Source organism: Nomascus leucogenys, chromosome 1a (genome assembly GCF_006542625.1).
Source record: "Nomascus leucogenys isolate Asia chromosome 1a, Asia_NLE_v1, whole genome shotgun sequence".
NCBI classification, from domain to species: Eukaryota; Metazoa; Chordata; class Mammalia; order Primates; family Hylobatidae; genus Nomascus; species Nomascus leucogenys.
The window spans coordinates 25479090-25586989 of NC_044381.1; the positions used below are offsets into that span (position 1 = coordinate 25479090).

Sequence of the window (107900 nt, forward strand, 5' to 3'; positions counted from 1 at the left end):
ATGCAGCTTGGGTTTTAATACCTGAATGTGGCGCCTTTTGGGATCTCGCCTCGCGAGAAATTGACATTAACGAATGAGTGAAAGGAGCTTTTTTTTTTTCCCCTCCGGGAACATGTAGACCCTACAAACTTGTTACCAAGGCCTTGCGGACACCAAGGAGGCGGAGGCGTTCTCCCCATTCCCCTTTGGGAGTTGTAGTTTCCTGTAAGTGCTTGCTGGGTCTGTAAACCAGCAGGGAACTACAACTCCCACAATCTCGCGCGCCTCCCGCCCTGCCTCCCGCCCGCGATTCTCTCCCGACTCCCATTACCGCCCCTCGGGGGCGGCTGTGGCGGAGGAATGATGGCCGACGGCGGCGGCCCTAAGGAGGCGCCCAGTCTGCGGGGCTCTCCTGGGCCGGCGCCGCGGGTCCCGCGCGCGGTCGGGCCGAGTGGTGGTGGCGGGGAGACCCCGCGGACCGCGGCGCTGGCGCTGCGCTTCGACAAGCCCATCAAGCAGGCCTTTTACAACACCGGGGCCGTACTGTTCGTGTGCCTGTGCTGCGGCGCCGCGGTGCTGGTCTACTTCATCCTGGAGGCCTTCCTGCGGCCGCTGCTCTGGGCCGTGCTGTGCGGCACTTTTCTGCACCCCTTCAAGAGCTCGCTGACGCGCCTGGGCCGCCACTGGCTGCAGCGCCTGCACCGTGCGCACACGCCCATCGTCCTGGCCGCGCTGCTGCTGCCGCTCTGCTTCGTCGACTACGGCGTCGAGGCCCTGGGCGAGCAGGCGCTGCGCCGCCGCCGCCTGCTCCTGCTGCTCGGTACCGGCGGCCCGCTCCTGTACGGCCTCTACTGCCTCGGCAGCTACCTGGGCGTGCAGGTGCTGCTGGTGCACGCTGCCACGCTCATCTGCCGCGGGCTGGACTACTTCAGCAGCCTGTGGGTGAGTGAGCGGCAGTCCGCCCCCGTCCCCCGCCTGTGGCCCCGGCGCACTGGGGTGCAATCGTGCAGCTGTTCCTCCGGGTGCAGGGGCGACGAGGGGCCACACCTGTGCTGCAGTGACCGTCCGTCTCCGCTTTCCTTCTCAGACCTCAGGAATTTGGCACACATTCTTCCAAAAAGGGGGCGGGCGTGATTTGAAACAGCCTCCCTGCTTTCCGCCTTGTTTCAATCCTAATAGGCCCTCTTAGGGGGACAGTGCCCTGGATTGAGAATCGCTATAACGCTTTGCAGAGAAAGGCCTCAGAGCATGGCATTGGGGCTTGGTTTTATTCCTGGTTGGAGAGGGCGGGGATGCTTCGGCCACCCTCAGTTCTGCGCATCTGAATGTCAGAGCTGTAAGGGACCTTAGAGATTCTAGGCCAACTTGCCATCCTGCAGATAGGAAAGGTGACCTCTTACCAGGCTAGGGCTACTTAGGGACAAAGAGGGGTCTGGGTGTCTTAGATTTCTCACAAGTCCTAAAACAAAGCTTGCTTCACTGGCTGGTGCTGCCTCTCAGTTCAGGCGATTTCTGTATAATTTGTGCAAGGCACTGGGTGCTGAGCCGCCTGTGCCTCTTCCTCTCCACGCTTTACTTTTTGGTAACTATTTTTGTTGTGCAGGGACTGGTGTACCACAGCACACCTCCTCCTGCCTGGAGTAAAGCAGCTGACCGCGTGAAGGAGAGAGACGTAGATTTGTGATGCTTGGATTACCCTGAGCTTACTCTTAGAAAACCAGGGAGCTTTAGAATTGGAAGGGATTTCAAAGATAATCTAGTGACACAATTCCTAACTCAGACTATATTGTGGACTAGTTAATTATCCCCATATTTAACTGGGGACCGTTAAAAACAAGTGGAGATTTAGTGCGTAAAAATGCCAATTGATTCATAAACAGTACCATTTACAGATAAATTTGATTCACTTTTTTTGTCCGTGAAATAAAGTTCAGTGTACCTTGACATCATTAAGTTGCAAAATATTAATTCCTCTTATCTGTCCAGCAGTGTTTTGGCTTGCCTGAGGTTATTGGCAGAGTGATGAATGACCCAAAACATCCTTCTTCTCTTGTTCCCTCAATACCACCTCTTGGTTCATGTTTAAAGTTGATCGCGCATATGTTAGGTACTGGGCTTTGTGAGAGATTTAAAAAAGGAATAAGATAGAGGTCCCGTCTTCAAGGTACATATAATCCTATATGAACATATTCTCATGGAGATGACAGACATACAGATAAATGTTCATGACTCATCAGTTATGGGCCACAGGCCCAGAGAATGTGATTGGTCCAAAGTCACACAGCTCATGAGCAAATCTGTGGTTCACTTTTATGGAGGCCCAGTTCAGCGCTCTTTATCCTTTATCTTGCAGTTTCACAATTCAGCTAAGTGGATCGAATGCTTCTTATCTAGAAGGCAGAACACTGTGTTCTAAGAAAAATATGTTTGGTTATTTTCCTCAAGAAATTCAGTTTTGTCAAAGACACATTTATAGATTCTGCTAACATTTTTGACTGTTGATACTGCTCAAGGAGCATATCCATCAAACTATAGGAAATTAGAAAAGAAAGGCCTGCCATATGTAAATAGTATATTTTCATACTAGAGTAAGAAGTTGAATACCTGAGTAATTTGGCATGATTATGAGGCATTTCTACCAGTCTCTCTCAGATACTCAGTGGAAAGAGTTGAGCACTTGTAAAGAAACATCCACAGCTTGGCATATACCTTTGAGTATCTTTTTACTGAAGATAAACCCTCATCTTTGTATTTCATTTGTGTGGGTTGCGGATGAGTGGAAGAGAAGTAGGGGCCAACATTGATTAGACCTGGGAGTGGGAGAAAGAAGGTCAAACCAATTAATGATTTTTTAAAAGCTTGAAATTGGCCGGGCGCGGTGGCTCATGCCTGTAATCCCAGCACTTGGGGAGGTCGAGGCGGGTGGATCACCTGAGGTTAGGAGTTCAAGACCAGCCTGGCCAACATGGTGAAACCCCGTCTCTACCAAAAATACAGAAAAAAATTAGCTGGGTGTGGTGGTGGGCACCTGTAATCCCAACTATTTGAGAGGCTGAGGCGGAAGAATCACTTGAACCGGGGAGGCAGAGGTTGGAGTGAGCCGAGATTGCACCACTGCACTCCATTCTGGGTGACAAGAGCAAAACTCCATCTCAAAACAAACAAACAAGCAAACAAAAAAACCCCTTGAAATTCAGCTGTTTGGCTCAAGTGTTGGGAGCAAGGAAAAAGAGAGGGGGTTAAAAAAAAACTCAACATAAAAGAGTATGAGTTAAGTATTTGTGAGTAGGGAGTGGTAGAAGGGCTAAATTTGAAAGAGAACCTTCAGGTCAATCTGAGTTTAAGAGAAACAAGGCATGGAGTTGGATTCTGCTCAAGCAGCACTTAAGGGTGGATGGTTGGATTGGGGTGAGGTGTACCTGGGAAGACAAGGAGTCTTTGCTCTCATCCAAAAGTGCTGATTAAGGCCAGGTGGCGTTGCCCACACCTGTAGTCCCAGCACTTTGGGAGGCCCACACAGGTGAATCACTTGAGTCCAGGAGTTCGAGGTCAGCCTGGCCAGCATGGTAAAATCGTCTCTACTAAAAATACAAAAAATTAGCCAGGCATGGTGGCGCACACCTGTGGTCCCGACTACTCGGGAGGCTGAGGCAATCTCTTGAACCCAGGAGCTGGAGGTTGCGGTGAGATGAGATTGTGCCCATACACTCCAGCCTGGGTGACAGAGCAAGACCCTGTCTCAAAAAAAAAAAAAAAAAAGTGCTGATTAAAGGCCATGCACAGTGGCTTAATGCCCTTAACCCTAGCACTTTGGGAGGCTGAGGGAGGATTGTCTGAGCCCAGGAGTTTGAGACCCGCCTGAGCAACATAATGAGATCTCCCCTGCCCCCAATCTTTTAAAATAAGAAAGAAAGTGCAGATTAAGGACTGACATTAAGTGAAAGTAGGTTATGTGACTGGGCAGGAGGCCCACTCTGGAACTTTTCCATCCCACAATTCACAGCGGTTTGGCTTTATGAGCCCAAGCAGGGCTGCCTGGTATGGAACATGGTCTTTATGCTTTCTAGGCTACTTTAATCATGAGCCTGCTGCAGAGAGAAAAGTTACCTTTAAGTGAATCCCTGTTTTGATGACTTGACAGTTCATCCATTTGAGATCCAACTTTTGAGCATCTGCCACGTCCCAGGCACTAGATTAGGTTCTTTTACATGGGTGTTATGTCATTCTCACAATGTCCTATGAGGTAGGAGGGAGGGATTTCATATGTGAGAAAACTAATTCAGAGATTGATCTGTTCATGCTGTCAGTAAATGGCGTTCAATAGACCTAGCAGCAGTTGAAGTCCTGCTGTTATCAAAACTCTTTGTAGTAACCTTCAATAAGGATTTTTAAAAAGTTTTCCCTAATACATTGTGTTTAATTATTTTTAATGGATTCTAGGCCAGGTGCGGTGCCTCACACCTGTAATCCCAGCACTTTGGGAAGCTGAGGCAGGCAGATCACCTGAGGTCAGGAGTGCGAGACCAGCCTGGCCAACATGGTGACACCCCGTCTCTACTAAAAATACAAAAATTAGCCGGGTGTGGCGGCCGATGCCATAATCCCAGCTACTCTGGAGGCTGAGGCAGAATTGCTTGAAGCCGGGAGGCAGAGGTTATAATGAGCCTAGATCGCGCCATTGCACTCCAGCCTGGGCGACAGAGCGAGACTCTGTCTCAAAAAAAAAAAAAAAAAGATTCCAGTTACTAGGAAAAAATCAGAATATCAGCATTCTAGTCATCTAGAAACCTTATTCATCTCTCTTCTTTCTTCTCTTTTATTTTCATATCTATGCAGTTTTCCAGGTCCCATCAATTTTCCTTTTTAGTGTCTTTGGGACTTGTGTTTTTCTTTTTTCTTTTTTCTTTTTTTCTTCTTATATTTTGGGATGGAGTTTTGCTCTTTGCCCAGGCTGGAGTGCAATGGTGTGATCTCGGCTCACTGCAAGCTCTACCTCCCCGGTTCAAGCAATTCTCCTGCTTCAGCTTCCCGAGTAGCTGGGATTACAGGCACCCACCACCAGGTCCGGCTAATTTTTGTGTTATTTTTAATAGAGGCGGGGTTTCACCATGTTGGCCAGGCTGGTATCGAACTCCTGACCTCAGGTGATCCACCCTCCTTGGCCTCCTAAAGTGCTGGGATTACAGGCATGAGCCACTGCGTGTGGCCTGGACCTATGTTTTTCTTCGTCACTAGTTTTTCTTTCCAGTTCAGTTCCTCTTCACGTCACTTGTAGATTTCTTCAGTCTCCTAAAACTCCATGCTTCTTACAAGTGAAAAACTAATCATTTATGGGATGAGTAACTCTTTTTCAGCAGTTTCAAGTATGTTTGGAGATTGCACTGACTTAGTAAGTGACTTCAGAACACTTAAAAAAAAAATCAACTGTTGTACCAGGTTCACATGTTACTCAGTTCTTGGCATCTTCCCATGGTGGAGTTGTGCAAGGTAAATTTGAAAAAGCTGATGGCGTGCCCTGCTCCACCATTTCTCTCTGTTGGGGGGCATTCTGATCTTCCTCATTCTGTTAATTTAGACTTGGTGGAAAATTTGAAGACCATTTAGTTTTTGCAGTAGTAATAGATTTGTTTTTTCTGTGGTCTCTGATCCCATTGTTTCCATCTTTTTAAAGAAGCATGAGGTGGAGAGAGTAGTGGCTGAAAGATAAAAACACCTTAAGTTCTAAACTTGGCTCTCCTGGTAACTAACTTTGTGACCTTGGGCAGACCAGGGCCCTCCTCTGGGACATTCAGTCCCAATTGTGTAAAGTGAGGGGTTGGCTTGAACAATTTCTAAGATTTCACGATGTTCTATTTTACAGATCACAAGAGGCTCTCCAGCAGTGGACGTTAGTCAGCCATTCACTACTGACACCGTTCCACTTTTAAACGCATTTCTAGGTTTGTTTCTGCTTGCCTGGCAGCAAGAAACGAGAGGAAAGTTTCTAGTGCTTAGTTTTCTCAGTTAAAGACCTTGAATATAAAAATTGTTGACTCTAAGTTGCCATATGACAAAGAGAACGGTTTTCACATTAGAATTAAGTGGATAATTTAAGGACCCGAGGCAGTTGCTGCTTGAGGCTATGATTAGGGCTGTGGCTCCATAACTTGGGAGGTTTGTAGTTGTGGTGTTTTTGTTTTGTTTTGTTTTTGGGACGGACTTACGCTCTTGTTGCCCAGGCTGGAGTGCAATGGCGCATTTTCGGCTCACTGCAACCTCTGCCTCCTGGGTTCAAGTGATTCTCCTGCCTCAGCCTCCCGAGTAGCTGGGATTACGGGCGCCTGCCACCATGCCCGGCTAATTTTTTGTGTTTTTAGTAGAGACAAAGTTCCACCATGTTGGCCAGACTGGTCTCAAACTCCTAACCTCAGGTGATTCCCCTGCCTTGGCCTCCCAAAGTGCTGGGATTACAGGTGTGAGCCACTGCACCCTTCCTGTAGTTTTATTCTGTCTAAAAAAAGCTTAGGAAACTGTTCTGCAGAAATGTGTAACAGAAGCAACCAAGTTGTTTTTCCAGTTAATGCCCAGATGACAATAAATGAAACAAAGATGGTTGAAAAGGCAGTCTCTACTTAATGTTTTCTACATTTAATATGTTTTTTAACCAGAAAAGTATATGTGGATAATCGTGTGAAATGAAAGGAAAATGTGATTGCCTATTAGTTCCCTTTACTTGAAGTGCTAAGTAAATGTTGCCAAATTTTATGCAGTCTTATGTAGTGTCTAGCACATTGGTGCTATAAAAACGACTATGGAATGTATATTTTGAAAAGGACACATTGTTTTGGAGAACATAAATTTGGAAAAATATGCCCTCTTATCTGTAACTGTGGCTCATTGATTTAATGCCTGGAATAAAATTCACACTTGAATAGGTTTGCTCAGAGGCTAAACATATATAAAGTTGACTTGTTAACCTCGTGTTTCTGTGTTAGTGAAGATTTAAGAATTAAAAAACTCTTAAGAGGTCCTAGACTAGAAATTGTGTGTGAAACATGAATGTACAAATCCTTATTTTTGTTATTTTAAAGGATATTTAGTGATTTAAAATGTTGACTCAAGTAAAATATGCTTGTTACATTTGGAAAAACATAAGCAGAATAGAAGTTTGTATGGTAAAAGTGAATTATCCCTTTCCTTCCCTCGCCCTGCCCCCCGGCCCCGCCGAGATGGAGTCTTGCTCTGTCACTCAGGCTGGAGTGCAGTGGCTCCATCTCGGCTCACTGCAACCTCCGCCTCCCGGGTTCAAGCAATTCTCTTGCCTCAGCCTTCCAAGTAGCTAGGATTACAGGTGCCCGCCACCACGCCTGGCTAATTTTTGTATTTTTAGTAGAGACGGGGTTTCACCATGTTGGCTAGGCTAGTCTTGAACTCCTGACCTCATGATCTGCCCATTGTGGTCTCCCAAAGTGCTAGGATTACAGGCATGAGCCACCGCGCCCAGCCAAATTATCCCTTTTCTCTACCACTATTCCCACTGTTCAGATGTTACTATTGTTAACTGCTTGATGTAAAGGCTCCTAAATTCATTTCTATGCCCATGTGAACATATAAAGTAGAAGGTTTTTGTTTTTTGTTTTTTAAAACAAAGATGAGATACCATACATATAGATCTGAACCTTGTTCTTTCATTTATCATTGTACTGTGGCGATCTTTCCTTGTTAGCACTTAGAGATATACGTCTTTCTTTTTTTTTTTCCGCGATGGAGTTTTGCTCTTGCTGCCCAGGCTGGAGTGCAGTGGTGCAATCTCGGCTCACTATAACCTCCACCTCCCGGGTTCAAGCGATTCTCCTGCCTCAGCCTCCCAAGTAGCCGGGATTACAGGCACATGTCACCACACCTGATTAATTTTTGTATTTTTAGTAGAGACGGGGTTTCACCACATTGGCCAGGCTGGTCTCGAACTCCTGACTTCATGTGATCTGCCCGCCTCAGCCTCCCAAAGTGTAAGGATTACAGGCGTGAGCCACTGCGCCTGGCCACTTCTTTTTAATACTGCTACAGTATAAATCTTTTTTCTCGCCCTCCCCCCATGCCTTTTAGAAAATGTTTTTAACAGATTTTCTTAGCTCTGAATTTGTATTAGAATACTTTGATAAACATTTTTAACCATTGGTAATTGTATAATCATAATGGGCTTAATGTAAACTCTAAAGTGTTTTTATAAATGGCCATACCTCTTGAACTAATATTACTTCTGCGAATCTTTTCTGAGGAAACACTTCAACAAAATACTGGAAAAAAATCCAGAAGTCAAAAGAATTTCCTAAAAGTTAAAAATACTTCTTTTTCTCTTTATAAAGATACTACATAACCTTAGTAGAAAATTGAGTACCTGTAATAAAACATAAAGAAGCAGATTACTCCTTGAAATCCAACCATCTAGAGATAATATTTTAAAACATTTTTTGTTGAGTATATTTTCACCATTATAAATTTACACACGAATAAATTGACACTGTAGCACTGTATATTGATGTTCATCATACTGTTGAAAGTCTGACTACTGAATTTTTGGAGATAACATTATTTAAACAGTTCACTATAAAATGATATTTAAGTTGTTCTCAATTTTTTATATTGTAAATGGCAACAGTGAATATTTTTATATGTGCCTGCACAGTGTGCTTCTGTAAAACACTCCTAAAAGTAGAATTGGGGAGTATGTTTTAAACTGGTTATTTTAAACTGGAATGAGGTAATCTGTGAGTTTCAGGTTGATAGATGAAAATACATGCTTCTTGTTAGACAATAAATTTCTCTTAAAAAATCTGAAGTATGCAGTCTCTTATTTTTTCTCTTCCTGCAAATGATACTAATTCCTTATGCATACAGATAAGAAACAAAAACTTCTTAGAGGTACTGTATAAATTGTGACCTCCAGTTCAGCTTCTTACTAAGGGTAGTACTTACTTTGTCATCTCTGGTCAACATTTGCTCAAACACTTTTAGTAATGATTATTCCATTTGTAGATAGTTATAGTTTGTTGGAAAAACCTATCCTTTTACTGAGCTGTGTTATTTCCTAATTCCCACCTATTTCTGCTCTCAGAACCACAGAAAATCAAGTCTTATGCCTCTCCCAGATGACATTTTAAAAATTATTTGACAATAGCTACAAAATCTTGATATTTCCTTCTCTTTTCTGAGAAAAACTTTTTTTTTCTTTTTCCCGTAGCTACATTTATATATTGTGTTGTGATTTCTATTTCCTTTCCCAGGCTGAATTTTGTTGTGTGGTTTGGTAGCGCAAAATTAATTGAAACAATCACTTTCCCTGATACGAGTATTGTACTTCTAGAAATAAGTGCTTCTACTAGTCATACGCTGACTCATACTGAACTGAAAAGTGGTTCAGATGTTCTCTTTCCATTCCATAGTTGTACAGTTGAGTTTTGAATCTCAAAGCACAACTTTGCATTTCTTTTCATATAATTTAATCTTGTTTGGATTAGCTCATTGTTCTGGCTTCAGGATATCTTTGTGAATCATGATAGATTATCTCAATATTTATTGACAACTCAGTTTTGTATAACTGATTTGTGTAAAATCGGTCTTTTCAGTTATTGTGCCTCTAGTCTTTCATCTAAGTGACTGACGTTTAATAGGGTGGGGCTAACTGACGAACCTCTGAAGACTATCCATTTACTGTGGATTTTTTTTTTTAATTTCAACAAGTTGTAGTTGTCAAAATTGACTTTTTTTTTTTTTTTTTTTTTTGGAGATGGAGTCTCGCTCTGTCGCCCAGGCTGGAGTGCAGTGGCGGGATCTCGGCTCACTGCAAGCTCCGCCTCCCGGGTTCACGCCATTCTCCTGCCTCAGCCTCTCCGAGTAGCTGGGACTACAGGCGCCCGCCACCACGCCCGGCTAATTTTTTGTATTTTTAGTAGGGTTTCACCGTGGTCTCGATATTCTGACCTCGTGATCCGCCCGCCTCGGCCTCCCAAAGTGCTGGGATTACAAGCGTGAGCCACCGCACCCGGCCGAAAATTGACTTTTTATTTTCCCTTGTGAAAATCCGAGCAGTTTTTGCTTATCTTTAGTATTCTAGCACCACACTTCTTTCTCCTTATGGTTAGAAAAGTACACTCTGGAGCCACATTCCTGGGTTCTAATCCTGCCTCTGTCATTTATTAGCTGTTTGGCCTTGGGCAAGTCACTTCTATGAAATCTGAGTTTCTTTCATGTGTAAAATGAGGATCATAATAGTACTTATTTTGTGGGGTTATGAGGATCAAATGAGTTAGTATACATAAAGCATTAGAATAGGGCCTGGCACATAGGAGTGTTAAATGTTATATAAGTGTACTATTATTGTACTCAGATTTTTTTCTGTGCTTTGCAATCAGATCTCAAATTCTTTGAATTCCCAGGGTTAATTGGTCTGGTCCAGCAATTCTGGACTTTTTGAAGCAGCTGTAGTCTCACTTCCCATGTCCTCATATTTTTGAGCTTCAAAGCTCTGTAATATTTCATCTGATAGAGTTACTTGAAGAAAGATTTTAATGTCCTTTTTATTATAAAAGAATTAGTGCTTATTAAAGGCAGTTTGGAAAATACAGAAAAAAGTGAAAGGAAAAACAAAATTTTGCCACCCAAATACAGCCACTAACTTCTTAGTACATTTTCGTTTCCTCCCACCATATAGTAGATGTAATCACATCACAAGTATTTTTTGTATTTTACTTCTAACTTAATATGATATTGGGAGTTTTTAAACTATATAGTCTTTGTTTTTAAGAAGTGATTTTAGTGGTTGCATAACATTTTATTGAGTGAATTGTAATCATTTCCCAGTTGTTGACCTTTTAGGTAATCACTTTTTCCACTGTTCTGAATCACACTCTGATGAGCTTCTTTATATTTAAAGCTTTTTAAGAATTTATCATTAGGATAAAGTCTGAAAGTTGAATTCTGAGATTAGAAGCCATAAACATTTTTAAGATGCGAAGGTTATTTTTATTGATAGATTTGACCAAAATAACATAAGAGATAGTTTTTTTCTGTCTTTTTAGTAGTCCCATCAGTTCTTTATTCTTCATCTCTGAATTATATAGCTTGAAGTTTCTTTTTGTCTTAATTTGCTTTTTTTTTTTTTTTGGCAAGGTTCATGTCAAACTTGACTTTTAGCTTCTTGGTCTTATGTTAATTAAGGTCTTTGTGCTCAGATTTGTTCTGGATGATGTATTCCCTCTGTGTTTTATAAATATTCTATTAAAATATGAGTTTCTGTGTAGGCTATGCTGGTTTCTTTTGATGCTTCTTAAGCTCTAGGGTCATTTAACTTTAGTGTAGGAAGAACTGAGGAGGGTATCCTGGCTAATTCTTCTGTTCTGAAGTCCTGCTGTTTGTTCCTCTAATAATATTTTTTTCAGGCACACTTCTTCAGCTGGTGCATCATAACTCTGGATTAGGTTCTAATCATCTGTTGCCTAGATTATTTCAGCAGGGTCACACTTCAGCTGGCTGCTTTCTAACTTTTACAGAGTTATTTTCCCAGTAACAAGCATATTTTATAAGCTGAAATAGAATCTTTTAACCTGATTCTTTTTGGAAAGCTTTCCTTTTCTTGTTTTTTTTTTTTTTTTTTTTTTTTTTTTTTCTTTCAGTTTCTTTTCTAAACATTGATCAACAGAGAAAACTGTAGGAATTCCATAAGATTAGACTCTTAATTTAAATCCATGGTTTATGCTTTGAATATTTTATCTCAAGCATTTTTGTGTATAAGATGGGTTTTGAACTATGTATCTTTTGTTAAACAACTATTTAATATCACTACATGAGATTTCAAATGCCTAGTATTTCAAAACTTGGGTTCTCTAAACGAGGAGAATCTAGGCACGTTTCTTTGGCACCATCAACCTTCATCTTTTCTGTGCTATGTCCAGAGCATTCCTGCTCTATAGACACTTAACAGATTTTGTATAATTGTGTGTTCATTTTCATACGTATAGATTTTACAGCTGTGTCTTTCATTTATTTAAGATCTGGACGTTGGTGGTTGGCTACGTGCTGACTGTTTCATTCAAGTGGAATGCAAGCACTGAACGCTACTTGAGAGCAGTTTCAATTCCTGTGTGGATTATATTGCTTTTTCATTTAGGTGGGTTCCTTCTTTTTTTTTTAAAGTCTAGCCTAAGGTCAGCAGAGGCTGACTGTGTGAATGAAAGTGAGTTTTTTGTAGTGTTATATGTTGCATTTAACATTCTTTAATCTTTAGAAAATGTTATGCTTTAATCTTTCATTAAATTTTAATGAAAATGATGTGCTTTAAAATGTCTTTAATTATGTTCATTTTCCAAAAGGTCCTTTTAAAAGTCAATACATCTTAAAAAGTAGAGCACCCTTGGATTCTCATATCATTTCTGAGTGTCATACTTAGGGGAAGATGTAGATAAACAGTCAACGATAAGAGGTGCTCAGAATCATGTGTGAGAAACAGTTAAAGGAGCTAGAGATGTTTACTCTGGATAAGAGGAGGGAACTGGGGCTCTAGGGTGGAAAGGAGATAGAGGTAAGGAGGATATAAGACATGAAAGCCTATTTCTAATATTTGAAGGACTGCCCTGTGAAAGAGTGCTTTAAACAGATCTCTGTAACCATGAGGGAGAGATGTCAGAGTCGTGAGTAGCTTCAGAGAGACAAATCTCTTTTCCACATAAGGATGATTCATGTCAGAGCTGCTCAGAGTAATGGGTTCCCTGTTATGTTAGCTGGGTGGCTGCTCAGATGTTGATTTTTCAGTGTGGTACTTATGATTGAGACTTTCATCTCCCAAGTTTGAGCCTGTGGAAACACTAAGTTCTAATTTAACAACACAATTCAGTAACCCAGAGCAGTAGATAGCCTTAAAGTAGTTTCCAGAGCTACTACTTACTGTTAAAAATAAAATAAAAAACAGCAATGTCCCTGTCTTTGTTTGATGTCGAACAAAGCATTATTCTCTAGCTTTGTTGAGTCGGAATGATAGAGGAATTTATCTGCAAGAACCCGTATGTCAGACATGACTCATGTTGAACTCGGGGAAGGCAGAGGAGGGAGGCAGGCAGGCAGGGATGTTTATGAGGTTTTAGGTGGACTCAGGGAAATGGTTATGGGTAGGAACCTGTTTCTTGGTGACTTGTAAACTTTTTTTTTTTTATTTTTGAGACAGCATCTCACTCCATTGCCCAGGCCGGAGTGCAGTGGTGTGATCTTGGCTCACTGCAGCCTCCACCTCCTGGGTTCAAGCAATTCTCCTGCCTCAGCCCCCCAAGTAGCTGGGATTACAGGCATGTACCACCACACCTGGCTAATTTTTTTTTTTGTATTTTTAGTAGAGATGGGATTTCACCATGCTGGCCAGGCTGGTCTCGAACTCCCAACCTCAAATTAGCCACCTGCCTCAGCCCCCCAAAGTGCCGGGATTACAGATGTGAGCCACTGTGCCCAGCCAACTTGTAAACATTTTTGCATTATACACTGAGGAGGAGACATTGACGGTTTTGCTGTGCTCTTTTGGGCCATTCTCTTTCTTGAGAAAGTTCACAACCAGTGGTATTTTCAAGAAACCAAGTCAGACTTTATGACTTTGAGATCTATGCCTAATTCTGGTCATTCTGGGGTGAAGTAAATGGTTTGAGTTCGGGATGGTTTTAGACCTTTGATATGCATTACAATAGACTCTCTTTAATAGAACCCCATTAAAGGTAGGCCGGCATATACCCTATCCATTTGACTAGGGGCCTCTGGGAGCAGGGATGAACTTAATTTTGAGAAATCTTGAAGTTTATCTAATGGACTTCAATTTTTTTTTTTTTTGCCTGATAAGTAATTCTGTAACTAACATATATACCAGATTGTTCTGTCAAACTGCAAAACTGAGTTTTGTAAAAACAAGTACTAGGTTTTTATTTCACTAAAAATGTTAATTCTTAATAATTTGCAGCATCCCTGGCTGGCTCATGGAGAATTCCAGTATTCTTGGTTATTGTTTTCCTGATGTCTGTGGGTACCCTCTATGAAAAACAGAATGGAAAAGAGTCTTCTGGTAAGAAATAGGGCATTCTATTAATACTACTCTTTGAAGTATTTTGGAGAGTAGCTTTTTAAAAAATGCTATGATGAAACAGCTTTGAATCTATTTAAAAACCTATGGTGGTTTCTGAGTGGAAAATAAATTGTTTAAAATATTTTAGGTTGTTAGACCATGATTTGTTTTGGTATTATTTTATTGAGTCATGTATAACTTAACCATAAGCCATTGTATTTTAATTTTATTAAAATATTTTATTTTATAAAAATAAAATATTTCTATTTTATTTAATAAAATAAAATATTTATTTTATTTTTTATTATATTATTTTATTTTATAAAATAAAATATTTCTATTTTATTTAATAAAATAAAATATTTATTTTATTTTATTAAATAAAATATTTCTATTTTATTTAATAAAATAAAATATTTCTATTTTATTTTATTAAATAAAATATTTCTATTTTATTTTATTAAATAAAATATTTCTATTTTATTTTATTAAAATAAAATATTTCTATTTTATTTTACAAAAATAAAATATTTCTATTTTATTTAATAAAATAAAATATTTTTATAAAATAAAATAAAAGTGAGTGACCTTGTCACTAAAAAATAAAATAAAAATATTTTATTTTATAAAAATAAAACAAAAATATTTTATTTTATAAAAATAAAATATTTTATTTTTATAAAATAAAATATTTTATTTTTATAAAATAAAATATTTTATTTTTATAAAATAAAATATTTTATAAAAATAAAATATTTTATTTTATTTTATAAAAATAAAATATTTTTATTTTATTTTTATAAAATAAAATATTTTTGTTTTATTTTATAAAATAAAATATTTTTGTTTTATTTTATAAAATAAAATATTTTTATTTTATTTTTTAGTGACAAGGTCTTGCTCTGTTGCCCAGGCTGGAGTGCAGTGGCACAATCATAGCTCACTGTAACCTTGAACTCCTGGGCTCAGGGGTTTTCCAACCTTACTCTCCCGAGTAGTAGGGCTACAGGCGCAGTAATCATGTAAAAATGGCCTACAGGCCATGCGCAGTGGCTCACGTCTGTAATCCCAGCACTTCGGGAGGCCGAGGTGAGCGGATCACGAGGTCAGGAGTTCGAGACCAGCCTGGCCAGTGTGGTGAAACCCCGTCTCTACTAAAAATACAAAAATTAGCTGGGCATGGTTGGCGTGTGCCTGTAGTCCCAGCTACTCGGGAGGCTGAGGCAGAAGAATTCCTTGAACCCAGGAGGTGGAGGTTGCAGTGAGCCGAGATTGCGCCACTGCACTCCAGCCTGGCAACAGAGTGAGACTCCGTCTCAAAAAAAAACAAAGAAAAAAAAACAAAAAAACAGGCATACAGTATATCACAATGTTGTGCAACCATGACCTCTATCTAGTTCCAAGACATTTTCATTACCTCAGAAAGAAACCCTGTACATATATCAGTACTTCATTCCTTTTTATGGCTGAATAATATTCCATGGTAAGAGCACACCACATTTTGTTTATCTACTCATCAGTTGATGGATATTTGGGTTATTTCTACCATTTGTCTATTGTGAATAGTGCCGCTATGAACTTGTGTGCAAGTATTTATTTGAATACACATTTTCAGTTATTTGTTTACCTATGAATAGAATTACTGGGTCATATGGTAATTCTATGTTTAATTTTTTAAGGAACTGCCAAACTGTTTTCCACAGCAGATGTACCATTCAGATTTCTACCAGCAGTGTATGAGGATTCTAATTTCTTTGCATCCTTGCCAACACCTATTATTTTCCACTTTTTGATAATGGCCAGTCTAGTGGGTGTGAAGTGGTATCTCATTATGGTTTTCATTTGCATTTCCCTAATGACTAATGATGTTGAGCATCTTTTCATTTGCTTTTTGGCCATTTGTTTCTCTTTGGAGAAATGTCTATTCAAATTCTTTCCCCTTTAAAAAAAATTAAATTGTTTGCCTTTTTGTTGTTGCGTTTTAGGAATTCTTTACATATTCTAGATACTAGACCCTTATCAAATATATGATTTGTAAATATTCCATTGGTGGGTTGTATTTTTACTCTCTTGATAGTCTCTTTTGATGCAAAGAAATTTTTTTGATGAAGTCCAGTTTATCCACTTTTTCTTTTATTGCCTGTGTTTTTGATGTCATCTGACAAACAATTGCCAAATCCAAGGTTGTGAATACTTACCCTTAAGTTTCCTTTTAAGAATTTTATACTTTTATCTGTTATATTTAGGTCATTGATCTGTTTTGAAATAATTTTTGTACATGATGTGAGGTAAGAGTCCAACCTCATTCTTTTGCCTGTGTATATTCAGTCCTCCCAGCACTGTTGAAGATGGCCTTGGCACCCTTGTCAGAAATCAGTTGACCATATGTATATGGGTTTATTTCTGCCCTTTCTGTTGTGTTTCACTGATCTATATGTCTCTCCTTATGTCAGTTAACACATTCTTTTGATTACTGTAGTTTTGAAATTGAGAAGTGTGAGTTCTCCAACTCTGTTCTTCCTTTTCAAAATTGTTTTGACTATTTTGGGGTCCCTTGCATTTCCATATTTATGATCAGCTTTTCTGTTTTTACAAAAAAGCCAATTGGGATTTTGATAGGGATTGCATTCAATCTAGAGATCACTTGGGCGCGGGGAGCATTGCCGTCTTTACAATATAAAAAGACAAAACCACAAAAACCTTACAGTTTATCAATTTATGAGCGTGGGATGCATTTCCATTTATTTCGTTACTCTTTAATTTTTTAGTGTTTTTTTATTTTAAATTTTAATTTTTGTGGCTACATAGTAGGTGTATGGGGTACATGGGTTGTTTTGACACAGGCATGTAATGTGTAATAATCACATCAAGTAAAATGGGGTATCCATCCCCTCAAGTATTTATCCTTTGTTATAAACAATCCAATTGTACTCTTAGTTTATTTTAAAATATACAATTAATTTATTTTAAAATATACAATTTATTTTAAAATATACAATTAAATTATTGACTATAGTCACCCTGTTATGCTATCAAATACTTGCGTAGGTCTTACTCTTTTTAATTTTTTTTTTCTTTTTTTGAGATGGAGTCTCGTTCTGTTGGCCAGGCTGGAGTGCAGTGGCACGATCTCAGCTCACTGCAGCCTCCACTTCCTGGGTTCAAGTGATTCTCCTGCCCCAGCCTCCCAAGTAGCTGGGATTACAGGCACCCGCCATCATGCCTGGCTAATGTTTGTATTGTTGTAGAGATGGGGTTTCACCATGTTGGCCAGGCTGGTCTCAAACTCCTGATCTCTGGTGGTCCGCCTGCCTTGGCCTCCCAAAGTGCTGGGATTACAGGCAATGAGCCACCATACCCTGTCTATTCTTTTTAACTTTTTGGTACCTATTAATAACCACTTCCAGCTTCCCTCTACTCTCCCACTATCCTTCCCAGTCTCTGGTAACCATCCTTCTGCTCTCTATCTCTGAGTTCAATCGTTTTGATTTTTAGATCCCACAAATAAGTGAGAACATGAGGTGTTTGTCTTTCTGTGCCTAGTTTATTTCACTTAGCTTATATGGCCTGCAGTTCCATCCATGCTGTTGCAAATGACAGGATCTCATTCTTTTTTTTTTTTTTGGCTGAGTAGTACTCCATTGTGTATAAGTACCACATGTTCTTTATCCATTTATCTGATGGACACTTAGGTTTCTTCCAAATTTTGGCTATTGTGAACAGTGCTGCAGCAAACATGGGAGTCAGCAGTGTTTTGCAGTTTTCTTTGTATATGTCTTAGACGTTTAATTTATTCCTTATTCTTTTTGATACTATCATGTGGAATTGTTTTCTTAATTTTCCTTTTGGATGGTTTACTGCTGCTGGGTAGAAATACAACAGATTTTTTGCTTGTTGATCTTGTATCCTGCAGCTTTGCTGAACTTATTAGCTTCAGTAGTTTCTTTGGTATATTCTTTAGGATTTTGCGTATATAAGGTCAGTAATCTGCAATAGGGATGGTTTGACTTCTTCCTTTCTAATTTGCATACCTGTAATTTATTTTTCTTGCCTGATTGCTCTGGTTGGAATTTCTAGTACAAAGTTGAATAGACCATGTGCTTTCAAAGATTATTTTGAGGTACCCTGGCTTTGAGTGACCTATATCTGCAAATAGTTTGTTAAAGGTAGAGGTCTCTAATGAATTGTAAGTGGGGAGGTTGTCAGAATATAGTAGTGGTCCTCAAATCATCAGACCAGACTTCTGGTTACCCAGCCATGTGGAAGCAGCTGTGACTGGAGAGGTAAATCTGAACACAAAGCTTCTACAGTTGACCAATACTTTGCTCCTTGCTTCTTTCTGATGGCTGTAATAAACTCCAAGAGCAGATTACTAGCTGCAGTATGTTTTAAAAAGAATTAATTTCTCAGATAATACATGTGTTTCAGTAAAGTTAGGAAATACAGAGAAACAAAAGGAAGAAACTAAAAATCACTCAAAATCTCACTGTCTGCAGATAATGCCAAAATGTTAACTAATAGTTGTTTTGCCTTTAGACTTTTAAAAACACAAAAAAACTAGATCACAGTGAACATTCTCTTTTGTAACCCACATTTTAAACTTAATTATGTCATGAGTAACTTTCTATGTCAATGAATACACTTATACAGCATTATTTTTAACATCTTCATTTTATTCTAATCATGAGGCTGTTTGTGGCACTCTGGTGTATTTGTACAGGTACCTTGTAAAAGTTTTTAAAAATTAATTTGCTTTTTATTATTTTATTTGATAAATGAGTAATATCTAACAATTGTAAGCCATATTTTTATTTGTAAATATATATTTAGAATTTTAAAATTCCTGAAACAAAGTAACCATAACTATGTATCTCTCTGACAGTGGAAAATAGGGAAGATTTTATTTTATTTTATTTTATTTCATATTTTGGTGTCTAAATTTTCATTGTTCAGCCTGTCTTCCTGGTTATAATCTGTTAGACTCTGTGGTTATATATCTGACTAGTGGAAGTAAATTTCCTGTTTTGGCAACTGCTATAGAAAGCTTGGCAGTTTTGACTTGTTTCTCTGGTTAGTTTTATCTCCTTTGTTTTTGTTCACCTAATAGCAAGTGACTCAGAGAGCTCTGCTTACCCTTTACCCCTGACGCCAGAATGGTTTCCCCTTTTGACTGCTTTTGTCCAGGGCCAAGTAAGTAATTGTTATAAGAATATAAGTAATGCAAGTCTAAACCAAAGGTTGCAGTTGGATTTTCTCTACGGTGTAAATTCTAGTCATCTCATGACAGCAGCCTAGAAAACTGTAAGGATAAGACTTCTAAGACCAATTTTTGAGCAAGGGGAAAAAGACCATGGTCAATTATGAATACCAGCCATAAACTTAGAATAGTGATGTGCTGATATGGAAGCCAGATTGCTGTTATTTGTATTACAGGCTATGACAAGGAAGGAAATCACAGACACACAGAATAAATGTTGAGTACAGATTTGGAAATCTTGGTTTTATTTATTTTGTTTTACTCTCATTTCAACCTGTGTCAAGATAGGTGATTATTGATCTAGAATCCCTTTCTGGACTTCTAGTCTAAATAATCCTCATCATAAAATAAATCTTTTAAATGTTTCTTTTTCCTTAATTTCTGAGTATTTTTTTCTTCTTGCCCCTAAGAACATCGTTTCTTTTTAAGAATCAGAACTCAAGCCATCTGGTGTGTAATGGACAGCCCTTCTCTTGTACTTAGAGTCAGTTTCCTGCCGTAGATGTCACTGTAATATAGGTAGGTACGGGAATGCTTTAGTGTATACTGCCACAACAGTGTGTGCATCGGCTCTTTCATCGTCATTTCCAGTGTCCCGTTGTATCACTTGCTCTTGTTTTCCAGTCACTTGTGTGGGTATCTTTCTCTGTGTCTTCTGAGCTTTGAAGGTTTTGTGCTGTGGTTCACTAGACTCACAGAATTAGTCCTGGATTTCATCAGAATTCAAAGCCTGAGTTTGGTTCCTAGACCCAGAGTACTGTTTTATTTATTTATTATTATTTTATTTTGTTTTTAGAGACTAAGACTCACTCTGTTGCCTAGGCTGGAGTGCAGTGGTGGTGTGACCATAGCTCACTGCAGCTTGAACTCCTGGGCTCAAGCAGTGCTCCCACCTCAGCCTCAGAAAACTCTTCTTGTGGATCATTGCTGAGTTAGTGTCAGTGGTTTCTTCTGAACCCAAGGGTCTTACTCAGTGGTTTTCTCTTAGACCTGAGAAGTTCTAACATAGTATTTCCCAAAAGCTTAAGATAATGAGGGAAAAATACTTAAGTGCCTGTCATCAGCCAAGAACTTTTAAGTGCTTTTAAATGTGCTATCTTTTTAAATCCACAAGCAAACAAAACAGAACCCAAACAAATAAATCTTTTTAAGATAGATGGTGTCTTCATTTACAGATGAAGATACTTCCAGAGATTAACTGACTAGCCTGCAATCACACAGGTGACTAGTGGAGCTAAGATTTACACTTAGGTCCTTGGCCAGGCATAATGGCTCATGCTATAATTCCAGCATTTTATGAGGCCAAGGCGGGAGGATTGCTTGAGCCCAGGAGTTCAAGACTAGCCTGGCCTGGGAAAGATAGACCCTGTCTCTACAGAAAATAAATAAATAAATAAAAATAAAATAAAAATTAGCTGGGTGTGGTAGTGTGCATCTATAGTCCCAGCTACTGGGAGGGCTGAAGCTGGAGGATTGTTTGAGCCCAGGAGGTCAAGGCTGCAGTGGGTAGTAATCATGCCACTGTACTCCAGCCTGGGCTACAGAGGTGAGACCCTGTCTTAAAAGTAATAATAATGATAATAAATAAATAAACATAGGTTCTTGACCCTAAGCCCAGTGTTCTTTCCGCTCCCCAGGCTCTTTGAGTAAGTGTCAGTCATCCTGAAAAAGTATTGACTACTCATCCTTCTTGCATCAGTTGTAGTTGTCATCTCCTTCAGTTTTCCATATTGGTCCTGTTGACTTAACACAACTACATGACCTAGCTTCCTTGCCTCCTAGATCCCAGAAACCTTACTTAGTAGAAACTTTATGTCTTAGTCTGTTTTGTCCCGCTGTGACAGAGTAACACAGACTTGGTAAATTACAATGAACAGAAATTTATTGGCTCACAGTTCTGGAGGCTGAGAAGGCCAATGCCAAGGTGCTGGCATCTGGTGAGGATCTTCTTGCTGTATCATCACTTGGTACAAGGGCGAGCAAGAGAGGCCTGGGCTGAACTCACCCTTTTATAATGACATTAATCCCACCCATGAGGGCCGAGCCCTGATGGCCTAATCACCTCTTAAAGGTCCCACCTGTTAATACTGTGATAATGGCAATTAAATTTAACATAAGTTTTGGAGCACAAACACTCAAACCATGGCACCTGGAATCCACGTTCAGTATGTTCCCTTGGCCTCTGAGGAAAGAGGGACACTAGCATTGTTATCTCCTATAAGTAAGGCTGTGTTAGACTCTTTAAAAATGCTCTTAGTTTTTTTTAAGCAGTCTAGTGAGATTGGTGTTATACTTATTTTACAAATGAAGAAACTTAGGCTCAGAGAGCCATTTTCTCTGAGTATAAGAAATTTCTTCAAAAGTTAATGAAACAATCATCAGATATATCTATAATAGCCTGGATACCCAGCCTGAGAAGTACCAGCAAGTACAGCTGAGTGCTGTTCCTCCTGGCATTGGTAATTGTTTTTAAATGACTAGAAATGTCTTCGCAGAGACGAATCCTGATAGTTGCCTTACTTGTTTTGGGATAGCATGAGATATGAATGAACAAGTTTGGTTCAGTCAAGCCCAAATTGGAAAAAGGGAGCAAACCAAATGTTTTACTGCTTCCCTCCCACTCCCCAGTTCTGATACTGCAAGTTAAACAGGCCTAGATAAAAGTCTACTGGTCCATCTCCAGGCCCTTGTGACGTGATACTAGAAGCCATTGAGAGGGAGTTGTATTTTCCACATTAGTAATGGAAACAGAAGCCTTCTTCAAAGGGAACTTTGCAGGCTGGGGAGGTTTTATTTGGTATGCAGTGCCTGCTTCCAATAAGCATGTTTGCATGTATTTTTGGTAACTGCTGCTATCCTTGTGAAAAAGAATGGAGTGGATCAAGAAGTATCTCCTTATTTAGACAGGATTTAAAGTATACCCACCCATGCTTATTAAAAAAGTTAGTCTGCTCATCGTTGAGTTGTTGTATTAACAGACACTATCTGACATGTGGTCTCTTGTGTGCCGGACTCTGAGTTTCTGCCCCCTGGTGCTAGGCTGCTAATGTTAGTAGCATGCTTGTTTGGATTTGTGTGGATCCCTGTTATTTGGCTTCTGCTTAATGCTGGCCCTGTCTCTGGGTAGACTGATACCTGAAACCTTGGATGTTCTTTCCTTTTTTTTCTTTAGTCCTTGAGTCCCAAGATTATGTTCCCTTGTTTATGTGCCTATTTTTAGCTGTGGCTTTTAAATCTAATACCATTCTAATACCACAACTTGGCCAAGATTCTCAGTCCTGGCATTGTTCTGTTCAGTTTATCATCTCCTGCCTGGACTGTTGTTTTTTGGTTTTTTTTTGGACTCTGATTCCAGGCCAATTCCTTGTGGTTTTTGAAGTGCTGAAGGGTATTACTAAGGCAGAAGTCATTAAAATACAGATCTGTTGGATAAAAGCAGTTTTCCAGATCTTATATTCATAATTTCAAATACTTTATTTTCTCTGTGTGCTACTCCTTTCATGCTTTTGTGAAGTTTGAGGTGCTCGAAAAATGTGCTGAGTCATTTGTGTATTAACTAGAAAAATATTGCAGTTTCCATTGATGTAGCTAAGCTGTATTGCATATTTACTGCATATTTTAGTGCCATTAGCAAGTTGGAGAGTTATTCCCTAAGCCACAGTTTTGAAGATTTAATTGATTCGGTTTAGCTTTTTCTTGAATCTTTCAGTGCCTCCTCTATAGATACAAAGTATTTTGCTTAGCTCTGTGGGGAGATCTAAAAATGTCTACTAAGGGAAGATAGATGGCTATACTATAAAGTAGAAAGGGGAGGATAGGTACAAAGAAATACTACAGAAGTGTTAGTGGCTTCTGCTTCTAGTTTATACTGTCAAAGCCAATAGATTGATATTGATGATGATGATAGCTAACATTTATTGAGTACTTCCTACATACCCAGCATTGTTCTAAACTTTATTTATTTCTCGAGACGGAGTCTCGCTTTGTCACCCAGGTTAGTGCAGCGGTGCCATCTTGGCTCACTGAAGCCTCCGCCTCCCGGGTTCAAGTGATTCTCCTGCCTCAGCCCCCCAAGTAGCTGAGATTACAGGCACGCGCCACCACACCTGGCTAATTTTCTTGTATTTTTAATAGAGACGGGGTTTCACCATGTTGGCCAGGCAACTCCTGGCCTCAGGTGGTCTACCTGCCTTAGCCTCCCAAAGTGCTGGGATTACAGGTGTGAGCCACTGCACCCAACCAGCATTTTAATATATTATTTCACTTCATTCTCACATGAGATACGAATTTATGTAAGCCTTATTTTTACACATGAGGAGACTGGGACATCTTGACGTTAACTAACTTGCCTATAGCCATCTAAGTAGTAAGAATAGACCTGGGATTTGAACCTGGGGAGTCTTCTTTCCTCACCTGTGCTTCCAGCCACTGAATTGTGCTGCTTCCTCATAGTAAATGTGAGACCTTCTATGCCGTGGTCCTAGCCTCCCTCTGCCTATGCCACTCTGCTCTTCTCATTCACACTATCTTCCGGCCTTATTGAACTTCCTAGAGTTCTTTGAAGAGGACACCTCTGCTTTTTCTTGCCTTTGTGTCTTCATATTTGCTTTTTTGTCTTCCTGAAACACTTTTCTACCCCTGCCCTCTTAAGACACCAGTCTCTCAGGAGCTTCCTCTCCAAGATAGAACTGTTCTGTCTTCTTTATCTAGCTCACTTTTGTTAAAATGGATTTAAAGGATGGCATCTTTTAATATTCTTGTCAGATAGCTCCTTTGGAAACCCTTCCCAGACCTCCTCGTATGGATTTGATTTCCACACTGCTCCCTAACAGTTTACACTTACTTCACCTTAGCTCTTAAGTATCAGACTGAATTTGAGACCAGGGTCTTAGTCTCTTATATCAGCATATAGCTTAGTCGCCTATTTGGTGAATGAATGCTTAGTGGGCATTTAGAAATGTAAGATAAAATGCAGCTGAACTGAAAGTCCATTATTTGAAGAGCTATCCAATGATCTTGTTATTTTGCAAAAACCATCAAGGGACTTACTTTTCTTACAGTGTCTCAAGATGAGTAACCACTTAATTAAATTACTTTTGAAGAGGCCAGTTTAGTAATTCAAGACCCTTGACTAGTCTGTAATCTTATGTAAGAGAGAATTCTTAATTTTTAAAAGTTTTAACCTGAAGGTCTTTGTTTTTGTTTTTCCTTTTTCTACTGTACTGTCCCAGGCCATTAGGTGTTCCCAAACTTTGCTTTTGAGTGGGGTCTAAGAGATCCCTCCTGGGTGTACTGCTGCAAAGCTAAGTCTTGCCCCATCTCTGGTGTAGGTCAGTTTGTTTGTGGAACTTTTTTTGTTTTTGAGACAAAGTCTCACTCTGTCACCCAGGCAGAGTGCAGTGGTGTGATCTTGGCTCATTGGCGTGATCTCAGCTCAATGATGCGATCTCGGCTCACTGCAACCTCTGCCTCCCGGGTTCAAGCGATTCTCCTGCCTCACCCTCTTCAGTAGCTGGGATTTCAGGCGTGCGCCAGCATCCCCAGCTAATTTTTGTATTTTTAGTAGAGATGGGGTTTCGGCATGTTGGCCATGCTGGTCTCGAACTCCTGACCTCCGTCTGCCTTGGTCTCCCAGAGTGCTGGGATTACAGGCATGAGCCACTGCACCCAGCCTGTTTGTGGAACTTCTTTCTGAAAGTCTAAAAATAACTCTAATATGCCAAGAATCTTCATCCAGCTCTGCTACATTTTCTCTACCTAACCATAGTCTGGAAACCAGGATACCTTCATCTCTTTGATTCCCTTCATTGCTTCCTCACCAAGTGTGGTCCGCTTTGACTCTTCTACGTCTCTTTAACACAGCTGCTTTTCCCTGTTTCCCCCGTTGTGGCTGTAGACCACGCTGGCATCATGTCTTGCCTGTAGTACTGCAATAACTTACCTCCCTGTACCCATTATAGGTCCCCTCTAGTCTCTTTTTCTCCAGACAAGCAAGAATCGTCTTATATCTCAAATGGATTATTTATTTACAGGGTGGTGAGAGGGGTGAGAGGCAGTTGAGTGTGGTTATAAAAGATCAACATGAGAGATCCTTATAGTGATGATGCTGTTCTGTATCTTCTGTCAGGGGAAACTGGACAAATGGTGGTACACTGGGATTATTTCGCAACTGCATATGAGTATACTTTTATCTCAATAAAATTTCAGTGAGAAAAAGACTACTATCCTGTTTGAAACTCTTCAGTGCTTTCTTCTTTCTCTTAGAATAAAGACTAAAGTCCTTCATGTGGTGTTCTGTGATCTGCATCATCTGGCTTACCGCTCCAGCCTTGTTTATTTGATACCAGTTTCTTACTAGCTGTCTGTGTTCCAGACACACTGACCTTCTTTCACTGTCGTTAATATGCTGGGTTCTTCTCACAGCTTTCCTTCTGCCCAAGATGTTGTTAGGATGTCACAAGATACCCGGGATTTTTTTTATAGCAACCATAATTTGTACACACACGTTTATCTGTGTGGTTATTTAATTCATACCTTTTACTAGACTGCCTGGGGGCAGGGTCTGTGTCTTTATCCCCAGCACACAGTACATGTAAGAAATGAAAGACACTGTTTTTCTCTGTCAGCTCTTGCTGTCTTATTGGCATTTCAGGAAGGACCTTGGATACACAAGCCAGGAGAGTAAGGTCCTAATCCAGAAATCTAACTTACGCTTTCCTCTCAGACCGTGAATTTGAATTTCCCTCATATTGAGAGATATGATACCATATCTAAAAATGAACTCTTTCAGGTCACAGGGGCATTTATTAGAGGAGGGACAGGGTATGACTGAGCAAGGTGAGTACTCTTATCCTGATGTCTGAATCTACCAAAGATCCACCTCAGGCTCTGGCTTGCTGCTTTCTGGGAGAGGGCTAGCCTTAGATATTTGGGTATGTGGAGTTAACTTGGAGCTGAAATTCATCGGCTTTCTGAAGGATCATGTTTCTTTTCACCGGGGTGGCAGTACCATACCGAGTCTTGGCCTACCAAAAGTAATGTCTCAGTTGTATGAGTGTGGGTGTATGATTTGGTGGCTAGGAATTGCTAGTGTTCTTAGTTGTGAACAATAGAATCTACCCCAGGTAGTTTAAATAAATAGTAGGAGGTATTGGTTAGCATTTACAATTTTTGCACATGGAATTTCTGGAAAGACCAGACAATTAATCTTGGAATCTGACACAGGTGGAAGCAGTGCAATCAGGAGAAATGCTCAGTGACACTGAAGGACTGTTTGGGCAGAGGGCCATGGCTGCTGCTGCTCGCCGTGAAGTTAGAGATCAGACATCAGAACTTCTGCTAAGTTGCTGCGGAAAAACCATATGCCTTCTTGACCGACTGTGTTTGATACAAGAGCTCTGGCTTCCAAATTACAGTGTGCCACTTCAGGCTCTCAAGTCTTGCACAGGTGTACCTGCTTGGTAGAAACTGTGTCACATGTGAGACCTCAGCTGCAGGGGAATCCAAGAAATATAATTTTTTAGCTCTCCAGTCTAATGTGCAAGAAAGTGTGCTAGAACATAATGCTGTGTGAGCTATTCTTTGTCTGCTGTAGAAGGTTAAAGGTTGATAGACCTCCTTTGCCAGCGAATGTTTTACTTGAATTTAGTGCAAATGATTGAGCTTGGTACTACCTATTAGGAATTTAACATGGAAATATATAACATGAAACAACGTCATGATGTTCCTTTAGATTTTCAAGTGGTGGATTTTGCCTGTACTGAGTTATGCAATTTATAAATCTATATGGTTTTGCATAATACCCATATATTCGCATACTCATTTGTGGAATGTTGTTGTTATGACCACCAAATGTGGATTATCTCGTACCAAGGTGAGACCTAGTCATACAACATAGCCTAAGACCGTCAGATTAGGGAGCTCACAGACTTGACGTGGTAGTGTTTTTCAATAGAAGTATGCATTAAAATTAACTTGTTAACAAATATAAGTGTAGGACTCCAAATTTACATGTGTAGCGTCTGCCATCTCTACCAGCATGAAGTTCCCAAAGGTGGAAGGTGTACAGAGAGTCAAGGGATTTGCTTTTTTAGCACACTTTCATGTCCATTCTTAATGGTTCTTCCTTGGTGAAGAACCACTTATTCAGTGGGTCAGTAGTAACCATTTTATTTTGTTGTTGTTGAAAACTTTGGACTGTGTTTAAATTTGCAGCCATTATTTCCTACTTTAAAGAGTTTTGAAAATGGATGCTTCTTTTACAGGGGCAGAGTTACCAGGGCAGGTTATCTCCATGGCAGCTTCTACTCTGGCAAACTTGGCCATCTCTATCACAGGGTATGAATCAAGCAGTGAAGACCAGCCCTCCACTCAGCCTGCAGGTGACTGATGTTCTGGTGACATTCAAGGTTATTCTGGAAAATGAAATGTACATAGAAAGTAAAATTCAGGACACTAGCATCACAAAATGCTACTTACTCCTGCTGATCCTTCATTTATTCTCTTTGGTTCCTATTTTTATGCCCTTTTCCCTCTCATCTTTGTTCTCATACGTCACTTTTTAAATACATTTAATTATTTACCTTCTTGAGTTTCTTACCTTGGTTCTTTGTTCTTTTTTTTTTTAAAAAAGGCTTTTCTTATTTTTCTTCTGTTCTTCATTGTTTTTGTTTTTCTTATTTTCCTTTTCTCAGTCTCCATTTACCTTTCCCACATTTCCCTCCACTTTACGCATATCTTATCTTGATTTCTTATTTTCCATTTCTTTCTTCTACAACTGTCAGTTCTCCTCCATGATTTTATTCTGCCGTCTCTTCTGTTGTTTTTTCTTTCTTTTGTTCCCTTTTCCCAACTGTTGTTTTGGGGAAGACTTTTATTTTCCATCTTGCAGTCATCCATTTCTCTGTCATTCTTTCTCTGAAAGTTTGCATGCTTCATGTGTTAATATATTGACCCCTAAAACAGACCCCTCTGGTTGTTTTGGACTCATTGTCCTGTGTGGCCTGGCTTTGGGAATTGCAGGCTCCTGAGGAATCCAGCTGGTAGATACACCAGCTGTAGAGTCATGCTGTACTCTTGAAGAGTTCCGGAATGTAAAAGGCTACCTTAGTCTGTGCTGAGAGGTCCATTAGTGCCAGAGATATTTGGAGTTAGGGAATATTTAGAATGAATTCTCCTTGAAGAACTGACTTTAGAAATGTCAGCTAAGATAAAGGAATTTGGTGTAGTAGAACACTTATTTTTCTTGCACATGGAATTATGTTTCCAAAGTGGAGAGGAAATGATGTTTTGGTTTTGGACTCATTCTTCCAAATATCTGTCACACCCACCAACATGAAATTTCCAAATTAGAAAGATAACTCAGAGCAAAGTCAAACAAAAGCATCTGTTAACTAGCTTGGGCTTTAGCCCTGCACTTTCAAGGGTAGAATGTTGGTCCTAGTGAGGTGAGCTGACTTACCAGGGTGCAAGTGATCTCAGTAGTAAAAATTTACTCATAGCTGAACATTTAACATTAAAAACACTAAGGAAATTATGATACAGCACTTAGTGGGCTACTGTGTGGTTGCTTATGAAAATTATGAAACAACAGGGAAGTCATTCATTCACTTATTTAGTGAGCACCTCCTATGTATGAGATACTATTGTATGTGCCAGGAATTCAGTGGAGGGAGAACAAAGCAGACAAGGTCTTAGCTCTGGTGGAGGTGACTTTCAACTGAAGAGAAAGAATGAGAAAGGATAAGTGGAACATGCTACAACTATGTAAAAGACCAGGGGGAAAATGTGAGGTTGGGATTATGGGAGTTCTTATTTCTTTTCCCTTTTTTCTAGACTTTCTGACGTATGATACTTTTGTAATTAACAATCCACATGTTCAACATGACATACTTTTGTAATTAACATTTTTTTCTAATGGAAGGCAAAATGCAAGTTTTAGGATCTTAATAATTTTCATTATTATAGTATATATAGAGTAATACTACTTTGTTATATAATTTCTGATGTGTATGGTGTATCTTATTAAAACTAGGAAATAGAAATAATAGCACCCTATAGTAAAATGTAACATGGTGGTTGCATTGTTAGAAAACAGTGTCTTATGTGAAATAATCCAGTATGGTTTCCTTTATTTGAAAATCCTCACCCGAGAAATCTGTCATTGTTTTTGTATCTCATTCATGTTTTATATCTTCTGTTTGAAAGCCCTGGGTTCTTGTAAGATTGGTTGGTTCCATTTTACGTGAAATAACACTGAAAAGTCTTCTTGTGTCAGAAATGTATATAAATACACCTAATCTAAAGTTCTATTAAAAGAAGAGGGATTTTTAAGTATAGAAATTCTAGTATATGTTAGCATTTGTTTCTTTAAATAGTTTGAATAAGTTTTATGGGATAATTATAATTCTCAGCTACTTTATCATGTATTTTGTTTTAATGACTCCCAATTCTATCACCAACTAACTTACTCTTACTAGATTCAAGCTCTGTTGGCATTATAATTCTCCACGTTTTTCAGTGCATATGCAAACATAGGTCCAAATATTTTTGTCTTTTTTAACCCGATGTAATGATACCATATCAGCACATTTTGAAGGCCTGAAACAGGCTAGCCTAATGAGTGGCTCTGTATTCCCGTTTCCTCATGTGGACTAATACGGTGTGTGGTGTTTTTCTTTCCCTTTTCAGAAGCAGTGGACAGGGGAGAATCCGCTCCAACGTTGTCCACCTCCCCTTCACCCTCCTCCCCTTCACCCACTTCCCCTTCACCTACTCTGGGCAGACGAAGGCCTGAAATAGGAACGTTTCTTAGAAAGAAGAAAACTAGTGACATCTACTTCGTGTCTCTGGTTTGGGCCATTGTCGTCGTGCAGATCTGGTTGAACCTGTGGATTGTGCAGTTGCTGCCGGTGCCGATTGCAGGTAGTTATCTGGTTAAGTACGATCTCCTCTTGTCTTTGAAGATTTTTTTCTTCTTTTTTTACTTTTGGATTTTAATATTTGAGATATATTTACTGTCTTGCAAAGTAAAACAATCTTATGTTTGCATTTAAATAGTAAACAAACACCATTTTGTTAATTTATACTTTGATACATCTTTAATATTTCACTTTTTTTTTTTTTTTTTGAGACGGAGTCTTGCCCAGGCTGGAAGTGCAGTGGCACCATCTCTGCTCACTGCAAGCTCCGCCTCCCAGGTTCACGCCATTCTCCTGCCTCAGCCTCCCGAGTAGCTGGGACTATAGGTGCCCACCACCACGCCCGGCTAATTTTTTTTTTATTTTTAGTAGAGACAGGGTTTCACCATGTTAGCCAGGATAGTCTTGATCTCCTGACCTCGTGATCTGCCCATCTTGGCCTCCCAAAGTGCTGGGATTATAGGCGTGAGCCACTGTGCCCGGCCAATATTTCACTTTTAAGCTTAAAAAATGTGTTTAGCTTCTTACAATTTCATGTAGTATTTGAGATTAATAGCTCCATGTAGAGATTTGACTGTTTAGCCATCCATGATTCTGTGGAGGAGAATGATAACAATCATCTGTGTTTTGGAATTTGAAGATCGAATTTTTTTTTTGTTTGTTTTTTTTTTTTTTTTTTTTTTGAGATGGAGTCTCGCTCTGTCACCCAGGCTGGATTGCAGTGGCGCAATCTCGGCTCACTGCAGCCTTCGCCCCCTGGGTTCAAGCGATTCTCCCACCTCAGCCTCCTGAGTTGCTGGGACTACAGGCATGCACCACCACCCCTGGCTAATTTTTTGTATTTTTACCAGAGACAGAGTTTCACCATGTTGGCCAGGCTGGTCTCGAATCCTTACCTTAAGTCATCTGCTCACCTCTGCCTCCCAAAGTGCTGGCATTACAGGAGTGAGCCACCGTGCCTAGCTGAGATTGAATGATTTTTGAGAGCTACTCTTAGGGAAGCACATTTTACCTTGCCTTTTTAATTCAAAGGAAATGTAGGCTTTGAGAAATACATGTATGCAAAGTCTTGTGATTTGTTTGGCAGAAAAATTAAATTACATGTATATCTATATTATATGTATTACATCAAAATGGAATCATAGTTTTCCATAATCCATTAAATCAGGTCTTTGTATCTTAATGCTGTGGTAATTTAAGGCCCACTTCTATTGTTTTCATTCTCTCTAAAACTGTCTTTCTTCTAAGACTAGAAAGAGTAAGGAAGAGTTTTCTCTGACAGGTGCGTTGTAGAAACATCATTTACCTAATATTTTCCTGATTATTTGGGCTCTCTTCTTATGGCAGCCATATTTTGTGCCAAATTTATTAAGTCCTTAGTGGCTGCTGTGGATTTTGCCATCTGGGTACCTCCTACATTTGATTACTCCTCATTTCCTATGTCAAGGTTTTTCACTATTGATTAAAACGTAATCTGATTTTTGGAAGCTGCTCTCCACCGTAGTCTAAAAGTCTAAACTTATTAGCCCATTTACCTTCTAGATCATTAGTTTTCATCACTTATTTTTATTTTTCCTCACTAAATTGGATAGTTAATTAAATAGGCATTATTTTTTAACATTTATTATGACCAGAGCACGGTATAGTAGTGCCTGTCCTCAGGGAGCATGCAATATAAATGGTTGAAATTTGTATCTGTTTTTTTTTTTTTTTTTTTTTTTTTTGGAGACAGGGTCTCACTTTGTCACCCAGTCACCACAGCCTCGATCTCTCAGGCTCAAGTGATCCTCCTGCCTCAGCCCCCCAGATAGCTGAGACTACAGGTGCGTCCACTGGCTACTGTTTTGCATTTTTTGTAGTTTGCCATGTTGCCCAGGCTGGTCTCAAACTCCTGGACTCAAGCAATCCTCACACCTTGGCTTCCCAAAGTGCTGGGACTACAGGTGTGAGCCACCGTGCCCGGCCTATATGTGGTTCTTGTGTCCTCAAACAACTTCTGTTAGGCAGTTGGAACAAGATACAGCTTTAATTAAGCAAGTCACAGAGCAGATACCATGGCCATGCTTCCTGTTAAACTGAGTGGAACAGTTTAAATTGCTCTTCTAGATTGTTCCGCACTTTTTTTTTTTTTGAGACAGAGTCTCACTCTGTTGCCCAGGCTGGAGTGCAGTGGTGGGATCTCGGCTCATTGCAAGCTCCACCTCCTGGGCTCACACCTTCTCCTGCCTCAGCCTCCTGAGTAGCTGGGACTACAGGCGCCTGCCACAACGCCGAGCTAATTTTTTGTATTTTTAGTAGAGACGGGGTGGGGTTTCACCGTGTTAGCCAGGATGGTCTCTATCTCCTGACCTCGTGATCCGCCCACCTCGGCCTCCCAAAGTGCTGGGATTACAGGCGTGAGCCACTGTGCCCGGCCCTGTTCCATACCTTTTTGTTTTTTTCCAGATGATTTTATTATGCTGGCAAACTGTGTGTCAAATGCTGTTGCAACTCTCTTTTCCTTAAAGTTTGTTAGCAGGAATTTCATTTCTCTTAGTCATAGCTTAACCTTCTAGTCATCATAGAAATTTGACATGATCTTGGGAGAGCAGGCTGTGAATAAGGTGGCCCCTAAAAGCTTTTCTACAGCTTGTAACTACCCTGGACTTACTGAAACTATAGGAGTTCTTCTAGGGCTTTTGTAGGGATTTAAAAATGGTAATAAAGGAATTGTTGAACTTGTGTGTAACACTGAGCTCATGGTTCAAAACAGCAAATTGTGAACCTTTAGGTTGTAAGGCCAGAGCTAAGAACACTGAGCTCATGGTTCAAAACAGCAAATTGTGAACCTTTAGGTTGTAAGGCCAGAGCTAAGAACACAAATCTCTAGAGTTAGGGAAATTATATACTGATTGAGATACAGGGTCCAAACTTGAAGGCAAGCCTCACAGTTGAGTAACACTTCTTTCTGGCCCTACCACCTTCTTAATTGGCTTCTAACAGGAAGCTTAACCTCTGCTTGAAGAGCCACTTCACTGCCCAACTCCAGGAGGAGACAGTGTGGTTTGAGAGTGGTCCCCACTGAAGTTGCAGTGCACAGCCTTGGGCCATTTGTAGCAGCCCTGCTAGTACTCAGCTTGCTTCTCTACTGAACCCTGGCATCTGTTCAGATGTTGAGAGCAGCATCAAATGGGGAAATAGGAACAACATTACTCTGCAGTGTTACAAAATCATGATGCGTATGGAATACCTTATACTTTTCTGGTCACTAAATAACGAGCAACTAAGGAAAATGAGAACATTTGACAAGAACAGCTATAAAAGCGAAGGAGATGAGGAAATGTCAGGGGTTTGTATTATTTACCCAGGAAGGGGGAATATGCAAGGGGCCAGAATTGTAGTCACTGAAATCTTCACGATGAGAGTATCTTTTGTTTTTATGGGCTGTAAAATAATCCCTGACTCTACAAGGATTCAGACTTCACGAAGAGGGTGATATATAGGCAGGTGGGGATGGTTTGAAAAGTTACTTGGTCCAATTCCATCTGTGTGGAGTACTTTGAGTCCCAACCTGCTTTTTAACATTGATCTTCTTTTTAATACTAGCTTTGCTGTTTTAGAAAGGTCATGTGAAATTAAGGTACCTTTTCATGTTACAACTTGTTAATCTATATTTTGTTTATATGTATTTTTTGTCTTTTTTTAGTGTGGATACTCAAAAAGCTTGTCATTCACTTTGGAGTTGTGGACTTCCTGGAGAAACGCTACCATGTGTGGTGGGGTGTTATAGAAAGCTTCCTGAAGGAGCGGCAGGGAGCTCTCGCGCCTTGGCCCATTGTCGGGCTTGGAAAATTCTTGTTAAAAGTTGATAGCAAGGTATTGTGTTTTAAGGACTTGGGCTGTCTTAATGGAGTTAATATATTTCATGGTTTGAACTTTTCCATTCCATGGTGTTTATATTGTAACTGTTGATAACATGTTTAATATCTAATTCTGTGATGAAAGTTTAATGTTTAAAATTATGGTTTACACAAGGATAAGATGGGTTTACTTTAAACAAGGCTTGTGTAAGTATTTTTTCCTCATAAAAACGGGAGAAATGGATTTTCTGATTCTATTCCCTCATTATATTAGGACCAAATTGAAATCCAGAGAGGTTAAGCGACTTGCCTAAAATTATGTAGCTAGGTAGTGGCTCAGTTTAGTGAATATTTTTGGAGTAATTACCACATGTCAGATACTGTATTAAGTCCTATGGAAAATCAGATGAATCATGGAAAACCAGATACAGAAGCCTTGTTTATTGGGGAAAGACAGCAGTTGATAAAAATTCAGAGATGGTGGTTAGATTTAGAGCCTTAGTGGTTAAAGAGCATGGACTATGAATCCATAAAGTTTCCTAACCTTTCTGTGCCTTGGTTTCCATACCAGTAAAATAGGTACAATACAATAGCACCTACCTTGTAGAATGGTGGTAAGGGTTAAATGAGGTAATATATGTAAAATCCCTAGATCATTGCCTGGTACACAGTAAGCTCTATGTAAGTATTAGGAATTTGTGTAGGAAAAGTGTGTATGGGATACAGTGGCAGCACTGAGCAAGAAACGACTCACTGTTCATAGGGTCATGAGAAAGGGAAGGTTAGCAGAGGAAGTGATACTGGAGCAAGTTTTGAAGCACAGGCGGGAGTTTCTTAGGTAGACATGGCCAGAAGGGCAAGCAGATGGAGCAGTGCAAAGGCATGGAGACACTAAGCCTACGAGCATGCAGGTTATTTTATGTATTTTTAATTGTTGGATTCCCAACAAAGATGTGGTTATGATCATTTTAATCATTATATATCTTAAAGGAATACTACATTCTCTTGGTTTCAAAACTTTGATGTGTTACACTTTTTCCGTCCCTAGTTTTTCCTTTGTCTGGGACGGTTTCCTTCTCATGCTTTCCTTTTCTTTTCATACTATGGTTGCATTCTCTAATGATACTCCACTGTTCTTATCTTCTCTTTCTCACCTTACCCCCTATCCTCAAGCTCTGGCACTGGCTAAATAAGAAGGTAAATGAACACCCAGATGTTGGTTTTTACTATTTAATTCTGTAATGCCCCCGCATCGCCTTTTTCACTCTGTGTTTCTGTCCATGTGTCAGACTAAGTTTTTGTTTTCAAAGTTTTAATTATAAGCTATGGAAGGTCGTGAAGCACGAATACTGTCACAGTATAATTTGGTAAAAACTCAGCAAAGGCTGTCTAGGATATGGATGGTATCTCCTTGCTCAAGTGTTTGTAAGAAGTTCTGTCTCATAGTCCTTTTGTCCCCTGTACATGATTTTCATTCCTTTTCAGTTCTGTAAATGTGGCTCAGCCTGATATTCTAGTCTCCTTTGATATGTGAAAACACATAAGGCAATAGTTATTGTAAGGGCAAGAGAGAACTCTCTGTTTGATACTTTTTCTATAAAAGAGGAATTTTTTAAAAAGACAAATCTGTGAAATATTTGTATGGTTTCCTTGGCAGATAATTTTATATATTGTCTTTTTTTAAATAGTATTTCAAAATTTATTTTTAACTTAAAACAGATTGTAGTCATGACCTGTGACATCAAATTTTGTGTTTTCTCCAAGGTATCAGGTCATGTCTATGGTAAATGCTTCACACGATTGGCATGGCATTATAATAGGCACACTTTTAATAACTTCAATAAAGGCTAATCTAGATATATTAGGAATGTTGTACCTCGACATATAGTCCACATATTGTAATGTTTAAATTAATTTTAATGAATTAAATAGCCAGGCCTTGTGGCAGACACTTGTAGTCCTAACTATCCAGGAGGCTGAGGCAGAAAGATTGTTTGAGCTCAGGAATTCAAGGTTGTAGTGAACAATAATTGCACCATTGCACTCCAGCCTGGGTGACAGCAAGACCCTGTTTCTTAAAAAAAAAATAATTTCAATGAATCTCTAGGACAGATAGCAAGAGATGACATCATTTATATATGTTGTGTTTAAACATAATAAAACTATATATATATGTCTTTTGTGGAAATATTACATCAGGCCTTAAGATGTAGTACTTATTGAAAATAGATCAAAATGAGACTTTTTAATGGGTGAAGATTTCATTTTTTTCTGTTGAAATAGAGGAGAGGGGAGACTTGACAATGCCTAAAGTTTTAAAAACTTGAATTGAAAAGAAGCATTGTGTAAAATAAACACTCCCACACTCTCACATGTTTGTATATATCTCCATTCCCTGTAAAACTAGTATGGGTGAGTTCAATCCTTGGCAAATGATGTGCAAATATAAGTCACGTTTTGAAATTTTGACCAAAGAAGGTGGTTTCTAAAAAATTTTTATTTGTTTTAATTGTTTTTTAGAGACAGGGTCTTGCTCTGTTGCTGAGCCTGGAGCGCAGTGGCACAATGAAAGCTCACTGCAACTGTGAACTCGGGCTCAAGCGATCAAAGTAGGTGGTTTTGTACTTTTCTTCAATTTGTGTTATATTGAAATGAAATTGCCCTCAAGAGTTGGGGGAAAGGAGAACTAAATTCACTGGATTAAATTTGATTTAACCTTCAGTGGACTAAATGAGCTAGATTACCTAATTTATGAGCCTAATTCATAACTGAATCATTGAGTTAATTTTAAAAGATCTCTAAGATCAAGTACCTTTTTTCTTTCCTTTGATGATTCCATATAACATAGTAAAGCATTGGTGTAAAGACAGAGTAACTGCTTGAGATTTTGAGTGGGTACATTCCAAGAAAGGACATACATTAGTTGAGAACTATTTTATTACATTACATCTCAAAGTCAGAAAATTGCAGCACTGGGTAATGTTGGTATGTAGAAATTTCAAGTGGAGTGAATTAGGAAACCGATTCAAGAGAAGAGAGGGTGAGAGAGCACACATGGGTTAATTGAAATGTAACCCATTTCTCAAGAGTTATTTGTTTTATTTCTTTTCCTGTTTTTTTTTTTTTTTAAAGTTGAGACAGGATCTCGCTCTGTCACCCAGGCTGGAGTGCAGTGATGTGATCTTGACTCACTACAACCTCCACCTCCCAGGCTCAAGCAATCCTCCCATCTCAGCCTCCTTAGTAGCTGGGACCACAGGTGTGCACCACCATGCCTGGTGTTTTTTTTTGTTGTTTTTTTTTTTGTATTTTTAGTAGAGTTGGGGTTTTGCTATGTTGCCCAGGCTGGTCTTGAACTCCTTAGCTCAAGTGATCAGCCTGCCTCAGCCTCCTAAAGTGTTAGGATTATAGGCGTGAGCCACTGCACCTGGCCTTGTTTTATTTCTTAGTATTGATTATTTGCACTAAAACTCAAGTGGAATTTTGTTTAAAAACAAAGCAAAATGAAAAATCTATAGGCCCAGAATAATGAAAGAGAAGAAAAACTCAGTAGTGGAATACTTTATAAATAAGGCCAGTTAGTATAGAAGTTTTAGAGTATCTTTTGGTAACTATAAATTTACTGACATCTCTAAATTTAAAAAATGCATGCCCTTCATTCACATTTGAAACATTCAGAATGTCATTTTAAAATTACTTCTCTTCTCTTTTTGAAAAATAAACTTTAAAAATTAAAGTAACTTCTCAGTCTTTCAGCATGGAAAGATTGGGGACATTTAGAGACTTAGTAATTTCCATGCAAGGGCAGGTGGATTGGTTTCCTTTGCCCAAAGCAGAACGTGGGTCAGGATCAGCCTTGTGAGATAGCACCTCTGGCCTTTGGTCCCCTTCTCTGTTGCTTCCTCTCTTTATGTTTCTTTTCCTATCTCTCCGAGTTGCTGTTTCTTTGTAAGTCTTTTTCTATTCAGTCTTTCAGGGAGTTGGTTCATCTTTTCCTCCATCTAAGTTTTTTATCCTCTTTGCTTTTTTTCCTCTTTTGGTCCTTAGTTTTATGTATCAACTCCCCCCACCCCCATTTTTTTTCGCTTGACCTTCTCTGTTCCTTTTATTCTTGAATAAGTCTTAGTCTCTGTTTCTCTTTCCCACTCTTTCCTCTCTCTTACTGTCTACCTTCTTGTCCTGTTCTCAGCTAACTTAACTGGCCACATGTGACGAAAACAACAACTTCTTAACTTCTTTTTTGAGCATCTTAAATAATTTTGTTTATTTTAAATTTCAGTGAAACATCCAACCCTCACTGTCATCCCTTGGATATACGTTTTTATTTAGGTGACTCTGAATTTTTTTCAACCTTTATCGCTTGTGATAGAAAATTTTACCCTAACTTAAAACTAAAAAATTGGATATTGTAATGTCAATGTACCTAATATGTTTTTGAATATTCTATGTTTTATATGTTAAAAATACTCAAACATATTTCTAAGTAGAATATCATTTACATTTAAAAATACATTTCAGGATATGACTTTTCTGAAAAAAAAATAGAGGCTCTACATTATTTTCAGAAATTGTAATTTGTGGATACAAATATAGTCTTAATTCCGAAATTATTTTATTTATGCTTGTTTATTCAAACACATAGTAACTGAATGCTTACCACATGCTAAGCACTTAGATTTTGGAGATACAAAGAGGAGTGATGCAAACCTAGCTCTTTCTTCAGGAAGCTGCCTTGATAACTAGTTTTCAATTGGTTTCTGATTGTGAAAGTTTTCAGTTTCATTGATTTTAGAATTTAACTTCAGAATATGACATCTGACCTTCCATATCTTAGAAACCTGTTATTCCTTTTTTTTAGTCTCTGCATTGTCTTTGATGCTTTGGTAGCATGCACTGAAAATTAACTCTTATGCTTGAAGCTGTAATTGTCAAGATTAAAGATTAACTTTTTATCTTTGAGTTCACTTTAGCATTGATCTCTTAGTGACTGTCCTTGATGAAAAACAGATAAGGGGGGCACAAGCTTATGAACGTCAAGTGAAAGTAAATGCTGCAGAAGTCATGTTGTTTTTTTAACCAGCATTCTTTGCTTTTGGATGTTTAATTCACTGGACAGCATAAATCAGATCTACATTAAGAATAACTTATTTAGCAATGCTGTTGCTCACCTTGGGGTTGAGCAGTGCATTGTGGTGTTTCAGCAGTTATTAATCTAGTTAAATGTAGTTTTGAAATGTTAGATGGTAGCTTTGCATGAAAGGAATTCTAGCAATCACATATATATTCTGAAAACACAAGTTGTTTAAAATGTAGGATTATTTGTGGTTGTGAAAGATGAGGGAAGTTATAGCAAGACAATGTCAGATAGCATTTAGGGAAAGCACAGTTTTAATTACTGGTTAAGAAACAGCTACTACATTGATTATATCAATTATAGTCATGTCATAAAGCTTATGTTTTCAGAAGAATAGAAACTTCAGGCCGGGCGCGGTGGCTCACGCTTGTAATCCCAGCACTTTGGGAGGCCGAGGCGGGCGGATCACGAGGTCAGGAGATCGAGACCATGGTGAAACCCTGTCTCTACTAAAAATACAAAAAATTAGCCGGGCGTGGTGGCGGGCGCCTGTAGTCCCAGCTACTCGGAGAGGCTGAGGCAGGAGAATGGCGTGAACCCGGGAGGTGGAGCTTGCAGTGAGCCGAGAATGCGCCACTGCACTCCAGCCTGGGCGACAGAGCGAGACTCCGTCTCGAAAAAAAAAAAAAAAAAGAAACTTCAAGTAGAATATCAGATTTTAAAAAGCATTTTATTATGTATTATGAAATATTTCAAACATAAAAAGATGTAAAGACTATCTACCAACGACTTCCCCCTTAATAAAACAAATTAACCAGAAGCCTGTTTTGTGCCCCTCCTTGATTGTGCATTCACCTCCCAACCCCTCGCTCCTTGGGCAACTGTTATCTTTGTTATCTATCATTGCCTTAACATTAGATTTTTTTTATTACTGCTTTTGTAATTCTAATGATATCAAATGGAAAAAATATTTTGAATACAACTTCGTTTTTAATTTGCTCCAGTTTTATCTGTATTTTTTAGTCCATGCCTGTATTATAAGAGACATACTTTTGCTAAAGTCATGTGTATTTGTTAAACTGATGATATGGCTTCATAAGATTTTAGGTCAGCTAATGGATTGTCAATATTTTGTTTAGAGTATTTACCAGGTTATAAATTACAATTTGAAACATAGATGTCCTACAGTTTGAGAATTTGAACATAGATATAGGTTATGTTGAAATCGACTGCCTTTTTCTTAGCTATGACAGTAGTAAACTATATAACAACAGCAGTAATGAGTACTGTGACGTTTTTAAAGTTGCTTAAAGCTTTTATTGCTTTAATTATTATGCCATAATTTGCTTTGCCATGCTGAAGATCCTGTTTTGTCTTTATGACAATTGAGTATATGTATTTTTAAAGTTCTACTTTAAAGATAAGTAATTCTCTTTTTCATTTTTGTGCAGATGATCATCTGGCTGGAGAAGATGTTAGATAAAATAATTAGCATTTTCATCATATTTTTGTTAGTGATAGGAACTCTTCTTTTAGCCCTACTCCTGACTGCAAAGGTAGAGTACAGTGATTATTATTCTCATTAATAAACCCTTAATTGTTAGAATTGTAGGCTGGATAAAAAGCTAGCAGAAGCAGCATGGAAAATGTTAACTTAAAAGTACGTACAATAGCTAAAGGATTTATGATTTGTATATTACTAATTTTGCCATGAATTTGCCAGGTATATTTTCTTTTCAGACCTCTTCTACATGCATTTTTATTTTATCAAAACCCTTGGGAGTAAATACAAATGAAAAAAATGAGATAATGAAGAACAAGTGGCGCTTTTTTTTTTTTTTAATAGGAGAATTAGGATCTGGTCTCATGAATTCTAATCTAGTTAGTATTCTTCACTAGATCAGAATTTGCTGGTTAGCACCTTCCATCCTTGTCTCATTGATCCTTCTGCTGATATCTACCATAGCACCTTTATTTCTCGCTTTCCAGGTCCTTCCAGCTTACACTTCCTTTCCCCATTTTCATCTCATCAAAGAAAATTATTCTCTAAAGCACACCTAAAATGTTATCTTTATAGTGATATCTCTTACTATTTTTTTTAGGCTTATCAAGTCTGACAAGATTTCCCCCCTCACTTTTATAGTACATTTTAATCTTTGTTTTATCTGAACCGTATTGAACTCCACAACCCAGATTTTGGTATGTTGTTTTCAAGGAGTTGGTGAAGCTTATGTGAAATCATGGATACAAAATTTTTTTTATTCCTTTAGTCCCATAGAGACATGTTGGTAACTATAATTGATAATCTGATTAACCAATTTGCTAAAGAACTGCATTATTTCTTAAGTGGCATCTCTGCTTGGAAGTCCTGTTCTTAGTCTCAGCTTCAGTACACCCTCAAGCTATCTTACTTGCTTCTAAAAACCTCCTCTTGTAGTACTTCTGTTCCAGTCTTTGTATAGTTCCTATCTGTTCTTTGGATATTAATTATGTATAGTCACGTATATATACTGTGCAGACTTATTTAGAGGCTTTGTTTTTGTCATATTTTGCTTAAACCTGCTACTGTGCAATCTTACATTCCAGTTCTTTCATTAGAGAAAGCTTTCATTAGTATGGTCTTTTTTTTTCCTTTCTCCTCTCTTCTACACTTTATTCTACTTTTCCTTCTTTGTCCCTTTGCATAGCATCTTTTGCCTGGCCACCTCAGTTTTATCTTTTAAGTCCTTTTTCTTTGTTCATCCCCTGCTTCAGTGAGCTTTTGCTTCTCTGAACTTTGATAACAAGTATTACTGAACCATTTATTTCTGGGTGTAGAATTCATCCAAACTGAGCTTTTGAGGGAACCTTATTCGTTATCTAATTCATTCTCCCAGCTAATAAAGGTGTCATTCTCTGAAACATCCACGACAGTATCTACTTGAATGTTTAATAGACATCTCAACTGTAACGTCAGAGACTGAATTCCAGACCTTCCTCTGCTTGTCTGTTCTTCTCATAGTCTTCAGTGACAACTCCATTCTTCTGCTTGCTCAAATGGAAAGTCTCAGGATCATCTTTGACTACTGTCTTTGTTTTGTATCCACATCCAGTTTGCCAGAAAATCCTTTTTGGCTCCACCTTACTAATATGTCCTGGGATAATAGCAGGGTGAGGAAGTCAGGTAATTCCTTTCCACAGAAATCAAGAATAAAACAGCATGAAATTATTAAACACACCATTTAAAAGCATTAGAAAATGACCAGGTAGGCAACTAGGAGATCTTTCGTTGATGAAAAGCTGCTACTGTAGCTGGTAAAAACAGGTACTTTTTCTTTGCAGGTAAAAACAGGTGGCATTCTTGCACGGGCAGTAAAACCTGCAACTTTTCTTGAAGGAAGTATTCTTCAGTGCACAGATGTGTTTAGGTTTAATGTAGCTTCATTTGTCTATTTTTGCATTTCTTGCCTGTGCTTTTGGTGTCAAGTCCAATTGGAGATGAGCAGAGCCTCAGACACCTGTGGGACAATATCAGACACTCTAGCAGACATGTAATAGGCGTCCCAGAAGATGAGAAGAGGAAGAGAAAAAGGTAGAAAAAATTATTTGAAGAAATACTGCTAAAAACTTTCCTGTGTTTGGTGAAAAACATTAACAGATCCAAGAAGTTCAACAAACCTTCAGTAGAATAAGCATACACAAACACAAAACCATGCCTAGTTACGTCATAGTCAAACTGCCGAAAGACAAAGATAAAAAGAAAATCTGAAAGGAAGCAAGAGAAAAATTACACATCACAAACAGGGAAACAATACAGTTAGTGACTTAATTCTCTTAATAAACAGCAAAGACTAAAAGACATTGGAGTGACATATTTAAAGTCATAGGGAGAAATCTCGGTCAAACAATACTTTTATAGTCCCTGAAACTGTTCTTTCAAAGTAAAGGCAAAATGAAAACATTTCTAGATAAACAGATACTGAATTTGTTGATAGCAGACCTACACTTATATGGAATGCTAACAGAATTCCTTCAGGGTGAAGATAAATGACTCCAGAAATAATCTGGATCCAAAGAAAGGAATGAAAGCACTTGGAAAATATGTGGGTTATATTTTCCCGTCTTCTTGTAATTTATTTAAACAAATATGACTAAAGAAAAATAGAAACACTGTTGTGGCCTTTATAACATATATAGATGAGCTATGTATGTATAAAACCATAGCACAAAGAAGAGGGCTGGCAAGTGGAATTGTACTGCTATGAAGTTCTTAAAATATTTTCCTGGATTTAAGTCAATATTAACTTGAAGTAGATTATGATAAATTAAAAGATGAGATAAGATTTAGATACGTTAAACGCAGGTAATAAATAGCCTAAGGATTAGAGGAACTAAAATGGTATACTAAAATTTGCTGAACACAAAAGGCAGTCCAGGAAGAACAGAGGACCAATAGAGACGGGACAAATAGAAAGCAAGTAGCAAAACAGCAGACCTAACCCTGGTCATGACAATACTTAGGTTACATGAGAAGCAACTAAACAGTCAAAAAGCAGACATTGTCAGACTGAATATAAAAAGCAAGTTCCAACTTGCTTTTGGTATCTGTTAGACACACACTTTAAATTCAAAATCACAGGAAGGTTGATAGTAAAAATATTAAAAAACATACACTGTGCAAACTGTCCACAGAAAATATGTGCAGTTGATTATATATTATCAGACAAAATAGATTGTCAAAAAGAAATATTGCTAGAGGCAAATTAAGGACTTTTCATATGGATAAGAGTTAATATCACCATAAGATAACAGTTATAAATGTATATGCTCCCAACAGCGGAGCTCTAAAATACATGAAATCAAACATTCAGAATTAAAAGGAGAAATAAATCTATGATTATAGTTCAGGATTCAATACTCCTTGCAATAATTGAGGGAATAAGTAGTTAGAAAATAATAAGGATATTTAGAAGCCTTTTAAAACCCTGTCAGTTGGCTGGGTGTGGTGGCTTATGCCTGTAATCTCAGGACTTCGGGAAGATGAGGTGGGTGGATCCCTTGACTCCAGGAGTTTTAAGACCAACCTAGGCAACATGACAAAACCCCATCTCTACAAAGAATAGAAAAAATTAGCTGGGCATGGTGGCTTAAGCCTGTTGTCCCAGCTACTTGAGAGGCTGAGGTGGGAGGATTGCTTGATCCTGGGAGGTTGAGGCTGCAGTGAGCTGTGATCGTGCCACTGCATGTCAGCCTGGGTGACAGAGCAAGACTTTGTCTCAAAAGAAAACAAAAACGAAACACGCCAAAAAATGCGGTCAGTCAACTTGACCTAATTAACAATTAGAAATTATGTTCTTTTCAAGAAAACATGGAATACTCACCAGAATAAACAATATGTTCAATAAATTTAGAAGTATTAGGCAAGGCACAGTGGCACATACCTGTAATCTCAGCTACCTGGGAGGCTGAGGCAGGAGGATTGCTTGAGCCCAAGAGTTTGAGACCAGCCTGGGCAGCATAAGGAGACCCTGGCTCTACAAAAACAATTTAAAAAATTCGCTGGGCATCGTGGTGCATTCCTGTAGTCCCAGCTACTTAGGAAGCTGAGGTGGGAAGATTGCTTGAGCCTTGGAGGTGGAGACTGTAGTGAGCCGTGATTGTTCCCCTGCACTCCAGGCTGGGTGACAGAGTGAGATCACTGTCTCAAACAAAAAAAGCATTTCCTGACACAGAAATTAAAAATCAGTAACAGAAATTTAGGAAATGTCCAAATATTTAGAAATTAAGCAACATACTTCTCTTTTTTGTGTGTGTCGGGGGGTTGTATATAACATTAGTTGAAGCCTTTAATAATTTTAAAATAAGAACTTTAACTTTTTTTTATTATACTTTAAGTTTTAGGGTACATGTGCACAATGTGCAGGTTTGTTACATATGTATACATGTGCCATGTTGGTGTGCTGCACCCATTAACTCGTCATTTACATTAGGTATATCTCCTAATGCTATCCCTCCCCCCTCCCCCCACCCCACAACAGGTCCTGGTGTGTGATGTTCCCCTTCCTGTGTCCATGTGTTCTCATTGTTCAGTTCCCACCTATGAGTGAGAACGTGATGTTTTTTTGTCCTTGCGATAGTTTGCTGAGAATGATGGTTTCCAGCTTCATCCATGTCCCTACAAAGGACATGAACTCATCATTTTTTATGGCTGCATAGTATTCCATGATGTATATGTGCCACATTTTCTTAATCCAGTCTATCATTGTTGGACATTTGGGTTGGTTCCAAGTCTTTTAAGCAACATACTTCTAAACCTGTGAATCGAATAAATTTCAAAGGAAATTAGAAGATTTTAAAATGGAAGAAAATGAAGCCACTGCATATCAAAATTCGTGGGATGCAGCTGAAGCAGTGTCTTGTTGGAAGTTGATGTCATTAAATGCCTTTATTTGAAAAAGGAAAATCAGTGACCTAAGTTTCCACCTTCAGAAGCTAGCAAATAATAGCAAATTAAATCCAAAGTAAATGAAAGGAAGGAAATAATAAGGATCAGGTGCAAATCAAGGAAATTTGAAAAGGAGAAACAATAGTAAAAATATTAATAAACTCAAAAGCTGGTTCTTTGAAAAATATCAATAAAATTGACAAATTTTTAGCCAGACTGGTGAAGAAAAAAGGAAAGAAGATACAAATTACCAATATCAAGTACAAAAGAGGAAACATCTCTGCATATCTCACGGATCTTAAAAGGATAAGGGAATATTGTGAACAACTTTATGCCATCAAGTTTGATAACATTAAATGGAGAAATTCCTTCTAGAGAAGGAATGGAACAGATTCAAGAAGAAACGGAAAAATTGTAGCCCACTATGAGGACAAGAAATTGAATTAGTGTTTGAAAATCCTCCTACCAAGAAGCACTCAGGCCCAGATGATCTCACTGATGAGTTTTATCAAACATGTAGTGAACAAATACTGCCTGTTCTACACAGTGTTGTTCAGTTAGCAAAGAAGTAACACTTGTCAGCTCATTTTATGAGGCTAGTATTGCCCAGATACCAAAGTGAAAGGCATTCACAGAAGGGAAACTGCAGACCAGTATCCCTTATAAATAGACACAAAAATCCTTAACAAAACATTAACAGATTAAATCCTGCAATATGTAAAAAGGAAAATATGTCTATGTGAGGTTTATTTTGGGAATGTAAAACCCGTTTAACCTCCAACAGTTGGTTAATGTAAGATAGGTCTCAAATCCAGTCACTTCTTTTTCAGTACCGCTACTGCCCTGCTCAAAGCCATCCCCGTTCTCTCTTGAATTGTTCCTTAGCCTCATTTAGTCTATTTTCAACACAGCATCCAAACTTACTTTAAACATCTAAGTAAGATTATGTCCCTTAGCTTACAGCCCTCTCTTTTTCCTTATCCCACAAAATGCTAGCCTAAGTCCTCACAAGAACGTGTCAGGCCTTACTCATTCTGGCTGTTTTTCAGGCATTGCGCCTGAGTTGATTATCTCCTCATTGTGTCTGAAATCAGTTTGTTTTCCCTGTCTTGGTGCAGTTTGTATTTTGTGTTCTTCCTACTTTCCTGGGGCCCGATAGAATTGGAAGTGGTATCACTTGATGGCTTAGGTGGCTATGTATCTTTGTTAGGATATCTAGACTCTGTTCTGTTCTGGGTTGGTGACTTGCCCTAGTGATTTTGCTACTTGGTTAATCTCATACCCATGCCCATGGAAAAATACCATCAGTCTTTGTACTGTCTCACTCAATTCCTTGCATACTGTGGAACTTTCCCTGCAGAAAGGGACAGAGATGAGGGGTGGGTGTGGGTGGGGGACTTTGATCTCTTTCCTCTGATTTATCCTTTTCTCCGTCATTACACTTTATTTCCCTCTGTCATTAGAAAAGGGTAACGATGTGGCTTCTTTTCTCCCTGTTACCGGTGAATCATAATATATTTGTCATCTGTGTGGCTCCTGGGTGATAGGGTCAGTTTAGGAGTGAGCTGTTACGCCTCTCTGTTGTGCTCCAGAATGTTTTGTTTCTTTACCTGATGGTTGAGTTCCAAATTGTATCAGATTGTGTTTCTTTCCTTGTTTGGATGTCCTGGGTGAAAAAAATTTTTTTCAACTGGTTAATTCCCATTTTATCCCCCTCATTTTGTTGGTTATTGGGCAAGGTAAATTCAGAGGTGCAGCTTCTGTTGGCTTTTTTTACTCAGAAACCTTACTTAGTTGCGTCTGGGTGCAGTGGCTCACACCTGTAAGCCTAGCACTTTGGGAGGCCAAGGTGGGTAGATCCCTTGAGGTCAGGAGTTCAAGACCAGCCTGGCCAACATGGCAAAACCTTGTTTCTACTAAAAATACAAAATTAGACAGGCGTGGTTGTGAGTGCCTGTAATCCCAGCTACTCAGGAGACTGAGGCACGAGAATCACTTAAACCTGGGTGGGGTGAAGGTTATATCGAGCTGAGATTGCGCCACTGCACTCCAGCAAGCCTGGGTGACAGAGCGAGAATCTGGCTGAAAAAAAAAAAAGAAAAAAAAAACCTTAGTTCCTTATTTGCCTGTTTGTCTCACATTGCATGATAAACCTGTTAGCTCACAAAGTGCTGGTATTGCTTACATAGATATACAAACACATTTATACGATATATTCATGCAAATGAAATGTATGTACATATATGTGTCAAGTATTTGAACATATCTATTTATGTATTTTTTTCTTAAGTAATGTGTTGAACAGGGAGCTAGCATGTACTTTTTATTTCCCGTAGTGTGTATCATTAGATATAATGTATAGTAACTCTGTGGTGCATGTTTCTAAATTAATTAAAGCAAAGGTGTATATTTATTTGGCTCTCAAAGCATTGTTCCAATAATAGAGTAGAAAAATAAATGTTAAATTGGGTTTATTTTTTACTGAGATTCTTCTCTTTCTTTATCTGTAATACAGGTACATCAAGAGAGTGTACATATGATTGAAGTCACAAGTAATTTGATTAATGAAACTCTAGCAAATCACCCTGAGTGGGCAAAGTAAGAATATCGTTTTGAAAAAGAAGAGAGATGAATGACCTAGTTTCAGCATCTGTTTGCATGAAATGACCTTCATTGATGCAGCTGCATTAGAAGATAAAAGATAGGGTTTGCCAGAGCTTTGATAAATAGTGTCATTTTTGCAGAAGAATGGCATGTAATGCAGAGGGTGGGAGGAAAGTGCTCAGGATTTTAGGTACAATTCATGGTGAATGATACTTTATGTTTTATAATTGAGGTTTACAGCATGTTTATAATTTATAAAGCACTTCGTCTGTCTTAATGTCATTTGTTCCTCACAGTGACCGTGTGAGATAGATTGAAGAAATTATCCGCATTTTACACATGAGGAAACAAGATCAAAGGTTAAGGAACTTGAGAGAATAATCCCCCAGTGGCAGAGTAATTTATAACCACTGCTTCTGATCAACTGAAGGAAAGTTTCCACTATAACATGGAAACTGTAACTCCTCAACTTTCTATATAATTTTTAAATTTATGTTATTTATTTATTTATTTTTAAGAAATGAGGTCTCACCATGTTATCCAGGCTGATCTTGAACTCCTGGGCTCAAGCAGTTCTCCTGCTTTAGCCTCTGGAGTAGCTGAGACTACAGGTGTACACCACCATGCCCAGTTTTATAATTATTGACATATTCCCATATTGTATTATTTTTGAGGAAAGATAGGTGAACTATGGCCCAGGGCCAAATTCAGCCACCTCCTGTTGTGTTGGGGACCAGCCTCAACACCACCCACAGGGTACTTGAAGTCCGGTGGCGACAAAGGAATGAGAAGAGACAGGTTAAGGGTTCATAAAGGTGGGAGTTGGGGCCAGTTGCATAATGGAGGCTGCAAAAGGCACCAAGCTCTGGTCTCCACACTATTTATTGAGTATAATCACTTAGATCTAAAAAGCAGATGTTCAGGGCGAAAACAGTGAAAGGGAGGCAGTACGTCATAGGCGTAATCTATAGCAATAGCGGTTTAAATGAATCTCCTTTGTGCTCAAACAGCATATTTTTAACTTATTGGAGAGTAGCTAGTGGGAGCGGGCTTAACTAGGAGCCTGCACGTCTGTCCACATTCCAATGTTTCAAAGGAGTGTCTGTCTCCTTGAACACAGTGTTTACAGATAAGGAGCAGGTCTCGCTCTGAGTATGGGAACGTGATGGCAATTCGGAGGCTTTCCTACTCAGAGGCCTCTTGTGGCTTTCCACAACTTATTGTCCTATATTTTTGTGTCCAGTTTATACAGGCACCCCACAAGCCCTTTTCCCAACACTTTGGTAAATGAAGTTTTAGTGGAACATACCTATGTCTACTCATTTACATATTTTCTCTAGCTGTTTTGGGGTTTCAAGGACAAACAGAATTGTGTAGCTGTGGCAGAGATTATATGTTCTGCAGAGCCTAAAATACTTACTCTCTAGTCCTTTACAGAAAAATTTGCCAACTTCTGTTTTATAGGATCTCTGTGTATGTGTTTAATTTGGCTTCTGGAAGAAGGGTTTTCAATTTTTGTGGGGGATGTTCAGCAGAGCTCTTATCCACCTAACAACTTGATGACACGTTTTATGACCTGCCTTTTATTAACCTCAAGACAGTCATAAGTCAGGAAATATTCTCCCAGTTTTAGGCTTGTAAGTTGAGATTTAACTTGGCTTTTTTCCTTTGCCTCTACTTTGTTCTTTTATATAAAACCTGCCTAGGACATTACTTGAACTTGATTTAGAATAATATTTGATTTTTTTTTTTTTTTTTTTTTTTTTGAGACAGGATCTTGCTCTGTCACCCAGGCTGGATTAAAGTGGCACAATCATGTCTCACTGCAGGCTTGATCTCCTAGGCTCAATCATTCCTCCCACTTTAGTCTCCTGAGTAGCTGGGGCTACAGGCATGAGCCACTATACTCGGCTAATTTTTATATTTTTTGTAGGAGTTTCACCACGTTGCCTAGGCTGGTCTTGAACACCTGGGCTCAAGTGATCTTCCCTCCTCAGCCTCCCAAAATGCTGGGATTACAGGCACGAGCCACTGTGCCTGCCCTATTTGAATCTTCGTAAAATAAGTATATTTCTTTTGAAATATAAATTGTGGTATATTCATGCAGTGGAATATTATGCAGCATTAAAAAAATGGACTAATGGTACATGTACCAACACGGATGACTCAAATATGTTGGCCAGGTGCAGTGGGTGGCTCGCGCCTGTAATCCCAGCACTTTGGGAGGCCGAGGCGGGCGGATTACCTGAGGTCAGGAGTTTGAAACCAGCCTGGCCAACGTGGTGAAACCCCATGTCTACTAAAAATACAAAAACGAATTGTGTGTGTGGCACACACGTATAATCCCAGCTACTTGGGAGGCTGAGGCACGTGAATCGCTTGAACTCGGGAGACAGAGGTTGCAGTGAGCCAAGATTGCACCACTGCACTCCGGCCTGGGTCAAAAAAGCAACAACAAAAAAGTATGCTGAGTGAAAAAATTCAGACAAAAAGCCCAAATGGTACGATTTCATTTATTTAAAGTTCTAGGAAATGCAGACTAATCTGTAGTGACAGTAAGATTAATGGTTGCCTGTGGATTGGGGTGGAGCTCTAGGGAGGACATACATAGAGGTGCAAGGAAATTTTTGGGAGTGATAGATATGTTTATTATTTTGATTAAGGATATAAGAGAAGTGGAATCATCAGATTTCATTCTAGAACAGGCTTTTCGGCTGCTTTGTGGAGAAAAGATTGAAGCTTTACAGGATGTAAACCTTTGAGACAAAAGCTTCTAGAGTAAACTGGATGAGAAGTTACAAAGCCCTGAACTGTAGACAGTTTCAGTGGAGGTAAACAGGAGGGACAGATTTATAAGGTCTTAAGGGGTTAGTTGGTGATTAATTGGATATAGGAGGAGGAAATCTAGCATGACTCATGTTTCTAGCTTTGGAAATTAGTGAGTGATGGTGGATTCACCAAGACAGGAAATAGAAGAGCAGATTTGGTAGGGAAACTAATTCACCTGTTTACGTGTTGAGTTTGAGGTGACTGTTGTAAGTAGAGGCATCCAGTAGGCTGTTGACTATGTAGGTATGCAGTTCAGGAGAGATGGGGTGAAGTTAAAAAGTGGGCAGTTGCTGTGTAGGTCCAGGAATCAGATGAGAGGTCTGGGTTGGATCTTGAGTTTTGAGAAGCATCAACATAAAGAACGTATGTAAGGTACAGAGAGGATGTCTGGAGGTGCGCCCTGTGGATATCTTAAGCCTTTAAGGGTGAGCAAAAAACAATGGTTGACAAAGGAAAATGAGAATGGGCTATGAGGAAGGTAAGAGGAAAACCAAGGAAAGAGAACATTTTGAGAAAGTAGTAGTGGTCAGCAATGTCAGATTGCTGCAGAAATTTTCTAAGAGTGAAATTGGATTTAGCAACTGCAAGAGCAGTTCATTTAATTGGTGTACCAGAAGCCCATTAGATTGCAGTGTGTTGAGAAATTATTGGGAACGAGGAAGTAGAGAAAGCAGGTATAGACTGCTCTTTCCCAAGTTTGCTTATGGAACTTAGCTGGGAAGGAGGTATAGAGCAGTTTTGTTTAATTTTTTAAGATGGAGAAGCCTTGTTTATATGCTCCAGGGAAAGAACTGGTAGAGTGGAAGGGGTTGTAAATATTAGGAGAGAGATCATTCTTAGTGCATTTCTCTGAGGATGAAGCATGAGATGAATCCATGGCATGAATGGAACAGCTGGGGAAAGCAGGTCAGAATGGGTATGGATATAAGTCCTGTGAGTTCAGTGGAGCGGGGAAGGTGGGAAATTAGGGGCCATATATCTTTGGGGTAAGAAGTGAGATCTTCTGTCCTCTAGCTCTTTGCAGATAATACATTTTAAAAGGAGGATGGGAAAAAGGAGGAACCAACATGTATCAGGTATGGGATTTTAGGAAGGAGCCATCTGGGATCTAGGCAAGTGGATAGAGCCTTTCATGGGATGATAGACCTTCCAAGTGTTGTCCTCTAGGGCTCAGCCTCAGCCTTCACATCCAGAGGGCTCATTTTCTTTGGGTCATTCTTCTATACTGGAAGTCAATGCAGAGCCCTTCTGTACTGGTTTTGAATAGTAGCAGCATGCTCTCTGCAACTGTATCAAAGGCACACAGTCTGAGCAGCCCCAGATCAGGTAGTAGAAGAAAGGTTTTTTTGTCTTTTGTTTGAAATTTTGAGGTAATAATTATAGATTCACAGGGAGTTGCAAAGACATATACAGGGAAGACCCATATACTCTTCACCCCACCTCCTCCAGTGTTGTCATCTTGCATAACTATAATACAATAAAACCAGGAAACTGGCATTGCTATAATACACTTACCTTCAGATTTCATCCTCTATGTAGCTTCATGTCAGCTATCAACACACTCAGTACATAACTGTTGCATTGCAGGCTTCCTCGTGCCACCCCTTAACAGCCACACCCACCCTCTACCCTCTCCTTCAAGATTTCCCTAACTCTTAGCAACCACTAATCAGTTCTCCCTAGCTATAAAATCATTTTGAGAATAATACGTAAATCCAGTCATGGAGCATGCGGCCTTTTGAGATTGGCTTTTTGTTGCGTAGCATAATTCTCTTGAAGCTCATCCAAGATGTTGTATGTATCAAGTTTGTTCTTTTTTATTGCTGAGTAATGTTCCCTTTAGGAAGTTTTTTTGTTTTTGTTTTTGTTTTGACACAGAGTCTTACTCTTACCCAGGCTGGAGTGCAGTGGTGTGATCTCGGCTCACTGCAACCTTCACCTCCCGGGTTCAAGCAATTCCTGTGCCTCCCAAGTAGCTGGAATTACGGTCATGTACGCACTACCATGCCCGGCTAATTTTTGTGTTTTTAGTAAGAGACAGGGTTTTACCATGTTGGCCAGGCTGGTCTTGAACTCCTGACCTCAAGTGATCCACCCACCTCGGCCTCCCAAAAGGAAGGCCTTTTTCTTTTTTTTTTTTTGAAATGGAGTCTCACTCTGTCGCCCAGGCTGGAGTGCAGTGGCGCGATCTCGGCTCACTGCAAGCTCCGTCTCCCAGGTTCACGCCATTCTCCTGCCTCAGCCTCCCGAGTAGCTGGGACTACAGGTGCCCGCCACCACGCCCGGCTAATTTTTTTTTGTATTTTTAGTAGAGATGGGGTTTCACTGTGTTAGCCAGGATGGTCTCGATCTCCTGACGTCGTGATCCACCTGCCTTGGCCTCCCAAAGTGCTGGGATTACAGGCTTGAGCCACTGTGTCTGGCCAAGGAAGCCTTTTTAAAGCTGTTTAGACTCTGGTGATTCATGGAAGGTCTGATTCTTTTGCAGCAGATAGGTGGGGATAGGATTGGAAATAGTAGGGGTCGGTGTGAAATAATGATAATGGTTTCCTGCATCCCTCAGTACTCAGTGGATTCTGTCAGGAGGAGGGCAGTTGACCTTGTGGGGGATTCATGTAGCTACTCCTAGTAGAGAAGATACAGTTAAGTCCAGATGTCCTTTCTTCCAACTTGGTGTGGTTTTATATGGCCCATGTAGTCCCTTGACTTCTGCTGGATGTGCCTCGTAAGCTGGTGGGTAAATTAGACAGATTAGGATCATCTTAGTGGAGCTCTAAAGAAAATGAGGTGGTTGTACATCCTGATTCTTGTCTTTGGCAGTTGTTAGTCGGGAGCTCATTTTCTGCTTTCTCCTGACTTGTCTCAAGCCTGTTGATTCCTGTGCCTCAGGACCCTCATTAGGAGATGGCACTGAAATGGTTCTCAGTTGCACTTATCCCTTCGCTTACTTGGGAGAAACCCAGTAGGCTAAACTAAGTTGTTTTTAATCAGGGTTGTTCTCTTGGAAGGTAGTAGGTGATAGAGATTAACCTTTACTCAGGAAGGTGAAGGCAGACCAGTCTAAACTGTAGGGCATTGGTTTCTGCTGAGGGATCCCTCTTGAGTGAGTAGGGGAGTTAGTGATAGGCTGAGGCAGAGAATCTCCAAGGAAAGAGCTCAGTTCAGGGGCTGTAGGGGTGTAAGGCCGGAGTGCAGCCCAGCTAAGGCGGCTCCTGTGTTTCTGGCCCCATGTCTCCTGAGGGAGGCTGGGACTGAGCCAGTGCCTCTACCTTGTCCCCAAAACAGCTCCTCTCATTTGTTGCTCTTAGGAAACCTGTGTGAGTACATTGGGAAAGTGTTTTCATAGTGGCCAGTAAGACATTTTCCCAGGCCCACTAGACATTTGTGAATCATTAAGGATCTGTCCAGATACCTCTATGAATCTTCACACTTTTTTTTTTTTTTTTCGAGATGGAGTCTCGCCCTGCCGCCCAGGCTGGAATGCAATGGCATGATCTTGGCTCACTGCAACCTCTGCCTCCTGGGTTCAAGCAATTGTCCTGCCTCAGCCTCCCAAGTAGCTGGGACTACAGGTGCACACCAACACACCTGGCTAATTTTTTCATTTTTAGTAGAGACAGGGTTTCACCATGTTGGCCAGGTTGGTCACTAACTACTGACCTCAGGTGATCCACCCACCTTGGCCTCTCAAAGTGCTGGGATTACAGGCGTGAGCCACCATGCCTTGCCCATCTTCACACTTTTGAATAACACTACAGGAGAGTGTTATCATTATAATATATAATATCAGTATAATACCAATATATCAATATAATGTCAATTATAAGTTACCATATAGTTGAAAATATTTAGCAATCCCTTTAAGCCACTGATGAATTTATAAAAGAGTAATTTAAAAGCTACTTAATTTCTCCCGAATCACATTTCAGTTTAGTGATCCAGATTTCCTGTTTATATCCTTATACTGTAAATTATTATATTTGTGTCTGTAAAAGTTTGAAATTTTGTCTTACTTGCTGAGAAATTTTTTTTTTTTTGAGACAGTCTTGCTCTTTTGCCCAGGCTGGAGGGTAGTGGCATGAACTTGGCTCATTGCAACCTCTGCCTCCTGGGCTCAAGTGATTCCTGTGCCTCAGGCTCCTGTGTAGCTTGGACTACAGTTGTATGCAACCATGCCCAGCTAATTTTTGTATTTTTTAGTAGAGACAGGGTTTTGCCTTGTTGGCCAGGCTGGTCTTGAACTCCTGGCCTCACGTGATCTTCCCGCCTTGGCCTCCCAAAGTGCTGGGATTACAGGCATGAGCCAGCGTGCTGGCCTTGCTGAGAGATATTTGAGTGGACTGAGGAGTTTGCCAAGAAGTTTCACAGATACTTTATTTGGAGTGTGGGACAAACTGGTTAATACTTAAGATTCAACCCACTACTGATTTAATAGTCTACTTTTTAATTTATTCAAAAGATCTCTTATTTTTTCTAGTTAAAGACCACTTTCCTAGGCACCATGACTTTGTGGCTGTCAGTGGCAACTGACTTTATGACCATCTTTCTCATACACAGCACATAAAGTTGCTGTGAGTTGAAGATGTTGCACATTTGACTTTACCTAATTGACCCTTTTGTGTTAGATTTGTAGGATGTGTCATTTTGGGGCCTCAGGAAAGTAAATGGCTAGCTTCTGCTTGCCTTCACCTTTTGGCTTCACTCTGGAATAGTTGAAATGAGGACTGTTAAATTTGTGAATGTCAACATCTCCAGCGTATATTATTAAAAGGAACAATTTAGATAATACGTGAACATATTTTCTCTTGTGGAAAACATTAGGATTGTGTAAAGGATTCTTGATTAAGGTGTATGGTACAGCCTGCTTAGTCAACAGAAGAATGAGGAGGCCACCTCTCACTGCACAACAAGTAAAGCTTGTGGGCTATAGTTCCTTGCATAGTTGGAACTTTGCTCAGGAATTCTATCTTTAAAAGATCTTCAGTAGATAACCAAGTTGAGGATGATGATTCACCTTCTTCATTTCCTGCAGAAATTCTTTCTGAATTTCTTTGTGAAGAAATTCTTTCTGATTTCTTCACTTCCTTAGATCAGTGATTCTCAAACTGTAGCATGCATCAGTATCACTTACAGGGCTTGTTAAGGTACAGATTGCTGGGCCCTAGTCGTGTTCCTTTTTCAGTAGATCTAGGTTTGGGCCCCCAATTTTTCATTTCTAACAAGTTTCCAAAAAGTTCTGATGCTGCTGGTTTGTGGACCGCACTTTGAGAACCCTGTCCCAGATGTTGAATATCCCAGTCTCCCAGAACCATTTTCTTTGGTGCTAAATAAGGCAGATGACTCAGGACCTGTGAACAGAGAAACCAGGCAGAGTAGAATGAAAGGGAGGTTGTAGGGAAAGTGGGTCTAAAAGCTAAGGAAACATTGAGGCCTGGTGCCATGGCTCATGTCTGTAATCCCAGAACTTTGGGAGGCTGAGGCGGGTGAATCACTTGAGGTCAGGAGTTTGAGACCAGCCTGACTAGCATGGTGAAACCCTGTCTCTACTAAAATACAAAATTAGCCAGGCGTGGTGACATGCCTATAATCTCAGCTACTTGGGAGGCTGAGGCAGGAGAATCACTTGAACCCAGGAGGTGGAAGTTGCAGGGTTGCACCGAGCTGAGATTGTGCCATTGCACTCCAGCCTGGGCAACAAGAGTGAAACTCCGTCTCAAAAATAAAATAAAATAAATAAAAGTTAAGGAAAGATTGAAAGGACATCCTGAATGTTAGAGACTTAGGACAGTTAAGCCTGGAAGTCCTGCTCATGATGCTTCGGTGTCTGTGTGTTGATGAATGATCAACAGTCTGCTGTTATGGATTAAGCATATCAAGTTCAAAGCATTATTGGTACACTACACAGAAAGTGTGCTTTTTTCATTTTTTTCTTTGTTTTACATTAGTTGGCTTCCTGAGGCTCAGGTAGTCCAAAGAGCCCTGAATTCTGCAGCTAACAATGTGTATCAGTATGGACGAGAATGGATAACTCACAAGGTAAGGGAAGAAACTTTCTTTGTGGCTTTCTCTTTTCAGAGTCTTAACTGGTGGTTGCTTGTTGCTTTGATAAAACATAAGTAGAAATGCTATTCACAGCAGTAAATAGGCTTAAATAAACAGATAAGCAACATACAATGAAATCTTTTGAAAGATCACATTGAATAGGGGTAGTAGCCTGAACAATCTGAGAGGTTGGTCATGTACTTTTTCAAGATAGATCTGATTCATTACTTGTGAGTTAGGACAGAATGATCACTTGGTTTGGGTGGTCAAATAAGGCTTTGTAGAGAAAAAGGTATTAATGCATATTAAATCTTATTATCTGCTGATAACTATCTTTGTCAGTTTCCAGTTATTTTCATTTAATATTTGTTTTTTTTCTTTTACTGTTTCTAAGAAGCCTGCAGTATGAATTATTTTGCCTGCTTTGCAGATGAGGAAACAAGACTCAGCAAGGCTGAGTCAGTTCCCAGTGGTCATGTAGTAAATTGCAGAGCTTGGTTTGAAACTAAAGCTTAACTTCAAATCCTTTGTTTCTACTGTAGTATGCTTGCAGTGTGTGCCCAGAACTGGATTAAGTGCTTTTGATGTGGCACTTGAGATAAACCTTGAAGGAATTGCAGATCAAGGAAGAGTGGATTTTAAGAAGGGTATTTGTGTGAGCCAAGATGCAGAGACAGGAGTGTGCTTGAAGAGATGATTGAGATGCAGAGACAGGAGTGTGCTTGAAGAGATGATTGAGATGCTGAGACAGGAGTGTGCTTGAGGAAACGATCTTGACTCAAGTGGAGGGAGCTTTGTGAAGGGGAAATGAATGATAGAGGAAAAGACAGCACAGTTAAGGATTAGATTCCACAATATGGATTTGGGATATTCTTTCCATCCCTAGTTTTGCCTGTAGGAATAAAGGTAATTTGCACTTTTAGTATACTGAAATAATTAGGATTATGTAAGAATCGACAAGATTTGTGGCAGTAAGACTTGTGCCCAGAAAAATATATTAGTATGTGGTTCCATATTGAAAATCCAAAAACAAAATCTAAAAAAAATAATATTATGAAGATAGCTGTATACACATATATGGAATCAGGCTGGCCATGGTGGCTCACGCCTATAATCCGAGCACTTTGGGAGGCCAAGGCAGGTGGCGAATCACGAGGTCAAGAGTTCGAGACCAGCCTGACCAACACGGTGAAACCTGGTCTCTACTAAAAATACAAAAGTTAGCCAGGCGTGGTTGTGCACGCCTGTAATCCCAGCTACTCAGGAGGCTGAGGCAGGAGAATCGCTTGAACTCGGGACGCAGAGGTTGCAGTGAGCCGAGATCACGCCACTGCACTCTACTCTGAGTGACAGCAAAACTCCATCTCAAAAAAAAAAAAAAAGAAAAAGAAAAAAAATTAAATGAGCTTATTTACCTCAAGTTAGATGGCTCTCAAATGCTGTTCTGACTATGCTTCATGCTTGGTTGCCTCTCATATGCAGAGGCATATCAGGCACCACCAACAGTACTTGTGTTTCAGTGATGTGGTTTTTTTTTTTTTCTTTTTGTGGAGAGGGAGTTTTGCTCCGTTGCCCAGGCTGGAGTGCAGTGGCGTGATCTCAGCTCACTGCAACTTCCACCTCCTAGGCTCAAGTGATCCTACCACTTCAGCCTCCTGAGTAGCTGGAACTACAGGCATGCACCACCATGCCCAGCCAATTTTTCTATTTTTTATAGAGACGTGGTTTCACCATGTAGTCCAGGCTGGTCTCCACCTCCTGTGCTTACACAATCCTTCCACCATGGCCTCCCAAAGTGCTATGATTACAAAGCATGAGCCACGATGCCTGGCCAAATGGCTTTATTATATTGAGTATTTTGTTTTCAGTTTATGAATAAATCAAATATAAAGGAACAAATATGAACAGATATGTTTGCATTGAATATGTCTACTAACTGGTTCACTTATCTGTAAGGCCAGCATCAAATAGACAAAGAGTAAGGAAATAGATGTTGTAAACTAACATGAGAAAATGGTCACTCCTTTCATTACTAAAGAAGAAAATAATAAATAATGGCTACATTTCGCACCTGTTAAATTCCCTAAAAATTTTCCAGTTAGTTCATAAGGCTTTGAGGAAATTGGGTCATTTATGTAATTTTGGAAAGCATTAATTGGTATATTTCTTATTATAGATGTCAGTTTACCAGTGCATAGCAAGAGCCATTAAAATGCTCATTTTTGGCTGGGTGTAGTGGCTCATGCCTGTAATCCCAGCACTTTGGGAGGCTGAGGCAGGAGGATCACTTGAGCCCAGACCAGCTTGGGCAACATAGTGAGACCTTGTCTTTACAAAAAATAAGAAAATTAGCTGTGTGTGGTGTCAATGCGCCTGTGATCCCAGCTACTTGGGTGTCTTAGGTGGCAGGATCGCTTGAGCCTGGGAGGTACAGGCTTCAGTGAGCCGTGATCATGCCACTGCACTGCAGCCTGGGTGACAGAGTGAGACCCTGTCTCAAAAAAACAAAACAAAACAAAACAAAAACTCATTTTATTTGGTTCCGGTACATTTATTTATGTCACAAGTAACCCTGCAATGAACATCCATATATATCCTTAAAAACTGTGTAAAAGGATGTTCATTGCAGTGTTATCATGACATTAAAAATTAGGATTCATGGATGGGCGTGGTGGCTCACGCCTGTAATCCCAGCACTTGTGGAGGCTGAGGTGGGCAGATCACTTGAGGTCAGGAGTTCAAGACCAGCCTGGCCAACATGGTGAAACCCCATCTCTACTAAAAATACAAAAATTAGCTGGGTGTGGTGGCACACACCTGTAATCCCAGCTACTCAGGAGGCTGAGACAGGAGAATTGCTGGAACCTGGGAGGCAGAGGTTGCATTGAGAGTCGAGATTGCGACACTGCACTTCAGCCTGGGTGACAGAGCAAGACTCTATCTCAAAAAAAAAAAAAGAAGGATTTATTGTGTATCCTTAGAGTGGGTAATGATCAGCTAATACCAGAACGTAATGAACTAATATAAAAGTATTAAAGATGAAGGTTAGTGATGAAGGCTAAAGATTAAATGTTTATAATGCAATAGAAAATATAGAGTTCTAAATTGTCTGTATGTAAACAGGCAGAAAGTTGCAGAGGAAATAGAAAAATGGAAACAATTGTATTAAGGAAGTGGGCCTACAAATTTCTTTTAGAATTTCTTTGGGTTTTTTTTTTTTTTTTTTTCTGAGACCAGGTCTTACTCTGTTGCTCAGGCTGGAGCACGTTGGCGTGATCATGGCTCAGTGCAGCCTCAACCTCCTGGACTCAGGTGATCCTCTCACCTCAGTCTCCCGAGTAGCTGGGACTGCAGGCATACACCACCACACCTAGTAATTTTTTTTTATTTTTTTGTAGAGATGGGATTTCGCCATGTTGGTCAGGCTGATCTCAGACTCCTGGGTTCAAGCGATTGCCCACCTCAACCTCTGAAAGTGTAAAAATTGTTTTTTATATTATAATATGGTTTTAATAATAACTAAGTGGGATAACATAATGATAGCCTTCCTCTAAGTTACGTTGTCTCAGTGTACTTGATTTCCACAAACCCGCGGCAAGTCTGATCAATTAAATGAGACCGGACATCTCTCAGCATGCAATGGAGGGAAGGATTTGTGTTTATAGCCAACATCCTAAAATTTTACTTAAAGTTCTGTGGTAATTCTTAATAATAGAGATAAATGTAACATGAGACATATGTATAATGGAAGGGCACTGGGATTACAGGGGAAAGATTTTTCTCTGGACAGGTAAGATCAGATAAGTCAGCAATCATGGCTTCATTTGCACCATTCTCTGATAGCATGAGGTAGGTCTGTTAGAGACCTGAGAATAGAGCAAAGAAAATAGAAGCAAAAAGATGAGAAAGGAAATTTAGTGGGAATACTCAGGAATAGATTTAAGGAAAGAACGTAATATGGCTGGAGATAAATAGTCTGGAACATTTTTGTTTGCTTTGGAACAAATGTAAATACCCAGCATATATTAATTTTACTCTGTTGTTGCCTGAAATATTGTACCAGGTCGTATCTGTGTTTTTTTCTAGCTCCATAAAATTCTAGGAGATAAGGTGAACAATACTGCTGTAATTGAAAAGCAAGTACTAGAACTTTGGGACAGACTGTATCACTCTTGGTTTGTAAAGGTAAGTTATTTTAGCTAAGGTTTTCTGTTGTAAACTAGTAAAGTCCTTTTATTGACTCATCTGCTAGATAGGATTATATTCACAGTGGGATTTCATTCATGGAAATTTTAAAACAGCAAAACCTTAAGCCTCAGGTCACTAAAAGTCAGTGTGAGTTGATGGTTAGTCTCCATGGCAGAACCTGCCTATCTCTCTGGTGCGTCAGTATTCCATCCTCAGTCTTTTGTCATGGACATCTCATCCTCTAGACTAGCTCTGTACAGGAGAAGTGTAATGCAAGCCACATAAGGTAATGTTAAATTTTCTAGTACTTATACTAAACGAATTTTACCTGTTTTAATTTTTTAGTGATATTTTATTTAACCCAATATACCCCAAATACTATTATTTTAATATATAATCATTAGAAAAAGTTTAATAAGATATTTTATATTCTTTTTTTTCCATACTGTCTTTGAAATCTAGCATGCATTTTATACCAGCAGCACATCTCAGTTTTTGAGCTAGCCATATTTTAAGTGCTCAGTAGCCACATGTGGCTAGCTCCTACTGGCTACTGTTTTAGACAGTACAACTGTAGGCATTAATAACTTTTCTTTGAGGAAGTGAAACTGAATCTAAAAGCTTAGAGATCTTTTATTTTTTTTTATTATTTATTTATTTATTTTTTGAGACAGGGTCTTGCTCTGTCACCCAGGCTGGAGTGCAGTGGTGTGATCTCGGCTTACTATAACCTCTGTCTCTTGGGCTCGAGTGATCCTCCTGCCTCAGCCTACTGAGTAGCTGGGATTACAGGTGCATGCCACCATGCCTGGTGAATTTTTTTGTATTTTTTGTAGAGACAGGGTTTTGCCATGTTGCCTAGGCCATCCTATACACCGGATCTGGCAGAGCCTGTGGGCTAGCAGGAGCCGTGCTGTGTATAGAGTGGGCAGAGTTGGTGGTGATGGTTCTCAGAGTTGATGTAAGGAGAGCAAGTATATATATAAGTCTGTTAATGTAGGGTGGAGGGGGAGGAGGGCTGATTTTAAATTTGAATTTGTTGCTTAGTGACTTGTTTGGGATTATGTACTCTTGCTTTGGGATGAGTTGAAGGAAGATTGTTAGTTTTTATAGATTTCAAAGACTTGGGAAAAAATATTCAGGGAATATCTAGGTGAGTATCATAGATTTGATCCCATCTGCTGAAAAACCAGATAATTAGAAAGCTATATCTGTTTCCTCTGCTAATTCTGGGGCTTCTGCTTACAAATAGCTTTTATTACCCCTCACACCTCCTGAGCTTTATTTTATAGTAGAGGAAGGTCAGCGTTTCATAAGCATAGGTTTGTTAAGTGGTTAAGTACAGTTGTCCCCCAGTATCATGGGTGATTGGTCCTAAGACACCCCACTGGTACCAAAATCCAGGGATGCTCCAGTTCTTTGTACAAAATTGGCATATTTGTTGGCTGGGCATGGTGGCTCATTCCTGTAATCCTGGCTGTTTGGGAGGCTGAAGTGGGAGGATCATGTGAGGCTGGGAGCTTCAGACCAGCCTGGGCAACATAGTGAGACCCCATCTATACAAAAAATTAGCTGGATGTGGTGATGTGGGCCTGTAGTCCTAGCTACTCGGGGAGACTGAGGCGGGAGGATCACTGAAGCTCAGGAGTTGGAGGCCGCAGTGAGCTATGACTGCACCATTGCACTGCAGTCCAGCCTGGTGACAGGGCAAGCAAGACCCTGTCTCTAAAAATAGAAGACAACATTCCTACCATCATGCTTGTCTAATTTTTAAATTTTTATAAAGATAGGATCTCACTATGTTGCCTGGGTTTGTCTTGAACTCCTAGGCTCAAGTGATCCTCTTGCCTCAGCCTCCCAAAATGGTAGGATTACAGATGTGAGCCATTTTACCTGGCCCTTATCTCTTTCAAATTTAGTTATTCTCATATCTCTGCCAATGTCTTCTAGATAGATAAATTCTATTTACTGCCTTACGTTTGCTTGCTATATTCTTCTGTCCTCATTTTCCTTATCTTGTATGGTAAATTAAAAAGAAAAATGAGGGCCGGGCACGGTGGCTCACGCCTGTAATCCCAGCACTTTGGGAGGCCGAGGTGGGCGGATCACGAGGTCAGGAGATCAAGACCATCCTGGCTAACACAGTGAAACCCTGTCTCTACTAAAAATAAAAAAAAAATTAGCCAGGCGTTGTGGCGGGTGCCTGTAGTCCCAGCTACTCGGGAGGCTGAGGCAGGAGAATGGCATGAACCCAGTAGGCGGGGTTTGCAGTGAGCCGAAATCGCACCAGTGCACTCCAGCCTGGGTGATAGAGCAACACCCTGTCTCAAAAAAAAAAAAAAAAAATCAGGAAAGGAGGAAAAAGCAAAGATGGGAGATCAAGAGAAAGGTGGAGGGCCTAAAAACTAAAAAAAAAAAAAAGAAAGTAAATGCTGTTTAGTGTGTTGTTGTAGATACTGAGAAATAAGATGTGTTTGCAAATGTATTTAGGAGGGAAGCACTGGAGCAAGACTCAGACAAGGTACCTAGAATATAAACAAAAGAATTTTATATTTCAGGTCTTTAAATGGAGTTCGTAGCTGATTTCTTTTTTCTTTTTTAGACAGAGTCTTGCTCTGTCACCCAGGCTGGAGTGCCCTGGCGCATTCTTGGCTCACTGCAACCTCCGCCTCCTGGATTCAAGTAATTCTCCTGCCTCAGCCTCCTGAGTAGCTGGGATTACAGGCACGTGCCACCACGCCTGGCTAATTTTTGTATTTTTAGCAGAGATGGGGTTTCACCATGTTGGTCAGGGGGGTCTCAAACTCCTGACCTTGTTTTCTACCCGCCTCGGCCTCCCAAAGTGCTGGGATTACAGACGTGAGCCACCGCACCCGGCCTTAGCTGATTTCTTAAATAATGCAAAGTTCTTTTCCTTGGAGTACTTACTGAAGTGATTAAGGGGACCTGAAGCAAAATGTGACATTTATACTTTTTGTTCTTTAGATTAAGATGGGAATTTCACGTCTGCACTGTTTTATTCCATAGAATGTAACACACTCTGGAAGGCACAAAGGACAGAAGTTGCATGTCAGTCGTCAGAATAGCTGGCTGGGAGACATTCTGGACTGGCAGGATATTGTTTCCTTTGTTCACGAGAACATTGAGACATTTCTTTCGGTAAGAAATAGCATTTATAGTTAAGCTGAAGTTCAAAATAAAAACAAACTGTAATTCCAAGTTTTCTTTATACACTTTGAGGCCTCATCTATCCTGTTTTTAACATCATGACATTTACATGTTTGAGAACTCTAAATGCACTAGGATGATGTTCAAAAGCCATAGGCTTCAGGTGTCACTCCCTTGGTATTTCCCCTGTGGTTGTAGAGTAGCTGAGAGATGACCAGGATGTCTCCAACTGGACTACTAGAGAGGGACCTGCCTTTGTGGTGTGCGAAGACCCTTGACCAGATGGAAATATGGTTCCAGTTACACTGGAGGGATGGGATGTTATGCATGCTTAGCTTGTTACCTTCCCACCTAACCTCCCACCATGCACCATCACCTCTGCAGTCTTTGCAGCATTCCTAAGTGCTAACTACTGCTTCTTCTCATTCCATACCGTATTTTGTATGGTGTCTTGGCATGTAGAATTTCACAGAGAGAAATTTTCTTGTGCATAAACTTGTGACTTTTATCAAGTGAACAAAAATTGAGGTTTGACATGCTAAACTTTTTAAAATTAATTAAGTTTTTTTTGAGACGGAGTCTCATTCTGTTGCCTAGGCTGGAGTGCGGTAACGTGATCTCAGCTTACTGCAATTTCCGCCTCCCGGGTTCAAGCAATTCTCCTACCTCAGCCTTCTGAGTAGCTGGGATTACAGGCGTGCCTGGTGTGGTGTGGTGGGCCACACCCAGCTAATTTTTTTTTTTTTTTTTTTTTTGCGTTTTTTAGTAGATACGGGGTTTCTCCATGTTGGCCCAAGCTGGTCTTGAACTCCTGACCTCAAGTGATCTGCCTGCCTCGGCCTCCCAAAGTGCTGGGATTATAGGTGTGAGCCATCGCACCTGGCCTAAATTTAATTTTTATCAAAGTAATACATGACCATAACTGAAAAGGCAGCATCTCTGAAAGATTTTAATAAACAGCAGTACCCTGCTGTATGCCTCCCAATTTCCCATCTTTTCTTTACAAACAACTGTCAATTCTTTTAGCTTTCCCTGGGTATTTACCTCTGAATTTCTAAAATAATGTTTATGCTACTCTTTCTTTGTTTTGCAGTGTTAGATGTTATCTTTTGGCTTCTTAATGTGGAAGATGAAGTGCTGTTAATCAGATATTGGGCCTTTAACATGGATTCCTTAATTTTGAAAGCCTCTTTTCTGTTTTCTGTCTCTTTGTTTTCTTTTTCCCCTGAGAAATAGCTTCAACTTGCCTTTGAAACAGTGATTGAGGCCAGGAGTGGTGGCTCATGCCTGTAAATCCCAGCACTTTGGGAGGCCGAGGCGGGTGGATCACCTGAGGTTGGGAGTTTGAGATCAGCTTAACCAACATGGAGAAACCCTGTCTCTACTAAAAATACAAAATTAGCTGGGCATAGTGGCACATGCCTGTAATCCCAGCTACTCGGGAGGCTGAGGCAGGAGAATCGCTTGAATCTGGGAGGCGGAGGGTGCGGTGAGCTGAGATTGCACCATTGAGCTCCAGCCTGGGTAACAAGAGCGAAACTCCATCTTTAAAAAAAAAAGAAAAAAAAGAAACCGTGGTTGAAATTTTCATTTCTGCTACCATACTTGTAATATCCAACAGTTCTTTATTCTGAACCATCCTTTTTTATTTATTTGAGAATATTACTAATAAAATATTTAAAATGACTTCTGCTCTCTCTTTGCTGTGAGTTTCTTTAAAGTTTGTTTTGCTTTCTCTTTTGTCACCTGTGTGGTGATCCTTGGCAGTGTGTTCCTTTTTAAGAGTGCAACACTAAAAGCAGCTGGAAGGTCCTGTAGAAAAGCCCATTAGTCAGCAGGTTCCACCCAGTATCCTGGACCTTCCAGTTGGCTCTTTAATGCCAATGCTTACACAAATAGTGTATCATCTAATAATACCTTTGAATGTTTGCTTTCCCCAAAAATTCAGGTGTGTTAACTAAGTTATTGAATCCCTTTTTGTTTTGTTTTGTTTCGTTTTGTGACTGTAGTCGTTGAACTTAAAAGCATCTGTTATTGATGAAGTGACAGTGTTGAATCGTATTAAGATAGATGATAAACATGATTAAATTTTATAAATTCTTATGGAAAGAGAAGAGGCAGTTTTTGAAACTAAAATAACAGTTTTGCCATGTAGTCCCTCAAAAAGAAAAGTACAATTTCTGTATCCCTAAACACATTTAAATATTGAGTAATGGACAGTTCAGGGAACAGATGATTAGTAGTTTTTGTATGAAATATTTTGTGTCAAATATTGTGCTAGGTGCTTACTAATTTCCAGTTTAATTCTCCCGGTGATTCTGCAAAAGTAGTATAGTTGCCTTCGTTTTAATAACAAAAAAACAGGCTCAGAGGTGTTAAATAGTTAGCATGGTAAATAACAGTTGATACTCAAATTCAGTGCATCTTTCTTTGGCTCCAGAGGCCAGACTTTTTATATAATGTTGTATTATCTTTCAAACTGTATTTCATCCTCTAGAGAACTCAACATTTCTTAGTCTCATACCTTTATATTTTTACTTGCTTTGTCGGTTTTTTTTTTTTGGATATTGTTGTAAATAGGTGGCTTAGGGCCAGTCTCGTTCATGAAATCTTCCCAGTGTCTTTCAGAACACATTGAGGTTTCTCTACATTCAGACTCCTTTTGCATTTATTGTTTTCACCCTTTTGATACCTCAACATATTTTACCTTCTTTTTCAATTTTTGACACTTTAGTGTTTATACCCAATCTTCTGGACTAGATTGTAAGTTTTTGGAGGTAGAAGGAATCTCATATATCACTACCTTAGAATTTAGTATGGTGTTAGGTCCTCAAACTAATTAAGAGAAGCACATTAGGCTGTAGTGCAGTAGTTTGACTGTGGCTTACTGCATCCTTGACCTCCTAGGCTCAAGCCATCCTCCCGCTTCATCTTCCTCCTCCTTCCTCCTGAGTAGCTTGGACTATAGGCATACACCACCACACCCAGCTGATTTTTAAATTTTTTGCAGAGATGGGGTCTTGCTGTCTTGCACAGGCTGGTCTTGAACTCCTGAGCTCAAGCTCTTCTTTCACCTCGGCCTCCCAAAGTGCTGGGATTACAGGCATGAGCCACCGTGCCCAGCCAATAATTATTGTTGTATTTAGAAATACAGTGGCTGAGTTGAAATGGCGTTTTGAGGTCACATGACTCATGTCCCTTCCTTTATAGATAAGAAAGATTGGAACTAGAGAAAGATAGCAGAGCTCATGTGGTCCATCGTCTCCAGGCTCCCGCCCAAGTCTCTGAGGCAGACAGAGGTGGCTCAGTTCTGCCAGGAGAGACATTTTCCCTTATTTAGACCTCTGCATCCCTGCAATGTCCTCTTCCTTCTTTGTTTTTCTAAACTATTGCCTTTGAATCTCCTTCACTGGCTCCATAGAAGGTGGGCTGATGGCTCTTAATGAGTACTGGGAAACCAAATTAATAATCAAAAGGTTGTTTGGTGAGTGGTGGACTCAAGAGTAATAGGCTGCAGAGCCACTGGAGATGGTGAGGCCTTGTTGGTCAGTTCTTACCCACAGTAGAGACCACCATTCATGACCACATTGCTTAGTTGGTTCAGTAAGTCTCTTGGGCTTTTTGTGTGTTTCATAATGAACTCTTTGTGACATTCTTCCAGTACTTACATTGCTATTGTTGATTAAACTGATACCAAACCTGGCTCATGTTTTCTACTTCTGAGTTAGGATCCTTTTTTTTTCCCCTCAAAGTCTTGCATTGTCACCCAGTCTGGAGTGCAGTGGCAAGATCTCAGCTCACTGCAACCTCCACCTCCTGGGTTCAAGAAATTTTTGTGCCTCAGCCTCCTGAGTAGTTGGGATTACAGGCATGCGCCACCACATTCAGCTAATTTTTTTGTATTGTTAGTAGACATGGGATTTCACCATGTTGGCCAGGCTGGTCTCAAACTCCTGGCTTCAACTGGTCTGCTCACCTTGGCCTCCCAAAGTGCTGGGATTACAGGTGTGAGCCACCGCAACCAGCCTGAGTTGGGATATATTTTGTCTCCATAAATCTATTTTGTTTTCAGAGTTTCATGGGCCTTGCTATTGTGCCTGCCTTTACCCATTTTCTCCTCTCTAAGCCTGGCATATAAATTAAAACCACTTTACTTTAAGGATTCATTTAATATTCTAGAAATGTTTCTTCCTCTATTTTCTCCAGTTCATTCCCTTTCTTTTTTTCTTTCAAATAGGAAAGGTTACTTTTTTATTGTTGGAGACTACCAGTCTAAAATTAGTGTATTTAGTTAATTTCTTAAGAATTACCACAAGGTATTTTCTCTCAGTGCAACCCAGAAACTATTTAAATTTTTTTTTTTAATAAAAATTCCAAAATGACTGAAGCTGCAAAAAGAATGCTTGTCAAATCACAAGTAAAGGCATTGTTGGCTTGTTTCTTGGAACTGATGGCATTGTTCATTTATTCTTTATCCCACGAGGTCAAATAGTCAATCTTGCATATTTTTGTAGGCATTGTGAAACATTTTCATGATTTTATGTAAGGAGTTTTTGTAAATGAAACCAGCCTGCCAGAGTTCTCTTATGAAACTGAGCTGAGGTTTGCAAGAAATGCCGAGGGCAACAAAATATGCCTTTATAAATGGTACATCTGAAGTAGGAAAGGAATGGAGAGGACTTTTCATAGAACAGATGGACATATGACAAAAACCAGAACTGCTGTTTTGGGAAGGGCACCAAAACAAAAATCAGATGTTGTGAGTTCTGCCCCACAACATTTAAGCTGTAAACTCTAGTTCCACTTACTAGCTTTGTGCCTTTGGGCAAGTTTTCTAAAAATTTGTGAGCTTCAAATTATGTATCTGTAAAATAGAGATAATATCATCTGCATTTCTTCGTTCACGGCATTGTTGGGAGGTCTGTGGAAGCATTTTAGAAATGGTAATGGGAGGTGTTTTTCTGGTCATTTTGCTTTTGTATTTTTCATTAAGAGGAAGGATAGTCCACTTGGGAAGAATAGAACAGATAATATAATAAGGGGATTTGAGATAGTAAATGAAATGTACCTCTCCTTTATTAATATTTAACATCTATAAGAAACCTTCCTCGTGATATCTGGTTCTAGTGAATGTGTAGGTGACAAATCAGCTGAACTCAGTAGACCTCAATATACTGGTCATTGCCTGTCTCAGGAAAGATTTTTGGCCTCAGAACACTGCTCTTGTCCCTGTCTGTTGATTGCTTTTCTTGTGATTTAATGAAGTCATTGAGGTGATGTTTTTTATATTTGTAGATAGCTCTAAGTTGGAAATGGCAAGGATGGGGGCTAGGCAGCCAGTAAAGCAAATACTGGAATTTCATGGCCTGCACTTAGGATCCTACAAGATAAATATAACCACAGGTTGTACTCTAGCATATTCCCCAGGAGGTAAAGTCATGGCGTGTGTCACATAATAATGTCTCTGTTAATGATGGGCCACATAATGCAGTCATGGTCCCATAAGATTAGAATACTGTATTTTTACTGTACCTTTTAGATGTTTAGATATACAAATACCTGTATTGTGATTGCCTTTGGTATTCAGTACAGTAACATGCTACAAAGGTTTGTAGTTTAGGAGTAGTAGGTCGTATCTTATAGCCTATATGTGTGCTAGGCTTTACCATTTAGGTTTGTATCAGTACACTCTATGACGTTTGCAGGACGAAATTGCCTCATGACACATTTCTCAGAATATATCTCCATAATTAAGTGATTTGTGACTATATTTTTCTTTGCGATTTTTAGATAATCTACAATGATGTGTGTGTGTGTGTGTATATACTTTTTTTTTTTTTGGAGACAGAGTTTTGCTCTTGCTGCCCAGGCTAGAGTGCGATGGCGGGGTCTCAGCTCACTGCAATCACTGCAACCCCTGCCTCCCAGGTTCAAGAGATTCTCCTGCCTCAGCCTCCCAAGTAGCTGGGATTACAAGCATGCACCACACCACACCTGGCTAATTTTGTATTTTTAGTAGAGACAGGGTTTTACTATGTTGGTCAGGCTGGTCTGGAACTCCTGAACTCAGGTGATCCACCTGCCTCAGCCTCCCAAAGTGCTGGGATTACAGGCATGAGCCACCAGGCCCCACCAATTATATATACAATTTTTTAATCCCGTTTTTGAAATTCAGCATTTCATTGTAAAATATTTTCCCATGTTATAACAGCAATGTTTTTAATTGCTGTCTCTATTATTTAGTGTGGATTTACTATTTTCTTTACTATTGATTATACAACTGTTTTTGGTTGATTTTTTTTTTTTTTTTAATTTTCACTTGAAATAATCCTCAGTTCTTAGCTTTTCAGTTCATGGTACTAAAACACTGTATTAAAAGCACGCTAGATGGCTGTAGAAACTTTTTTCATGAGGATTGCTTCTGATTATCCAGCTTTCCTCCTGTTCAGATCTTGGAGTCTCTGTGGATCGTTATGAGCCGGAACGTGAGCCTGCTGTTCACCACTGTCACCACACTCTTGACCATCCTGTTCTACAGCGGGACAGCCCTTCTCAATTTTGTACTCTCTCTGGTATGTCCACATAGATAAGTACACATCACATTTCCTTCCCTGTTAAAGCAAATTTCTGGTTTCATTTGCAATTGCAGACGTCTGTCTTCCTATAGTTTCCAAATACGATTTTTTTAGGATATATTTTCCTTTGTTTTGCAGATAATTTTCCTGACCACACTATTTTATCTATTAAGTTCCAGTGATGAGTACTACAAGCCAGTGAAGTGGGTCATAAGCCTGACTCCACTATCTCAGCCAGGTCCTTCTTCTAATATTATTGGCCAGTCTGTGGAAGAAGCTATCAGGTAAGGATAAGGTTTATGCTATTCTTATTTCTCCCAGAATTTTTTTTCCATGATAAGCCTGTTTTTTGTCGTGAGCATCCTGATAACATTCAGTGCTAAACTCGTGAAGGACTCTGGTATCTTCAAGGTTTTCATCTCATTTTGAGAGGATAAATATGAACAGTGCAGTTGTTAATAAGCAAAAGATTCAGGCCAGGTACAGTGGCTCATGCCTGTAATTCCAGCAATTGAGATTGCTTGTGGCAGGAAGATTGCTTGAGGCCAGGAGTCTGAGACCAGCCTGGACAACATAGTGAGACCCTGTCTCTATAAAAAAATTAAAAAAATTATCTGGGCTTGGTGGCATGCACCTGTAACCCCAGTTACTTGGGAGGCCGAGGGTGGAGGCTCGCTTGAGGAACTTGAGGTTACAGTGAGCTGTGATCATGCCACTGTGCTCCAGCCTTGGTGACAGAGCAAGATCCTGTTTCTTTGTTTTTTTGGAGATGGATTGCAGTGGTGTGATCTTGGCTCAGTGCAGTCTCTGCCTCTAGAGTTCAAGTGATTCTCCTCCCTCAGCCTCCCAAGTAGCTGGGATTACAGGCGTGCACTGCCACACCCGGTTAATTTTTGTATTTTTAGTAGAGATGAGGTTTCACCATGTTGGCCAGGCTGGTCTCAAACTCCTAACCTTAAGTGATCTGCCTGCCTCGGCCTCCCAAAATACTGGGATTACAGGCATGAGCCACCATGCCCGGCCAAGACCCTGTTTCTTAAAAAACAAAAAAACAGACCGGGCGTGGTGGCTCATACTTGTAATCCCAGCACTTTGGGAGGCTGAGGCAGGAGGATTGCTCGAGCTCAGAAATTTGACACAACCTGGGCAGCATAGTGACACCTTGTCTCTCTAAAAATAAAAAAGATTAGCCAGGCATGGTGGTGTGAAAGCTGTAGTCCCAGCTACTTAAGAGGCTGAGGTGGTAGGATTGCTTGAGCCTGGAAGATGGAGGCTGCAGTGAACTTGGTCACACCACTGCACTGCAGCCTAGGCAACAGAGTAAGACCCTATCTCAAAAACAAAACAAAATTTAACAATTCAAAGCAGTTTTCATAACCTTCTCTCAAACCTGTGATTTACAAAGATATAATGGTCTATCTCCATCAGCTTTCCATCAGCAGGATCTTAGACTAGCTCTTAGCATCATGTCAGTTGCTTAAGAAAACCCCCGCTTCCACCACCCCCATTTCCAACTTCTTTCAGAACCCTCTGCTGTCAGGAGTTCTAGCTTTGCTCCAGAAGGAGAGTAGGTGGACTTCCTGTTTCTCCTCTGTCCTACAGCCAAGCTGTGCCCTCTGCAAGGAGTAGGTTGGATACTGGAAATGCAGAATCGTTGTTTATCTCTTAAGTTATAGGCTCTGTATGCACTGGAGGTTCTGGCCAGAAACTGTTTCATTATGACTTCTGGCATCCATGTATTTACAGGCTTTGTTTCTGAATGAACTTCTTCAAATTTTCCTCCCTATAAGCTCTTTCCAGGTCGTTGGCTCTTGGCTTCCTTTATCTTTTCCTCTTCTTCATTTCTGGTAGGGAGGGCCCTTTTGCAGAGCAGACCTCTCTCAGCCCCTCCTCTAACCCCTGTCATCATTCCTTATTAACAAGACTCAACTACATTTTCACTTCTTATGAATACATCTCAAATTAAACCCTCCTATTGTCCATTAGAGCTCCTTTTTCTAATATGTTGTTAACCAGGTGGTCTTAAGCATCTCTTGAATAGCGAATCTTTGGCTGGCATTTCTGTCTCCACATACTTTTAATAAATACCATTGTCTGGAACTAGTCTTCCACAGAAATCTTGATTTTTTTTTTTTCTCTGATAATTGTACCTGATTGATCTTGGTATATTTTTTCACTGTGTTCATGTAATAGCTAGGGAGAATCCCACTTCGATTGTTAGAAAACCTTCAAACAGGATGCATGCTCCTAAAATACAATGTCTGTAGAATTTTTGCTAAGTTCTCTCCCCTTTTCCTACTGGCAAGGCCCGGGTGAGGTCTTCACCAATACCTTGTTTCTGTGATTGGCTGTCAAGTGGGATTAAAAAAAAATGCTCTTAACCCCTGTATAGTGCCCTCAGGTATCCACACAGGGGCCATCTATAAAGATTCCAGATTTGGGAATATATTATCCAGTGTAACAGCATTTGGGGTGAAGCTGTTTCAAAGGAAGTACCAGCTATGGCTTCCCTCCAAAGTCCTATATGACCATTGACTATCATCTTTACTGAATAAATGAAATGATGAAAATTCTAGCAATAGATTATCTTTTGTTTATCTGGTGATATCTTTCTGACTCAAAAAAGCTTTTGCAAATGCTCTACCAAAAAGGAAAGCTAATCTTTCATCTTCCCAATAGGGTAAAGCTATTGGAGCAGCCATATGAAAGACTGGTAGGAATTCTCCAGTCAGTGTGGCTTAAGCCAAGCTTTGCAGAAAAATATCTACCTTGTTCATAAAGAACTTCAAGAAAGGTGATGCTTCCATTTTCCTCAAGTAACCTTCATTGTTACTGACTCTTATTCTTAGAAAAATGTTTCTGTTTTCACATCACAGCTTTTGAATTTTCTTTCTTACAGCAGACCATCCTCTAAATGTCTGTCACTTTTTTTCATACCAAATATGCCACCTTTTTTGTTTTAAACTTAATTCTTAGATGTGGTGTTTGCCAGTCAGTGGTAAGTAAAGCCGTTTGTCACACCTAGGTTCAGCTGATTGAAAGCACATACTCTGTTACACCATGATGCCTTCTTTCAAGAGGAGCTGGTTAGGGAAGATCATGACTTATATTTGTGGACATAAGAGGGTGGCATTTAGAAATTCAGGTCTTTGGCTTAGGAGTGAATTTGAGTTTAGAAAGAGTGCTGTCATCTACAGGGATATGAGGAAATCGGTCTTTTACAAATTAGATTCGACTTACCTTCTTGGGAGTGCACACACTAATGTATTATAACAGTAGCTCATGTCTTGGTTCCATAGTATACTGGGATTTAAAAACCGTTTGTTTTATTATCACCTTATTTTAAATACAGAAAAAGTTTTAGCAACCTTTGGTACCAGAACTATAATCTAATGGTTCTCAGAACTGATAGATTTTTATGAGTCTGATAAATATGGTACAGACTAAAGAACGGGTTATGGCCTGAGACATTTTTCTAACCAAAGCTATATCAAGTTGTGTAATTTTAAGGCTGTAATTCAAGGTGATTTTTTTTGCAGTTTAAGTTCCTAGGGCTGTTTATTTACTGGCTCAAATTCGAGACTTAAAATGTACAGATTTTATAGAGATTCCTCTGAAGACCTTTCTCCTGTGGAGAAGATGGTAGTGAGTTCTCTTTCTAAGAGCTCCTGTTGGATTTTTCATCCTGAAGGTTTGTGTTGAAGAGGCAGTATGTTTCTTCCTGGAAAAAGATTTTGAGGGAAAAATAAGTGGTTATGATTTATAATTTATAAATGACTATGAAAATATTGTAATGTCCTCAAAGTGCAGTTTAGCCTACAAATATCAGTGATACCAACTTTTATAAGCATCAGTCATTAATCATCATCTATGTTGCAGCTAAGTGTAAATCATTACATTCATTTATATGATTTGTGAATAAGTCAAAAGTGAAATTGAAATTGGGGGTTAATTGCATGACCAGACAGTGATAGTGTCTGTTCGTGAAGCTTTGCCTTCTGAAGTATGTGGCTGCTTTATGATCACTATCTCATGGAAGTTTTGAATCTTACTCATTATTTTGATTCTGAATAAGTATTCTTCTCAGTTGAATACATTTGCAATTGGGTTTTCATTTCATGAAGTTTTGAGTCAGTGGCATGCATCCTTTATCCCCAGACCATTTTCCTCTCTTTAGCAGCATGTTGTCTCCTGAATGTATACATCACACCCTTCCCTGATGCTCCCATTCTGCTTGCTCTGGTGGAGATATTGCACATTACTAAGTTGCATGTTGTCACGGCCTCAATGCAATTTAGTGTGTGTGATATTTTCACATGAGTGCATGCACACGGGTATGGCTCTTGCTTGCTGGGATTACAGCTTTTCAGTGCCAGTGGGTGGGTGTCCTGATGAATTAGATAAGAGAATGTGTATGCCATGCGATTCTCATTTGGAAAGTGAACATGCCTCCCACTGGTACCTCCCAATTTTGGAGAATTAAAAGTGTTTGGATTTAAAAAAGTCAGCATTGATCATTTAGTAAATCAGTGTTTCCATTTTTTACTTTGAGCAAATGAAAATATTTATTACAAATTCTCATTAAGAGTATAAACAATATTTAAATGTATAAGGAAGAATGTAAAGCTGTAAGAAAATGTATTTTCATTTATTTGAAGAAATCTCTCCCAACACTGGAATAGAGAAGCAGAAATCTCTTATGCATATTTGGGGAAATTAAATTAACTGGAGTTCTTAAATAATAATCAAGACAGTAAAGGTATGCTTAACCTACCTGATGAAAGATTCATCTCATAAAGTTAAGTTTCCAAGGTAAATTACCTTAAAAATGTTTCTTTTACTTTCTCATTGTGATGCTTCGAAAACTGCTAAATTCTTTAATGGGCTAATAATGGAAGTAGTTTTGAGATACAGGTTTACTATTTGCCTATGTAATTGAAACCACCCCTTGTTATTTTTTTAGTTAGCATTAGAGTAAGCATCCACAATCACTAGGCATTGTCAAGGACACAAAACCATGTATTACTGTATAAAAATATTGAATTAATATTTACTACTACCATAGCCTCCAGATGATCTAATGTGATGCTGTCATTGTATGTTTCTGTGTTTCACCACTGTTTTGGAGGGTGAGAATGGAAGAATTCCACGTAAGCAGCTCATCCCCTGTGCCCCTTCAGCAGCTTTCTAGGGCTTAATGCACAGTGTGGCTGTTCCCCTCAAGCTGGAAATCTAATGTCAGCCAGGTTGCTATATGACACCCTGTGGAGCTGGGTTTCCAGGGCAGATGAATCAAGAAAGGGAAGATGTCACCTCTCAAGGGAGGTTGGGGCTGGGAAGGGGTGGGTAGAGAGAGATTTGTTAAAGGATACAAAAATTACTTAGAAGGCATAAGTTCTAATGTTCTACAGCACTGTAGAATGACTGTAGTTCTACAATAAATTATATCGTTTCAAGTAGCTAGAAGGAAGATACAGAATGCTCCCAACAAAAGAAATGAGGCCAGGTATGGTGGCTCACGCCTCAAATCCCAGCACTTTGGGAGGCCGAGGCGGGCAGATCACCTAAGGTCAGGAGTTCAAGACCAGCCTGGCCAACATGGAGAAACCCCGTCTCCATTAAAAATACAAAAATTAGCTGGGCTTGGTGGCATGCGCCTGTAGTCCCAGCCACTCGGGAGGCTGAGGTGGGAGAATCGCTTGAACCCAGGTGGTGGAGGTTGCAGTGAGCTGTGATCATGCCAGTGCACTGCAGCCTGGGCGACAGAGTGAGACTCTATCTCAAAAAAAAAAACAAAACCGAAATGATAAATGATCAAGATGATGGATATGCCAATTACCCCTATCTGATTACTATACATTATATGTATTGAAACATTATTATGTACCCCATAAATATGTAGAGAGCAGTCAAGGGAGCTGGCAAGTACTTTTCCCACTGGTTATTGTATATACTGTGTCTCTAAAGGCTGCCTGGTCTCTCCCACTAGCTCACTTTCTGCTTGAGACATGCCATATTGCAGTGAGGCTAGAATACTGGGAAGGGGAATGACAGTCCTTTAGAAACAAGGGTGGAACCAGTGTAAGGAAATGTGGAGGAGGCAGAAATTCACTTTGGACTCTTCACTCCTCCTTCATTATTTTTCTTCTTCCTTAGACAGGTAATTCGTACTCAGCTGTGGTCTAAGGCCCTGTGTACACTGAGTTTATAGAGCTTCTGGACTGGTTTGTTATTCTCCCCATCCCACTCCTTGCTTCAAATATCATTCCATTAAAAGCAGGTCATCTGATTAAATCCTGAATTGTCTTGTTATTTTTTTCTTACTCAGTTTAGAAAAGTAGCAAGCACAGTCTGGTTTGTCAGAAAAGAGAGGGTTGAGAGCTAAAGTTAAGTATCACGAAACATGTGAAAAAGTAAGTTTCATCCTAGGGTTTATAAAGGATGAAGATCAAGAGCTGGTTAGGAAGAGTTAACATTGTAAACAAATCATTTGAAGTCAATTCAAGCTCCTGGTGCAGAGGAGTTATTATTATATATAGTTGTGTAAAGGAGGCATGGATATTCACACCTTTAGTGCCATACGGTATAAATATACAATAGGCTTTATTAGGGGAAAATCCTAGCTGAGAAAAAGCTGATGCTACCTAACTCTTGGAACTTTTATTCCACAGAGAGGTATGCTTAGGTGGGGCATAGCTGGATTGGATGCAGGATGGCCTACCTTCCAATAGACAGGAATCCTGCTCTGTAATAGTCTATATATAGTATGGGACAGGAGAACATCTCTAAGACTATGAGTAGGGAATAGGCCTTGTTAGAAAGCGGTGCCTCCAGCACAGTGGCTGGTGTGTCAGTCTCTTCTTCCATTGAGCCAAATCAGGTCCACCTGAGCTACCAAAAGGAGGGAGGAAAAGAACCTCCAGAGTCTTTGAATTTGATTCTCATCAACTACTGAGTGCTAGGGAGCTTGGAGTAAAATTAAAGAACAACTGTCAATAATCTTTGAAGAATCACTGAAGAAAAAGGTCCCAGAAAACCAAGAAAAGGCAGATACTTTTTGAGACATAAAGGTGGAGAAAGCCTATATAGTCCATAAATACTAGACTGGTAAACTTGATGTAAGTGTTCTGTCAATTTCTGCAGTAGGTGCTTGACCACATGCTTGTGAGCAGTTACAAAGGGAAGGGTAACGACTATTGGCACCATGGATTCACACAGCACAAGTCATACATGGTCACCTTTAGGGAAAGCTAGAAGTCCACATCTGTCGTGATTTTTGCAAGAGATTTGATGAACTGTATCATAATGTCTTTCATAGATAGCAAGACAGGGAAATGCTTACTGAAATTGAGTATCCGAAAAATGTCGACTAACTGGTTTTATTTGACTTTGGGAGTAAATTATTCCTAGCAATCTCTGAATTTTAGGTTCCAAAGAACCCCAGAGACGAGTGATAATTATATGCTCAGTATTATAGGTTGTTTAAAGTAACCGAACCAAAACTTGCATATGCACAGCACATAACAGTGGTTGGCACGTAGTGGGTTGTGTGTACATCTGTAGTCCCAGTTACTTGGGAGGCTGAGGCGGGAGGATCACTTGAGCCTGGGAGGTGGAGGTTGCGATGAACCAAGATTGCACCACTGCACTCCAGCCTGGGTGACAGATTGACACCCAGTCTCAAAAAAAAAAAAAAAAAAAATTGTCAACTATACCTTTATTTATTTATTTATTTATTTTATTTATTTATTATTATTATTATTATACTTTAGGTTTTAGGGTACATGTGCACAATGTGCAGTTTTGTTACATATGTATCCATGTGCCATGTTGTTTTGCAGCAATATAACTTGTCATTTAGCATTAGGTACCTGTATTTATTTTTAATGAAAGAAGAAAAACAAGTTAAAAAAAAGTCCTATAAGAGGGAGGAAGTTCTGGAATTAATGATGATAGTTGCACAAATTGTGAGCATACTAAAAACCACTGAATTATATACATTAAAATGATGGAATTTATGTTATATGAGCTTCATCTCAATAAAAAAATTTTATTAGAAAACAAAGGCAGGAGAGTCAGAATGAAGGAGACATGTGGACAGAAGCAGAGCTCAGAGATGGAGAGAGATTGGAGGATGCCACACTACTGGTCTGAAAGATAGAAGATGGGACCATAAGCCAAGGAATGAAGGCAGCCTTTAAAAACTGGAAAAGGCTAGTCCAAGTGTGGTCGTATTTACAGCTAAATGATCACAACCAGTTACAGATTGCTATGTTCCCTCTCTACTCTCACTGCTTTACTTGGCTAGCCTAAAAAAAAAACTACTAAAAAAGAAGAGAAAACAGATTCTCCCTTAAATCCTCCAAAAAGAATGTGGCATCTAGGTTTTAGGACTTCTGAATTATAAGATAAAAAGTATGTTTTAAGCCAATTGAGTTTAGGGTAATTTATTACAGCTGCAACAGGAAACTAACACAACCCACTACATGCCAAGTACAGTTATGCGCTGTGCACATTTCTGGTAGCATACCAGAAAGTTTTGGTTTGGTTATTTTAAATTGTAAGGTTAAATAACCTATAATACTGGGCATATAATTATCATTTATCTCCAGGGTTCTTTGGAAACTAAAATTCAGAGATTGCTAGGAATAATTTACTCCCAAAGTCAAATAAAAAACTTCATCTGGCATATGACTAATGGCACGCACTATGCCTGGCTAATTGTTTGTAGTTATAGTAGAGATGGGGTTTTACCTGTATAATTGTTTGTAGTTATAGTAGAGATGGGGTTTTACCTGTTGCCCAGGTTGGTCTTGAACTCCTGGGCTCAAGCGATCCACCTGCTTCGGCCTCTGACAGTGTTAGGATTACAGGTGTGAGCTACTGCAACCAGCCAGGCAACAAATAAAAATGCTATATATTTATAATTTGTAATAAAATGTTACATTGTGAAATGGTTAAATCAAGCTAATTAATATATTTGTTACTTCACATACCATTTTTGTTGTGAGAACATTTAAGAGGTACTCTTAGCAGTTTTCAGGTATACAGTGAATTATTATTAACTGTAGTCACCATGCTGTACAATAGATCTACTGAACTTATTCATCCTAACTGAAACTTTGTACCCTTTGACCATCTCTCAGCCCCTGGGAGGCTGAGGTGGGAGGATCACTTGAGCCCGGGAGGTGGAGGTTGCAATGAGCCAAGATTGCACCACTGCACTCCAGCCTGGGCAGCAGATTGACACCCAGTCTCAAAAAGAAAAAAAAAAAAAAAAACATTTGTAGGATGGCAACCACATCCTACTCTCTACTTCTGTGAGTTCAACTCTTAGATTCCACATGCAGTATTTGTCTATCTGTGCTGTGCCTGGCTTATTTAACTTACCATAATGTCCTCCAGGATCATCTACATTGTCGCAAATGACAGGATTTCCTTCTTTTGGGGGGGCTGAATAGCATTTCCTTGTGCACACACCACATTTTATACTAATAGCCACTGCTTATTGAGCATCTACTGTGCACTAGGTCAGTTACTAGGAGCTTCAGATGCATTGTCATTTAGCTTTTCATGAGTTGAATTGTTCTTCCTGCCAGCATCCACTCACATAAAACTGTGAGGTTTAACCTCATACCTTGAGGAGATATGCGGTGAGGTAGGAGGCACTGGCTTCTGGGTTGGTGTCTGTGGACTATCAGTTTTTTCGGAATTGAGAGATTAAAGCTAGTATTAGTTATAAAGTTAAATAGATACCGTATGACCCAGTATCTCCACTCCTAGGTATTTACAGACGAGAAGTGAAAGCATGTGTCCACAAAGACTTGTACACAAATGTTCATAGCAGCATTATTCATAATACCCCCAAACTGGAAACACCTCAAATGCCCATCAACTGGTGAATGGATAAGCAAGTTGTAGTAGATCTACATAATGGAATACTACTCAGTAATAAAAAGGAACAAACTATTGATATACTCAACAATGTTGGTGAAGCTCAAAAGCATTATGCTAGGTGAAAGAAACACCAAAAGCTACACGACAACGTGAATGTACTCAGCGCTATTGAGCTGCACACTCAAAATGATTCAGATCCTAAATATTGTGCCATGGATATATTGCCACAATTTAATACAAAGCTATATAATGTGTGGTTGTGTTTACATGAAATTCTAGAAAAGGCAGAATTATAGTGACAGCATATCTAGTGGCCATCAGAGGCCAGAGTTTAGGGAGGGTTTGACTATAGAAGGGCATGAGGGAATTTTTTGGGGTGATGGAAATATTCTACATCTTGATTGTAATGGTTATAGAATGTATATATTTGTGCAAATTACTGAATTGAATGCTTAAAATTGATGGGTTTTATTATTTGTAAATCATAGTTTAATAAAGCTGATATAAAAAAGAAAAAGTTGCTAGGAATTTGAGGGAGTTAAATTCTATTTTCTGGTAAATTGTAAGAGGATTTTTCTCTGCTGTTTTATTTATAAAACTTGTGTGCCAGATCACAAGTAATGAGGTAGAGGGGAATATATTGTCTTTTCATCCCTCACTAGGTTACATGAATATGTTTAGTAACTGCAAACAATATATAGTGTATTTAAAAGTTGCCTTGAGAACATTACCAGCAACCAGTATTCTCAGCAGTGAAAGAAAGAAGACAGCTGTCTTCTCCACATGGTCCTTACTGGTTTGAGCCTTGGTTACTTGCCACCCAGAGGGATGATTGAGTTGCAATATTCTGTTGCACCTTTGATGTCAACTTATTTTTGGCTTAAAATTTTTTAAATAACATAAGGTTAAAGAAAGGATCACATCTCTATCTTTTCCTCATTGACCTCCCTAGTTCTAGACAATTTCTATACTTTTTTCCTTTCTTTTTCTCTGTGGTCAATTATGTCATTATTCCCTGCCCTTCAAAACCTACCTTCTCCCTTGGTCTCTGGGAATATTGCACTCTAGTGATTTTCCTCCTACTACGGAAATGATTTCATTACCTCTCTGGCTGGTATTTCTTTGTCTTTAGGTCCTTTATGAAAACACAACCTGTTGCCCTATTTTCTCTCCACTTGCCCTTTTAGGATGTCCTATACTCTTCTATAATTATTCTGGGGCGTCTCAGATGTCTTGTTCTGAATTTTCTATTAAGCCTTGTCTCTTATTTCAGCTACCTCTAGGGTATTTTCATCATCCTTTTTGAGTTCCTGTTGCTCATACTAAACAAACTCCCCTTTTCTTGCATGCCTCTTCCATTCTGGCCTTCTCCGTGACTTTGAGACACTGCTATTCTTTCCCCTTCAGGTTTAAAACCTGAAGCTCTGTTGTTTTCTTTTTGCTCTGTCCTCTCTGTTTAGTTGTTGAGCAGATCCTAGGTATTTTCTTTGGGGTTTTTCACTTCCTTTTGGTATTTTTGATACCACTTTATTCTGGGTTCTTGTTGCAGAGTTAATATGGCTCCTTTAAGACATTCTCTAGTGAAAGCCATTGGTCAGGATGACAAAGCAGGTTTTACAATTGGGGAGCCATTCTGCCCCTGGATCCATGTCCCAGAACACTACTAAATGACTAAATCACTAGATTACAGGGCTTCACTTTGCTCCTAACGGTATACCTCTTGAGATGCTTTAGAAAAGCTTGGTGTTTCCTTTTGCATGTACAAGGTCACCTTTGCCGCTAACGTCTTCTTTTTCAACTACAGCTTTTCTTGTAGTGAACATATGAGAGTGCTTTCCCTGCACCCCTCTGCACCGCCCCATAGAGTCCAGGTTTTTATGATTTTGTGCTGCCTTGAGATTACTTACGGGTTGCCGCCTTTGTGCTCTCTGAACAGTTCCTTATTTCACCTCCGTACAGTGCTGCCTTACTAATCTTCCAACTGAAAAGCACAGAGCACCTGACATTGCAGATTTTCATGTATTGAATTCCTATATTAGTCACCAAATATATGTGTCTGTTTTTATCTCTCTTATATTTTCCTCTCTGATTTTACTTTGGAGTTAGGAATATTTTTTTTTCCACAAATTCTCTCCCAGTGACCTACATTCTTTGATAGCATTTGTAAGAGATGTTACTTTGTAGGCTTAGTTGCATAGTTTAAGAAACAGGAAGATTTTGTTAAAGAAAGATGGTGAAATACAAGTTACACTATCCCTTGTTGGCTCTTTCCAAAAGGGGAGGACTGGCCACAGCCTGGGTTTCTTAGAGTTTAACTGTATTCTTGGAAACATGTTATTCACACTTAATTTTCTTTCCATTTGTTTTGGTGGTGAAATACCTGCTTCAGAGTGAAAAGTTGATGAATTATTTCAGAGAATAGGGTATTTTAAGGTGTTTCAGTTATTTTTTTCGTCAGAAATTTAAGGAATAGTTAGTAAACATATTTCCAAATAAAACATGTTTCATATTACATAAAGAATAACTTAGTAAATGTATTTAAAGTAAGGTGTTTATGTTTCTTTGAAATAAAATGAAAACAGCATTCTTAGGCCAGCAGAAAAACTGAAGCTATTATTTGATTTGGAATCAAGTGGCCACGTGATTTTTCTGAATCACGATATGACACTGTGTTTATTTACTCTTTCTTTTTATCTTTGGGCATTCCAGAGGGGTGTTTGATGCTTCCCTCAAAATGGCTGGCTTCTATGGATTGTACACCTGGCTGACTCATACTATATTTGGCATCAATATTGTCTTCATACCATCAGGTAACAACCATATTATACCTTCCACTGTTCCCTATTTAAGGAAAGTTAAGCCATTTTACATATATCTAGGAAATGTCTACTTCCTCAAGTTGAGAAAACTAAATTTTTTGGCTTGAGATCGAATCTAGTCCACATTAGGAACAGAAATATGATTTGTAATGTGTTTGTTTATTGCTGTATCCCCAGCAGCTGGAACTATACCCAGCACATAGAAAAAATTGCTGTATTAGTCTGTTCTCTCACTGCTATAAAGAAATATCTGAGATGAGGTAATTTATAAACAAGAGGTTTAATTGGCTCACGGTTCTGCAGGCTGTACTGGAAGGAAGCATAGTGGCTCCTGCTTTGGGGGAGGCCTCAGGAAACTTATAATAGTGGTGGAAAGTGAGGGGGAAGCAGGCATGTCTTACATGGCCGGAGCAGGAGGAAGAGAGGGGAGAGATGCTCCCACAGTTTTAAACAACCAGATCTCATAATAACCCACTCACTTACTATCATGAGAACAGCACGTAGGGGTAAAATCTGCCCCCCCATGATCCAGTCACCTCCTACCAGGTTTTACCTCCAACATTGGGGATTACAATTTGACATGGGATTTTGGTGGGGACACAGATCCAACCCCGTATCAGTTGCCCTACATGTTTGTTAAATGAATGAATGTTCTAGCACTTAGCATAACACCCAGGAAATAATTGGCTCTCAGTAATGTTTGAATTGAACTGATTGGCAGGGAACAATGTGTTGTCAAAATAGCTTTGTCCATGAGGGATTACATCCCAGGGCAAGATGAATGCTTCTGAGGGCACATAAGCTGCCTCCATACCTCTTAAGATCTGTTGTGGTGGTTCTTCTACTTTTCCTTCCTTTATTTCTATGGCTGCTTGTTTTCCTAAATATCTCTGCCTTCCACATTTGCCTCTACCACATCCCCCCCTTTCCGTATTTGTCTGTGCTTCCTTCTACATTTTCGAGTTCGTTCATGTTCTTCCCTACTGTGATGTCCACAAACCTACCCTCTGACCTGCAAGCACCCTGTGAGGCGGGGTGGCAGACTTGTCATATAGATGAGAGACCAGTTTTCCAAGGTCACATACCTGGCTTCTGGTAGGACCGGGACTAGAAGCTACATCTGCTTTACTCTTAACTTGGAGAGAAGCCAGATGGAGGAAGAGTGCTTGAACATACTGCTCTGGAAGGGAATGACCTTGAAGCAGGGTCCTTCAACTCAGGACTTTTTCTGTTTATTTTTATTATGCTGAGGTTTAGAAACTAATTTCTGATTGGGCTTTGGACTCAGTACAAGTTTTGACATATGTTCTGTAGGTGTATTTATAGGACCGTATATTAGTTGTTGATTAAGAGTAACAGCTACAGAACCCTCGAATTTTACTCCTTAAGAAGAGACCCATAAATAAGCCACACACTTAGAAAGATTTTTAGTATCACATTTTAAGATATTGAGCCTTAGCTAGAAAATTCAGTTAGATAGGGCATATCATTTCCCTAATATTTGAGTTTGTGAGTATTTATTTAACTTGTTTTGTTGGAAATTGTTGAGGAGGAGGAGCTACTGCTTAGATTCTTTTGCTTTGTTAGTGTTTTGCTGATGATGTTAAGTTGCTTTTCTTTTACTCTTTTTTCAGCGTTAGCAGCAATCCTTGGAGCAGTGCCATTCCTGGGGACATACTGGGCAGCAGTACCTGCAGTTCTTGACCTGTGGCTGACACAAGGGTTAGGATGCAAGGCCATTTTACTGTTGATGTTTCATCTCTTGCCAACATACTTTGTAGATACTGCAATCTACTCTGACATATCAGGGTAAGTAAGCCACAGAATTTAAGTTATTAGTGAATCATCCAGGCATTTCTGTTGTTTTTTTTTTTAAAGGAGGATTTTTTTTCCCCTGGGGTTATACAAAAGAACTGGCAGTAGGAGTTTTCAGTGAAATAGCCTTTTGTGTTCCCACAAATGAAATTTTCATTTAAAATAATATTGTTTACAAGGCATGATATTTTGGGGTTTTTTTTTTTTTTTTGGTTGTTGTTGCCCCAGAGTTCCAGAGCAACTTTTTTTTTTTTTGAGACAATGTGTCTTTCACTCAGACTGCTGGAGTGCAGGGTGCAGTCATGACTCATTGCAGCCTTGAACCTTGAACTCCTGGGCTCAAGCATTCCTCCTGCCTTGAACTTCCCAAGGCACTGGGATTACAGGAATGAACCACCATGCCCAGCCAATATTTTCTTATTACATACGTAATATTTATAATATTAATATATGATGTCCTGGGTTAAAACCAAATTGTGAATAATTTTCTCTTGATTTAGTGACATTTAACCTAGAAAAGAATTATGACCAGATGTACTTCAAATATTTTAAGTACAGTGAACAGTTAATGATTATTTTTATCTGTTCTTTGGTTTTGGAGAAAATGTTGTCAGATTGTATGTCTGAGGATATCCATGTGAAACCAAATCTCAGCAAGTTAATTTCTGGCAAGCAGAGCTCTCTAAAGATATAATTGGAATGGTTCTATGATAAATACAGGTTAAATCTAAGTCAGAATCAACACTTTAGCCATATAATACAATAAATAAATGTCTTTTTTTATAGGTTTTGACATCTCTTTTAGAAATTGCATTAAGTAAATCAAGCCAGTTCTCAGTCACATTAAAACTTGAGTGAGAAAATTAAAAAGCTAAACATCATAGTGTGGTTAACTAGTGTGTCACAGTTGACATTTGAGCAGGAATAAGTATGATTTATACTTAAGTGCTTTTATTTCTTTAAACTTTGCTGTAAATTTTATATTAAGGTTTACAACTGGAATTAAATAAATACTGTCTTTTTTTTTTTTTTTTTTTTTTTTTTTTTGAGACAGAGTCTCCCTCTATCACCCAGGCTGGAGTGCAGTGGTGCAATCTTGCCTCACTGCAACCTTCGCCTCCTAGGTTCAAGCCATTCTCCTGCCTCAGCCTCCTGAGTAGCTGGGATTACAGGTGTGCACCACGACACCTGGCTAATTTTTGTATTTTTACTAGAGACGGGGTTTTTCACCATGTTGATCAGACTGATCTTGAACTCCTGACCTCAAGTGATCCGCCTGCCTCGGCCTCCCAAACTGCTGGAATTACAGGCATGAGCCACGATGCGCGGCCTAAAATACTGTCTTTAAACGTTGTCATTGGGAAATGAAAGGTTTGGCATAAATTGTTTTATTTTTTAATAGGTTAAGCTTTTATTCATAAACTCCCACACTTTTTTTTTTTAAAAAAAGGCTTTAAGGCTGAACATAGTGGCTGAAGCCTATAATCCTACCACTTTGAGAGGCCGAGGTGGGTGGATCACTTGAGCCCAGGAGCTCAAGACTAGCCTGGGAAACATGGTGAAACCCCTTCTCCACAAAAATATAAAGATTAGTTTGGTGTGGTGGCACATGCCTGTAGTCCCAGCTACTCAGGAGGCTGAGGTAGGAAGATCACTTGAGTCTGGGAGGTCAAGACTGTAGTAAGCCGTGATTGTGGCACTGCACTCCAGCCTGGGTGATGGAGCGGGAAAAAAAGCTTTAAGCATTTTTGATAGTTTTCCTTGAATGTGTTTTTCAGGGAAGAAGTTTACTTAGCAAACATGGAATACTGCCCTAAATCATTTATTTGGAATGAGAAAGACAAACACATTATGAATATAGTTTGTTGGTTTCCTGAAGACTGGTTCTCCACAAGTCTTACTTTGATTTAACTGTAATATAGAACATCCTTCCACGATGTTTAGTTATTTGCCCCTCACTGAATTGTTCTTCTCATCTATGTTGAAAACTAGAAACAAACAGAATGTGACTTATTTCCCAGTCCTTCTGATGTCAGTGATCCTTTCTTGTCATTATCAATGTGCTATGCTACTATGTTCTATTTTATTTCATTCCACTTACGTAAGTAATACTGTAATAAGCTGGAGGGCATTTGTGATTCTCCTGTGAAATAGAAATCTTGGGCTTTGTGACAGATATTTTCCTCAGGAGGCCTTTTATCATTACCTGTGTTAAAAACTATATTTTAGGAGGTTGCCAAAAGTCTGACCTATCAGTAACAGGGATGCTGTCGTCGTTGTTGTCGTCGTATAAAAGCATAATTAACTGAATTACATGCTAAATTGTGCTCACTTAATTATCCTTGATGGAGGTAAACTTAACAGGTGACTCCTAACCAGTCCTAAGCCAACATTAACCCATCGTAGGCAGGCACCTGTAATGGGTATAAAATATCTGTTAACATTGCTGACTTTATTCTTTCATTCCTGGAGCTATAAAAAGAGGCAGATGCCACCCATAGGAAAAAAAATTGTTGCATCTCAATATTATTGCAGTCAGTGTTCAATTGTATACATCGAGGTGATCTAAAGAAAGATCTAAAGAAAGCTGATAATATGCTAAAAAGCATAGTGTATTAAAGAATGCACATTGTATTAGAAATGTATTTCAGATTTACTCCAGTTTTTGTTTGTTAAAGGTCGTGCTCTTTATTCCAGAGGTGGCCATCCTTACCTGACAGGCTTGGCAGTGGCCGGTGGAGCATACTACCTAGGCCTGGAAGGAGCAATCATCGGTCCTATTCTTCTCTGCATACTTGTGGTTGCTTCCAATATCTATAGTGCCATGCTAGTGAGTCCCACAAATTCAGTGCCCACGCCAAACCAGACCCCATGGCCTGCTCAGCCTCAGCGGTGAGTTAAAGCAGAATAATCATAAGCTGTGTTTATACATTGAACTGTCCTGTCTCTGTATTTGATAAGTAGCTTCATCCAGACTTGTCAGGATAAAGGTATTTGAGTACCAATGCTGTGATAAAGGTTGCAGAAGACACTAAGTAAATACAAATCGTTGGCAGAGTTTTGGGTTTCATATACCGAGAAAATTTAAAACCTATATTGGGGCTGGGAGCAGTGGCTCACGTCTGTAATCCCAGCACTTTGGGAGGCCAAGGCGGGTGGATCACCTGAGGTCAGGAGTTCGAGACCAGCCTGGCCAACATGGCGAAACCCCATCTCTACTAAAAATACAAAAATTAGCCAGGTGTGGTGGCATCCGCCTGTGATCCCAGCTGCTTGGGAGGCTGAGGCAAAAGAATTGCTTGAATCCAGGAGGTGGAGGCTGCAGTGAGCCCAGATTGTGCCACTGGACTCCAGTCTGGGCAACAGAATGAGACTCTGTCTCAAAAAAAAAAAAAAAAAAAAGACCTATATTGGGTGAGAATTGTTAATGTCATGAAAAGCCAAAAATAAATTTAAAAAATCTAATACCATGTGGGACATGGTGTACCAGACTGAAAGAGACTCAAGAAATGGGACAACCAGGCCAGATGCGGTGGCTCATGCCTGTAATCCCAGCACTTTGGGAGGCCAAAGTGGGCAAATCACCTGAGGTCAGGAGTTTGAGACCAGCCTGGCCAACATGGTAAAACCCCATCTCTACTAAAAATACCCCAAAAATTAGTCAGATGTGGTGGCAGGTGCCTGTAATCCCAGCTACTTGGGAGGCTGAGGCAGGAGAATTGCTTGAACCTGGGAGGCAGAGGTTGCAGTGAGCCAAGATCATGCCATTGGATTCCAGCCTGGGTGACAGAGCGAGACTGTCTCAAAAAAAAAAAAAAAAAAAGAGAAAAAGAAAAAAACGGAAAAGAAATAGGACAACCAAATGCATTGTCTGAGTCTGGGACAGATTTCTGGATTGGGGATGGGAGGAATCTATAAAGAATATTTCTGAAACAATTGGGGAAATTTGAACATGGACCATATGTTAAATAATATATCAATGTTAAATTTGGTTTAACCAATTTAACAATGATACTTCGATAACCAGTGATAACCAATCATAACCAATGATACTTTGGTTCTGTGGAAGAATGTCCTTTAAAGATGACATGTCATGATGCCTGCCACTTATTTGCAAGCAGTTCCACCAAAACCGGGAGAGGGAGAGAGGAAGTGACTGTAGCAAAATGTTAACAATTGGTGAATCTAGATGAAGGACATATGGTTGTTAATTGTACCAGCGTTTCAATTTTGTGTAGGTTATACATTTTTAAAATACAAAGCTGGGAAAAAATTATTTGGGACACCAATATAGAGTTGCAACGTGTTATTTTGTAAGTACAGATATTAAAATAACAATTGCTGTTATCTGCTGTCACCAGCAGTTCATAAAATATAATGTTTGAAAATTTTTCCCAATTGTCTTATAATTTTCTTAAATTTCTTCAGGTATAATTTATATATGGTGAAATGTACATCTAAATAGCCAAATGTACCTCTAAATAGACAGGTTGATTTTTTCATATACTCACACCCATGTAACCATTACCCGTACCAAGATATAGAATATTTTCTCAGTCAGACCCCACTGCCTGCTGATACTCTAACCATAGTCACTTTTCATTAGTTTTGCCTGTTTTTGAACTTCATAGAAAAGAAATCATATAGTAGGTACATACTCTTGAGTCAGTCCTCTTTGCTCAACAGTGTATCTGTGTGATTGATTCATGTTGTTGGATGTTTTTCTCTGTTCATGTTTCATTCTTGCATTGTTGTCTAATCTTCCATTACATGAATATATTACAATCTCATTTAATCATTGTAGGACTAATAGATATTTGGGCAGTTTGCAGTTTATGTCTGTTATAATCCAAGATGCTTTGAACTTTCTTTTTTCAAAAAATTTCTTATTTTGCCATGAACGTTTTTTTACATCTTTTGGTGGACATGTGCACAGTACTTACCGTAGTTGGACATATACCTAAAAGTGGAATGTCTCGTTTTACATCTGGTTTTAAGTTTATTAGGTGGATACTTAAAAACAGTTTTCTATGTTGTGTGCCAGAAATTACATTTTAACAACAAAAAATGACAGTCTCAGAATAAAAAGTAAAAGATTTTTAACTTTCCAGAAACTGTATGGCATTCTCCTTGTTATCTGCAAATGGAAAACACTAGTTTTCCTGCCATTGGATATTCTCGTATAATCAAGGAGTCACTGATAAGTTGGTTCTGACAATGCATTTAATGAAAATATTTTATACTTTTATGTAAAATTCTTCAACAAGATGATTCTGCTTAATTTTGTTTTTAATGTTATATTTTGTGAAGAGAGACATGGTCCTTTAACTCAGAACAAATGCAGTAAAGTCTCTGAGTTAGAGCTGGTTAGGGGGCCATTTTAGCCAATGCGTGATCCTTAGTTGATAGCAGGGGAAAATCAGTTTTTCCAAAAGAATAAAAGGAGAGGTGCTTTGGTGATTTTGACAAGGGCCTTCCCAGTTTTGTGGTAGTGACACTATGGTATCCTTTTCTGCCTTTCCCTTTTAAAGACAAGTGCTCAGATACCTGAGAAGCCAGTGGTGCTCGAAAGCAACAGAATGCACTTGCTAACTTGAGGCTGTGTTCCATGGGCTCACCAAACACAAAGAAAAAAGATAATTGATCAATATTTTGCTGTTATTTTGAGAAAAACTTAATGATTTCAAGTTACTAAAGCAAGAGTTAGTATTTAAGGCAAAATGAAAGCAACTTAAATGAATTCTTTTAGAAGTAATAAACCTTTTTAACCCTTTCTCCTTCTAAAAGTACAAAATGCTTATGTGGTATGGTGGAGTAGAAAAAGATAATGTGAGGACCCACATAGCCTTTGTCTTTCAAAGTTACTCATGCATGTAGTTTAAAGAGTGAAATTTCTACAAAACTCAGTGAAAAATAAGGACTTTGCCTTCTCCCTCTTCTTCCTTTTTCTAAGAGGAACCACTTTTTGACCCTATATTATTTTGATATTTACCTCCATATCTTGAAATGACATGTTTATTTCTGATGTGGTCATGTATAGGCATCATCTAATAACTTCCCACTTGGAAGGTTAGAAGTTAGCTTTCACTACCCATTCCCCCAAAACAAACGGTGATACTGGTTAGATCAGTATTCAGGTTTTACATTATTATGACTTTAAATTATATTCATATTTGAGCCTTGTCATATATTCTAATATTTCTTTACCCATACGACTTTTGCTTTCTCTTGAGTTAATAAAGATACTGGTTTTTGTTTGCTTTGCTTTCCATGTACTTGTAACTAATCCCATCTCAAGCTCTGCACCAGGCACTCACCTCTCCACTTAGTATGTTCAGTTGCACCAGGCATAACTGGTCGTCTGAAGAAGACTCTCCTAAGGGCCCTGGTCTGCTCCAGTGGAGTGCTGTCCTTTTGGCTTGCTGTTCAGCTGTCACCTTGGGTATTCCCTCAACTCTCCCTTGCATTGGAATCCTTATTTCTTATACCCTATATAATTTTCTTTCTTGATTTATTCCTTTTTGATGGAGCACATCCTCTTATAGATTTTCGGGAAAATATGCATAGGAGGTAAATTTTGAGGGATGATGCGTGTCTGAAAAAGCTTTTCCTAATGTCAAACTTAATCTGATAGCTTTCCTATGTAGAGAATTCTATGCTTGAAATTTTTTCTTTAACATTTCTGGCCGGGCGCGGTGGCTCACGCTTGTAATCCCAGCACTTTGGGAGGCCGAGGCGGGCGGATCACGAGGTCAGGAGATCGAGACCACGGTGAAACCCCGTCTCTACTAAAAATACAAAAAAGTAGCCGGGCGTGGGGGCGGGCGCCTGTAGTCCCAGCTACTCGGAGAGGCTGAGGCAGGAGAATGGCGTGAACCCGGGATGCGGAGCTTGCAGTGAGCCGAGATCGGGCCACTGCACTCCAGCCTGGGCGACAGAGCGAGACTCTGTCTCAAAAAAAAAACAAACAAAAAAAAACATTTCTTTATTTCTTCATTGTTTTCTAGATTCCAGGATTGTTGTTAAAAGTCTGAAGCAATTTTTATTATCAATTCTTGTTAATTTAACTGTTTGAAGACATATAAGATCTTTTTGTTTACCTACGTTTTTTCTCCTGATGGGCACTTGCTAAGACCTTTAAAAGTGAAAACGTGTGTTCTGGTGTTCTGACATTTTTCTTGAGTTGTTTCATGATTTCCTTTTCTTCTTTCAGAAATTTATTTTATTTTGACTTTGACCCTCATGGACTGGGCATTTCACATTTTAAATCCTTTCTCTCTTTTTTCACTTGTGTCTTTTTGGCTCCATTTTCTGGGTGATTTCTTCAACTTTATCTTGTAGCTTTACTATAGAGGTTTCCATTTCTACTTGCACATTTTTTTCAGTTTCCTTTATTGAGGTATTATTTCCTTAGAGTAAAATGTAGCTTTTTAGCATACAGGTTTATATTTTGTATGACAGGTAACAAATTGCACATGTTTAGCAGCTTAACGTACATTTACGATACAGCTTCTGTGGGTCAGGAGTTCAGGCAAAACTTGGTTGGGTCCTCTGCTTAGGACCTGAAAATCTGCAGTCAGAGTTGGGGTTTCATCTGTGGATTGGGGTTCTCTTTCAAGCGGTCCTGTTGTTAGCATAATTCATTTCCTTGTAGTTGTATAACTGAGGCTCATGGCTCCTAGAGGCTGCCTCTCTTCATAGGCAGCTGGTAATCTGGGTTTTTGCTTCTTTAGGCCAGCAGGAGAGTATTTTTCTAACTTCGATCTCTGACCCCTAGACTTTTTAAAAGAAGAGCTCACCTGATTAGATCCAGCCCACCCAACATGATCTCTCTCTTTTTTTCTAAGTCAGCTAATGAGGGACATTTATTACATCTATAAAATCCATCCACCTTTGCCATACATGTTGAGCATCCCAAATCCCAAATCGGAAACTCACCAGAATCAGAAATTTTTTTAATGCAAACATGATGCTCAAAGAAAGTGTTCGTTGGAGCATTTTGGATTTTTTTTTTTTTTTTGAGACGGAGTCTCATTCTGTCACCCAGGCTGGTGTGCAGTGGCATGATCTCAGCTCACTGCAACCTTTGCCTCCCAGATTCAAATGATTCTCCCACCTCAGCTTCCCGAGTAGTGGGGACTACAGGTAGGTACATGCCACTACACCCGGCTAATTTTTGTATTTTTAGTAGAGACCAGGTTTCACCATGTTTGCCAGGCTGGTCTCGAACTCCTGACCTCAGGTGATCTGCCCTCCTCAGCCTCCCAAAGTGCTGGGATTACAGGCATGAGCCACTGCGCCTGGCCAGCATTTTGGATTTTGGATTCTTGGATTTGGGGTTAGTATAATGTAAATATTCCAAGATGCAAAAAAGATGTGAATCACTTCTGGTCCCAAGCATTTCAGATGAAGGACACTAACCTTTATTAACAGAACCACAATATCAGGTATTGAAGGTGTTTGGCTGTTGGCTCATGTTAAGAATGAGACATGGCCGGGCGCGGTGGGTCACGCCTGTAATCCCAGCACTTTGGGAGGCTGAGGTGGGTGGATCACCTGAGGTCAGGAGTTCAAGACCAGCCTGGCCAACATGGTAAAACCCCGTCTCTACTACAAATACAAAAATTAGTCAGGCATGGTGGCATAAGCCTGTAATCCCAGCTACTCGGGAGACTGAGGCAGGAGAATCACTTGAACCCGGGAGGTGGACGTTGCAGTGAGCAGAGATTGCACTACTGCGCATTGCACCACTGCACTGCAGCCTGGGCAACAGAGTGAGACTCTGTCTCAAAAAAAAAAAAAAAAAAAAAAAAAGAGTGAGACACTCAGAAACTGTGGTGGATTATGATATGTGTTACCGTAATATGATGTGGCAGGGCCACTGCTTTGTCCAGCCCTTAATGTCAGTGATTTTGGTCCCCTTTTTGGGCTTGTATATTCCTCAAAGAAAGAGCTTCTAATCTCCTGGCTAGAGACTAAAAGCCCGGCTGCCAGCCTCCTGGGAGCCAGGAGGAGGAAAGGGTCTGGACAGCCTTCAAGATGTAAACATCCACTTAATCTCCCAGTGTTGGGATGGATGCCCACCCTCATTTCTGCCTGTTGTGCACTAGTTCAGAGACTTTTTGTTTTACCTTCTCTAGAGGGGAAAATACCTCTAGTTTTCTGCCAAGGAGGGGAGAGGGTGGAGTCAGCTGCTTGGCTGGGGTGGGAGGTGGGGTGAGGATATCAGAGGGTGTTGTCTTACTGCTCTTTAAGGAAACTGTAAAGCAGTCCTGTGTTTACCCCCATCTCCGACCCTACTTCCGGAGTTACTTGATGTCACCAGTTCCTAAGCCTTATGGGGGATTTCGCTGAATAAATCATAATGTTTCCTGGCCTTTCTCACCACTGGTTTAAGATTCAGCTTTTTAGGGTCTTGTGTTAGTCTGTTTTTCATTGCTATAAAGGAATTCCTGAGGCTAGATTATTTATATAAAGAAAAGAGGTTTATTTTGGCTCACGGCTCTTCAGACTCTACAAGAAGTATACTGCCAGCACCTGCTTCTGGTGAGGCCCCAGGAAACTTCCAATCATGGTAGAAGGAAAAGGGGGAGCAGGTGGGTCACATGGAGAGAGAGGAAGCAAGAGATGGCAGACTCTTCTAAACAAACTACTCTCACCTGAAGGAATAGAGAAAAAACTCATTTATCATTGTTGGGGAGGGCACCAAACCATTCATGAGGGATCTGCTGCCGTGGCCCAAACACCTCCCACTAGGCCTCACCTTCAACATTAGGGATCACATTTTAACATGAGATTTGCAGGGGACGGACAGCCAAGCTCTATCACGTATGTCAGGTCATAGCAGTCCCACCCACTTTATACCTTCTTAGAATTTGTTGCTGTTGCCTGTTCTTTTTTTTTTTTTTTTTTTTTTCTTTCATGGCCTTTGCTGTCTGAGGTGCAGCCACACTGGCTTTCCATCAAGCCTCAGATACACCAGGTGCCATTGAAACTCTGGGCCTTTGTGCACGCTGCTTTCTCTATCTGGATAATCCTCCATCTGGATAATCCCCCATCTTTCCTTCTTAACGAACTCCTAACTATTCAGATCTCAGTTCAAATGTCAGTTCATCAGAGAAGCGTTTCCTACCCCCAAGATTAGGTTATGGCCTCCGTGCCAGTTTAATGTGTTTATAGTTTGCACCTTGTACTTTTTTTTTTTGTAGTGCTGTTTTCATTTATACACTTGATTATTTTTCTCTCTCCCCCATCCCAACTTGACTATAGTTGCTGTTACTCCCAGGACCAAGTCTATTTTAATTACTGATGTCAACCTCTGTCAACAGTATTTTGTACTCAGAATGCTCAGTTCGTAGTGGAAGGAATGAATGGGCTGTGAGGGAGTAGTATCTACAGAAGCATGAGCTCTGAAAGGGCTTGGCTTTTTCTAGGAATTTGTATATTGTTACAGTGTGACAATAGAGGATAGACGATTGCGTTTTATTAAGCAGACATACCTCTTAATTCCACACTGCAAATAAACTTGTTAGACTACTATCTTCACACAGATGAATGCCCATTCTCCTAAGGAAAGATTGTAGGAAGGAAGACCTTCTCTGATGCTCACTGTTGATAGTGAGAATGTAGTGGATACAGCACAGCTTTGGGCTCCCAACTATTTTGGCCTCTACTGAATAATCAGAACCTTTCACTTCCTCTGTTCTCTATTAATAGTGGGCTTGTTTAGAGAGATGGGATATATAGGGAAAGGCAAAAACACCCCTGTAATCATGCATACTTTCTTGATTTTTGGACAGGATAATCAGACTTGCTTTGATAGACTTCTTTCACTTCTACTAAAAATTGGGCAGCAGTCTCTGAATATTAAAGCCCAGAAAATCCTGTAAGGCATATATCCCAGGTGCTCTTCCGGGGATGCTATTCTCCATATTGTAGTTTTCCTTTGCCTTCTGTTACACCTTGACAGGAAGGTGACAACTGGAATGTGGTTCTTTAGGAACTCAGCTTTATCTTTCTCTAGGGAAGATTTAGTGACTTGTGGCTGTTTTTGTACACGCTTTCTTAACCTGAGGTTTATATCTTTCATAATTAAATACCCAAAGTGCAATCAAAAATGAGTATCCACTGGGCACAGTGGCTCATGCCTGTAATCCCAGCACTTTGGTAGGCCAAAGCAGGAGATCGTTTGAGTCCAGGAGTTTGAGGCCAGCCTGAGCAGCATGGTGAAACCCCATCTCTGGGTCTCTGCAAAATGAGGTTTAAAGATACTCCCCATAAACCATCCCCACTTCTGCAGATCTTTATGCTAACCCTAAGAATTTCAGTTGGGGTGCACTCGCTGTCATTTCACTTTAGAAGATTGAGAAAAGAGAGTAAACGGGCTGGGAAGGGAGTACATTTGATTTACTTTCTGTTACTTGAAAATTTCCTGAATCTGCTCATCCTCTTTACTCCCAGTGGTGTGACCCACTGCCAGGATTTCTTCAGCAGCCTCTTTACTGGTTCCTGCCTCCAGTCTGGCCCCCCTCTAGTCTGTTCTTCATAGTACAGCTTCTCTGATTTTTCTGAAACATAAATATTCTACTCTGTTGCTGCTTAAAATTCCCACAGCGGCTTCCCATGGCCTTCAAGATAAAGCTGACACATTAGTTTGCCCTGTCAGACTTCTCGTGCCTTTTTTCTCTCTACTTCTCCGGATTCGTCTCTGTGCTGTGTGCCTTGCATTTTATTTTTCAGCCGTATTGAACTTGTTTTAGTTACCAGAAGGCAGTGTCATCTTTGCAGTATTGTCCTCTCTGTAAAGAACACCACTTCCCTCCTAGCCAAGTCCAGTATCATGGTGTATACTCAAACTACCCTTTTTGTGAGAAACATTACTGAAACTCTGAGCTAGGTGTAAGAAGTCCTTGCTGTGTCCCTGTGGTATCTTATACTTCTGTTGGAACTTAATACGCGTTTTATAGATGTGTGTTTAATTCATTGTTTTTTCCCATCAGTTGGTAAGCTTTTTGAAGGTGGGAGCTGTATCTAACTTTACCACTGTTTTACCACTCCTAACATGGTGCTTGGCGCATAGTAAGTGCTAGGTGAAGATTTGGTGTATTTGTGGATTAGTGAAACCAAAAACAGAATACATCCTTGAGGCTGATAAAAGAGGATGGGACATAGTAAACGCTAGCCTTAGAACTTTATTCCAAATTTGTTGGAAGGGAGGGGGTATGTATAATAGTGGTTGCATGTACTCTGTCACAGGATTGTATGCTGGTGCCAGTGTAGGAAATACACACTCAGTGCTGGGGAGCCAGCTAAGTAAGTTAAATTAGTCAGTTATAACTTTCAGGCATCCATGACTTATTCTGCATGTCTAGGAGGCTGGAAGTCAATAAGTCTTGAGTTGTTAAATCATAAAAGATTTAAACATTTACATGGAGGGAAGAGGGTAGGGAGTGAAATGAATTTGTAAAGATCTCATTGAAAGTTTGGGGCAAGCAGATCCCAAAATATTTTCAAAGAGCAAGGAATAGTGAGAGACTACACTGCACAATCCCTGTTGCTCTGAAAGGAGGTATAAAATGTTCACAGTCATCTAGTCCCCCAGTCACATGTGGTCCCATTCTGCATTGCTTATTCTTTTTTTTTTTTGTCTCACTCTGTCGCCCAGGCTGGAGTGCAGTGGCGCGATCTCGGCTCACTGCAAGCTCCGCCTCCCAGGTTCAGGCCATTCTCCTGCCTCAGCCTCCCGAGTAGCTGGGACTACAGGCACCCGCGACCACGCCCAGCTAATTTTTTTGTATTTTTAGTGGAGACGGGGTTTCACCATGTTAGCCAGGATGGTCTCGATCTCCTGACCTCATGATCCACCCGCCTCGGCCTCCCAAAGTGCTGGGATTACAGGCATGAGCCACCGTGCCTGGCCACATTGCCTATTCTTAGATGAGAAATTCTATATTGTGATTCCTTGCAGCATAATAATCCTTATAATTTGAGAAAGAATACTGTATTTAGATGGTTCAAGTAGGATGTTAAACATTTTCAGAAAATAGTGTCAATGCAGTATTTATTTCTCTAATGTAGAGAGTTATCGTTTTATGAGCTTTACTTATTAGTTAGAGCTGTACCTCTGGAATAAGCCAAAAACCAAATAATTTCTGCATCTCTAGACTATAGATACTGTTTTCCTGGAGATAATTAGAGGTTTGTTAAAGATCAGTGTTACTTCAGTAAGGTTCTATAGACACACACACACCTCCCCCTCCATCGATCACCCTGACACCCTACATACCTAGAGAGAACATTGAGATGAAAGACCCTTAGTAACTGATTTTTAAGCTTGCTTCAGGTTGTTGGTTTTCTTTGTTTTGTTTGTGTGTTTTCCTGAGTCCTTTTGGAGACTTTCTTGGCCTGGAGACAAAATTGAATAGTAGGTAGGAATTTCAAGGTTACAGCTAAGCTTACTTGTCAACAGAGAGCAGTGACTAGGCTAACCATAGCCTTAATCTTATTTAATGTGTCTTTGCCCTGAGGCAGAAATCTTCATTCATAATTTAGAGGAAATGAATAGTTAATAGATATAAAATTACAGGTATCTGAGAAATTTGAAAAGATGTCAAAGAACCCTGTTGGGTATTAGAAAATGCTTTGTAGTATTAGCCAGTTTTTGACTATTGCTTGCAAAGATTTTCCAGGGCTTTTCAGAATTAAGTGCTACCTGAAATTCATATTGTCTGAGACAGCAGCCAGCTTGGCCTGTAGACAAATGTAAAAACACAAACTTGGGTGAGACTGTGAAAAACAGCTATCTAGAGCTTTAGTTCTCACAGGAGTGTGGCAGTGATTTTTTTCTCCCCAGACAGTTTCTCATGTCTGGAGTCATTTCGATTGTCATTCTAGTTGGATAGAGGCTGGGGATGCTGCAAAACATCTCATAATGTAGAAAAATTTCAAGATTGAGAACCACTGATTTGAGATAGATATAGATAGATAGATATTAATGCATATAAACATACATGTGCGTATACAAATCTTCACTTTTGGACTTGTTTTCAGAATATAAAAGTCTTTAAGGAAGGAAAATTCATTTCAATTATTAGATCAGCCAGCATCTTTAAAAATGATTGGTGTATTCATGTCACACATGAACCCTCTCAAAGCCTCAGGAGCCATAGCCAGGAGACTCACAGTTTTTCAAAGTAGGGCTGTGCTAGTAGAGGCATGCTTCAGAGATCCAGAGGCTTAGGGCACCATCCTTGAAAGAGCCTTGAGATAACTGAACATCCTTAAAGGTAATTTCTTTTCTGTGACATTTTACCTATTCCCCTCTTGACACTGAAGTACTTTCCTCATTGATTGCTGCAAGGTTAGTCTCTAATTGATCTCTGCCTTGCCTATGGGCCTCCTAAATATTTGTATGAATTGAGAGTCAGGAGAGAAAAGGAGTAAGGGAGGGGGCATGATTGTGGAATTACATTTGAAGTTCAGATTGTTTGTTTTATGAGTTTTTAGGTGATTGTACTTAATAAAAGCTTTTTGTTATCTTTAGTTTCTACTACTGTGAGCTGTTCCTCAGGTTTTGGAACACTTACTTTATATTGTACTTCAATTTATTCCTCTTTCCCTTCTTCCCTCCGTTGCTTGTTTTTTTTTGGGGGTGGGGGGGTGGTGGTGGTGGTGCAGGGTCTCATTTTGTTGCCCAGGCTGGCCTGGAGTGGCATGACCTAGGCTTACTGCAGCCTCAGCCTCTTGGGCTCAGGTGATCCTCCCACCTTAGCCTCCCAAAAGTATAAAAATTAGCTGGGTGTGGTGTTATGTTCCCTGTAGTACCAGCTACTCAGGAGGCTGAGGTGGGAGGATGGCTTGAGCCTGGGAGGCAGAGGTTGCAGTGAGCCGAGATAGCGCAGCAGTATACTCCAGCCTGGGCAACAGAGTGAGACCTTGTCTCAAAAAAACAAAACAAAACAACAACAACAAAAAACTGTAAAGTCAAATATTTTTCTGTATTTCTAATATGTGGACTTATTGTAAAGGAGCAATATAACTTCTGTCTAAAAGGATGGTAATAGACTGTGCTTTGTATCTGCATCACTGTTGCATAAACATCTGGTCCCAGCCTCTCTTCATCCTGATGTACTGCCAGCCTTGGTGTGAGGCATTTTTGTCTAATATGGGTGCTTGAGCTCATGTTCATTGATAAATTCTGACCTGGCCATTTGGCTGCCAGCACAGATGTAAATTTAACCAGGTGATTTATTTCAGCTCAGACATGTAAATTATGTAGCAAAAGCAAAGCTAGCTACTACAGTCCTGAGATAGACACTTCATGTGTGCAGCAGCCAGGCACCATGCTCAGCCACCTTCATCCAGCCCAGATATTACCCACCAATAACATCGTTCGCTTAGCTTGTTTAATGTGGGTCAGAAACAGTTCAAGTACAAGGTCACCTGATGAAAAGACCTAACCCATTTCTCCTGCACTGAACCACATCCCTTAGAGCTTGGACTCTCTGTTGGATTACGATTTCTATTTTGTAATAAAATGTATCCACTTAGCATTTAATCTTTGGTCTCTTAGTGGTTTTTCCTCTTTAACATCAATCATCATATCCACTTCCAGCCAGTAACAAGGTGGAAGAGCTGAAGAAGATTGCTCTTCTCTTTTAAGGAACTGCCCAGAAGTTGCACAACACTTCTACTTAAATCTCATTAACCAAAGCGTAGGCACGTGGTCATGTGTAGTTTCAAGGGAGTCTGGGGAAATAGTCCTTTGGACAATGGATCCAGCAAAAAATGGAGTTCTTGTTAATGAGAATGAGCAACAACTAGCAGACTTTGAAACAATACTCAATGAAAATCTTAAGAAAAAATAGTGACTATATAATCTCATTAGGGCTCCAAAAGATTGTAAAAATAGGATACTGTTTTATGGTAATCAACTAATCATTCCATCTTTTTTTCTTTTAGGACTTTCCGTGACATTTCTGAAGATCTGAAATCTTCAGTAGGTTGACGTTGTTTCCTCTGCAGTGATTTTTCTAGGAAGTTCAAATTTGACAGTGAGTTCAGCTCAGCTGTGGCCTTCTGCCCTTTCAGCTGTGCCTAGCAAGCAGAACCCAGGAAAGAAGCAGAAGCCTCCTGGCCTTACATACAGAATGCCTGGACAAGAGAGAACTTGCTGCGGGCTGCTTTGTATTTTAAAACATAGCTTGAGAGTTCAGAGTTGGTGGTTTGCTCACTTAACTGTTGTTAAGATGGCTTGAAAAGTTTCATTTTATACACTGGTGCCCTGGCTTGAAATTTTTCCACTTTGGTTATCTATATTACTATATTATATATTTATAAAGTTATTTTAAGAACTCTAAACTACCTGCTGTTAAAAGAATAGATGGTGTAATTTTTTCCTGGTTTAAGAAATCTATTGTTAAACTTTTCTAAGACAGTCACTTTTCAAGGAACAGGGCTTTCACTTTTGAGTGTGTAGTCGAGTGAGCAGGAAAAATGAATCTTCTACCCTTCTCCCACAATGTATTATACGCTCTTTAAGAAATAATAAATCATAAGTGTAAGGGTGGGGTGGCTTATTTGATGTTCAGTTTTATATTGTAACCCTGGGAGATACAAAGACTGAAGCTCTTCCTCTTCTTCCTTTTCTCTTCACGCTGCTTTACACTATTGCCAAATTATAAAACTTGGCTGACCACGTTGAAGTGAAATACTTATTAAGCTGCTATGAATGGTAACAGTATGATAAAATTCATGCTGTTATTAGGTTTTCTCCTTCCAGGTGTTTGAAGTGAAAAATCTCAGGTGTAGCAATACTCTGATTTGTTAAATGTATCCGTTTCATTATTTGGAACTCTGCCAATAAGTTTTCAGCAGAATTTTATATTTATGTAGTATTTTCCCATCTCTTAGCACAGTGCCTTGCACATGACTCTAAATGAATGCTTGTTGAATTGAATTGCAACTTTAAAAATATCTCAGATATTGCAATAACCAGCATAGTGCTTTACATTTTACAAAGTCATCTTGCACGTACTATTTCACAAGTACATCACATCAGCTTTCATATAGCTTTATATTATTTTACATCAGTTTTACACTGATGGAGAAGCTAAGGTTCAGAAAAGTGACCAACTCAAAGTCGTAAAGTTTAGTAGGATTTGGCCTCAGATCTTTGACTCCGTTGTCTGCAGATTCTGCTGTATTAGTGTTCCTTCTAAATATTGTATGCAGTTTTCCCAGTGTTAAGAGATCGGTGTTGCTATCCATTTGTTGTGAATGAAGACTTGTCCTATAGTATATGACAGGGCTGAGAGTGGACTGTAGTTCTTAGCTGAACCCTTTCTACTGTTTAAAACAATCATCAGGCCTATCCTCTGCTCCCAGGGGAATGTGGAAGAGAAAAGAGTTCTTGGCCAGGCTATAGGTGGTGGCTCACATCTGTAATCCCAGCACTTTGGAAGGCCAAGGCGGGTGGATTGCTTGAGCCCAGGGATTTGAGATCAGCCTAGGCAACATGGCAAAACCCCATCTCTACAAAAAATAAAAAAAAAAAATTAGCTGGGCATGGTGGTGTGCCTATAGTCCGAGCTACTTAGGAGGCTGATGTATGAGGATCACCTGAGTCCAGGAGGTCGAGGCTGCAGTGAGCCAAGATGGCGCCACTGCACTCCAGCCTGGGTGTGAGAGAGTGAGACACTGTCCCAAGGAAAAAAAAAAAGTGTGGGGGGTAGTTCTTAAGTGTTGAAGATTTCCTTTTTGGAAAGTATTTAAAGGTAGAAATATTAATAATTTTTCCTAAAACATCTCCCTAAGAAGTCACTGATAATTATAATTAGTTTAAATTTATTCTTACACTGCTTAAGAAAAATTTCATTTAGAAAAGGCTACCATGAGATCTTCTGACTGTTTGTATGGAGTAGACTGCATACAGATCTCTTTATTTCTATTATGAATCCTTTAGCGATTATAATCAGCTATTCCACTGAGTATTAGATTTGGTCACTCAGTAACTCATGTTTTTCTTTAGTCAATCATTCATTCATTCACTAAAACATTTCTTGAGAGTTGGCTAAACTCTAGGCTCTGTGCCAGGCACTGTACAGGGTGATGGAGATCACTCATAAGAAGGCCTCTTGCTCTTAGCCAGATCATATGTAATACTAAATTTAAATTTTTTGCATTAAAAGGCTAAAAAATCATTTTTTTAAATTATATACTGGTTGATTTATAGATGTAATTAGCATATATTCATAAGAGACAAATATATACAATGAGTTACTATACATATACAAAGTGATTTTAGCTGTATAAAGTGATATTGCAAAAAACTACAGCTAATGTTTCTTTCTGGGTAATTATTAGCATAAATATCAGGTTCTTAGAGGTCTTTAAGAGAATAGTTTAGAGCTACCAAAATTAGCAGCAGTGATGTAATATCACCCTGATATACCAGGAGCAGAGGTGCCCCAGAGTGCTTCACAGCCATGATCAGGAAACTTGAACTGCCCCATTGCTACAGCAACAGCATAAGGACTGGGAAGGTCCATTAGCTGGGGAGGTCTTGGAACTGTCCGAGCCAGAAAGAAGCATTCCAGCATGATTCCTCAGATGCAGTGAGGAAGGTTTACAGAATTTTCACAGTGCAACAGAGATCAAGTGGTATGAAAAGGTAGGAGTTTTAAGCTCAAGTCTCAAAGATAACCTACCTTTACATTCTCAGTCAGAATTTAATCCAGAAAGAGGAAGTTTCTTCAGGAACAGACCATACGTTGATGAAGTAGAAGTCACTTCAGTAAAAACCGAGTACAGAACTTGGTCATAATATCTTGCATTTTATAGATTTATTAAAGATTAGTTTCAAGTTCACATTCACTATTCAGTTGTAAACCGAATGGATGGGAGGGGAGAAAATAAAAGCTCTCCGCACAGGTATGCTCCTCTCTTTTCTGAGAGAGAAGGCATGGGATTTTCAGCATAAATTCCATGTTATGTGAGTGCTGTTTGAGTTCTGAAGTTCCTATCAATATCTGTTCCTGCTAGTGATCTCTGTAAGACCCCCTTACATGCTGGTCTTAGTTATTGTTAAAATTGCAAGGTTTCTTCACACCCTCTTTGATAAGAAGTGGTTAGCTGGCAGAGCTTTCCCTTGACTTCTGAGACTAGTATGGGTTGATCCATGACAGTGGGAAGAAATCCAACATGTTACATGGAAACCTTGTATGTAAACAAACTCTGTAGCCTTTGAAACTGGAGCTGCTTTTTACAGTTAAAGGACTACTAAATGGCTTGCAGATGAGATCTTCTGGCTCACCTTGATTTTCACATGAACCCAGTGTGACCTATCTGGATTTCCTAGGACCTGTAGTTTCCATTTGGGTTATATTAGTGCCTCAGGATGTGTCACTACTGCTCAAGAAATACTGAGAAATTCAGGCTGTGAGGGGTTAGATTAGAGGAAAGTAATTTAGGTGAGCTATCCAGAGCTTTCAACTTCAGGGTTTATAGGAAAAAAACCAAAAAAATCGTTAGGACTTCTCATACTCTAGCTCTGACCTTGCAGTCTCCTCTGAGGGGCCTCCTAACACCCTTAAAATAATATTACAGTAGGACTTTGAGTGTGCATTTCACAGTGGAAATAGCCTCTGGCTAGCATTACTTCCAAATGCTAGTTCCAGCTAAAAACAAATACTTTTTATTAGTTTCTTGTCTTTCAACATTCTGCCATCAAAATATATTCATTTTATTAACTTACTGATTATTGGGAACCTGCAAAAAAACACACATGCTGTCTGCAGCCACTGATTGGTTATTTTTGATATAAGAGAATTATAAATCAAATTGTTCTGTCTACTAGAGTTAGAAATTCTGTGCTAGAATGGGACTTCTAAAATTAGGTGGTCTTGTCACTTTCTAGAGAAAGACACAAATTCATAGGTTTAAGTGGCTTGTCTGACATACACATACAGCCAGTTAGTAACAATTCAGAGTAGAATAGAGTTCTTTTTTTTTCTGTCAGTCCGTTGTTCTACTTCTCTTTCCTTTTCTTCATGGTTGAGCAGCTTTTGGCAAAATGTGTTCCTTATAGCATAGTTCCAAGAGATGTTAATAGATGTAAGAGAAAAAAATGTGTGTGTGTTGGGGGTGGGGGATTGCATGGTCAATTAAAATGAAGGAATGCTGAGTTTGTTTCCTTTCTGTAGGACTTCTAAGAGTTTTGAACATGCTATTACACATTGTGAATTTATAAAAGGGGACAAATACTGTTTGGCCTTAGACTGCACTCCCCTTCTTTATTCCTCAGAGCATCTCAAAGGACTACAGGGTCCTTTGGGAAACATAGCCCTTGATCAAGTTTACAGCTCTTTGAGAAGACATCCCTAATGGAAATACTGAGTGGCAGATCTATTACTGTGGTACCATGTAGTGTGTAATAAATCTTGAAGTCTAGAAAGAAAGTATATTTGCTGTTTAGAGCTATACTTAAGGTATAGAGATTATTTTCCACCTATGATGTGTAAAATCAGTATTGTGTTTAATTTTGCAGGTTTTTCAAGGATCAACTAATGTGCAAATACAGTGGCTATATAGTGATATTACATTTTAATAATGCTTTTGTATGGCACTTTATAGTTTCCAGACACCTTTTGTAACAGCCCTGTGAGACAGACAATATTATCCTTGTTGTACAGATGGGGGGGCCCTGGAGGCTCTGAAAAGGTTTTGGTGATATTCCCCTAAGTTTATACCACAAAATGATGGAGCCAGAATTTAGTTGCAGAACTTCTGACTCCAAGTCCAGAGTTCTTTACTAGACATCTGGTTTCTTACTAGCTTTTTGCTAGCTTTTTATTTTACAGTGAAAAGTATGGAAGCAAATCCTGATCATTTTGGCTTATTATCAAATACCATTTATTTTTTATTGCAGAGACCCAGCAGATGTAACTCTCATTGTAGCCATCCCAAAGAAAACCCTTCTTTGCCCTTTGCAGTGCCACTTATTTAGGTAACTGAAGTGTATTTCCAGTACAATTTGATTTGGAAGTAAGATTTGATATAGAGTTGTAATTGCTTACATAACTCTTTGAAAATGTATCATCCCTGGGTTCTGAGGCGAAGGAGGCAATTCAAAAGTAAAAAAGAATATTCGAATACAATAAATACCCTCTGTTCTCACACAAATGCTGTTTCTTAGCTTTAACTTGCTTTGACAACCTACTAATGTAACTTCTTTGTTAATGTGAAATATTTATATTTTGAAACAAAATTACTAGTGTTGAATGAATCGTGGTAAACTTAATCTCCTGTGTGTTGAAAAACTTGATCTTTTGTGAAGCCAAACTTTCATGAATCCATCCATCTCCAAGGCCTTCTGTCTTGCCATTTCCTCCGGCACCATTGTGTACACTGAATTCTTAAGAGATACTGTCAACTTCGTAAGGGAAGGTGTGTCCAGGAAGTGGACACTGGGCGCCTTAAAGAGGCCAAGGGCCCTCAGTGCACAGGGGAAGGTGGCCTTGTGATAGGTAAGGAAGTGGTGAGATGGTTGGCTGAGGAGAATTGTAAGAAAAAGTTGGATTGAGGACCTGTCCTTTTTGAATGAAGAAAAAGAAGCTGAAGCTTGGCTATCTTCAGTACCAAAGACAGTTGCGCAGCACTGGTAGATTGATGAAGCCGAAGTGGCAGGTTGAAGTACGGTGAAGGGCCTTTCAACGGTGCTTGGGAAAGAGCTTTCTGATGCCTCAGGTTGAGGTACCCAGCTCATCAATCTGGTGTTATGGAAGAAGAGATGATCCAGGCCAAGGTGTCCAGGTGGACTTGCCAGCCTCAGATTCTTTTTTACTCTGATAGGTTCTCGCTGGCAAATATGGTAGTTGACAAAACATTTGTTCATGCTTCTCAGTCTTGCTTAAGTCTGGAATTCCTTCACAGCATGCATACTGCTGACAACCTCCTTTTGGCCTTGCTCCTGGAGACCTTAGAATAGGAGTCTTCAACTCCCCGCCCCCATTGTGGGGCTCTGTGCGAGCCCAGGGTTGTGCTTACAAAACTGATTCTTAGCCTTCCCTTCAAGTGAGTTGTCAGAAATACACACTTGGTATTTTCATGCAATAAACAGTTATGAAGAAACTGCTCTGTGCCTGGCACTAGGAAAAAACTTTGAAAAATAGTTTTAAGAAGTAGTGTTGAACAGTAGATGAGGCTTTTTCATGTTTCTTTTAAATTTCTTTTGAATAAGTCTAAACAGTAGTGTGAAAGATATACTGATTTCCTGCCGAATACCCAGATACTCCATTAATGATTGCATTATCAAAGGTTCCCCCTTCAATCCAGCTCAAAGTGTTAGTGAGAAATACATGGTGAAAGAATGAGCAGGGTGGAGTGGAAATTGGACCTTCCGG

General features: G+C 39.6%; 1 protein-coding gene across 3 annotated transcripts; it reads left to right on the forward strand.

Annotated features, from left to right (window-relative positions):
• The first annotated feature begins 311 nt into the window (after positions 1–311).
• Positions 312–106783, forward strand: TMEM245 (transmembrane protein 245). Of its 3 annotated transcripts, XM_003260335.4 has the most exons (18): positions 312–921; positions 12007–12124; positions 13949–14050; positions 27572–27688; positions 29997–30230; positions 33912–34081; positions 35239–35262; positions 40591–40695; positions 48079–48161; positions 56942–57032; positions 61125–61223; positions 64254–64385; positions 70844–70966; positions 71108–71253; positions 83576–83676; positions 85320–85494; positions 88198–88392; positions 101461–106783. In XM_003260335.4, the coding sequence occupies exons 1-18, from the start codon at positions 340–342 to the stop codon at positions 101504–101506; spliced, it is 2643 nt and encodes an 880-aa protein (XP_003260383.2). In that variant the 5' UTR covers positions 312–339; the 3' UTR covers positions 101507–106783. The 3 variants fall into 3 exon arrangements, with proteins under 3 accessions (XP_003260383.2, XP_030679921.1, XP_030679983.1); XM_030824061.1 differs by lacking the exon at positions 35239–35262 and having other exon boundaries at positions 101461–103042; XM_030824123.1 differs by lacking the exons at positions 83576–83676; positions 85320–85494; positions 88198–88392; positions 101461–106783 and adding an exon at positions 73649–74001.
• The last annotated feature ends 1117 nt before the right edge of the window (positions 106784–107900 follow it).

Coding starts and splice junctions, on each gene's coding strand:
- TMEM245 (XM_003260335.4), top strand. CDS start 340: ATGATGGCCGACGGCGGCGGCCCTAAGGAGGCGCCCAGTCTGCGGGGC. Junction 34,082..35,238: donor TGTTAAAAGTTGATAGCAAG/GTATTGTGTTTT, acceptor CCTATCCTCAAG/CTCTGGCACTGGCTAAATAA. Junction 85,495..88,197: donor ATCTACTCTGACATATCAGG/GTAAGTAAGCCA, acceptor TCTTTATTCCAG/AGGTGGCCATCCTTACCTGA.